Source organism: Lampris incognitus, chromosome 14, assembly GCF_029633865.1.
Source record: "Lampris incognitus isolate fLamInc1 chromosome 14, fLamInc1.hap2, whole genome shotgun sequence".
Classification (NCBI taxonomy): Eukaryota; Metazoa; Chordata; class Actinopteri; order Lampriformes; family Lampridae; genus Lampris; species Lampris incognitus.
In genome coordinates, this window is record NC_079224.1 from 7,618,689 (window position 1) to 7,762,867 (window position 144,179).

The 144,179-nt window shown below is 48.0% G+C and overlaps 2 protein-coding genes across 4 annotated transcripts; both read right to left on the reverse strand.

The window, feature by feature from the left end:
• Window positions 1-11,236: 11,236 nt before the first annotated feature.
• On the reverse strand, window positions 11,237-80,861 carry adcy1b (adenylate cyclase 1b). Of its 3 annotated transcripts, XM_056292881.1 has the most exons (21): window positions 80,253-80,861; window positions 73,347-73,496; window positions 70,318-70,436; window positions 52,474-52,585; window positions 37,989-38,116; window positions 28,745-28,903; window positions 27,990-28,131; window positions 26,226-26,399; window positions 24,225-24,245; window positions 22,397-22,594; window positions 22,199-22,296; window positions 21,945-22,029; window positions 19,887-19,976; window positions 19,500-19,759; window positions 18,356-18,482; window positions 17,103-17,219; window positions 16,743-16,889; window positions 16,531-16,629; window positions 15,469-15,583; window positions 14,925-15,049; window positions 11,237-11,656 (listed from the first exon to the last, which is right to left on the reverse strand). In XM_056292881.1, the coding sequence occupies exons 1-21, from the start codon at window positions 80,859-80,861 to the stop codon at window positions 11,237-11,239; spliced, it is 3,495 nt and encodes a 1,164-aa protein (XP_056148856.1). The 3 variants fall into 3 exon arrangements, with proteins under 3 accessions (XP_056148856.1, XP_056148857.1, XP_056148855.1); XM_056292882.1 differs by lacking the exon at window positions 24,225-24,245 and having other exon boundaries at window positions 26,244-26,399; XM_056292880.1 differs by lacking the exon at window positions 24,225-24,245 and having other exon boundaries at window positions 16,743-16,894; window positions 17,036-17,219; window positions 26,244-26,399.
• Window positions 80,862-103,026: 22,165 nt separating this feature from the next.
• On the reverse strand, window positions 103,027-110,666 carry LOC130123646 (NAD-dependent protein deacylase sirtuin-5, mitochondrial-like). The gene is made up of 9 exons (XM_056292883.1): window positions 110,534-110,666; window positions 108,865-108,998; window positions 108,445-108,578; window positions 107,285-107,510; window positions 106,832-106,919; window positions 106,567-106,620; window positions 105,431-105,554; window positions 105,138-105,253; window positions 103,027-104,708 (listed from the first exon to the last, which is right to left on the reverse strand). Exons 2-9 carry the CDS (start codon window positions 108,965-108,967, stop codon window positions 104,636-104,638), a joined length of 918 nt encoding a protein of 305 aa, XP_056148858.1. The 5' UTR covers window positions 108,968-108,998; window positions 110,534-110,666; the 3' UTR covers window positions 103,027-104,635.
• Window positions 110,667-144,179: the final 33,513 nt, after the last annotated feature.

The following is a 144,179-nucleotide window of genomic DNA, read 5'->3' on the forward strand; positions in this document are numbered from 1 at the left end:
GGAACAAATGACACTCGTCCTGGAATGACACGTGGCTCAGATGTGTTATAAAAGGGACTTCATACACCTAATGGACATTCTACAACAACTCCCAGCTCAGATATCTGTGCCAGGTTTAATCCCCACTTTAGGGAAAGGAATTGAACGTTTCAGCCGCTTGCTGGCATTAAATACCTGGCTTCCTCTGCTCGCACTAATCAAAAAACTGAGCTTCATTGACAACTTCAGATGGTTCTGCGTGGGAGCAGCGACACCGTTTCAGAATGGACTGGGCTCATTTAAACAGAGCGGGGGTCCATATGCTTACTGCCAACTTCACCTATGGCCTGCAGCACCCCACTGCAGGTATTTGGAAGGGGTCAGGAAAATCTGGGAAAAGTAGAGCAATCTTTCCTACTGAGGAAAACAAGGACAATACCATAGATCATTCCCAGCCCCCCCCCCCCCCCACACACCTCTCAGAGATAGCTCACACAAGCTAAGAATGCAGATAAAAGGGATTGACGGGATATTACTGTGGCACCAAAAGTTCCCGTTTATCCAAACAAACCAAGGGCAATCTCCCTACAGTCATCATGACAGGGCATGCAGACTACTAGGACCGACTGCCCCCCCCCTCTTCAGCTCATGTCTCCCTCTGCTTACTGGATATGGACCCACTGTTGTGGATACAGACCACCCCAGACAGCGAGGACCAGCTCCAAGGTCTGCAATTACTCTTGACCAGCTTCAGGAAGAACAAAGTGTACTCAAAGTGCACAGGTACTTTGTCTAATATGACTTCAGTTGTACGCCAGCAGCCACAGCCTGTCGCAAAAAAACAAAAAAAGAAGTGCAGATAATACTCTTAGCACACTGGATTTAGTGCTACTAAACATCAGGTCTTTGGCAGGAAAAACATGTTTAATTAATGATTTTATCATCAAGCACAATCCCAATTTGATGTTCTTAACTGAAACTTGGTTAGACCAAGACAACAGCGCAGCTGCTCTTACTGAGTCGACCCCTGCCAACTTCAGTTTGTGAGTGAAACCAGGAAGCATAAGAAAGGAGGTGGAGTTGCCATTTACGTTTACTGATTCGCTGCAGTTCAAGACGATACCTTATGGAAATGTTGCTTCTTTTGACTATGTGGCTCTTCGGTTGAAGTCTTCTTCTTGAGTTATATTTCTAAATATCTACCTAAATACGATGCAAACTTTTTTGATGACTTAACTGAACTGCTGTCTACAATCTGTATTGAATTTGACAGTGTGGTGATTTAACAACCATGCTGACAACCCCCAGGACAGAGGAACTAAAGAACTGTTGTGTTCTTGATAATTATGGACTACTGACTCAGCATGTGACAGAGCCCACACACAAAAAGGGGCACACTCTGGACTTGATTATCTCCAAGGGTCTGAACATTTCTAGGGTTGTGGTGACTTGTGTTGCTCGCTCCGATCATTCCTGTATTTTCTTTGAGACTACTATCGCCGTGCACACAAAGGCTTAAAGAGAGGTCATCACAAAACGGCATATTACTGAAAGCACCAGTGAAACATTTATTCAGGCTTTCTCCTCTACTGCCGCCCCCTCTCGGGTCTCGGTCAAAGAGCTTGTAGAAACTTTTAATTCTAAAGTTACAGATGTTATCGATGTCATTGCGTCCACTAAGGTGAAGGTAGTCTCTGGTAAGAAGACATCTCCATGGAGATGTGCCACGCTGGTCAGAATAAAACAAAAAACAAAAGAGTGTCATAAAGCTGGAAGCAGGTGGTGAAAACAAACAAATCTTACTGTTCATAATAATAATAATAATAATAATGAATCACTATTATTGTAATACAAAACCGATCAAAAAAGTAATAAAAGTTAGTGAAAAGAGTTGTTTTTAATTAAAAAGTTATCACTTTTATTATTTTATTGTAAGATTTATCGTTATTAAGGATAAACGTTGTTTATACGGCACCTTTCAAAACCATGTTACAAGGTGTTTTACAATACGAGATAAAATAGTACACGCAGTCAAGATAAAAAACAACAACAACAACAACAACAGAGCATCAGAACTGATCTGCTTTACAGAACAAGGTAGAACAGTCAGGATAAAGATCACAAGAACATAAATAAAACAGAGCATTCAGCCCGATAAAACAAAGTGTATGATTAAAACAAGCGGAATAAAAGTGATAAAAGAGAAATATAAAGTTGGCCAACAACATATTTACTCTAAAAAGCCTTCCTATAAAAGTAAGTCTTGAGCAGGGATTTAAAAGAAGGCGCTGGGTTTGCTAACCCAATTTCCTCAGGTAGGGGGGTTCAGCAGCTGTGGGGCTCTAACAGAAAATGCCCCGGTCGCCTTTTGTAACGAGGCTGGCTGAGGGAACCGTTAACAAGGGCCTACCTGAGGAGCGCAGGCAGTGGCTAGGCTCATGGGGCGTGAGTAAATCTGTGATGTAGGTAAGAACAAGTCCACGTAGGGCTTTAAAAGTAACTAGTAGAAGTTTAAAACCAATCCTGTACCTAACCGGTAGCCAGTGAAGCGTTGCAAGAATGGGAGTGATATGGTCTCTCTCTTGGAATTTTGTTAACACTCCGGCTGCTGAGTTTTGGATGAGCTGGAGGTGGATAGATGGACTTTTGACTGAGCGTTGAATACAGGGAATTACAATAATCCAGGCGTGACGAAATGAAGACATAGATGACTTTTTCAAGGTTCGTTTGAGATAGAAAATTTTTCATTTTGTGATGTTCCTGATTTGGAGACAGCATGACTGTACTACCTCGGCGATTTGAGTGTCGAAACAGAGCTCAGAGTACAAAAAATACACCCAAATGATGGGTGGAGTGCGTGACATTTGGCAGACACGTTCCCAAGATTATTTTTCAGGTTGCCGCCCAATGACTGCTGGGATAGGCTCCAGTATCCCCGCTACCCTGAGGGCAGGATAAGCGGTTGGGATAATGGAATGGATGCCGGTCAGGTTAGGGGAACCGAATAATAGGACTTCAGATTTTGACTCTTTGAGCTGGTGGACGTTTTGTGATATCCAGCATTTAATATCAGAGAGCAGTTGAGAACGGTTTCTCACACAGATAAGTGCTGTTGAAAAGACACATGACATGCCTGAACAGTTTGGACAACTGTGGGAATGTTTAGGGACGCTCGCCGAGAAACCGGCCAAGCATCTCCTGCGTATCTTGTGCCTCTCTGAACTCCTTGAGCTTAGTGTTGCACTGCAAGTCTGTGCACTCCATTGGAAATGTGCTTGGAGCATTGTCCGTGTCAAAGGAGAAGGGGTCTGCAAATAACTGGAAAGTGGTGCTGTGAGTCTTAAAATCAGAAAAGCGATGCTCAGACTCCTGCTGCAGATTGTCGGTGGCAGTCACACACTCATCAGCATTGACTCTGGCACCATCATCAATAATTGACTGGCATGTTGGGAAGTGGAAAAATCTTTTCTCTGTGAGCTGTTTTCCACAATCTGAGTTTCACACTATCACAACGCCACAGTGACAAGTTGGTCTGGCCCCTGCGGTTTTAAATTAAGAGTGTTAAGTGCCTGTGTGATATAGCCTAAGAAAGCTAAATCCAAGAACCATTTGGGATCATCAAGCTCAGGAACATGGCTTCTTTCATTAATTAGCTGATCACCTCCCTCAATTCAAAGAACCTTTTCAGGACACTGCCCCTAATCAACCAGAGCACTTCTGTGAAGCACAACACATCTCCATATGTTGCATCTATTTCCTCCAGAAATGCACAGAACTGACGTGACGGTGGTGTAAACGTCTTGATCTGATGTAATTAATGCATTTCACCACAACAGTCAACTGTCAAATTTCAAGCATTTGCTGCAGTGTGCCTGTTGGTGAATGATGCAGTGCAATGCAATTGCGGGATCTACATTCTCTTCCTCCAGCTTTCTTTGAATCAGTTGCTACAATCCGATTTGTTCTCCCCGTCATTGATGGGGCACCATCAGTGGTGATTCCAGCCAATTTATTCCAAGGTAGACCAGCACCCTCAATTGCACCCTCAATTTCAGGTGCACAGCACCTGAAATATATCTTTGGCTGTAGTCTTTCCCTGCATTGGATATAAAGTTAGCAGTTCTTCTGTTAACTCCAAACGGTCATTGATACCCCTTACAAACATAGCGAGCGGAGCATTGTCATTTACATCTGTGCTTTCATCAAGTGCCAAAGAATAGTGCGTGAAGTCTGTCTTTACACATGCTCAATAATCCAGTTAAGAAAATCGAAGGAAGAAAGTTGAATCAGTTCACCTGGGCACAACGTTTATTGAGAGAAATGTTTCATCACTCGTCTAAGTGACCTCTTCATGCCACTGTATTGTTTATAAGGGTGGGGATACCTGCCGTCAGTTGAGACTTTTGGACGTTGTCAAAGCTGCCTGTCAGACATGCTGAGAGGCAAGTTCAAGAACTCTCACCTTTCCTTGGTTATGTTGAGTCACTTGCCATTCAGATGTTAACCAGTTGAGACCGGTTAACAGACATTCCCTTGGAGGTAACAGAGCCAGTTACCCAGCAGCCCTTTAAACATACCATGGGCCGTGCATACGTGTAATGTGGAGTGGTGTAACTGATTGGGGAAAAAAGGCCAACTGTTACTTGAACATTTTAGAACTATTTCCCTTAACTGAGAATTCATTTTATTTGATCGATAACCACACTCTTATTTAATTTATTATTTTATTCGTGCTCAGAGGTCTAACTTTGCATCAGTAAGTGTTTTATTGGAAACAACGTAATAAGCTTATTGGCCCAAAGTGGAATAAATGATTGCTATTGGTGTAAAACAAACCAAGTCCCTCCTTCTTCACTCAGGCTAGGGAGAGACTGTAGTGTGAAGGAGAGAGTGGAGAATAGCGAGAGGACAGCAGACATTGAAATTTCTAAGTGATACTACTTGTTACTTGTACATGATATAGCAGTACTACACAGTAGAAAGGGAAAAAAAACATTTGTGCAAGGAAGAGTTCAGTCAACTATCGAGGCGACCCTGAGAACATCTGATCTTCATTTTATTCTTTTCTTTTCTCGGCTAGGTTTTTGGATACCCTCGGATTCTGGGTCTGGGTTTTATTGTCTTCCTGATGAGGGGGCTGGCGAGTCACCCATGTTGAGCAGCTGGATTGAGGAGTCCTTTCGGTTCTTCATCTGCCCTAATATCAGTGTGGTAAGACTGTGGGGAAAAAAATCTCAAAAGACAATTGAAATGGATCATTCTTTTTTTCCTTTTCTTGGGGAAAAATACTTTATTTTATTTAGGGTGCACCCAGTTTAAAAGACATTTCAAAAGGGAACAATATTGAATGCTGGCAGTAATTGTAAAATCATCCAAAATGTGTCAGTACAAGGACTTTACTTTAAACTTACCTCTGTGTTCTATTTACTTATTGTGGTGTCCGATTCTTGTTCATTACCCCTCCTTATGGATCTAGGTTATATTGGTATAACATGCACTTATAGGTCCACACAGGTCCACATAGGAGTTAAATAAGGCTGTCATGGCCCCAACCCTGTTTTCTGTCGTCACTGCCGCCATCCTCCACCTCACAGGTCCCAATCTGCCTCAGGGAGTCAAAATCATGTGAAGGACTGATGGGAATCTTCTGACTATTATCAGATTTAGGGCTGAAGGTAAAACCACCTCTACATCCATCATAGAGCTGCAGTACGCTGATGAAAGCGCCTTAGTGTTCCCCATAGAAGAGGAACTGCAGAGCATACTGGATGCCTTTGCAAAGACATACAAGCAGCTGGACCTGGCCATTAACATAAAAAAGACAGATATCCTCTACCAACCCCCACCCAACAGAAATATGCCTGCTCTGCCCCCATCCGTCACTGTAGGTAACACCAGACTCAAAAACACGGAATAGTTCTCATATCTTGGCAGCCTTCTCTCCTCCAAAGCCAACAGTGACATTGAAATACACCATTATTTCAGTTGTGCCAGCCGGGCCGTCTTGAGATTGAGTAAAAGGGTTTTTGAAAACTGCGACCTTCAGGCCAGAGCAAAAATTCTAGTGTACAAAGCGGTAATGCTGTATGGGTCAGAAACCTGAACTACATATAGAAGGCACCTGAGGGCACTTGAGGCATACCAACAGCAATGCCTCAGGAAGATACTTAAGCTCAATCGGTAGGATAAGCTCACCAACTTGAGGAGGTCAACTTGCCTACTATAACCGCCACCATCGCACAACATCAGCTGAGATGGACAGGCCATGTCCTCTGCATGTCTGATTCTCGCCTCCTGAAACAAGTCCTTTACTTTCAGCTCATGACAAGACACCGTGCCCCAGGAGGACAAAAGAAGCGATAAAAAAATAACATATCAAAAGGTTTGGCATTGACCTTAACACCTGGAAACAAGCCCATATCAAAAGGTTTGGCATCGACCTTAACACCTGGGAACAAACAGCAAAAAACAGGGAGGCCTGGAGACTAGCTATCCATGAGGGTGCTGGGCGCTACAACCACGACCTCCACTGTGCTGCTGAAAACCCTAACCCAGACTCAGAGAGGAGCGTATTACCAGAAAGGCCCAAACCCCATTTTCAACCACTTCTTCACACCCTTGCCGACATTGTTCCAAAATATGTGCCTCTATGTCCACCTTAAGACCCACGAGGACCCATAAGGAGGACAGTAATACTAGTGGCTGCCAATGATGATGATGACTATGAACCAACCCTGCTGTTTAAGACTATAGTCAACACATTTTCTACAAAATAATTGCCAAATGAATTACTTTTTCAATTTATTTTCTACATTCTAAAACAATATCTTAAAACCTCTTAAGATCATGAAATGGGGCAGGGGTTTTCCTGGCTTTATCCTAGCTGCTAGTTGCATTTCTAGTACCATTTCCTTTGTGTCAAAAAATGTGAGTCTTCACCTCTTGTAAAACTACAGTTACTTAAGTTGTGTGGAATTTTCTCTGCACAGAATCAAATTTTCCTCTGCTCTGCAAAAGGTTCCTGGTTTTATCGGCCTAGGTATGAGGACATTCTCTACTGTTTACCCAGATGAGTTGCAAAATGTAATCTTTTCATTTCTGTCAGAGCATAGCTATTTTCATGCGGGTGCATGAAAATAGTTCTTTTGCAGCATAAGAAATTCGTACAGCGTCGTGAAACATAAGGCAACTTTTTCCGTCAACGAAGAACTACTTTTGTTTTTTATCTTGTCTCTGCCCTTAGCAAAGAGGTTTCTGTTCTGAGTGAGTTGGTGGGCTCCTGGGGAATGGTTGAGCAAGCCAGCCCTGTATTGACTTAGCTGCTGTATTGAGCCAACTGCCGGCAAGCTATACATCAACAGTAGGAAAACATTGGCCCCTGCTCAGTGTTTGTGACATTGTGACATGTTTATCTCTGGGTTATGAAAAAGATAACAGAGGGCATAATAAACCTAGAATTGTATAAGAATTTTTTTCAGCAAATGGTGAAAGGCAGAAAGGTGTTTCAAGGGTCATGGGAGACAGAAGTGTGTAAAATTAATTTGTGAAGACTGGGGCTAAAAAGTAAATCAGAAGGAAAAGTGCCTAAAAAACAGATATGTTCACTGCGCTGATGAGGCCTTCCATGGCCAACTGTACCTACTACTCTAAAATTGAATAGATTTCAAACATCTGTTACCATGATAGTATCGACAGTATTATTTATTTCCCATCTAAATATTAAGTAATAAATATGTAGTGAATTCAGGGGCAGCCGGGAATCGAACCCGAATAGCCCGGACCACGGGTGACTGTGCTAACCAGTCAACTAAAGGGTCAGACCCTTCACACCCTTTAGCCAAGGGCTAGCGAGTCTAGTCATTCGTGATCGTTACACTACCCCCCCCCCCACCCCCTCGGGAAGAGCGTCCTCACACTTCAGCATATCGGCTCCCTCACGCCTCTGGGCACACGCCTCACGGTCTCACCATCCCACTTCTTACACCAATGTAGCAAATTCAGAGGCAGCCGGGAACCCGTCGCAGCTGGGAATCGAACCCGGGTAGCCCGGACCACGGGTGGCCGCGCTAGCCATTCAACTAAAGGGGGGGTCCAAGCGTGCAACAAATACAGGCTGACTTATTCGAGTTAACTAAAACCAAAATGTATTTTTGAAATGAAACTCTTCCATTTCATACTGTGTACAAGATATAAGTATAGTCCATGGGATTGTGGCTGGACATACTAGATCAGATACTAAAGACTCATTTTGACAGGTGAAGTAAACATCAGAGATGCTTCGCTACAAGCAGAAACTGCATGGAGCTATTTAGGATGTTGCAAGTCGCTCCTCTTGATGGTATTTGTTGGTGGAAGGGTGGTCGGAGCATTCGCATTGCAGTGAACCATTATGCATCTTCAGCAGGTATCTCAGGGTCACGAGTGTTTTGCCCCTTAGCCGTGTACAGCCTCGCCTTAGTGGGGCAGTGAAGACCAAATTAGCCTTCACCTGCGGAAGGGTTCCAACCGTGTCAAAATGAGTCTAGAGTCTTATCTATGTCTAGTCACAAGCCCATGTATTGTATTTATATCTCGCACTGTACATGCTAAGATCTTACTAAGAGTCTTAATAGAGATCTTACTAAGATCTTACCAAGATCTCTACTAAGATTCTTAGTAAGAGCTTAGTAAGATCTTACCAAGATCTCTATTAAGACTCTTAGTAAGATCTTATCAAGATCTTACCAAGATCTCTATTAAGACTCTTAGTAAGATCTTATCAAGATCTTACCAAGATCTCTACTAAGACTCTTAGTAAGATCTTACTAAGATCTCTACTAAAATTCTTATTAGGATCTAAGATAGTACTCATGAACATTTTCAGTGAGGATAAACTCATATATTTTGTACATTAATATTGAATTTATTACAAAATATTGAATAAACCAACTTTACACTGTACAAGATACAACATAGTTTACAGGTTTTTGCTATTTACAAAAGGTATGATCTGCATATCAAAGTGAATATATCTAAAAAGGCAGGTTTCCATCACTGTAAGCTCATAGCTGAAGTAAGGCAAAAAATTTGAAACATCACGTATTTACACTTTCGCAGATTAAGTGACAGTTCTATCCTGATAGGCTAAGATATCTCGACTGACCACATTTCCGACACTGTGTTTTGAAAGACCCGCTAAAGCTTTTGCTCTCACTGTTAAGGAAAACTGATAGAAATGTACCTTAGATATACCTTAAAGCTAAGAGCACAGCTACATAAAGTATGCCTGAAAAAACAACAGTAGCCAGACACCGCACCAAAGTTTCTGTGGTTGATAGTAAATGTACAAAAGTAAATGGACCATCTCCAGTGGTCAAGCGTAAAGCACTAGGTGACATCCTTCCGTGTGTTTGCAGAGACTGTGTGCTGAGTGTATTGTGCCTGACTTTAGTGGGAAAGTGTGAATAAATGTCCGCCCCCCCCCTTTTCTTCCCCAATTGTACTTGGCCAATCACCCCACTCTTTCGAGCCGTCCCGGTCGCTGCTCCACCCGCCTGATCCGGGGAGGGCTGCAGACTACCACACGCCTCCTCCCATACATGTGGAGTCGCCAGCCGCTTCTTTTCACCTGACGGTGAGGAGTTTCACCAGGGTGACGTAGCACGTGGGAGGATCACGCTATTCCCCCCCAGTTTCCCCTCCTCCCCGAAGGCGAGGGAGGGGGAACGACCGGGACACATACCCACATCCGGTTTCCCACCCGCAGACACGGCCAATTGTGTCTGTAGGGATGCCCGACCAAGCCGGAGGTAACACGGGGATTCGAACCGGTGATCCCCGTGTTGGTAGGAAATGGAATAGACCGCCACGCCACCCGGACGCCCCAGAATAAATGCTTTTGTTGGTGATGTTGTGTGTGTGTGTTTGTGTGTGTGTGTGTGCGCCATATGACAGCATATATGTCCAATGTGCCGGATGCATCTGCCTACATGACTATGTGAGCGGCCAGGTTTGGCATTGACAAATTTCCATAAGCAGCACACATCCAAGCCAGGAGAAGGCATTGCTCTTTAGGTTAACGTACATTCCCCCCCCCGCGCCTCCCGTGCCAGCAAAGCCGTCGCCACCGTGTCCTGTGTCCAGGCCCCGTACTCCCGACACCCTTGTAAAACAGAGCGAAGGAAGGAGGCCGGACATTGATTCACGGACCCCGGAAAAACGTCCAAGATCACGATGGCTCACCCTAAAGATCTCTGTGTTCCTCTTCTTGTCCTAACAGATAGGAGATTAGGTTTTTCTTTAACCGATGCCGATGGCAGTTGAGGCGTATTGGAGTGTGCCACGCGTCCTTGGGACGGCCTTCTGAGTGGATACGAGAGTAGAATAAATGGTTTTTCGAGTCCCGTTTTCAAAAAAAGAGCCAAAGAACGTGACACCCCCCCACCCCCCCGCCGCTTTAACAGCTCCTCCCCCCGTCGGAGGAGGCGGCGTGTGCACGGGGGTAAAACTCGGTACGTGGAGAACTCATTACTTTGGTTTTTCTCTCGATGGGAGTACCACGCATATGGCTGTCAAGTCTTGGAAAGTCATGCACTATTGAATATGTGTCAAAAAGCATTTTTCATCCAAGGATTTCTTTGTGTATTAAAAAGTACTTTGTGCTATTTCGTTACAATTCGAGATTAACCACACACATGCATACACACACATGAATACACACACATGCATGCTTACATACACAGACCGAAAGAAACGTATTTTTTTTGTGTTTTTTTTTACATTGTGGATGACGGAGGGTATCCTTGGCATTATGAGAGAGACCAGGCATTTCAGAAGCAATGGCGTGATCACTCTCGTTGTGGAGTTTACCCAGTTGTGCATATCCCCTCTACCTGGAATGTGTACACATTAAAAAAAAAAAAAGACACTTTACCTGAATCTCAGGCAGCCGCGAACCACATCGCCGAGTATGGAGGTGGTGCGTGAGGTTACCTGAGATTCAGGGCTCCCTGTCTTGTTCGACGCACACTTCTGCGATGGCATCTCTAAAGAGCGGCGTGTGGTTGAGGTCGCCTAACGGCAACCCCCAGTGTCCAGTGCACCACCCCCGACGACCCATGTGTTTCATGAACTGGGATGAGTTATGGGTATTTTTATCGGCGGCCCCAGATCCACAGGAAGTGCCTGCACGGCTCTTTTCCCCTGCGGGCACCTCAACCAGGTGATTCATCTTCCCGCTACGTCCGAGTGTTTTTGTCCTCTTTTCCAGCCGGCCCTTTCACACGGCCACATCTGCAGCAGCTGCCACACCCTCGATCTCGATGTCTGTCACCTTGATGTCCTCCTCCTCCTCTTCGCCCACCGTTGCCACGCAGGGCGAGGGCAGGCATGTCGCTTGGCTGCCGCTGCTGTTGGCAGCGCCCATCTGGACGGCACCACCCGCGCTGGCATGGACATTCAGGCTGGCGGCGGAGGAGGCGCTGCCCAGGTTGGCCGGGGCACTGGCCTTACCACAAGAGTGTATCCGGCGTGCCAGGCTGACAGAGCGCATCACAGAGGAGGTGGTTGCCGTGCCCACGCCCTGTACTTTGCCTTCCAGGAAGTAGGTGAGCATCTCTCCCTTGCCCTTGACGCTGACCTTGCCGCGGCACACCAGGTCATAGTTGGTGTTGAGCAAGCGATAAACTTCCTCCGTCACCTGAGCGGAGAGATGGGGGAGGAAACACACACATGGAGCAGGATGAGGGATAAGTCTGACATAACCCTCCATATTCACTCTGAATTATGACTATAATGTTTTGTTTTTGTTTTTTCCCCCTTTTTCTCCCCAGTTGGCCAATCACCCCACTCTTCTGAGCCGTCCCGGTCGCTGCTCCACCCCCTCTGCCGATCCGGGGAGGGCTGCAGACTACCACATGCCTCCTCCCATACACGGGGAGTCGCCAGCCGCTTCTTTTCACCTGACAGTGAGGAGTTTCACCAGGGGGACGTAGCGCGTGGAAGGATCATGCTATCCCCCCCCCCCAGTTCCACCTCCCCCCCGAACAGGTGCCCTGGCCGACCAGAGGAGGTGCTAGTGCGGCGACCAGGACACACACCCATATACCCGGGCTTCCCACCCGCAGACACGGCCAATTGTGTCTGTAGGGACGCCCGACCATGCCGGGGGTAACACGGGAATTCGAACCAGCGATCCCCGTGTTGGTAGGCAACGGGATAGACCACTATGCCACCTGGACACCCTAGGAGTTACTCTTAAACAGCTGGCAAAAATGAATCCCAAATTGTAGTTTTGTGTCACCGCCTCTATCAATGTCTCAAAATTGGCATTTTGAGCACCGTATTGGTGGGGGTCAACAATGCATAAAGAAGGTTATCGAAACGGAGAGGTGGAATTAAGATCGAAATGAAGAGGTGGAATCAGCGCGTAAGGTTACCGGTGCCAGTGACGCACCAAATAATGTGTGGAAAGACATGTGTTCAACAATAGCGACAACTTCAGCAGTCAGTTTGAGCCGATGTTCTCCCGAGGGAAGTTTAAGTTAATGGTACACCGTGCACCGCCACGGCTGCGTGGAGGACTGCGACCACACAAGCGCTCTGCTGACAACAAGAAGCATGACACATCTCACCATCTGGTCAGTATTGTGAATTTGTTGGAGAAATGGAGACGTTTGAAATGCTAAAAAGGAGCTGAAAGCCATGTGGCGTGGTCTGCTCTTCTCATTGGCGCGTAATAAAGCGAATAATGCTTACGATGTTGGACCGAAACAACAGAAGAAGAGGGACGGACAGCTGCCGTGTGCATCAACTGTGGATTCTATCTTCAACATGTCCTTGGTTAAACGTCAGACTGTCCAAACTCAAGAGTAAAGGGACTACGGGCTCATTTGTCCATCCATCCATCCATCCATCCATCCATCCATCCATCCATCCATCCATCCATTATCCAAACCACTTCTCCTGCTCTCAGGGTCGTGGGGATGCTGCAGCCCAGCAGTCACTGGGCGGCAGGCGGGGAGACACCCTGGACAGGTCGCCGGGCCATCACAGGGCCCACACACACACACACACACACACACACACACACACACACACACACACACACACACACACACACACACACACACACACACACACATTCATACCTAGGGACAATTTAGTACGGCCGAGTCACCTGACCTACATGTCTTTGGACTGTGGGAGGAAACCGGAGCCCCCGGAGGAAACCCACACAGACACGGGGAGAACATACAAACTCCACACAGAGGACGACCCGGGACGACCCACCAAGGTTGGACTACCCCGGGGCGCGAACCCAGGACCTTCTTGCTGTGAGGTGACCGCGCTGGCCACTGCGCCACCGTGTCGCAGAAATTCAGTGCGTCGTATAAACACAATGCATTGAAAATAAAACATCTACTGTCCCCACGTCAGACCACAGAGCCGCGCTGTTATCATCCAAAACAATCGGGTCCTAAGTAAAAAGACTCCACACTTTATAAAAATGAAAAGGTTCTTCGCTTAAATAAAAGCTGAAAGCTTCAAGAGGCGTGACCTCTAGCTCACTACTTGTCCATGCTGTGATGTTCAGTGGTTCGTCCGACACCCACCTTAATACGATACATCTCTTAGCACAGAGTGGGAGGATTTTCAGGAGTTTTAATGAATTTGGAGGAATATTTGGGGAATCATCCATACCGAGGATGCACGATGGAGAAATGTTCACCATTTGATGAATTATGTCACCGATTTCTTTGAGACATCTTTTCAGAATTTGTGAATATATACACATTCTAGTAAACAGCGGGTGGCATGATGGCACAGTGGTTAGTGGGGTCGCCTCACAGCAAGAAGGTCCTGGGTTCGAGCCCCGTGGTAGTCTAACCTTGGGGACGTCCCGGGTCGTCCTCTGTGTGGAGTTTGCATGTTCTCCCCGTGTCTGTGTGGGTTTCCTCCGGGGGCTCCGGTTTCCTCCCAAAGTCCAAAGACATGTAGGTCAGGTGACTCGGCCGTACTAAATTGTCCCTAGGTGTGTGTGTGTGTGTGTGGGCCCTGTGATGGCCCGGCGACCTGTCCAGGGTGTCTCCCTGCCTGCCGCCCAATGACTGCTGGGATAGGCTGCAGCCTCCCCGCGACCCTGAGAGCAGGATAAGCGATTCGGATAACGGATGGATGAAGGGATGGTAAATAGTGAATGTATGTGCCTTCTGTAATCTTACACTTATTACAAAACTTGAATAGCCCAGTGAAACGGGCTCATTTATCCCCATGAAATTAAGTTGCTTAATTTGCATAGGAAATGATGCGATATCATTTGCCTGAACCAGAACAGTGTGTTTTGTACTGACAAGTTAAACGTGTCACTGCGCTCTGTTGCACCGCTGAAGTCCTCGTGCAGTCTCTCCACCTGGTTTACGTTTATACAGGTTCATCCATCCATCCACTTTCCGAGCCGTTTATCCTGAGTAGGGTCGCGGGATGCTGGAGCCTAGCCCACCCTGGACAGGCCGCCAGGCCATCACAAGGCCGATACACACACACACATTCGCACCTGGGGACAATTCAGTACAGCCGAGTCACCTGACCTACATGTCTTTGTACTGTGGGAGGAAACCGGAGCACCCGGAGGAAACCCACGCAGACACGGGGAGAACATGCAAACTCCACACAGAGGACGACCCGGGACCACCCCCGAGGTTGGACAACGCGGGGGTTCGACCCCAGGGCCTTGCTGTGAGGCGACCGCGCTAACCACTGCACCACCGTGCCGCCCTTTATACTGGTTCATGTTGCATCGCTGTGTTTTGTGCTTGAATGTAATGTGTTCAGTTGCTTTTAATTTATTTTTCTATGGTTTATTTGATCTGTTACTTGTTGATATTTCACGTTGATACAGCAAACACAATACTCACTACAGGAAAAAAAGGACGGATGGGAAGTGAAACTGAGAGAACTTCGGGTACCTGAATCTTTCCGGGGACTCCGGTGCTGTCCATTCGGCTGGCCACGTTGACCGTGTTCCCCCAGATGTCGTATTGAGGCCGCCTGGCTCCGATCACTCCTGCCACGACCGGACCCACATTGATACCTGCACAACCAACACACGGCACCGAGGTAAGAACCCAGGGAAGACTGTCAAACCGATTTTACGTTGTCACATTTGTGTTGCACTAAACCTCATGTTGCATTGCGGATGGATTGCAGTGTGTTTGGGTGACTGTGCTTTTATTTTATAACTTCATGCAATTCGGCGCAGTACGGCACCCCCCCTTTTGTAAATCCTGTGTGGAAAGTACTCAGCAGCAGCAGTGGCGGCAGAAATAAATATTGCAGTAAATGCCATTATGAGTACCGTAAACACTATATATATTGTGTTACCATCTGTCCAGAGTATAGGCACTGATGCCAAAGAGTCGTGTAAATACACGGCTAGTAACAAAAATGACAGCAAGGGGGCGTACGTGTCAGAATATGTAAATGACTTGATAACATAACTGGTGTACATACCCACTCTCAAGACAAAGTCGTTGTAGGACTGATAGTTGATTTCATCCAAGACGTCGAACATCTCGATGGCGTAGTCTGCTATCGTGCTCAGGTGGTCATAAACCGATTTTTTGGCCTAAAGAGAAGTTTATCAAGAGATTAAAAAAATAATAATTCTGACATGAGTTGTAATCATACTTCATAAAACACCAAATCTGTTCACCCATTTGCACAAAGGATCAGAATCAGAGACACTCAGTCGTTTCATTGCATGCACTTGCAGCCATGAAATGAAACGAAACACCGGTTCCCTCAGCCCACAGCAGTGCAACGCAAAGACAACAACACACATCCAAAACTACTAGAACTACAAGAACACATACATCCAAACTAACACATATATCTAAACTAAAAAAAAAAAAAAAAATCACTGTCCAGGAGAACGAACGCCAGCCAGGATGACTGTCGGAACTGCCGGTCTGCATGGGCTAGCAGTTAGCTTAGCCTGCCCCACTTCCGCATCCTGTCAGACCGCCTTCAGTGTTTCCTCTTCGGGCAAAGCTCCAGTCAGGGCCGTGGTCATTGGGCCCACAGGACGCAGCAGACTAAGCTCTCCCAGCAGATCCAACACCAGCTCTCCCAGCCAGACACCTTTGACACACCTCCCCGCACTCCACACGACGACACTAAAACACAGCCAAGGCTCGTCGAGGCCGCCGCCAGACCACTTTCGGTGTTATCGGAACTGCCGGTCTGCATGGGCTAGCAGTTAGCTTAGCCTGCCCCACTTCCGCGTCCTGCCAGACCTCCCACGGTGTGCAGCTCCGGGCCGGGCCGTGGTCCCTGGGCCCACAGGACGCAGCAGACCAAGCTCTGCCAGCTGTCCCGGCCATCGAACGAAGACAAACTTAGATGCCGACGTGGACAAAGACGTCGCGTGGACGGTACTCGGTGAGGACGCTGCAGACGTGAATTCACGCCGCCATCTCCCCACACCGGAAGCAGAAGAAACCACTCAAACTAACAAGATTTGCAAACACACACACACACAAACACACACACATTAAAAGAACGATGTGCTACCTTGGTTCCAACGGTGGGGACAAGACCCACTGCTGCCATGTATGTACTACCGATGGTCTTGATTTTCTCTATGTCTTTGTAGCACTCTTTATCCATGAGCTGCGAAGGCAAAACACACGCATGACCAGAAACCACATGAAGATCACCACGCCTGCACGTTAGAATACTCCACTTTGTTCAGGAAAACCCCCTGAACGAGCGCAGAGTCTCACCTCATCAAAGTCAGCGATGATCTCATTCAGCAGTCTCAGACACTCCACCCCCATGTTGTTGCCGTCCAGCTCGATGTAGAAATCATTGAAGTTTGGGATGGAGGCAAACAGAACGCCTACTTGTGCATAGGACTGGTAGTATAGATCCTGATGCAAAAAAAAGAAAGAGAAGTGAGAAATGAAACCAGCGAGAGGCCCCCTAGAAGATGTGAGCAATTCCTCAAGGAATGTTGTGGGATATATTCATGGTGTCTGTCATTGTCCCATACATTTGTTCTCTGTGTCTGTCTGTGTCTCTTTCTGTCTGTCCATCTGATTTTTAGTCAGTTTGTGTGTCGGCCAGGGTGTTGGCAGCCTCACCATGTTTTTGGGGTTGGACATTAGGAAGTGCTGCGCCACATGTACTGGCAAAAGATTGAAAAGAATCCTCCGGTTGTCCAGCTTGACCTTCTCCATGCCGTCCCTCTCCTCTTCCGCCTGGTGACATTTTACACACGCACACAAAGACAGAGTGGGAGGGAGAGAGACAGACAGACAGACGGACAGACAGAGGATGAGAGAAAGAGCAGTGAGGCCGGCAGGTAGTTCTGCCTTTTCACCACAAGGGGTCAGTAGAAGACGTGCTGGTAGACCTACCACAGCATAGACCACATCTATCGTCTTATCTAATGTGGCTCTTGGGCACATAACATATTCTGAAGCCTAAATTTAAATTGGCTTTCATTGCAGCGGTTAACAAAGAGCAGTGCCTTTATTTTGTTGTCAAAGAGCTACATTAAACTATTAAACTGAGCAAACACAGAGCGCTGGCCAACAAAAGGAGCAATAAAAGCTAGGCGGCCAAAAGCTTCATTTCACACACAACCCAATAATTAATTAGGCTCAAAAAGATCACAACACATCTTACACTCCACTCTTCTGTTAGACATTTCATAGGACAAAACTAAACAGTCACTGCTGACTCAAGACGGATGATGATCGCAACGAGACACTTTAGGCTACGTAAAATACAGACATGCACGCCTGTGCGGCAAAATCCTTGTTAGATATTTACCCAGAAACTCATGCATGTGTGGTTTGAATCTGATTTGGAAAAATCAGATTCCATGTGGTTTTGTTTTTGTTTTTTGCTAGTCACGCTATGGAAAAGTATTCAGATTGGAATCAGACATGGAAAAAAATCAGATCTGAGCTGTGACTCTGAAAAAAAGCCCGTCTCCAGCTACCCTGAAGCACCATGCCCGAAGCGTAGTTTGTGCCTGCTTTAAAATCTCCCTCCCTAAAGAGCACAAGATGACACGTCTACATGACCACAAGCCTGGAAGTCTTAACTTCTTCATGCCATGAAGGGTCCTCAAAAATTAGTGCTTGCCCACTGCGTTTTGCATACAGAGCAAACAAGCCAGAGGAGGATTTGGTGAAGATGGGCATGGACTTCATCCTACAGCGTCCTGACTGCCTGGAGACCTACACCAGGATACGGTTAGCAGTGTGAAGCTCTGAATTCATCATCATTTTAAAAAAGTTCCTGCAGGCCAAGCTTTCCAAGCCGAATGTACCAGACCCGACTTGTCAGTTCCTAAGAGACAGGAGACAGTCAAACATTTCCTGACCTGTGCAGCCCACAAGAAGTCTAGACGTAGTTTGAGGTCCAGCTGCCGGGAGTGGAGGGCCAGGGCGCTGGTGAAGAGCAGCAGGGAGAGAATGGGTTCGTAGCCCCGGAGGTGGAAAGACCCCCCACTGTGGAAGAGACCAACACTTATGTCAGCACCTCACGGCACGGGACCTGGACCACACAGAGAACTCAACGGAGCTGGGCGGGTGGACCCCCCATGATGTATGGGCAGCTAATGTGAACAACACAGTTAGCGCTGACTCACACAAATAATGAGGGAGGGTAAAAGGAAGAATTGTGAGAGAATGAACGGCACCACACGCAGAAATGGCGAATTTAACTCTCTGGCTGTAGAGAAAGCCTTTGAATTCGGTGCCTTAAAACTGGTGGTATGATCTAAATAGTTCATCTGACGCATTGCTGCTACTAAAGAAAATGAGAACAGTTTTTTGAGAGATCAGCATTTTAAAAGAAAAAAAAATCTCTTGCTTCAAAAGCCCTGACAGCCTCAACAATATCAGAGCAATCTATTTTGTTGAATTGAGCTTCACACGAACCGTCAGGCCACGGGGTTTTGAGAGTTGAAACGGCTCACATGACCCCTATCATCCAGCCCACATTGTCCTCTCGGGCTTCTGATTTGGAGCTAATGAGCACATGTGTTGCATCAAAGGGTGGGAAATGAAAGAGCGTGTGGGCCGGGGACGAGCGCACACTCCTCCACACACGTCTCGGCACATGTAAATGACCCTCTGACTCATGTTTATCCGTTCCCTCTCCAGACCAAACAAACGGGGCGGTACGGCTGAAACTCACGCAGTAATCAGTCATCGCCTCTGATATTTGAGTGACAGGCTAACAACGTGGACCTGAAGGCTCTCGCTCTGGGCTCTGATTGGTAGTTTCTGTTTCTGTCTGCTGTTTGATGTGTGTTTGTGTGGATGTGTGGGTCTGGTCGTGCGTAAGCAAAAACTGATTTTTTGGTCACTGCTGAAGGGCAATTTCTTTATGAATGAAGATGAGAGCTTAACACACGCCTGACTGTTTATTGTGTGTGTGTATTTGCATCATTTTGCGTGTGCCTGTGCTGAACTACGTGTTTACAACATGCTCGACCGTATGTATCGGGCATACCCCCTCACCCTGCGGTCTTGCGGAAACCGCTGAGCTCCAGCACGGTGACATACAGCACACCCAGCAAGAGCATCAGCGCCATTTTTGGCATCCAAGAGACACGCAGGAAGAGTGCCAAGGTGAGTGCCCCAACCACGCAAGACAGGAAGGCATAGCGGGCACCATCGCAGGGCAACTCCGCCGTGGTGTGGTTGGCACTGCCGCCCGCCTCGATGACGATGGAGCTGTTGGAGTTGGCACTGCCCCACAGCCAGGGCATGCAGCCCACCTAGAAGAGACAGAAAGGGACAGGCTGGGTTGAGCCTTCCTAAGGCTGACAGGACATCGTAATGGAGGAATAACCAACTAAGTGTAATGTTTTTATCTTGTTTTGTCTTTCCGTCAAGTCGACTTACCACACAGGCCTGGGCCACAGCATAGATTAAGAGCACTATGAGAATACACAGAGCAGTGCGGATCTGAATGGTCAGGCACCCTGGAAAGCACTGAGAGCAATACATACAGAGAGAGAGAGAGAGCAAGCGAGAGAGAGAATTTTTGAATTTTTACAACAGCTCTTTATTTAACGAGAAAAACAAACTAACAATGAACAATGACATCATCAAATCTAGTCACTCCTTTACATTATCATGCACAAAAAGAGTTTGACTTTCGTCACAGAACCAAGATCTAGTCAGCGAGAGAGACTTTTTGTTTACTTTTAAAAATAAGTGTTTTACACCACATTATGATAACATTTTCCATTCCCATCATGTCAATATTAACCGGTAAGCTAAAAAAAAAACAATAAAATCTCAGGCACTATCACAGTGGCGCCATCAGATTATTTACACAAAAACTCCCCTGTCATATACCCACCCACATCCACACACACCCACACTCTGTTCAATTCCTCCTGTCCCTCTACCGCAGCACGGATGGACAAAGATGGAAAAACAGGTCACATAACTGGCTGATCCTCTCCACATACTGCTCCTAGTGCCTCTCTGAAGATACCAGGAAGTGCACTGATCACTTCCTCCAACAGCATCTCCATTAGACGAAGAGATTTAAAACCAGTCTCTTGGCTTAAAATGTCAGCTGTGTTCCCATGTCCTGCTGATCTGAGACAAGCTATCTTAGTACGTCCAGCTCTTGTGAGGGATCTCCGTACACTGATGGAGCTGAGCATCCTGCAGTGTATCAGCAGGTTATAGAACAGTGGTTCCTGCCCTACACTGCCATAGATCTGGGAGTAGTCTCTCTTGGTGTCTAAGACTGTTCCCCAAGCTCGGAGAATAGCCTGATAGGAAGGTGTCATATTGAACTTCATGCCAGCTAGTTCCAGAAGGAACAAGTGCTTGTCATAGTTCAAGTTCATAGTCCTACGAAGCAACACATGCTGTTTTACTCCAAAGCTGTTGTTTATGATATAATTGTCTCTGCACAGTTTGAAGGCGAAAAGCTGTGATATGACTGCAGAGGTCAATCAGGCCCTGGCCTCCTTCTAACACTGGCAGGAACAATACAGCAGATTTGGATCGTCTAGCTAGCACCAGGTCTGTCTCGACCAACAGGTGGACCAAACGCTCCTCTCGGACAAAAGCCACCATGGCTTTATTCATCCAAGAACCGTATGTGATAGTCTCATAGCCGACCTGTTCTCATACAGCCAGGAGAACCTGTTCAACAGTGTATCGCAAGTCAGCCACGACTCGGACCCCGTGTCTGATAGACAGGGGAGGCAAAGCCTCACTAGGGAGGAACGCCATAGCAAACCACCAAGCTCCAACCAGCTACTCCAGTCACTTTCCAACAACGAGCAACAAAGTAAAAGTAAATCCTTTTACCTTACCACATAGAAAGAAAAGTGAAAATCGGTGAATTGTCCTCCCACCCCCCAAAAAAAACCTCAAGCTCATTCATCACCCTCACTAGCGCTCATAACTCAACTTCCCAGTATGCAGAGTAGAGAGAGAGAGAGAGAGAGAGAGAGAGAGAGAGAGAGAGAGAGAGAGAGAGAGAGAGAGAGAGAGAGAGAGAGAGAGTTGAAGAGAGGACAGAGAGTTGAAGAGAGGACAGAGAGAGCTTACCAGGCAGAACAAAACTGGAAAACTAGTCACAAGATGTATAAAAAAAATGAGGTGACGAGGAACTTTGAAAAAGTCCAATCCAATAATAGCTGAAATTAATCGACTTTACTTTTTGAGTTTAAATGTAAAGTAAGGGCTTAAAGAATTATGTCGAGACATTAAAAAATCCTTATTACAAACTATTTCAAGATATATTTGAATAGTTTCTCTTTTGTCAGCAAAAATGGCTTTTACACGATAGAAATTAAAGTAAAGAAAAATTGACCGGCAGCTGCGAGTGAAAGAGGAATAACCAATCGACTAAATAAGTTACCGAAGAAGTAAAATAAAGTTTACAAATGACCAAAGAATGGTAAAAGGTGAAAAAGCACCCGTGATTACCTGTACTCTAGTGATGTGCAGGTACATGATGCAAGCTACTAGGAAACAGATGCAGAAGACAAGTAGGACCAGCACCACCGTGCCCCTGAGAGACGAGAAGAAAGAAGAGATCATGGGAAGAGGATATTATTAGGGCTGACTAGAGATAGAGAGAGAGAGAGAGAGAGAGAGAGAGAGAGAGAGAGAGAGAGAGAGAGAGAGAGAGAGAGAGAGAGAGAGATAATGGTAGGGCATTATTTCACTGCCACACATACTGTGGGATGATGAGAAGGTAGACAAGGCCAAACGATGCAGCTAGGATCAGAGAGAGGACCACGGCGCTGGTGAAGTACTCATCAGGAACCTGGTGGTACTATGTCAATGACAAAGAGCAAAATGACAGTAAGCCAAAGTGAAACAGCTGTGGCACATAACAGTCACTCCTCGATGTATATCCGTCCAAAGTCCCTCACCCTCTGCTCACGCTCTGAGCACTTGTACATGAGGGTGAAGAAGTTGAGATCAGCTGTGTCTGACTCAGTCTGACGGGCCTCGATCAGCCGACCGATGTAGCGGTTGATTCGGGTTCTGGGGCTGCTCTGTACGGCATTGGCCTGGTTTGCCTTAGTACGATTCCTCAGCTTCTCTGGGGCCGTCCGCATCGCCCTCCGCTGGCAGGGAGAAAACCAGTTTTGATTAAACGTTGAAGGGTTCGAGCCTGAACTTGAATAGAATTAGTGTAGCGAACGGACTATGTTCTGCTCTCTGTTAACGTGAGGAGGAGAAGCACATCAGGAAGGGGACTTGACAAAGCATCAACAACAAATACTGGCAGCTCATTTTAAATTTAAATTTTGACATTGCCCTAGTACTTAATTTCATTAGCGGATGCACCCCACTGTGTCTAAGTATATGTTGCGCAGCCAAAGTGAGCATCATTACAATGCATTGGGCGTTGGAGCAGAGCCAGTTAGTTAACAAGGATGTGGAAGTGGATATGTGTGCACAAGTGATTTATGTGTTGTACGTTGTGTGTTATGTGTTGTATGTTTGCATATATAATAATAATAATAATAATAATAAATCAATCTTATATAGCGCTTTTCTAGTACTCAAAGTCGCTTTACAATAAATGGGAGTGAAACAAGATGACAGATGAACATAACACAGACATACAGGGGTGGATGGGAAGGGGGGCTACGAGAGGGAGAACTGGCAGCCACAGACAATGCCAGCAGTACTCTCCGACTTGGACAGATATAAAGGGAAAGAAAAACAAACATCGTAAATCATATAAATCACAGATGCAGGTCAAGCGCTCAGTCCCCAGCCTGCCCCAGCCCAGGGGTGTATGAGCGGACGGGGGGGGGGGGCACGAGAAGGCAATGGAGAAAAGGTGTGTCTTGAGATGGGATTGGAAGAGTGGGAGGGATTCTGAGTCTCTAATGATTTGGGGAAGTGAGTTCCAGAGCCTGGGAGCTGCTCTGGAGAAGGCTCGGTCACCAAAGCCGCGGAGGTTGGACCTGGGGGTAGAGAGAAGGGAGGCTGAGGTGGATCTGAGTGACCGAGAGGGCTGGTAGGGGGAGAGGAGATCGGTGAGGTATGGGGGAGCCAGTTTGTGAAGGGCTTTATAAGTAAGAACCAGGAGTTTGTAATTGATCCGGTGGGAGATGGGTAGCCAGTGGAGGTCTTTTAGGACTGGGGTGATGTGGTGCCAGGATTTGGTGAAAGTTAAAAGTCAGGAGGATGCATTCGGGACCAATTGGAGTCTCTTGATAGAGCTAGCACTGATGCCATAGAGGAGTGAGTTGCAGTAATCAAGGCAGGAGGAGATGAAGGCATGGATCAGTATCTCAGCAGCAGGGCGTGTGAGAGAGGATCTTATTTTTGCAATGTTGCGAAGGTGGTAGAAGGAGGATTTGACCATTTGGCGGATATGTGGCTCAAGGGAGAGGGTGGGATCAAGGATCACACCAAGGTTGCGTGCCTGGGGGGAAGGGGAGACAGAAGTACCATTGATGGTGAGTGCAAGGTTGATGATTTGGCTGAGAGTGGACTTGGAGCCAATGAAGAGGAGTTCAGTTTTGTCACTGTTGAGTTTGAGGAGGTTTTGCTGCATCCAGACTTTAACTGCAGACAGACAGGAGTCGATGTGAGAGAGGGGTGGATTATGAGGGGATTTGGTGCTGAGGTATATCTGGGTGTCATCAGCATAACAGTGGAAGTCCAAGTTGAAATGGCGGAGAATCTGACCAAGAGGGAGGATGTAGATGATGAAAAGGAGTGGGCCGAGTACAGAACCTTGGGGAACACCTTGTGTGACTGTGGATGGAACAGAGGAGTGGTTGTGAAGTGAGATGAAGTGTGACCTGTTGGAGAGGTAGGACTGGAGCCAGCTGAGTACGGTGCCTTCAATACCGACATCTTTCAATCTGGTGAGCAGGATGTTGTGGCTGACAGTATCGAAGGCTGAACTCAGGTCGAGGAGGATGAGGATGTTAAGGGCACCAGTATCAGCAGAGGTGAGGAGGTCATTAAGTACTTTAAGGAGTGCAGTTTCAGTGCTGTGGAGTGGGTGAAAACCAGACTGGAGGGGTTCGAGTAGGTTGTTGGAGTGTAGGTAGGTTTGGAGTTGTGTGGCGACAATGCGTTCCAGGGTTTTAGAGAGGAAGGGGAGATTGGAAATTGGCCGGTAGTGGTTGAGGCAGGATGGATCAAGACCAGGTTTCTTGAGAGTTGGGGTGACAGCTGCAGTTATATATGAGTGAACAAACAAGATGAAGGCACTGAACTGTGCAGCTCAGAGGCAGTCAGTGTCTTAGCAGGAAGGTCAATGGGTGGGCGAGGATCACCAGAGTGGTCATGACATGACATAAATAAAACACCGCGGCTATCGGCGTAGCGTAGCAGTCTATTCAATTGCCTACAAACACTGGGATTGCTGGTTCGAATCCTCGTGTTACCTCCAGCTTGGTTGGGCGTCCCTACAGACATAAATGACCGTGTCTGCGGGTGGGAAGCCAAATGTGGGTATGTGTCCTGGTCGCTGCACTAGTGCCTCCTCTGGTTGGTCAGGAACTGGGAAATAGCGTGATCCTCCCACGTGCTTTGTCCCCCTGGTGAAACTCCTCACTGTCAGGTGAAAAGAAGCGGCTGGTGACTCCACATGTATCGGAGGAGGCATGTGGTAGTCTGCAGCCCTGCTCAGATCGGCAGAGGGGGTGGAGCAGCAACCGGGGCGGCTTGGATAGTTGGGTAATTGGCCAAATGTAATTGGGGAGAAAAAGGGGGAAACCCCTCCCAAAAAAAGTAAAAGAAATAAAGCACACCCCATACTGACTTCCATGTTTCACTCCTGTTGTCCCTCACCTCCCTGTCTTTTCTTTTTTCTCTCTGTTGAGCTCTACATTTAGCTACATGACGAAGGACACGGTACACTGTAACCCATGCTATCTTCTGTAGCATTGAAGAGAAACTCCAACAAAAACACTATATGTCCATATACACCAAAAAAGTTCTGGAACACTGGTTATTACACATATAGGGAGCTATGGATTTCTTTTTTAACACAGAGCAACTTATGGATCTGGAAAGGGACTCAATCACTGACTCACTTGATCAATGACTCACTCACTCTCCCCTTTCTCCTGCGCATTAACAGAAGTGACTATGAGCTGTGAAATTGCTTCAGCTTTGGAAAGAGGTGGAGGCGCTCATGGCACTAGGTTCTAAAAAGAGGTCAGGTTCCTCCATTGTCTTTACAATGCTCTGACTTGCTTGGACTAAATAGCAGTAGTTCTTACCCAGACAGCAAAATTGCTGTGGCCCGGACCCGTCCCACACCTGACAGTTTCATCCAGCCCACATACTGCGTGGAATGATGGCACTTGGGCAGTCCACTCCTGTTTGCCAGATCTGGGCCAGAACCAAGCCATAGCAACGCCGCATGTGCCACATATTTGCCAAAGGTGGCCCATATTTGTTTTGTGATATTTGGGCCATATTCACCATTCACCACACGGGCCACTTCAGGGTCACATCCAGATCACATGTTGCCGAGAGCACCGCATCTTTGCCAAAAAAGGCCCACATTTGATTTGGCATATTTAGGCCATATTTGCTATTATACATGTGGGCCACTTCAGGCTGACATCCATTTTGTCAGGGCCAGAAGAAGGCCATCAGTGCCGCATCATTGCCTGAAGTGGCCCACATCTGAATGCTATCTGGGTAGCACCTATGACGCTGTGCATCCTTGTTTCGGTGAATATTGCAGATAAATACAGGCAGCAGTCATACCGCAGCACCGAGAGCTCGTACCTTGTCCCCATCTTCACAGTTCATAACGTTGGAGAAGGGAATCTCGGCTTTGAACATCTTCCTGCAGTGCATAAGTTGCACCAGCAAGTAACACACGGTTTTGAACTTCATCTTTTTGGCTGGCTTTATATCCGAGAGAATCAATCCTGGGAATATCTGTCGACAAACAAGATCGGAACAAGGATTAGACATGATACCGGTCACAGCAAGTGGAATGTTAATGTTAAGCCTTTGCATGTATCTGACTAATGCATAGGCATTCATCGAAATGGGTGCATGCACAAACATGCATGCACACACACACAGTATACAGTACTAACTAAAGCTTTACAGTCATTCTCATATGAGACTGAGTGTAGATAAGAAACCAGTGATAAGCAGTTGAAATAGGACAACCCCCGAGGCTAGTTGAACAGTTTTTGCTGCCCCGAAAATGTTTGCAGAAGTTATTATAAAGATTAAACAGTTGGCATGGATTCCGGGTCAATATGTACCATTTATGATGAGAGAACTATTGTGTGTGTCTCACAGGGAGACAAGGTTGGAAGTGTGTCCTCACCACCAGTGATTAACAGCACTACACAGCCTCCTTAGCAGAGCCCCGTCGGGGCATCCATCTCTTTCTGAGCCGGGTCTTTGGTGAAGTAACCGTCGGCTCTATTAAGAGGATTAGCCAAGTCTTCCCACATATCGGAGGTAAGTATACACACATGGGTTCTCTTACGTTCACATGAGGACCCGTGAAACCTCTACGCAAGTGTAATCATGTGACATGCAAAACCTTTTACACACTGAAATAATGCGAAACCTACCTACAGGCAGTCATAAACAGGCAAGGAGAGGAGAGGAGAGGGGAGGAGAGGTGAGGTGAGGTGAGGAGAAGCGAGGAGAGGTGAGGAGAGGCGAGGAGGGGAAAGGAAGGGGTAGAGGAAAGGACAGGAGAGAAAAGGAGAGGAAGGGGAAGAGAGGAGAGGAGAGGAGAGGAGAGGAGAGGACAGGAAAGGAGAAGAGAGGAGAGGAGAGGACAGGAAAGGAGAAGAGAGGAGAGGAAAGGAGAGGAGAAGACAGAAGAGAGGAGAGGAGATACAGACGGCCTGATGAACTGAGTAAAGGACTAAAATCTCCTCCCTACCCTTCTGGCACATCTGGTGGAGATGGTGTGTGTGTGTGTGTGTGTGGTTTGCATACATGTCTTTGCGTGCACAGACGCACACTCATGTCCGTGTGAGTATCTGCATGTTTGGGAGAGTGCAGATCTGAGTTGATAGAGGCCACAGGCTGTGTTGTGTTGCAGACCCACTCCAGTGAATCCCAAGCTGCAAGGGCGCTCCTCTTACCAACGAATCTGTGTGAACTCCTCCATGCGACGTCCCGTGCCGGAGTGTATATTCATCTCAACACTGTGTTTCTACTCTGTGGAGATGTGTTGCAGTAGATCTTGGCGCAGAGGTCAAGACTGTGTTGCTAAATCTGTTTCTTAATCTATGCTCCCCATTTAGCAGGTAGGCTTGTTGGGAGGGATTAGCACTTGCACTGCGGAAGTGTGCACACTGTATATCAGATGCTAGGACAAGCTCAAGGAAGGCCAAGGTCTAGTGGAGGGGGATATCTGAAGATGCTGCTCATGTTATGTGGAAACGTAACATGGGTTGTTATTTTCCTGTCCTGATAAATCGTTTAAACATCAGATACCGAACGTGTTAAACAGTCGTCATGCTCCTGAGGACGGGGCTTTAAATCCAGTACCTTCCGTCGGTGAGATGGCACAATGAAAAAGGTTTCGATTTCGTGTTTTTGGAGGAAGGCGTTCCTCTCGTGTCCATTGCCGGGCTCCACCTCGTAGTCTCCGTTCAGGCACTCCAGAGTGGACTTGGTGATGTGGACTTTGCTGTGGAAAACAGAGGCGGGTGGAGAGGAAGGGATGAAACTCGGTGCATCTCGACTAACGTAGTGCCGCAAGGCTAGGCAGGTCAAAGAACAAGAGTGCTGCACTGAAACGAATCACAGATCTCCAACCGTGCTCTCAAAACGGGATGATGGTTTATACGTATGTTTTGCAATCCCGATATGAATTCAACACAAACCTCTTGAAATGAGGGTATTGTAAATATAATATTTATTTTTTAATATTTAATGTTTATAATTTTAATGTTTAATTTAATTTATTATTTTTACTAAATTTTTATTTATTTATTATATATATATATATAATATATTATATAATACATACATATATATTCTATTATTTGTATTATAATTTGTTATTAAATGACTAATTTAATTCATTTAAATTAATCAATTTAATAATTACAAATTACAATAATAATTCTAATATTTAACCCCTCAAATTCTGTATTGTCCCAATAGGTCTGTTTCTCTTGGTCCCAAGAACAAATTAAAGCAGCTGGGTTATCAACCTCATGTAATGCTGTTGTGCAGCAGAGAGGTAAAGCTGGCGCACCAGTGTTTTTGATGAGGTGAACGGTGAAAGACATACTGACCCAGGTAGTCCTCCCGCCTCCATCACATTGGCCAGGGTCACGTCATTCGACCACACATCGTACTGCCATTTCCTGAGGCCCAGAACGCCGCACAGCACCCGACCCGTGTGCAAGCCCACGCGCATGTTGAGGTTGACCTCGGTGGCCTCTGCTACTGACCTGCAGGGGTACGGCACATGGGTTAGACGGATCATCTGCGTGAGTACCTCTCTCTACTCCCATGTGTGAGAGAGTCGAACACAAATGAAAGGGAGGAAGACGAATCTAGAGTGAGAATCGCAAGTGCACTTTGTGACTTGCGATAATCACCACCAGCTTTGCAGCAGACATCATGCTGCAAGGTGACCATTTATATATAAATGCCCAGTACTTGTACTGTTTTCCTGGCTTGATTTGGTAGAACAAAAAACATCCAGTAAAAACTACCTGTAATACTGCGTGAGGTAAAAACTACCTGTAATACTGCGTGAGGTAAAAAGTACCTGTACTGCTGCGTGAGGTAAAAACTACCTGTAATACTGTGTGAGGTAAAAAGTACCTGTACTGCTGCGTGAGGTAAAAACTACCTGTAATACTCCATGAGGTAAAAACTACCTGTAATACTGTGTGAGGTAAAAAGTACCTGTACTGCTGCGTGAGGTAAACTACCTGTAATACTCCGTGAGGTAAAAACTACCTGTAATACTGTGTGAGGTAAAAAGTACCTGTACTGCTGCGTGAGGTAAACTACCTGTAATACTGTGTGAGGTAAAAACTACCTGTAATACTGCGTGAGGTAAAAACTACCTGTAATACTGCATGAGGTAAAAACTACCTGTACTGCTGCATGAGGTAAAAACTACCTGTACTGCTGCATGAGGTAAACTACCTGTAATACTGCGTGAGGTAAAAACTACCTGTAATACTGCATGAGGTAAAAACTACCTGTAATACTGTGTGAGGCAAAAACTACCTGTAATACTGCGTGAGATAAAAACTACCTGTAATACTGCGTGAGGTAAAAACTACCTGTACTGCTGCATGAGGTAAAAACTACCTGTAATACTGCATGAGGTAAAAACTACCTGTACTGCTGCATGAGGTAAAAACTACCTGTAATACTGCGTGAGGTAAAAACTATCTGTAATACTGCGTGAGATAAAAACTACCTGTAATACTGCATGAGGTAAAAACTACCTGTAATACTGCATGAGGTAAAAACTACCTGTAATACTGCGTGAGATAAAAACTACCTGTAATACTGCGTGAGATAAAAACTACCTGTAATACTGCATGAGGTACCCCCCACCCCCTTTTTCTCCCCAATTGTATCCGGCCAATTACCCCACTCTTCTGAGCTGTCCCGGTCGCTGCTCCACCCCCTCTGCCGATCCGGGGAGGGCTGCAGACTACCACATGTCTCCTCCCATACATGTGGAGTCACCAGCCGCTTCTTTTCACCTGACAGTGAGGAGTTTCACCAGGGGGACGTAGCGCGTGGGAGGATCACGCTATTCCCCCCAGCCCCCACCCCAACAGGCACCCTGACCGACCAGAGGAGGCGCTAGTGCGGCGACCACGACACACACCCACATCCGGCTTCCCACTCGCAGACACGGCCGATTGTGTCTGTAGGGCCTCCCGACCAATCCGGAGGCAATGGAATAGATCGCTATGCTACCCAGACGCCCCCTCCTGCAGTGAGCTGAGACTGAAGAGGTCACTTAGATGAGTGCTAAAACGTTTCTCTTAATTAATGTGTCCGGATGAACTGATTCTACTTCCTGATAGCTTCATTTCCCGCCTGCAGTGGGTTGCTACACCGTTAGCGTGGACAAGACTTGACCAGCAGCTGTGCCATCTGGACTCTATCCAGCACCTACTGTATAATGTACGATTAGCATACCGTGCCGTACCAAACACTCATTATGCATATGATGTGACATATAATTGGCCTCACATCTGCTACTTCCAGGAAGCTGGATTTCTAGAGGTCTGCGTACGGTACAGACGCGTTGCATATGGAGCTAAATCCTTTGGAACCAGTCTCGATACCCCTGGCAGCAAAGCACTGAAATCCCATCAAAAGACCCAAAGCATTAGCTCTTTTTGTCCTCTTTGCCCCCCTAATCCCCCCCCCCCCGCCATAACATTTTATAATTTCTATGAGCTGTTTCTGTTAATGCGACTATTTTGGTCTCAGTGATTTTTTTATATGTACTAGTAATGTGTAGTAATGTGTAGTAATGTGCGTTGTACCAGTCTTCCATTCTAAAATACACAGTGTTATCTATTGGATTAGATAAGAGTCTATATAATATATATATATATATATATATATATATATATATATATATATATATAAATTGTGCCCTGTGTGATGGCCTGGCGGCCTGTCCAGGGTGTCTCCCCGCCAGCCGCCCAATGGCTGCTGGGATAGACTCCAGCACCCCCGCCACCCTGAGGGCAGGATAAGTGGTTTGGATAATGGATGGATGGAATTGATATATATAAATTGTGCCATCTGGAATGAGGAGCGGAATTGATATTCTGCTCCTCATTAGTTGAGCACTCTTATCAACACCATTGACGGTTTCTGAAAAAAAATTTTTTTTTACTTTGTTAGAAGAAACACAATAGGAAAAGTGCTCAACTAGCAAGGAGCAAAATAATCTAGTGATCATTTTCAAAAGCATAGTTTTAATATTCATCTGACAAACGGATGCCTTTTGCCATAAGACTTATATTGAAGCCTACGGCTGTGCCGTCCATTTATCCTGAGACACCGCGAGTACCAGCCGCCATGTTGGTCAACCGGTAAGTTTATTTTTCTTCCTAAGGGTGCATCAGAGCTGGAGAACAGGACCAAGCTTTATCTAACACGAGCGACACATTTTGAGCTGACTGATAATGTAGTCAAGCGTCCCCACCCTTATAAACAATACAGTGACTGCAGGTACCCCCGCCCTTATAAACAATACAGTGACTGCAGGTATCCCCACCCTTATAAACAATACAGTGACTGCAGGTGTCCCCACCCTTATAAACAATACAGTGACATGACGACCCAAACCAACCATCAGTTTCATATGCAGATAGGTGTAACTATTAACTAGAGTTACGAAGGCCATGTGTACTATTCACAGAGGGTTGGGGAATCGTTGCAGTCACAGCATTGTAAGATGGTGACAGATGTATTCTTAGCCCCCCCCTCAGTTCAGGGATGGTCGTTCCCTCTTCACATAGATGGCCTCTTTGACTCCCCGTTCAAACCAGCGTTCCTCCCTATCAAGGATGTGCACATCCTTGTCCCCACTGGGCCTGTAGATGGTGTAGACTGTGGAGTCCTGGCCTGTAGATGGTGTAGACTGTGGAGTCCTGGCCTGTAAATGGTGTAGACTGTGGAGTCCTGGTCTGTAGATGGTGTAGACTGTGGAGTCCTGGTCTGTAGATGGTGTAGACTGTGGAGTCCTGGTCTGTAGATGGTGTAGACTGTGGAGTCCTGGCCTGTAAATGGTGTAGACTGTGGAGTCCTGGTCTGTAGATGGTGTAGACTGTGGAGTCCTGGCCTGTAAATGGTGTAGACTGTGGAGTCCTGGTCTGTAGATGGTGTAGACTGTGGAGTCCTGGTCTGTAGATGGTGTAGACTGTGGAGTCCTGGTCTGTAGATGGTGTAGATTGTGGAGTCCTGGTCTGTAGATGGTGTAGACTGTGGAGTCCTGGTCTGTAGATGGTGTAGACTGTGGAGTCCTGGTCTGTAGATGGTGTAGACTGTGGAGTCCTGGTCTGTAGATGGTGTAGACTGTGGAGTCCTGGTCTGTAGATGGTGTAGACTGTGGAGTCCTGGTCTGACGTGTTCGCTCTTCTGTGTTGTGACATCCTCTTGACCAGCGCCTGTTTGGTTTCCACAATGTACAAGTCACGGCAATCCTCCTGGCACTTAACAGCGTACACTATATTGCTCTGTTTGTGCCAGGGGACCTGATCCTTGGAGTGGACCGACTTCTGGCGTAGCATGTTTTGGGGTTTGAAAGCGACTGAGATGCAGTGTTTGGAAAATACGCGTCTCAACTGTTCCAACACTCCCGCCACACACAGAATCACCACTGGTTTACACTTAGACAGCTGTTGTCCTTCTCCTCTCTTAGATTGGCTGGTGCACTGTTTGGGCGTTCCCCATCACCAGTTGTGATTTCACAGTGTAAGAAGGCTAGCCTGTCATTTTTCACATCCTCCCTGGTGAACTTGACGTGGTTGTCCATGGTCGGTGAAATGTGGTACGTCCTGAGATTTAATTCTAACCTAGGTGTACCAATCTGATACGTCCACTTATATAAGTACAACTGTGGCAACTCTGTTGCCACGAGGGGGGTTGGACAGAAGCAAATTATCGTCAGTCCCAGATGTATTTATTAAGACGCATACATACAGACACGAAGAGTAGACAGAGCCAGCCACACATCTGGCCGGCATGGAGAGCTTTCCCCGGTGCACCTCGCACCCCTTCCTCCCTTCCCTGGCTCCGCTTCCTCGCGGTGACAGCCAACTGGTGGCGGCCCTGCCTGGTGTGGTGTGCAGTCCGTGGCACAAGCAGCATCTCCCTCGATCGCTCCGTCCGTGCCAGCCTGCTGTCTCTCTTGCCTGTCTCGTCCGTCTCGGTCGTCTGGTACATTTGCATCCGCCAAGTGTGGGGGCGGTGGTGAGGCTCCGCTCGCCGTGCTGGCCTAAGAGAGCGAACTGGTGGCTCAGCGGGGAGGACAAAGGCTCCACAATCACGCCAAACTTGCCTCCTCCTCCCCGCTGGCGCTAACAAGCAGCAGCGACCCTGTCCAATTTGCTCTTTTTCTTCTTCGGAATCAGTTTCTGGTTCAAACATGTATGGCTGAATTACTCCTATATTAACTCTTGCCATTGTGTCGTGTACAGTAGCAAGTGAAACAGGAAACAAGCGTACGTTACAGCGTTTCATGAGCATAGTCGACAGTGAGCAGGTATATGCACTGCAGGCGAGTGGTGGGGGGATTTGAATTGAGGGCAGGGATCATTTGCATATTTTTCTATTACTTTAGTTTACTTTAGGTACTTTAGTTGGCGGCATGGTGGCGCAGTGGTGAGCGCGGTCGCCTCACAGCAAGAAGGTCCTGGGTTCAAGCCTCGGGGTAGTCCAACCTTGAGGGTCGTCCCGGGTCGTCCTCTGTGTGGAGTTTGCATGTTGTCTGCGTGGGTTTCCTCCGGGTGTTCCGGTTTCCTCCCACAGTCCAAAGACATGTAGGTCAGATGAATCGACCATGCTAAATTGTCTCAAGGTGTGAATGTGTGTGATGGCCTGGCGGCCTGTCCAGGGTGTCTCCCCACCTGCCGCCCAATGGCTGCTGGGATAGGCACTTGCATATTTATAGATTCTGGATTCTTTTAATGAGGGAGGAGTAGATGTGATTTTCAGGATTTTAACAAGATAATTGAACTTATTTTACAGAAAAAAAAACCCATCAGACAATTTATTGTATCAAGCAGAGCGTTTACACGTCTTAAAACATGACTGGAGGGGACTTTAAATAACGGCTCTCTAATGCTTCTGTTGTGGTTCTGTTTAATTTCATCGCACAACACATTTCAAAATTATTCCATCCATCCATCCATCCATCATCCAAACCACTAACCCTGCTCTCAGGGTTGCGAGGATGCTGGAGCCTATCCCAGCAGTCATTGGGTGGCAGGCGGGAAGACACCCTGGACAGGCCACCAGACCATCACATGACCTACATATTCACACCTAGGGACAATTTAGCATGGTCGATTCATCTGACCTACATGTCTTTGGACTGTGGGAGGAAACCGGAGCACCCGGAGGAAACCCACGCAGACACGGGGAGAACATGCAAACTCCACACAGAGGATGACCCGGGACGACCCCCAAGGTTGGACAACCCCGGGGCTCGAACCCAGGACCTTCTTGCTGTGAGGCGACCGCGCTAACCACTGCGCCACCGTGCAGCCCTCAAAATGATTATTTGGTCAAAATGTGAAGTGAGTGGGTCATGGTGACACTTTTTCACTACCTTTGTTAGTACATCTCAGTCCCAAAAGAAATGAGTGGATGGTCCATTTGGTAAGTGGTTCATATGTGTGAAGTGGGTGCAGGTAATTAAAACATCCCGGGTTTGAATCCCGAGCAGAACACACTCAAACCTGCCTGTCGACAATAAACCTAGTCGATAACATGGGACTCTAAGAGGCGGAAAGACAACATAAATGTGCAACTTCAGTATAAACGTTTACCGAAAGGAGTCCGCAGTAAATCAGCAGCACGCATCTGGTTTGTGTGCGTTCCACTTAGCGCCTGAACAAAAACACAGCAAAGAACCTATACGGGTGCTAACAATCACTTTAGACGTGTTGAGAAGGAGCCTGGTACTTTTTTCTATCTTGTCGGTACTTTCTAATTTAGGTAGTGCTAATTAACAGGTTTCTATTGGAGTCATGACCATATTGTACCTATTCCATTCTTGGCACTGCGTGTGCCCCGTTTTCTGCCTTCAAACTGCAAAATGTGGAGGGGAATCAGGCGTTTTCATGCCTTGTCAAAGAGATGGTTTTTCTTTCTCTGTGGCTTTTTCACTTTTGAAGCCAACTGGGATTTTTCTTTGTCTCAAATCTTTGGTGTTGGAATGTTCTCCCAGCAGAGAATAGTCGACCAAACTGGGTTTTTCAGCACAGGAACAATTCCTTCTGCTATTGATGGAACACCATCCATCCATCCATCCATCCATCCATCCATCCATCCATTATCCAAACCACTTATCCTGCTCTCAATGTCGTGGGGATGCTGGAGCCTATCCCAGCAGTCATTGGGTGGCAGGTGGGGAGACACCCTGGACAGGCCACCAGGACATCACAGGGCCACCCCCCACACACAGGGGGCGTCGATTCACCAGAAGCCAAGGTATGGCAAAGTCAGATGACGTCACATCTGACATCATGTCACATCAAATCAAGTCCCTCGAATTCTCATTCCATCTCAACCGTGTGGCTCTGTGCCGGTGGTTAGCTACAACCATTTATACAATCACGCCGCCGTAATCAGGGCCTTGACTGATTCACCTAGACATTCCTCATCGCCCGCAACGGGATCTGTATCCCCCGCCACAGGTGGACCGCCTCGGCCCTGCTACAGATTATAACATGCCGAAACCAGAAACGTTTGGTTAGTTTGTGATAGATGACTGCTTTGCGGCACTGCCACCCCCCCCCCCCGTCTCTCTCTCTGGCAGTTATACAATGTGCTGCTAGGCTGCTGTGCATGTGAGTTGATGGATAGAAATGGTCTTATGCTGCTGAGCTAAACTGGTATATTTTACAAGAATCGGAATACTTGTTACCGGTATTGAATACAAGTGAATAAATTATCAACACAAAAGTCGTAATCGATCTGACTGCAATGAGATTTTATGTGACACTAACGGCACGAGTTCACTAACATCTTCAGACAGGCTTAGCTAATAACACCCACAACCAGCACACACAAATACACACAAACCACAAAAACCAAACCAGCTAATAACACCCACAACCAGCACACACAAATACACACAAACCACAGAAACCAAACCAACTAACAACACCCACACCCAGCACAGACAAATACACACAAACCACAGAAACCAAACCAACTAACAACACCCACAACCAGCACACACAAATACACAGAAACCAAACCAACTAACAACACCCACAACCAGCACACACAAATAAACACAAACCACAGAAACCAAACCAACTAACAACACCCACAACCAGCACACACAAATACACGCAAACCACAGAAACCAAACCAACTAATTAGGCTACTTCTTATGCACAGTGGTCCAAATCAGCAACACATGGGCTAGTAGTAGCCTACACACTGCTAGCCAGGCACGGCAGCCATCAGAACAACACAGCAGTATAATAATAAACCACTTTTCCATCTTACCCGTTCGCAGCAATGCCAATAAAGCAGTGAAACGTCACCCACCGAATAACTTGACATGGCAACGGTTCAATAATATAATCTTTGCCAAATGAACATGGCCGAACAGTTCACAAATCATCTCCGCCAACTGAACTTGATCAAGGCAACAGTTATAACAAGTTAGACTATTACTGTCGTCACAACGAGGTCATTCTGTTTCCATAACGAAGCCTTCCCCAACTCATTTGGGATTTTAAGAAGCTCTCCCTTTAAGAGTTTTTGTTTAATTTCAGTCATCCATTGCGTATGCTACAGTTATTAGCTAGCTACACAGTACACACGCTCTTCTTCCTCTCTGTTTCTGGCGCCCGCGGCAGTTAGCAACACACGTGACACACGCGCAAGAGAGAGAGAGAGAGAGAGAGAGAGAGAGAGAGAGAGAGAGAGAGAGAGAGAGAGAGAGAGAGAGAGAGAGAGAGAGAGCTCCTCTCACTATTGAGTCAGTGACGACCGAGAGACAGGAGTTGAGCCGAGTGAGGTGCCGATTCACTCGATTTCATTCTACTTCGTGCAATGAATGATTTTGCTACAGTAATAGGATCATTTAAAACACTGAGAAATGTGTAACTGAAATATATTATTTCACACTGACCAGAGAGCCAATGCATGGCAGCTGCCATACCTTGCCATACCCAATTGACGCCCCTGCACACACACACACACACACACACACCTAGGGACAATTTAGTATGGCCGATTCACATGACCTACATGTCGTTGGACTGTGGGAGGAAACCGGAGCACCAAGGAGGAAACCCACGCAGATGTAACGACCATGGATAATTAGACTCACTAGCCCTTGGCTAACGGGTCAGACCCTTTAGTCAACTGGCTGGTGCAGTCGCCGGTGGTGTGGGAGACCCGGGTTCGCGTCTCGGCTGTAGCAGTTCCCGGCTGCTCCCTGAATTCTCTACACAGACATGGGGAGAACATGCAAACTCCACACAGAGGACAACCCGGGATGACCCCCAAGGTTGGACTATCCCGGGGCTCGAGCGCAGGACCTTCTTGCCGTGAGGCGACCGCACTCACCACTGCACCACCGTGCTGCCCATGATGGAACTCATTCTGCCAAAATTCAGCTAGTAGCTACATCCTTACACATGCGTCCTTGTTCCATAAGCACACACCATACTGAGCACTCAGGGGAGAGTGCCACTCAGAAATACTTAACAGCATGTTCATGCAGTCATCACATGGTAGAACTAGGTTCCTGATATGTATGTGACAAGAGTCCAACATCTGAACACTCACGTTATGGTGTCAATCATGTCCAGGCCCATCTCCACACAGCAGTGGGCATGGTCAGTCTTGGGTTGGGTCAGGCCAGACACGCAGTAGTAACAGTCCCCAAGAATCTTAATCCTTCGACAGTGGTTCTCCTGTTGATCAGAGAGAGAGATAGAGAGACAAGTGGATACAGAAAAAGAGAAAGAAAGAAAAAGGGACAAGAGAGAGATGAGAACGAGAGAGAGACAGAAAGAGAAGGCGGTGGTATATAAGCAGTTTCCGGTTTAGCATTTGATGAATACATGAGATGAGTGATAAAACTGCATTGTGCTACTAATTTGTACCCCAAAGCTATCTACCTTAGGCTGCGTATGGCAGTACTGAAGCCGTACATAATTCTGTGATGTGCATCTGCTCGTGCATTCACATGAATACTGTACATAAATCTAGCCATACAAACTGGAATTTGAACCAGAACCACATGATGTATTGAATCAGTCTCACCTTGGTCAATTGGAGAAAGTCATTCACACACTCTGTGGACAAAATTCAGTGGTATGAAGAGGCCGCATACAAATATAACCCATCATTAGAGAACATGAGCCACAGAGGTTCATTTAAGCAGGGAGACTCGGATGCCTCCTCATAACCTCGCCTTGTATTCATGTAGGTATTGAGGTCATGGGTCTGGCATGTAAAGAGCCCAAAGACTCATAAATATGCACATTAGTGGGCACAAGACAAGATGGATGCTCTATTTTAAACACGCAAGCCATGTGAGGCCTGGGAAGAAGACAGACGGCAAGGGCTTGTTAGCAGGACAAAGCTATTTGCTTCATGTCATTTCACGTACCGCTCCTCCCTGTCCTGAATGCTCAGTGTCACTAAGGCACATGTGCACTTCAACACAAACATTGTCTGCAACACAAATGAACACAAGGAAAGGGCTCCGCATGAGTAAACCGGCATCAGGCATGGCACTTAATTAGTCTCGAAACCCGTGCACATGAAAACCAGGCGCATGCACGTGACATGAGCGCACAGAACAGCATCCGCGAGCAGAAAAGCATCCTTGCGATGGAGCGTTTCCGCTCGGCGTGCACAAATGAAGCCCCATGAGCACGGGGCTGTGACGAGAACGAGCTCGACCCTCCCTACACGCTCGCTACTGCTCAACACGTGCTCACTTGTCAAGTTGACTTTTGAGACTTTGGAGGCGGGGGTGTCTCCGCGCCTTCGATTGGTCGCTTTGAATACTGACCATGATCTTTAATTGGCTTTTTGGTTTGACCACCGAGACAGTCGAAGACAGGCAGTTGCCTGAGAGAGCACCCATTTTCGTGGGCCATCATGTTGGAGCAAGTAAGTCTTACACTGTTAACATCTTTCAAAGGTTGCATTCTGTTATTTTCGATTTTGATTTTATTTTAACTACTGATTTCAAATACATGTGTAACCACTGTAAGGGCAAACGTTCTTCTAGTGTGAACGTATTTTATTTATAGTTGTACGTTGGTCTGCAAACACCGCCTCCCCCACAAGGACTGACTAGGACCGACTCCTTGACCTCCATGGACCGCCACTGAGCCCTCTGACCTATGATTAGGTTGACTTGATCTAGTGACCCACCTGACCATACCGTACCTTGCATATTGCATATGGTGTACTGTTTTACAGTGTACAAGTTGCTATTGTTCATGTATGTGTGTATATGTCCTGTGATGGCCTGGCAGCCTGTCCAGGGTGTCTCTCTGCCTGCTGCGCAATGACTGCTGGGATAGGCTCCAGCATCCCTGCGACCCTGAGAGCAGGATAAGCGGTTTGGATAATGGATGAATGGATGGCATTTAAAAATTGTTTTGTTTTTTTGGGGGGGGGGATTTTTTCACCAATTGTATCTAGCCAATTGCCCCACTCTTCTGACCCTTCCCAGTCACCGCTCCACCCCTTCCGCCAATCTAGGGAGGGCTGCAGACTACCACATGTCTCCACCAATACATGTGGAGTCGCCAGCCGCTCCTTTTCACCTGACAGTGAGGAGTTTGTCCAGGGGGACGTAGCACGTGGGAGGATCACGTCATTCCCCCCAGTTCCCCCTCCCCCCTGAATAGGCACCCCGACCAACCAGAGGAGGCGCTAGTGCATTGACCAGGACACATACCTACATCCGGCCTCCCACCCGCAGACACGAACAATTGTGTCTGTAGGGACACCCGAGCAAGCCGGAGGTAACACGGGGATTCAAACTGGAATCCCCGCATTAGTAGGCAACGGAATAGACTGCTATGCTACCCAGACACCCCCTTTTAATATTGTTTGACAGAGTATTATAGTGCATACAATAAATGAAATCAATACCTTCGAACAATATTAAAATGGGATCTCTGAGAGATGTTAACTTAGTGTAAAATGAAAATGATTCTTTGATTTTCTTACCCGGATTATTGAGCATGCATGAAGACAGATACGGGGGGAACTTTATGATGGGATTGTTAATAGATTCCATAGTTCTTGTTCTAACAAAATCTTTTTATTGTGTAGCTATTACAGCATCCCTATCACTTACAATTAAAGTGCATCAACATGAATGAACACGTATTCTTCACACACTTGAACTTAGCCAGAAGGCCGAGGAGGGATTTGAACACGTATTCTTATCAATTCAGAATTCAGGGCTGATCAAGCTAATGCAGGGAAAGACTCGATAACCGAGCTTCAACAATGAGAATTAGTCAAACATAAACACTAAACTAGACAAATGATAGCCTTGCCTTTAAATTTGTTATTTTCTTTCTGGGGAGAAACATTGAGCTGGCTCCTCTTTAAAGTTCTCTATTCTGCTCAGCGGGAAAAAAGAAGGGTCCATAAATCTTCATCAGAGCCATGACAAGAGCTCTTTCCTCTGGTCTCCAACGACTCTACACAGCTGCATTTCAAATAGATGGCTAAGTGAAACTAGCATGTCAAGTGACAAGTCACAAGACAAGACTGGAAAAAAGACGTTATATCTTTTGTCTAGACACAACATTTTTAAAAATTAACCAATACTTGTATAATTTAGAGCAAAAGATGAGCATAAACCAAATATATTTCTGTCAAAGTATATGCATTTCGTAGCTCCTATAACACATAGTCGGACCAAAACGGAAACACAAATATATTCTACCATAAACTATTACTTTAGTTGTCACGGTGTTTAAACCATCTCCATAAATACACACACACACACACACACACACACACACACACACACACACGTAGGTAAGAACACCAGCTGTCCGTACCAGAGATTGGGGGTTCAAACCCTGGTTGGGACAAGCCTCCAGTAAGAGTCTGTAACAGATTCTTCATGCTATACAAGCCAGCTACATCGGATATGAGTGGCCGTAACATGAATAGAGTCATACCAGCTCGGACATCGCCCGGGTTAAGAAGGTCCACGTCAGGTGTTGGGGAACCAGGGCAACCTGATGAGAAATGGGCTACTGGAACAAGACATTCATGGACAAGGGTCAAGAACCTGGAACTGATGGAATGCTACTATAAAAGCAGACTGCTGCCGGGAGGCTATATGAAGCGAATGTGGGAACTGTGGACCAGTATGAGACCTGCTTCCACACTGACTCAGAAGCAACTAGTGGCTTAACGCTCAAACATCAATAGAAGGAAGCTACTGTCACAACTTGAGCTGGCAAGGCTCCAAAAGGATGACTATACATTTCAACACAATGAATGGCCGCCCAGTAGGCAGGATATACATGAGGACAGACCCCAACCAGCTGAAACAATCTTAACAGCCATGACAGTTGAAGCTACTTAGGTCCAAATGAGAATCATGGCCAGACTAAAGAGAGTCAACCCACGGGCATGACTTCCATGACTCCGTGACAAAATACCATAACAAAGCCTGCTAGCAGATGTGAACTCAGCCTTATGCAACATTTCAACTGCCACCATAACAGAGACCAATGAGCTTGTATACGCCAATGCAGCCGTAATCCTGGAGATGCTTGTGTACAGGATTAAGAACAGAGGTCACCAACAGTACACTCCATTAGGAGAAGGCTGGAAGCCAAGATCGAAGCAGCATGGAGAGGTGTCAGCATGTTAACAGAGATGCAGAAAGTTGTGATGAAAGACAGGCCTTGGTTGAAGAAGTACAGCAAGCTGTCCATAAGTGGGGCTCTGGAAACTGCCAAGCAAAGGCTCACAGCTCTGGCCACCAGAGTGAAGAGATACACTAGAGAAGTAGAAGCCAAAAGAGTAAATGGTCTGTTCCTCAAAGAACCATCCAAAGTGAACTCCCAGCTGCAGAGTAACAAGGGAAAAACATCAGACCCACCCAGAGCAGAGATTGAGCAATACTGGAAGGCTACATGGGGAAGGGAGCCATCACACAACACCAATGCCCAGTGGCTGGTGGGCCTAAGAGTAGACCACAGCAGTATCCCAGAACAAAAACCAGTTATCATGACAGTGGCTGACACCCAACAACGAGTCTCAAACATGAAGAGCTGGACTGCACCAGACCCTGTCATGATTCACATCTACTGGTTGAAGAAGCTAATGGCACTGCGTGAACACCTGGTGACACAGATGAACCAGCTGCTAACATCAGGGTCTCACATTGACCGGCTAACACAGGGGAGAACAATACTGATTATGAAGGATCCCCACAAGGGTACAACACCTTCAAACTACCGGCTAATAACCAGCCTCTCCACAACATGGAAGATCCTGTCAGGCTCTTAGCAGCTAAGCTGAATGGGCGCATGAGTCAATACATGAACAAACTCAGAAAGGAATTGGGTACAACACCAGAAAGTCAAAGCATCAGCTACTGGTTGATAGAGCCATCACCCAAGACTCAAAGACCAGATAGCCCAATGTGAGCACAGCCTGGATTGACTACAAGAAAGCCTAAAATTCAGTTCCCCACACCTGGTTTCTGGAGTGCTTGGCACTATACAAAGCCAACAGGTCACTAATAGCCTTCATCAAGAACTCAATGCGGCAGTGGAAAACAACACTAGAAGCCAACTCAAAAACAATCACACAGGTAATCAAATAAAATGTGGCATATACCAAGGTGATGCACTATCTCCACTGCTGTTCTGCATAGGCCTGAACCCCCTCAGTCAGATCATCACGAAGAGTGGATATAGATACAGCTTCAGAAATGGAGTTACCATTAGCCACCTCCTATGGATGACACCAAGCTGTATGCCAGTAATGAGCGAGGCATTGACTCATTGATCCACCTCACCAAGATCTACAGAAACAAAATCGGGTTGTCATTTGGACTGGACAAGTGCGGTGGAATGGTGACAAAAAGAGGAAAGGTGGTGAGCACTGACGGATTTGAATTACCAGATGGCAGGATAACAGACATACAGGGCAGATACAAGTACCTGGGTATTCCACAGGCAAATGGACACCATGAGGAGGCAGCAAGGATGTCAGCTACAGCCAGCTACCTCCAGAGATTGAGGCAGTTATCAGATGCCCAACTGGAATAATAAACTGGCCAAAGGAGGCGATAAAGGCTACAGATATCAGGACACAGAAACTCCTCACAATGCATGGAGGGTTCCACCGAAAGTGCAGCAGCCTGAGACTGCACGAACAGCGAAAAGATGGGGGACGAGGGTTAGTGAGTGTCAGGGCCACTATCAAGGATAAAACAAGGAACATCCATGATAACATCAGAAAGAGGGCCCCCAAGATGAACTGCTGAGTGACTACCTCAGGCAGCAGATGACAAAGAGTGCAGATGAAGAAGAAGAGGAGGTATCATGGAAAATCAAGTCCCTCCATGGGATGTACCACTGACAGATAAAAGATGTAGCTGATATCAAGACATCCAACCAGTAGCTAGAAAAGGCTGGACCGAAGGACAGCACAGAGGCTCTGATCATATCGGCACAAGAACAGGCACTCAGGACCAGATCGGTTGAGGCAGGGGTCTGCCACACCAGACAAGACCAAAGATGCAGGCTGTGCAAAGATGCCCCTGAGACAGTCCAGCACGTAGTAGCAGGGTGTAAAATGCTAGCTGGGAAAGTGTACACTGAAAGGCATAACCAAATTGCTGAGATAGTGTATAGGAATATCTGTACTGAATACAGACTGGAAGTTCCCAAATGGGAGACACCGCCAAAGGTGGTTGAGAGTGGCAGAGCTAAGATCCTGTGGGATCGTCAAGTTCCAGACTGACAAGCAGGTGCTGACTAATCAACCAGACATTGTGGTGGTCGACAAGGAGCAGAAGACAGCAGAAGTGATTGATGTAGCAATCCCGAGCAACGGCAACATCAGGAAGAAAGAGCATGAGAAGCTAGAGAAATACCAAGGGCTGAGGGAAGAACTAGATTGGATGTGGAAGGTGGAATCCACAGCAGTCCCCGTGATAATAGGAGCACTAGGGGCTGTGACCCCCAAACTGGGAAAGTGGCTCCAGCAGATTCCAGGAACAACATCTGTGCAGAACCTTCAAACTCCCAGGCCTCTGGTATATATATATATATATATATATATATATATATATATATATATATATATATGTAGGTATATATAGGTATATATAGGTATATATAAGGTAGAATCAAGTTCTTCTATTTTTTTAAAGTGTTCCCAGTAACAGATTCTCTTTTTATTTTGATACGCGTGATGTCACTGGACACTAATTTACATACAGCCAATCAGATCAAATAATGAAACCCCACCCGCTCTTCCTGTTGACCTTTCTTTGTACTTGTCACTCAAAGGTCAGCTCATGAATATTTATGAGGACTAGACCACTCCATCACTGTTATTGAGATAACTAAGAACAGTGATGGGTGTAAAAACACAATATTCATCATTTATCAAAAGAAATCATTGCTGAATGTTTAATTATACCATGTTCAATGTTTTTAGATATAAAAGTTTGATTTTATTAATATTTTACTTTAGTGTCCTTCTTACTTAGGCCTCTTAGTAGGCCTTGTTGTCTGTTAACTAGAAATTAGTTCACCATTAACTAACCTCTCTCATAGTGTCATATGTGGAAATAAGTTGAATGATGCTGACACGGGTATCTCAGGCCACATGGAGGGTGGCACGTAGCAGATGGGGTTATAGCGAGGCATGGCATAAGCTATAGGAAGCAGGGAAAGCCTTGAGACTTAGAGAATCTCCTCCTCTCTACTTCCCCTGTGTTAATCTGCACTGTAAGGGTTTAGGAGCTGATTCAGATCCAAGCAGGATTATCACCGTCATGTGACTTGAGCACTGTGGACAGTATGGGTGGTCATTAGTATGGACAGCGAGGTGGGCGAAGAGAACTACAGAATAAAAGAGGAGAATTTGTAAATTTTACATCTCAAACAGTCAGGCCATCTGTCCAATGTTGACAGGCCATCTGTTATGCATTCCCCATTACCAACACATATCTTCTGAGATTAGTATACCGGTTACTTTACACAAGATAGCTGGCATTGATGTCCTTCTAGAACACTATTTTTTTTTTCAGAATAAGAATCTGAATTGCGTATTTTTTGGGTACACTGGGTAAATTTTGGAGTGAGTTCTAAATGCAAGATTCATGTTCAACTTTTAGTGCCTTGGAAAAGGGCAAAGGAGAAATTTTGGCAAAGTCGTTTGCAAAGCTATTTTACCATAATTGGTGAGAAAATAAAAATGTCCCGAGTGTTTTGGATCCTCAGGAAATATGGCTTATATTCATTGACTTCAATACAGTATTAGATCAGTGCAGTGTGTGCATTACTGTGAAGGCTGAGGGTTGGGTCCTTCTCTATAACATTGAGGCTTGAAAGACATTTGGGCTGATAGGATGCAGGCCTGTTTGTCTGTTAGTCTTTATGTTAATCTGTTTAGCCATCAGTGCTTGCCCATGGGGGGGCATGGTGTCTCATAGCTCAAGGGTCCCGAGTTTGCATAAAGCCCATCTGAGTGCAGTTTGCATGTTTTGGTTTTTTTAAAATTTTATTTCCGCCTTTTTCTCCCCCAGTTGCATTTTGCCAATTACCCTGCTCTCCGAGCCGTCCCTGTCACTGCCCCCCCGCTGATCCGGGGAGGGCTGCAGACTACCACATGCCTCCTCCGATACATGTGGAGTCGCCAGCCGCTTCTTTTCACCTGACAGTGAGGAGTTTCGCCAGGAGGACGTAGCAGGTGGGAGGATCACACTATTCCCCCCAGCCCCCCCCCCCCCAACAGGTGCCCCGACCGACCAGAGGAGGCGCTAGTGCAGCGACCAGGACACATACCCACATCCAGCTTCCCACCCACAGACACGAGGCCAGTTGTGCCTGTAGGGGCACCCGACCTAGCCGGAGGTAACATGGGGATTCGAACCTGCGATCCCCATGTTGGTAGGCAACAGAATGGACCGCCAAGCCACCCAGACACCCTAAAGAGTTTGTGTGTTCATTGTGCCGTTTTAATGGCTTTTCTTCCAGGGCTCCCACAGTGCAAAAGCATGTGTGTTTGGTTATCTGGAGTTTCTAAATTGTGAGTGTGTGTGTGTGTGTGTGTGTGTGTGGGGTGATGGACTGGGGTGTCTCCCTGCCTTCTGCCCAATGCCTGATAGACTCCAGCCCCCCACCCCGAACCCTGAATTGGATTAAGCAGGTATGGATGGATGTTTGCCACTGTACACCTATTTTAGAGTCGCTTGGCCCTTTGTCCACCCCGTCTGTCTGTTTTAGCAGTAATAATGTTAATAATGCCATACCAGTAGTTGTTTTAGCAGTAATAATGCTATACTAGTAGTTGTTTTAGCGGTAGTAATGCTATACTAGTAGTTGTTGTAGCAGTAGTACTGCTATACGGGTAGTTGTTTTAGCAGTAATGCTATACTAGTAGTTGGTTTAGCAGTAATCATGCCGTACTAGTAGTTGTTTTAGCAGCAATAATGCTATACTAGTAGTCGCTTTAGCAGTAATCATGCCATACTAGTAGTTGTTTTAGCAGCAATAATGCTATACTAGTAGTTGCTTTAGCAGTAATCATGCCGTACTAGTAGTTGTTTTAGCAGCAATAATGCTACACTAGTAGTTGTTTTAGCAGTAATAATGCTATACTAGTAGTTGTTTTAGCAGTAATCATGCCGTACTAGTAGTTGTTTTAGCAGCAATAATGCTATACTAGTAGTTGTTTTAGCAGTAATCATGCCGTACTAGTAGTTAGTTTAGCAGTAATCATGCCGTACTAGTAGTTGTTTTAGCAGCAATAATGCTATACTAGTAGTTGTTTTAGCAGTAATAATGCTATACTAGTAGTTGTTTAGCAGCAATAATGCTATACTAGTAGTTGTTTTAGCAGCAATAATGCTATACTAGTAGTTGTTTTAGCAGTAATAATGCTATACTAGTAGTTGTTTAGCAGCAATAATGCTATACTAGTAGTTGTTTTAGCAGCAATAATGCTATACTAGTAGTTGTTTAGCAGTAATAATGCCATACTAGTAGTTGTTTTAGTGGTAATAATGCTATACTAGTAGTTGTTTTAGTGGTAATAATGCTATACTAGTAGTTGTTTAGCAGTAATAATGCCATACTAGTAGTTGGGAGTCATTCTGTTTTACTGAATCACCAATACTAAATGGAATATATATATATATATATATATATATATATATATATATATATATATATATATATATATATATATATATATATATATATATATATAATTTTTTTTCCAATTATGAGACATATTTGAGTAATGTCAGAATCTAATGTAGTAGAAGAGGGTCAATCAGCATTTCACCAGTTTAGTCTAAAAAGAGTGTGTATTGCAGGGGGCATCTAGTGGGTAAGAACATGTACTCACTTTATTACACTGCTATAAAAGGCTTTACAGTCCACATTCACGTCAGGCAGATCGCAAGAGAAGCCTTACGACGACAAAGTCATGTCGTCACAACAAACAACTCCTGTCAAATCAGCACGGACCAGTGACATCCCATGTTCCCTCCCTGATAAAGCAGGGCCAGTAATAATTTGATGATACAATATTTTGTTGTTCTCCCTTTTCTACAGTGAGATATCGGCTACAGGGCAGTCTCCCTTGGGTTGATGGGGGATCAATGCCTTGCTCAAGGATCCCTCAGCAGTGTTGGGTGGACATCCGCCAACATGGAGGCCTGAGCCCAAAAAGATTTATTTGAAAGAATGGGTCGACCCGGGTCGTCCTCTGTGTGGAGTTTGCATGTTGTCCCCGTATCTGCGTGGGTTTCCTCCTGGTGCTCCGGTTTCCTCCCACAGTCCAAAGACCTGTAGGTCAGGTGACTCAAAGACCTGTAGGTCAGGTGACTCAAAGACCTGTAGGTCAGGTGACTCGGCCATACTAAATTGCCCCTAGGTGTGAATGTGTGTGTGTGTGTGTGTGTCGGCCTTGTGATGGCCTGGCGGCCTGTCCAGGGTGTCTCCCCGCCTGCCGCCCAATGACTGCTGGGATAGGCTCCAGCATCCCCGCAGCCCTGAGAGCAGGATAAGCGGTTTGGATGATGGATGGATGGATGGATGGATGGATGGATGGATGGATGGATGGATGGATGGATGGATGGATGGATGGATGGATGGCTGGCTGGATGGATGGATGGATGGATGGATGGATGGATGGATGGATGGAAGAATGGACTGTCTGTCCACTAGATTACCCCTACAGTGTTGGATCAATGAAACTGTGAGTATTCATGCAGCCACCATCGGTGCTGTGGCCTCACAGGGTACCGATGGAAACCACGAAATCCACTGTGGCGACCCCTGAAAAACAGGGAACAAGCCGCAAGAAGAAGAAGAAGAAGATTTGTGCTTACGCTGCATAAACTGTACTGAAGGAGAAATCTTTTACCAAATAACTTTGTCTGGAAAACTGCAGAAATCAAAAACGAGTCGTCACTCGGATTCTCAGATGTGCCGCTCCTCCCGCCAAAGTGGCTGTGTTGTGGCGCGGCTGAAAACAGCAAATGTGAATAAACAGTTACACTACACGTGCTCTTCTCGGTCTGGCGGATGCTTTTATCCAAGCGACTCCGAGGAGAGTCGGTCGGCAGTCCGCAGATGAGTTCCGGCGGCACCAGCGGGCGTCATGGAGCGCTGCGTGGTAATCAGCAGTAAACCGTGAGTAAACGCAGCACTTCGTGCAGCTGCTGGCATGCTGGTGGAGGGCGCAGCCGCTCATTTGCTGAAGGGAGGAAGGGGTCGGCGGCGGGATCGTGCATCTCTGAGTCATCCTCAGTGGAAGAGGGGGAAGTGTGCAGACAGGCCCCCGGGGCAGCATGGGAAACACGGCTGGGCGGAAGCGGGCCGCTCGCACGTCAGTCAAGAGTCTGAGGGAGCGAGGAGCCGGAAGGAGTCGCGGAGCCGTGATGCAAGGAGGCGTTGAGAGAGGAGAGGGAAAAGAGACGGGGATGAAAAGCTTTGTGAGGCCCCGCCACGGAAACTGGGGAGAGACACACACACACACACACACACACAAACTAAACGTTATCACAGCCTATCCCAAGTAAATCAGAGTTTCTCTACAAAAACAAATAAATCTGCAGCTCACCTTCTGGCCTGCTTGTTGAAAGTCGGCGAGAGAGGAGCAGGTTTGTAGAGTTGAGGGGTGTGACATGGATCAGTTCGTTGGTCTTTCTGTTTTTGATTTGTCATATTTTTTAAAGTGTGAACTAAAGCATCTATGGTGAGCCCTGAAGCAGCTCTCTCCCTCCCTCTCAGTACTTTCCCTTCACACGAGTAAGACGTGCGGACGCGTCGTTGCATCACGCCGGAGAACAGCGGAAGTCGTGCGAGGGACTTCACGAGCGTCACCGCCGCTCCTTGGTGCTGAGAGTAAAGAGGGGCCGAGTGAGGGCACGTTTCCATTCGGTGGTCTTATCTTAACACAAGTTGAGGAATTGGATGTTCGCAGGGGCGGTTAAAGAGACGGAAAGTAAAGGTGACCGCTGCTGAGAAGAGAAGAGTGTGAGAAGAGGAAGACAGAAGAGAAGAAAGTGTTTTGATTTTTTTGGGTTTTTTTGGGGGGGGGGGGTTGTGTGTTTTTTGGAGGGGGGGTTGTATTAGTCCACTACATCAGTTTCACAGTGGAGAACATTGCGTTCCTTGTTGCAGGCCCCCTTCCCCCACGGTGTTACGAGTCTAAAGAGTGGACAGGTGGCACTGGGATGGTGCTGGGATGGTACTGGGGTGGGTGCTGGGCCGGTACTGGGGTGGGTGCTGGGGTGGTACTGGGGTGGGTGTAGGGCTGGTGCTGGGGTGGCACTGGGGTGGTACTGGGATGGTACTGGGGTGGGTGCTGGGCCGGTACTGGGGTGGGTGTAGGGCTGGTGCTGGGGTGGCACTGGGGTGGTACTGGGGTGGGTGTAGGGATGGTGCTGGGGTGGCACTGGGATGGTACTGGGGTGGGTGTAGGGATGGTGCTGGGGTGGCACTGGGATGGTACTGGGGTGGGTGTAGGGATGGTGCTGGGGTGGGTGTAGGGATGGTGCTGGGGTGGGTGTAGGGATGGTACTGGGGTGGGTGTAGGGATGGTGCTGGGGTGGGTGTAGGGATGGTGCTGGGGTGGGTGTAGGGATGGTACTGGGGTGGGTGTAGGGATGGTGCTGGGGTGGCACTGGGGTGGTGCTGGGATGCTGCTGGGATGGTACTGGGGTGGGTGTAGGGATGGTGCTGGGATGGTACTGGGGTGGGTGCTGGGCCGGTACTGGGGTGGGTGTAGGGCTGGTGCTGGGGTGGCACTGGGGTGGTACTGGGGTGGGTGTAGGGCTGGTGCTGGGGTGGCACTGGGGTGGTGCTGGGATGCTACTGGGGTGGGTGTAGGGATGGTGCTGGGGTGGTACTGGGGTGGGTGTAGGGATGCTGCTGGGATGGTACTGGGGTGGGTGTAGGGATGGTGCTGGAGTGGCACTGGGGTGGGTGCTGGGGTGTAGGATGAGACGATGCCCAGTGGACATGTGGCGTCGCCCGCTCCTCAAGAATGGGGAGAGCCATTAGGCCCTGTTGCGGCCACAGCTATGAGCCACAGGCATCGCCACTTCCTGCCGCAGCGGATCAGAGTAAGTGGGGCTTTAGGTCAGGGCTAGGTCAGAACAGAACATCTCATGACAAAATGTAAGGCTGACGTCAGCCTGTCTGTGTTACACCGAGTCATGTGGATAACAGCCAAGAGGAGACGAGGCCAGTCTAGATCGCCGTAGCTAAAAGAGTGAGACAGGTCGAATATCAACAGCGAGCGAAATAAAAGTGACCTAACTCCGGCTGGTCTACTCCAGGATATGAGCGTGATAATGTGAATTAAATGTGTCTTCTTTCGAAGTAAAATAGGTCAATAAAAGTGTGCCGACTTGCCGGCAGCGCTTGTGTTGTAAACGGGAGTCTGTGGAAGTGCGGCATCGCATGTAATCGTCTCACCCTCCTGGTTTAGTGCAGCTTATAGCATCCCAGGTAAGACGCTGCCTTCGGAGAGACGAGGGGAAACTGCCGCACGCATGAAAATCCGCAACAGTCGAAGAAGCGGTCAAAGTTTGTTCGGAAAAAGTTAAGTTTTTTTTTTTGGGGCTTTCCAAAACTTGACACTAACTTGAACTAAAACTTGAAAATGTTACCCAAGCAAAACGCACTTCCATCCAAAACATACTCCCCTCCATCCAAAACATACTCCCCTCCATCCAAAACGACAGGAAGCGTTTTCCTCTCGTAAAATTCTGTTTCATGCGCGTCAACAAACAAGTTAAAAATAGAGCATGCCTTAAGATCAAGAAAATGTTCTATGAAAGCAGAAAAGGGTTTGTTGTAATCCGGCGGATTAAGGGATTTGAGAGACGCATGTGCCCAGTGTAAGTAATAGAAGCCAGATTACTCGTCGATAAGGCGGTGGCAGAGTGTTCTGCATGGCCTCGGGGGCTCAACCCCTCGCGCTGAGCACAGAGACGTGTCAGCAAAACGTAACCCCCCCCCCCCCCCACACACACACACACATGCGGGGCCGCAGCAGGCCTTTATTTGTGATGGGCCCCTTGACTCTGACCTGCCTCGCAAGATGAAAACACATTAGAGGGTCTAGAGAGAACCACGATTTCCAACACTGCTGGATGAAGACAACACGAGGAAAAACAACCCGCTAGATTAACCGACAGTCAAAATCATGGCAAAAGTTGAGCGGATTTTAAATCGCAAAGAATGGAATATTGACAGATGGGGGGAGGGGGGGTGGGGGTTGTCAAATCTTCTTCATGTGAACCGTAAGATTGGGACAAATACAACTCACCGGTCCCCTCAAGGAGTTCATTGAGATAACCAGAACAGAGATAAGGTTGGTTTAGCCCTGGGTAAATCTGGAGTGGATTAAAGAGCTCTTGTCAACCCCCCTTCAAAAGAAGCGCTGGGTAATCATATTAAACATCATATGGACCTCCGGTATTCACCGTGACGTCATGCAAAACTGGAACGACACCCCCCCCCCCACCACCACCACATTTTAGGAAGGTCAAACTACTCACTGTGGCAAGCTCGTCAAACTTCCCGAACAGCTCGTTTAGCAGTTTAACCAGTTCCTGGGCCGTACACTGGGAGGCGAGGCTGGTGAAACCTACTATATCTGCAAACAGGATGCTGTTTAGAGAGAAGGGGAGAAAAGGGAGTCGGGTCAATGCAAGTTATTTATAGCAGCATGCTAGAGTGTATTAAGGAGACAAGATTATTGGGTGCCTGATCAGATTAGCTTGAGGGAATTTGTTTAAAATGACATTTAGGAAGCCGGAGCCAAAGTCAATGTGAGCGCACTCTGTTTTGTTAATGTGTTTACCACAAACTAATCAAACATTCAAATTAATGACCCGTGGCAGCGAAAGGCCCCTGCTCCACATCCCAGCTGACTAGCGGCGCAGTCGGGCAGAAATGCTCAAAAATAGAAGCGGCAGCATTCTCGCAGGGATCAAAGTGGAGCCGTGTGTTGTTAGCAGCCGGAGCGAGGAAATTCTGGGATGTAATCCCACCCTCTAGACACTATCAAACAGCAACAGCAGATAACTTAAACCCTCTCTCCAAGGAAAGATTCCCAATGAACTTCACTACCTCTTTAGAAGTTGTATAACACATGCGCGCGCACACGTCGCTTCTGGCCGTTCGCTCCTGCTCCAGTCTGTAGCCAGTTGTCAGCCCTTTGTGTGATCACTCATTAGTACTGTTCCTTCAAAGTCCCCATGAAATCAAAATAGCAAATGTCTTGCACTGATTGACGCCTATACCTATACCTATACCTATACCTGGCCTAAACAAGTCTTTTTTTTTTAGGTATCCTAATTGTATTTTTAAGCTCATCACATCCTGGAAAATTATAATAAAACATTGCCCCTGTGTTGGTCTGACGGCCTGTCCAGGGTGTCCCCCCGCCTGCCGCCCAATGACTGCTGGAATAGGCTCCAGCATCCCCGCGACCCTGAGAGCAGGGTAAGTGGTTTGGATAATGGATGGATGGATGGATGCTGCACTCGGGGGCGTATACTAATTGTGCGTCCTATGAAATGCTTTCTCGAATTTTTATTTCCCTCCTTCATGACTATGAATTCTGCCAGGTACTGACTGGTGCACAGGGCCTATGAGCTAGCTAGCAGTTATGGGTCTCCGCTGTTTTTTTGGTTGTGCTTATACCCGCAACCCCCCGGTGGGTCGCCTCAGCTGGGGAGATCCATGAGAAGGGCCCGGTGCACGTCCATAGTCGCCACCGCACACCGCCATACCCACACTACTTCAGCGGCCCACCTTCCAGCACGGCCTTCCATCTGCGGTGCCTTCAGCGCTATTGGCTACTGTAAACGCCAATCAATGTCCATGACAATTCCCTCCCTAGCTTCCAGTTTTTACAGGAAACGTAAATATGAGGAATCAAATAGCACTCTGCTAGCCGTTCCATGGGGTCTTTAATGTATTAGCTGTTGGTTTTCTGTTGCTTAGCTATGCTATACTCCTGATTGTTAACTGCACTTGATATATTTATCACTTACAGCAAACTTAGCTCTTATGTTCTGTCTTATTGCTAATATATTTCTCGTGTTGCTACGCCTTTTGCTAGCTGTGCACATCTTTGAGACTGTCTCTATTAGAGAGACCTGTCTGTCAGCTCAAGGAACTTACAATTACTACGTTAGGTGTGAAAGGCAACTCAGAAAGCTCAGGGCACTCAGGCCTGCTGGAGAGCCAGACTGGTCATCCTATGTAAAAAGGCCATATGGGTGGATTTTTCAAGTCTCTGAAAATGACTCACTAATGCATCCCTTATAGTCAAAAAAGGAAATTAGTGTTGCACATGAGAAATGTTTTCCCTGCAAACCACTTGATTAGACAAAGTTAGACAATCAATGTCCTTGTTTAAAACAATGAAAACACTCCATAACCACTACCTAAACTTAACCTTTGGGTGTCTTTATGAATGCTCAATAATCCAGGTAAGGAAATCACAGACAGTTGAATCAGTTCATCTGGACACAACTTTTATAGCATTCACATCCTTGATAGGGAGGAACGCTGGTTTGAACAGGGAGTCAAAGAGGCCATCTCTGTGAAGAGGGAACGACCACCCCTGAAAGCATCTGATATATTCTCTGCACCATTGCATTTTATTGCCTCTTATTTCACCCGTATATAGTCAATCCTTGTGTATTTATCTGAAGATTGTGTTGCTGTGTTGTGTTGTTACTCTATGTTAAGATACATTGTGAGAGCCACGAAACCGGAGTCAAATTCCATATATGTGCAAACTTACATTGCCAATAAACCTGATTCTGAACCGTGTGTGTGTGTGGGGGGGGTGTAATAGTATATCTGTCGCCATCTTACAATGCTGTGATTGCGAAGAGTCCCCAATCCTCTGTGAATAGTACACATGGCCATTGTAATTAGTTAATGGTCATAGTAATTTGCATATGAAACAGATTGTTGTTTTCTGTCGCTATGTCACTGTACTGTTTATAAGGGTGGGGATACCTGCAGTCACTGTATTGTTTATAAGGGTGGGGACACCTGCAGGCACTGTATTGTTTATAAGGGTGGGGACACCTGCAGTCACTGTATTGTTTATAAGGGTGGGGACACCTGCAGTCACTGTATTGTTTATAAGGGTGGGGACACCTGCAGTCGCTGTATTGTTTATAAGGGTGGGGACACCTGCAGTCACTGTATTGTTTATAAGGGTGGGGACACCTGCAGTCACTGTATGGTTTATAAGGGTGGGGACACCTGCAGTCAGTTGAGACTAAAGAGGTCACTTAGATGGTGATGAAACGTTTCTCTCAATAAACGTTGTGTCCAGATGAACTGATTCAACTTTCTGTGCTTAACCTTTGAGTTACAACTACCTAACGTTAACCTGAAACTTAACCACTACCTAATCCTAACCCTAAAGTTATGATCTACCTAACCCTAAAGTTTACCAGCAATTACATTTAACCACAACCAAGCCTTAACCCTAAACATGAACGCTGTACAAATTTAGCCACAGTAACTGTAGTTACCGTTGCTACTAATCTACATTTATCATGACAGTTTACGAGAGGAAAAGACTGCCTCCTTCACATGGTAGCTGAAGAGCATTGTGGCTGTTTTTTGTGGACGTAAATATTGGTCATTTTAAGATGTATTTTGATTCTCCAACAAGCTTATCTATTCGGTTGTTTCAGAGGGCTTTTGGGTAGGGTTTGTCAATTTGCTCAATAGTCCTACTGACTGGCCTGCCCCCAGCCTGACTCCAGTAATATGAGACTCCATTAGCATAGGGTTCACCATAACAAGCCACATAGAAATGGAAATTGCTATGCAGACGACACTCAGTTGTATTGAATAATCAATCTCAATTTAGCAATTTGGAAGATGTGCTTGTCTGCAGTTAAATACGAGATGTCCTCCAACATCTTAGTTCTTAACGCCAACAAAACAAAGGCACTGGTCATTAAGTCAATGAGAGACAGGCATCAGCAAATCCTGTATGATTTCCTAGAATTTCTAGGTGAAAAATCTGGGTGTTGCTTTGGATCAGAGTCCGTCTTTTAAACCACACATTTAAGAACTCAATAAGACTGTTTTTCCACCCCCAAAACATTGCTAAAATCTGATCTTCCACCTAGTGGCTGAGGCCGAGACCCTCATTTATGTGTTTGTTACTTCTAATCTAGATTATCGCAATGTCCTTTTCTCTGGTCTGCTGCGTACTAGCATCAAGAACCCCCAAAATGGTACCGCTGTTAGACATTTGAATAAAACTAGAAAGTTTGACCATATTATACTCACGATAGTCTCCCATCACTGCCTCCCTGCCCATGGTAGAGCCAACTTTAAAGTATGACTGCAAAAATATAATACACCTGTGAAACCTTATAAAGCCTTGTGTACCCTCCTGGGCCACGCAGCAGACCTCCTCTCTATTCACAGAGATAAAAATATCTCAGCAGGTAGCAGAGCATTTTCTCACTGCACCCATTTTCTATGGAATAGTGCTGACATCTGAGAGGCTAAATCTGTAGTTCCCTTCAAATCGAAACTGTGAACCTGCTTATTCTCAGTGCCATTTGACATATAGTTACCTCTGAGTTGGTCTGCATTGTTGATGCTTGACCTTAACATTGTCCCCTTGGGAGGTCTCAGTCTCAATGAGAGGTTAGCTTAACCTTTCTACAAACCCCAATTCCAATGAAGTTGGGACGTTGTGTAAAACGTGAATAAAAACAGAATACAATGATTTGCAAATCCTTTTCGACCTATATTCAATTGAATACACTACAAAGACAAGATATTTAATGTTCAAACTGATAAACTTTATTGTTTTTTTTGCAAATATTCACTCATTTTGAATTTGATGCCTGCAACACGCTCCAAAGAAGCTGGGACAGGGGCATGTTTACCACTGTGTTACATCACCTTTCCTTTTAACAACACTCAATAAGCGTTTGGGAACTGAGGACACTAATTGTTGAAGCTTTGTAGGTGGAATTCTTTCCCATTCTTGCTTGATGTACGACTTCAGTTGTTTAACAGTCCGGGGTCTCCGTTGTTGTATTTTGCGCTTCATAATGCGCCACACATGTTCAATGGGGGACAGGTCTGGACTGCAGGCAGGCCAGTCCAGTACCCGCACTCTCTTACGACGAAGCCACGCTGTTGTAACACATGCAGAATGTGGCTTGGCATTGTCTTGCTGAAATAAGCAGGGACGTCCCTGAAAAAGACGTCGCTTGGATGGCAGCATATGTTGCTCCAAAACCTGTATGTACCTTTCAGCATTAATGGTGCCTTCACAGATGTGCAAGTTACCCATGATGCCATGGGCACTAACACCCCCCATACCATCACAGATGCTGGCTTTTGGACTTTGTGCCGATAACAATCTGGATGGTCCTTTTCCTCTTTAGCCCGGAGGACACGACGTCCATGATTTCCAAAAGCAATTTGAAATGTGGACTCGTCAGACCACAGCACACTTTTCCACTTTGCGTAAGTCCATCTCAGATGAGCTCGGGCCCAGAGAAGCCGGTGGCGTTTCTGGGTGGTGTTGATACGTGGCTTTGGCTTTGCATGGTAGAGTTTTAACTTGCACTTGTAGATGTAGTGATGAACTGTGTTAACTGACGATGGTTTTCCCAAGTGTTCCTGAGCCCACGTGGTCATATCCTTTACACAATGATGTCGGTTTTTAATGCAGTGCCGCCTGAGGGGTCGAAGGTCATAAGCATTCAGTGTTGGTTTTCGGCCTTGCCGCTTACGTGCAGAGATTTCTCCGGATTCTCTGACTCTTGTGATGATATTATGGACTGGAGATGATGAAATCCCTAAATTCCTTGCAGTTGTACGTTGAGAAACGTTGTTCTTAAACTGTTGGACTATTTGCTCACGCAGTTGTTCACAAAGTGGTGAACCTCGCCCCATCCTTGCTTGTGAACGACTGAGCCTTTTGGGGGATGCTCCTTTTATACCCAATCATGACACTCACCTGTTTCCAATTAACCTGTTCACCTGTGGAATGTTCCAAACAGGTGTTTGTTGAGCATTCCTCAACTTTCCCAGTCTTTTGTTGCCCCTGTCCCAGCTTCTTTGGAACGTGTTGCAGGCATCAAATTCAAAATGAGTGAATATTTGCAAAAAACCATAAAGTTTATCAGTTTGAACATTAAACATCTTGTCTTTGTAGTGTATTCAATTGAATATAGGTCGAAAAGGATTTGTAAATCATTGTATTCTGTTTTTATTCACGTTTTACACAACGTCCCAACTTCATTGGAATTGGGGTTTGTAGTTAGCATTAAGCTGTAGGTCCTACTAAGGGGAATACCACCCACCTTCCTGGAAGCTTTTTGCACCTTTTTACCTATTATCTGTTTATTTGTGAGCATGTGAGTCTGCGTATCATGTGTCTGTGCTCTCTCTCTCTCCCTCTCTCTCTCTCTCTCTCTCTCTCTCTCTCTCTCTCTCCTTTATTCTCTCTTTTCAGGGATAGAGTTTGTGTTGTTCATTGGGGGGCATGAAGCTTCTGTCTGCCCCATATCCTCTGGTCCCATTGACCCGGGCCCTGACCTCTCAGTAGACTCTTGGCTGCTTCCTCACCATATGTGACAGTTGCGGTTCTACATCATTCTGACTTTGGGCTGCTCTCTGTCTGTGCTCATGATGTGTCTGGTCCACATGCTGTGTGGACGACAGCTCTAGTCTCTTTTCCATGACTCTGTGGCACTCGCTTGGTGATGCCGCGTGGCATACTACTTAGTCTTCCACTTTTTCTTTATGACTTATTTTGTTATTGCAAAGTGCAGTCATTTGTTTTTTTATTTATGTACCAGTTATAGAACTGTCCATCTCTTAACCACTCGGCACCTATTGCATGGCTATCCATCCCAGCAGAGGGATCCCCCGCCTCTAATGCACTTCCTGAGGTTTCTCACATTTCTTTTCCTGAAGACGTTATTTTGTCCTATGGAGTTTTCCTCATCACATTCAAAGGTCTTAGCACAGATGATGTCATCTATTGTCATTCTCTGTACCTACCTGCTTTTCACTGTGTGAATATAAAGTTCTGACATAACCAGGATTTAGAGCTATAAAAAACTTGACTTGATAATTGGGTTGATAGACTTTGATGTCGAAACTTGTCATTATAAGCATCATTGAGCTTGTAATCATTATTATTGTCATTATTTAGCATGTTTCATTATGAACTAGCATAGAGGACAAGAAAGTGCTATACTTTAGCTTGTCTTTGGCTACTCACATTTAGAGAAAGGATAAAAAGGGAAGTAGCTGTATCGGAAAGTGATGCAGTGTGCATGTATAAAGGATATAAAGGGGTGTAGAGGTAAAGGATGGTGATGGTGTTGTGGGTTACACTGAAGATGTCAGTGTTGTAGTAGAATGTCTCGTCCCAGCTTCTCACAAGTCTAACCAGAGACTTTATTTGGCTAACACTGGGGTACCACCTTCTACTTGACTCACATTTTATTGGTGTGATGCACCAGACCCCACATGTGTCACCTCCATTACATGGGTCTTGACGTCTTTGATGCCCTCATGTTATGTCGGCAGAACCAAGGGGGTGATTGCAATGTGCCCTTAGAAATAAGAAAAAGTGTAGACTTTCTCCCTCAAAGCTGCTGTGTGATGCAGTCTTCTTCTTTTTTTTTTGTCGAGTTTGTCCCCAGGGCAATTGGTTCTGTCACTCTAGGATCATACCTACTATTTCTACTACTACTACTGCTACTGCTACTACTACTACTACTACTACTACTACTACTACTACTTTCGGCTGCTCCCGTTAGGGGGCGCCACAACAGATCATCCGTTTCCATCTCTTCCTGGCCTCTGCATCTTCCTCTGTCACACCAGCCACCTGCATGTCCTCCCTCACCACATCCATAAACCTCCTCTTTGGCCTTCCTCTTCTCCTCTTCCCTGGCAGCTCCATATTCAGCATCCTTCTCCCAATATACCCAGCATCTCTCCTCCACACATGTCCAAACCATTTCAATCTTGCCTCTCTTGCTTTGTCTCCAAACCGTCCAACCTGAGCTGTCCCTCTAATATACTCGTTCCTAATCCTGTCCTTCTTCGTCACTCCCAATTAAAATCTTATCATCTTCAACTCTGCCACCTCCAGCTCCTAGGATCTAGGATCCTAGGATTTAGGATCCTAGGATCATACCAATGTGTTTTAAACTCAAAAGTTCACTACCTTTTTAACCACAAGCCTGAAGGAAAAATGATGATGACCACTCGGGTATCTTAGGTCAATGCTGTTGTTCGGAGAGACAACTCATTATAAATCTGACCAGAACAGATTTTCTCCTGGAGCAAAATTGCCCTTAGTTCTGTGTAACAACAGACAGCGGGGAGTGGATTAGTCATCGAGACATAACTGGCCAAAACTGCTTGCGTGTCTGCGGCGCTCACAGTGAAGGCATCCTGCTGTCTTCATGTGGGCTGGATGTTTCATAATGTGACAGAGTGCCGTGTCTTCGGAGGGGGAGCTGCTAAATGCCATTTTGTCATCTCGCAGATGTCAACATAATGATAGGCAATGGATTCAATCAGCGCCGAACATTTCAGTGTGCAGCCATCTGTGACTGATAAACATTTGGAGGGAGAATGTTAAATACTATTAAATACTGTATTAGTTGTAATATTTAACATTTACCAAACTGATGCAATAATTTGTTTAGGAACACTGGAGAGAATAAAGAATCAAGACTGGATTATAAAGACTGGATTCAGGCTTCTGTGTATTGCACCCTTATACAGTGTATGCAGTATGGCACGTCCATCCATCCATCCATTATCCAAGCCAATTATCCCAGGATGCTGGAGCCTGTCCCAGCAGCCATTGGGTGGCAGGCTGGGAGACACCCTGGACAGGTCGCCAGTCCATCACAGGGCCGACACACACACACACACACACACACACTTCCACACCTAGGGACAATTTAGTCCAGCCGATTCACCTGACTGACATGTCTTTTGGACTGTGGGAGGAAACCGGAGCACCCGGAGGAGTATGGCATATCAAAATACAGAAAAGAGTTGGCTAAAGAGGAAAAGTTAAAATTCATTTTGCACAATAGGCCAACTCAACATTTGCCTAGCAATATTATTCCAACATTCAAACATGACAAGTTATTTTGCATGGCTGCTCAGGGCCTTTAACCAGTGCTTGAAGTGGGCCAGTCCTCCAGTATTCACCAGTATGCCATACCAGCACTTCAATGTTTTGCTCATAAGAGTACTGGGACATTTTCTTGCGTACTGCTACTTTCTCATAAGCTCCGGGTATGTATAGCGTCTATGCCCCATCCGAATTCTCCTGCTGGCTCAATCTCTCAAAGGTCTCTCAAAGGTTCTTTGTTCTGTTGTCGTCTATAAAAATTCAATTTCAGTGAGCCCTCACTAAATGTCAAACCAACGGACTACATTACCCACACTGTTGTACAACTCCTGGAGGCCTACCTTCATTTTTATAGAACCCCACGAAAATCTGTTTTTATTTTTCGGTATTTTCTAAAATACAATTGAAATACATATCATTTCTATTGTAGAAACACAATAAAAGCAATATCTTTTAGTATCTTTTATTCACTATAGAATTTCCAGATTGATACCCAAGGGTTTACCAGTGCACACATCACAACGCCAACGAGGAGCATACCTGCACTTTTCCGCTATAGAGGTGACCCTCTCGTTCCCCGGGGAGAACTCAACACGACAGCACTCAACCAGGGACTTGTGAGTATCCCCACACCTGCCCTGTCCCTGTCACCTTGGCCAGCTCCAGAAAAGTAGAGAGCCCAGCCCCTCTCCAGGAGTTTGGTAACAGAGCCCATGCTATATGTGGAGGTGAGCCCACCTATATCTAGTTGGTACTGCTCCACCTCCCGCACCAGCTCAGGCTCCTTCCCTGCCAGAGAGGTGACATTCCACGTCCCGAGGACCAGTCTGTGATGCTGAAAGTCAGCACACCCCGGTTCCTGCCTTTGCCTGCCACCCGGCCTGCATTGCACCCTATCCCAGTGCTCATCCCTGTGTGTTGTGGGTCCACGGGGGTGGGAGCTCCATGTTGTTTTTTCGAGCTGGGCCCGACTGGGCCCCATGGGCCAAGGCCTGGCCACCAGATGCTCACCAGCAAGGTCCCTTGCCAGGTCTGGCTGCAGGAGGGGGCCTTTGTTTCCCTTTTCCAGGTGAGGTGCTGTAGCTCTGCTAGTGTACTTTCATTGGGTTTCTTGGGAATCGCTCTTAGTCTGGCCCCTCCCCTGGGACCAATTTGCCTTACCAGGAGCTATTGCCCCTGACAACACAGCTCCCAGGATCACCAGGACACCTAAACCCCTCCACCACGTGAAGGTGGCGATTCTCGCAGGGGTCTTAATAACATTAATAACGGATTTTGATTTAGGTATGGCAATTACAACAGTCCATAGCTTGATCGATGCTTTCTCATCACCACACCTAAATCGATCAGAGCCATCATTAATGTTATTATCAACAGCTATGTTTATTCTGCTATGCTTACATCACCTGGTCCCAAGATCAACCAAGCACCTGCTAAAACAAGCGCTTTGCTAATTCTCAACCTTACCTCTGGCCGTCCTCAACAGGAATAGCACATGGAAAACACATGCAAGTTGTTCCCAATAGTTTCTGCATCCCATGAGCTGCAGTGAAACCAAGTTTTTTTTTCTGTCCTCCAAGTGACGTATCGGGACATCATTTGGCAGTTGGAAAAACTGCAGCCTAGCGGGATTTGTAATACTCTGCAACACACCCTCTTTGTCCCAGCTAAGAAACATTTCCAGTGGTGGGTATGACATACCACAACACTAGTGCAGAGGATTTTGTGGATGACGATAGACAAGCATAAGCGTGTGTTCAATGCATGCTGGTTCCTATTGGCACTGTGGGACAGACTGAGCAGGAGGACACCAATTTCTCCATCAACATAGTACACAGTCAGGACTTTGTTACTTTAATCGACTAATACTCATCAGTACTGATTGCACATACACAAAACCATCGTTGAAATTTCAGATGAGAAAAAGAGAACAAATCTCTCTGACCAAGGCACTCCGTGTAATTAAAAAATGTCTTTATTGAAACTTGGACATATCCATAAAGGACCAAGGCCCAAGCATATGCCTTGAAGAAGGCATATGCTTGGGCCTTCTTCTGCCCTGAACAAGGCCCAAGCCGCTACGTGTGGGCATTTTTAGGTCCTTTACTTTTTATTGTATTTATTTATTTTTTTAATTCCTGCCCCCTTTTTCTCCTCAGATGTATCCGGCCAATTACCCCACTCTTCCGAGCCGTTCTGTTCGCTGCTCCACCTCCTCTGCCGATCCGAGGGGGGCTGCAGACTACCACATGCCTCCTCCCATACATGTGGAGTCACCAGCCGCTTCTTTTCACCTGACTTTGAGGAGTTTCACCAGGGGGACGTAGCACACGGGAGGATCACGCTACCACCCCCCCCCAAACAGGTGCCCCGACCGACCAGAGGAGGCGCTAGTGCAGCGACCAGGACACACACCCACATCTGGCTCCCCACCCGCAGACACGGCCAATTGTGTCTGTAGGGACGCCCAACCAAGCCGGAGGTAATGCGGGGATTCGAACCGACGATCCCCGTTGTTGGTAGGCAACGGAGTAGAACGCCACGCCACCCGGACGCCCCGTGTTTTTCTTTTTCGATCAGAAAAACAAAATAAAACAAAAATGTAAGAATCCATGTATTGGTCAGTGGAGGAGATGGTGGCAGCGGCGGTGCATGTGCATCCTAGTCCTGCGTCCTAGTCCTGCGTCCTAGTCCTGAGTTCTAGTCCTGAGTTCAGCTCCAACACAAATGGAAACACAAATGAGAACTGTGCTCGCAGCTCCATGCTGGCATGGTGCAGTGGATTGACTGTGGCCCAAGACTACTAATGGAAATAAGACGTATGTACAGGCAGATGCCTGTCTTTCTCCTTACTTTCAGCACTGCTTTACATTGCATTTCTATGTACAACATGTCATATGAATTCGATTTGATTGACCGACGAGACGTTTTTTTTTCCTTACATAAATTCTAAAACGTATTAACTGGTAAGCTATGCTTATCTGTGTCAATGATTTACCTCTACCTTCACTTTTACCTGCCCTCCTAATCAGCTTACTATCATTAGGTGGTTGGTCAGCTTAGTCTTTACTGTTTTTGCTGTGGCAGTGTCACATTAAAGTGGCACGATCGACCCAATACTCGCTAGCTCTGACTCGCGCAGACACCCGACTCAACAGCGTGGCCCCTCTGGGCCACAGCGACACAAGACGCGCTTTAAGACGCAGAACGTGTCCCTCGGACATTCCCGTATACACACTCAAAAATATACCCGGATCTCCATCTCCCCAGCCTACCCAAGTCCAGGTTCACACCTGAGCCCATAGCTCTGACCCAGGCAGCCTTGCCGTGTCCCTCGGCCTTGCAACACAAACCGGTCTTGAGCCATGCCAATAAAAACAAGTCGTTCTATCAGAGACATTAATGGAGCCTCGATTAGCTCTCTGACAAGTGACGCAGCCCTCGCTGCACACCGAAAGACACATCTGACCTCCTCGCACCCTCATCCATCACTTCCTCTGCAAGGGCTCACATTCCCAAATTATGCTAATCTTCCTATCTCCTCGGCAGGAGGCGCAGACTATTTGGGTCAATGAGATTACGACGTAATCACACGGAGAAAGACGAAAGTCTAGCGCCGACTCATCGAATTTGGACAGACCTAGCTTTTGGACGGTCTGTGGCCAGGTGCCTGCTGGCGTCCAGCCGAGTGCAAGACAGGACATGGACGAACCTGTGTGAGCATATGTCGCCTGTGGTACGCACAACAAATGTCAGTGAGGGATATGGTTGCTCTGTGTTTGTGTGTTTGTGTGTGTGTGTGTGTGTGTGTGTGTGTGTGTGTGTGTGAGAGAGAGAGAGAGAGGACAAGACAGGTAGTCCCTGTGCCGGATGACCGGAATAGGTCAGCTGGACAATAACTATACACTCTATGTCTGACATCAGGCAGACACAGCAGCAGTGCTGTCTGTCTTGCGTCACTGATAATGGCAGTAAAATGAACAGAACACTAGAACGACCAAGACGGTCATTAAGACCGTCTTGGGTTTTCAAAGTTTAATAACTATTGTGGGGGGGGGGGGGGGGAAAGATACAGACGTGCCGCTCCCTGGATGCTCCTAAAATTGCATATATTTGCTTTAAAATTGGTTTTTCATATAAAAAAAAAGTTATAAGATCTACCTAGAGCGACAATGAGCGGTCAAAATGACCGCGCGTCATCGTGCACATCATGTCACTATTTACGACGGGTGTTGGTGGCGTCATTTCCTTCGTGAAGTTCGTTGCTCTGGCCTAGAAACACACTAGCGTCCTCCAGTGGGGAGAAACAGTCTAAACTTGATTTCTGATCATGTCCAACGTGTCTGGTTACAGGCGCACCATGACTACCACCGAGGCGCTGCAGTATTTACAGGCCTTGGACGGCGGCCATTTTAAATGGTTTGAAAAATAGTATTAAAGTTGTTAAAATGTTAAATTTGGTGTCAGCTAGTTTCATAACAGACACACTAACATATGCAATGCATTAATATCTCAACTGGGTATTTAGCTTGGCAGGATATAGAGTTTAAAAACCTGCCGTCATTTTGCTACCGCCCGTGGTCGTTTTAGGTAGGAGTGACATCCCGGTCTTTCTAGTATTAAAAATGGATTCTAGCGTTTTGCCTTTGCAGACTGGAAGGTTACAAAAACCCAACAACAACAATGAATTTCAAGGGTGCGATGTTCCCCTCTGTAGAAAGTGAGCCGGCCAGCGGATTTGTCAAACCCTGAGAGTGGGCGCGCTGTGTGCAGCATCGCCTTCTCCGATGTTCTCGCTCGCCTTAGAATTGAACACTACTCGTGACATGTTTCGTACGTCATTTGTATGCAACGTATGGCTTGGGCTGTACTACATTAATTACGACTGAGAATACCCAGAGGTTGGTTGAGAACCCTCAGGTCTGGTTTCTCTTGTTGATCCGACGAGAGGTTCTAAGGACAGGATGTCGCGTTACCGTGAGGCCCCTTGAGGCAAATGTGTCATTTGTGACGTTGGGCTGTACAAATAAAATTGACTCGACTGGATGAGAATTCACGGAAGAGTCCTCCCTCACGCTGTTGAGGTTAAGAGTCTGTTCACCAGACTGCTAAAAGCCTCCCTTTGAAGTAATACTTGGGGTAGTATTGGTCGAGGATCAATGACCACACTGGGTTATAGAACTCAGGTTTAATCGTGGCTCGGTAGGCAGACGTAGTAACCATACACGGTAGTGGTGTAACCATAATAACAGTCCGGGTAGTACACAACACCTAGTGTAGTTCCAGTGGATCCACATGGCGTTATATCACTACACCCTTAAAAGCGCCTCATCCTGCTAGATAGCTAGTTATTCATCACTTTTGCCAAGTAGATGTCTTTACTGGCGTAAAACAAAGCCCACGGCTGGAATTTTGCGCAGGTTCACGACAGTATCGTGGCAGCCCTGTGTGATGTCTGGCACCCCATGGCCTCATATCGGAGGCGCTTTCCCAAATATGGGCCTAAAACGCTCCACGTCTTTTACGAGGCGCCCCCCCCCCCTCCCCAGATGTGCAGCTTTACAGTGATGCGTCGTTGATTTAATGTGTTGCTTTCGCAAAAGCATCAGGATTATTACTGCATTCCTCCTGGGTGAACTTTAATCAGATGAAACGCCGCCCGCTGCCTCATCGCGCAACGACCAAACGGAAATAAAACACTTGAGCAAATTGCGCTGGTGTACTTTCTAATTGCGGCCCACCCCAAATCACATAGATCACGTCTGCGTCGCAGCAAGACCCCCACACCCCACCCACCCCAACCAACATCTCTCATAGGGTGGCGCCTTCTGAAGGAATTCAAAGGCACACAAGAGCAGTCCGCTGAGACGTGTCCACATTTAACCAGCGCGCACTTGGTGTTACGCAACAAGCACCTCGTCTCCATTGCACTTAATCCCAGGCAGCATGTTAATCCTGCAGCCAAGCAACCCAGCTCCTCACGCCTCCCTGCTGCTCCGACGGCGAGGAGGAGGGCAGGGAGGTGTGTGTGTGTGTGTGTGTGTGAGAGAGAGAGAGAGAGAGAGAGAGAGAGAGAGAGAGAGAGAGAGAGAGAGAGAGAGAGAGAGAGAGAGAGAGAGAGAGAGAGAGAATGAATCGAGGCAATATCTGAGCAGAGAGACAATTTAAGGAAGAGCCACAGAGAGATGGCAAAAGGAGCATATGAGAGCAGGGAATGGAGGAGAAAAGAAAATGAAGAAATGATAGAAAAGAGCGTCAGGAGAGAGATTGTGAGGCTTATGGTACACTTCATACTTTCATGTCTCCCTGTCAGTGGCGAAGGGGGTGAAAAGGCAACCAGAGCTTGGTACAGGGAGCAGAGAGGGAGAGAGAGAGACAGAGAGAGGCAAAGGGGAGAGAGAGGGGGGAGGGGAGATAGCGAGAGAAAGGGGGTAAGAGAGAGAGAGGCGGGAGGGAGGGGGAGGGAAAGTGAGAGAGAGAGGGGGAGAGAGTGAGAGGGGGGGGGGAGAGAAGGGGAGGGAAAGGGAAAGAGAGCGAGGGGGAGGCCAAGGGGGAAGAGAGAGAGAGAGAGAATCAGGAGTAAATAAATGTGTCCGACATAAAGAGGTGTGTTGTTATTTTAGGTAAGGATCATCCACGAGTGTCTCCATCCAGATTTTGATACGAGGACAAAAGGGGGCAGGATGCGGGGGGGGGGTGGATAGTAGAGGAGGACGGCTGGAGGAAAGGTGTTGGGGGGGGGAACAGAGACGACCACGAGTTCCTCTGCAACCCCGAATTATGACACGAGCAGTCTGCTGTGTTATCTCACTATATGTATGAATAACCACAAATAACGTGGCTAACGAGACACAGGAGTCCTCTTTAGCCGACGCCATCTTGGTTATGCGTTACTTTTTTGCTATTACAAAGAAAGAGAGAGAGAGAGAGAAAAAAATAATCTCCTTTGTCCATTTAATGAAAACGCCATAACAGTATCAGTCATTGTCTTCAAGAAAATTGGTATCGCTCCCTCCTCGGATGCACTTGTTAGATACGTCAGCTTGCCTGGGATTTGGCAGCTACAAAAGTGTGGTCTAAAATAACACAAACACACACACGCACACACGCATGCACACGCACGCACACACGCTGAGCAGATGAACCCAAACAATCGGCAGCTTGGCAGCTGAGCAGGACGTTGCATAAGTGCGTGAGGAGCCGCCTGCTCACTAAACCCTGGCTTCTCTGCACCAGCAGGAACCACGGGAGCTGCCAAGGGGATTTGTTTACCTGGGGACTGGAAAGATGTGACGGCACAAAAGCTGCCACGCTTGCCAATGATATGCTAGCCTTTGTCCGTCTGCCATATGACCTTGCCATGAATGGATTCTAGGATAATTCAGCGCAGCCCGTGGCGCAACTATATCACTGCTTATAGATGGCTGAAAAAGAAATACCTAATCGGCTCTGTGCGCAACTGTAGTCCGCCGACTTCCGGTTTCTACTGCAGCGGTCATACCAGTTTCCTGTTCGTTGGCGTGCGCTATTGGCAATGGCATATTTTTCGCGATGCCTGCAAGATTCACCAAGGATAAATGTGGTCCATTGACTTCCGGTCGCATTACGGATAAACGTAGTGCATTGACTTCCGGTTTCTACTGCAGCGGCCATACCAGTTTCCTGTTTGTTGGCGCGCGCCATTGACAATGGCATATTGTTCGCGATGCCTACAAGATTTGCCTGCAAGATTTTAGTATAGCAACTAAGATTGCTATTGGCATCACGACCGCTAGAGGTCGCTTAACTTTAAAACGTAACTATAGGTCGTAATAGGTCGTTTTTTGGTGGAGGACAGTCTCGTTCACGATAGCTTATTTGCCTATGACGCGCGAACTGTAGGTGGAGGGCAGGAAGTGATTTTCTACATAGGAAGCACAATCACAAACTCTCAAAATGCCGATTGCTCACATCGATTAAACCGAGAAACTACGGGGAGTGTTTATCGAGACTAAAAATTGTTGTTCGTAAGGGGCGGAAATACAAGAAATAATAGTGTAACGTGCATGGATAAGTAGACACGTTGGTCCTTGACTAACGGGTCGGACCCTTTAGTCGACTGGGCAACGTTGTCGCTTGCGGAGAGTAGAGGCTAGTTCCCATCGACGCAGAGAACGGTCAACTGAGCATGCGCAAGTACTCGTTGCCTCCATTGTTGGGTAGGGTTAGGGCGGGGTTAGGGTCAAAGTTAGCTAATCAGACGCAGAGTAGGGGCGGGTCTTCCTAGAATCCTAGCGCCTGGATGCTACGCGGGGCGTGTGGAGGCGTGGTAGAGGCATTTCGCGCATGCTCAGTTGACCGTTCTCTACTCCATTTCCGTTCTCTGCATCGATGGGAAGTAGCCTCTACCCTTGCGGAGTGGGAGACACGGGTTCGCGTCCCGGCTGTGGCGGTCCCGGGCTGCCCCCTTAATTCGCTACAACATCGTCTAAACTAGCACAGTTGGGGCTTTCCTCCATCTCGTCCATTCTGCTTTTCACCTCCTGCCCTCCATCGGAATCTCGCGCGTCATCAGAATCACGTGACTGCAAACACGCTACCCCGTCCGCCGGTCGGCTCGTCCTCATAACGGTGGACGTAACTTGCATATGTCCAAACTTGAAGCTTGTCCCCCGTTTGCTGGGAGGGTGCAGGTGGCAGTTTGTCGACAGTTGTGTGCATGTCGACATGTATCCGTGGCAAATCTCGCAGGCGTCGCGAGAAATATGCCATTGTCCACAGCGCGCGCCGACAAACAGGAAACCGGTATGACGGCTACCGGAAGTCAGCGGACTACAGTGGTGCACAGATTGGTAAATTAATGGCTCCGATTTTGAGGAAATGAGCGCGAGCCCCTCCCGTCATATGCTGCGTCCCTGATTAATTGTTCTTTTGGTTTATATTCGGAGCGCGAGTTGTCGAGTCAGTGTAACGTTGTGCAGCCCTCGGTGTTCCCTCCAGGGGGCGTGTTGGGTCACGTTATTCTGCTGGTTTCTCTCACACGCCTCGTAATTCATGCGGACAGCGTTTAGGACGTTGTTTCAGCCGCACATGGCTACGGGGAGGAGATATCACCAGACCCCCCCCCCACCCCCCCTGTTTCTCTCTGTTCGACGCCTGGAGCAGCCGGTATTAATAATGGCTTGGGATGGGTCCGGCATGGTGTCGGGGCGGTTTGGAGATCCTACTGTACCTGACGTTGTCATGACGCTGGATGTAGATTTTGTGAAAGATCCTTTCCGGAGGCTTCAGGAAATCCTCCTTCATCTCCATGGCTACATTCCTGGGCAACAGACTCATCAAGAGGCGCTCCTGCGTGTGTGTGCGTGCGTGTGCGTGTGTGTGTGTGTTAGAGAGAGAGAGACAACAGAGGATGAAAGGCAGAATAAGTGTACTTTGCAAAAATTCTGTTTCTATGTATCTATTTCTTTATATCTATCCATATATTATACTTCTGTTTCTATGTATCTATTTCTTTATATCTATCCATATACTATACTCTATCATATATATTTATTTATATACGTATATAAATAAATATATATGATAGATATGATATGATATGATTTATTTATATACGTATATAAATAAATATATATGATAGAGAGGGAGAGGGGTGGATGGCCCTTCTGTTTCACACTTTCCTCAGTGGGCGATATGCATTAACACATTGCAAGACTCTCGGTTCCCATAGGAGGAAATGTCAGTGGTGTTAAGAGGAGAGCGAAACGGGTGTCCGGGTGGCGTAGCGGTGTATCCCCAGATAGCAAAATAGCCGTGGCCCGGACCCGTCCCACACCCGACACTTCATCCGGCCCACATACCGCGTGGAATGATGCCACGTGAGCGGTCCGCTCCTGTTTGCCAGATCTGGGCCAGAACCGAGCCATAGCAATGCTGCATGTGCCACATATTTGCCAAAGGTGGCCCGTATTTGTTTTGCCCACACGGGCCACTTCAGGGTCACACCCGGATTACATGTTGCCGAGAGCACCGCATCTTTGCCGAAAAAGGCCCACATTTGATTTGGCGTGTTTGGCTATACACGTGGACCACTTAAGGCTCACATCCATTTTGTCAGGGCCAGAAGGCCATCAGTGCCGCGTCATTGCCTGAAGTGGCCCACATCCAGATGCTATCTGGGTTCCGTTGCCTACCAACATGGAGATCGCTGATTCGAATCCCCGCGTTACCTCCGGCTTGGTCACAGGACACATACCCGATGTGGGTATGTGTCCTGGTCCCTGCACTAGCGCCTCCCCTGGTCGGTTGGGGCACCTGTTCAGGGGGGGAGGGGGAACTTGGGTGAATAGCGTGATCCTCCCACGCGCTACGTCCCCCTGGTGAAACTCCTCACTATCAGGTGAAAAGAAGCGGCTGGCGACTCCACCTGTATCGGAGGAGGCATGTGGTAGTCTGCAGCCCTCCCCGGATCAGCAGAGGGGGGCGGAGCAGCGACCGGGACGGCTCGGAAAAGTGGCCAAGTACAATCGGCTCTGTGCATTACTGTAGTCCACTGACTTCCGGTTTCTACTGCAGCGGTCATACCAGTTTCCTGTTTGTTGGCGTGTGCTTTTGACAGTGGCGAGATTTACCATGGATATATGTCAACCACATGCACGGAACTGTTGACAAACTTTCACCTGCACCTAGCAGCACCTACCTGCACCCACCAGCACCTACCTGCACCCACCAGCACCTACCTGCACCCACCAGCACCTACCTGCACACACCAGCACCCACCAGCACCTACCTGCACCTACCAGCACCCACCAGCATCTACCTGCACCCAGCAGCACCTACCTGCACCCACCAGCACCTACCTGCACCTACCAGCACCTACCTGCACACACCAGCACCCACCAGCACCTACCTGCACCTACCAGCACCCACCAGCATCTACCTGCACCTACCAGCACCTACCTGCACCCACCAGCATCTACCTGCACCTACTAGCAACTACCTGCACCCAGCAGCATCTACCTGCACCTACCAGCACCTACCTGCACCCACCAGCACCTACCTGCACCTACCTGCACACACCAGCACCCACCTGCACCTACCAGCACCCACCAGCATCTACCTGCACCTACCAGCACCTACCTGCACCCACCAGCATCTACCTGCACCTACTAGCAACTACCTGCACCCAGCAGCATCTACCTGCACCTACCAGCACCTACCTGCACCCACCAGCATCTACCTGCACCCACCAGCATCTACCTGCACACACCAGCACCCACCAGCACCTACCTGCACCTACCAGCACCCACCAGCATCTACCTGCACCTACCAGCACCTACCTGCACCCACCAGCATCTACCTGCACCTACTAGCAACTACCTGCACCCAGCAGCATCTACCTGCACCTACCAGCACCTACCTGCACCCACAAGCACCTACCTGCACCTACCTGCACACACCAGCACCCACCAGCACCTACCTGCACCTACCAGCACCCACCAGCATCTACCTGCACCTACCAGCACCTACCTGCACCCACCAGCATCTACCTGCACCTACTAGCAACTACCTGCACCCAGCAGCATCTACCTGCACCTACCAGCACCTACCTGCACCCACCAGCATCTACCTGCACCCACCAGCACCTACCTGCACACACCAGCACCTACCTGCACACACCAGCACCCACCAGCACCTACCAGCACCTACCTGCACCCACCAGCATCTACCTGCACCTACCAGCAACTACCTGCACCCACCAGCATCTACCTGCACCTACCTGCACCCACCAGCATCTACCTGCACCTACCAGCACCTACCTGCACCCACCAGCACCTACCTGCACCTACCAGCACCCACCAGCATCTACCAGCACCTACCTGCACCCACCAGCACCCACCGGCACCTACCTGCACCTACCTGCACCTACCAGCACCTACCAGCAAACGGGTGGAAAGTTTCAGGTTGTACATATCAAGTTGTGTCCACAAGTATGAGGATAAGTGGACACAACAACAAACAGGACACTGGTATGACCGCTGCAGTAGAAACCGGAAGTCAGTGGACTACAGTTATGCACAGAGTCGATTGGGGAGAAAAGGGGGGGGGGAAAATTTTAAAAAAGAGCGAAGAGTGAAACAAAAGGGCTTCAAACATATATTACATAACTGTAGACACGAGTCAGTCTGTAAGAGAAAGAAAAAAAATGGTAACCACATCCGATAACCAACATGCAGTTTTCGCTCGCTCGCCCCTTACCTGTTTCTCGTTTTCGTCCTCCATGCGGAGTCTCTCCTCGATGCAGCCGCGTGCTTGCAGGAAAGTCTTTCTCTGGGCCCGCTCCGTCAGGATGCGCACAAACAGGCCTGACAGGTTGACGCTGGTGAACAGCACCGTGTTGGCAACCAGCTGCAAGCAGAAACAACACGGCACCTCAGACCTCCGGCACGGCTGTTACAGACGCCTGGAGAAAGCGTTCCCCCATGTAAACTGTGGCTTACTGGCTTTTGACTTCAGAATTACGATGACCTGAATCAGCCAAGGAGGAGCGGGGGGACTAGCACAGGAGTGTGTGTTGGTAACAAACGTGCAGGGTTTTTGCACGGGGCGAACATGAGCGTGACCTCGTCCACATTCCTGCAGGACGGTGCATGACCTACAGTGACCATTATATCACATGTGTCACACAGGCGGCACAGTGGCGCGGTCGCCTCGCAGCAAGAAGGTCCTGGGTTCGAGCCCCGGGGTAGTCCAACCTTGGGAGGTCATCCCAGGTCGTCCTGTGTGTGCAGTTTGCATGTTCTCCTCGTGTCTGTATGGGTTTCTTCCGGGGGCTCCGGTTTCCGTCCACAGACATGTAGGTCAGGTGACTCGGCCGTATTAAATTGCTCCTAGGTATGAATGTGTTTGTGAGGGCCCTGTGATGGCCTGGCAGCCTGTCCAGGGTGTCTCCCTGCCTGCCGCCCGATGACTGCTGGGATAGGCTCCTGAGAGCAGGATCAGTGGGTTGGATGTCACATTCCAGTGACTTATGTATTTTGGACTAAGAAAACATCTTTTTAGGGTAAAACCTTTTGTTGGATGGATGTCACTGCAAACACAAGAACTTTGGGAGGACACTTGTCTCCATGTCTTACCTTTTTTTTGTCAAAACATATATGTGAAATGAATGAAAGCCACTTTATTTGACACCGTATTCTTACAATGAATGTGTTCTCTGCATGCAACCCATCTTACTGTATGGGAGCAGTGGGCAGCTGCAGCGCCCGGGGACCAACTCCAGTTCTTCTTTCCATTGCCTTGCTCAGGGGCACAGGCAGGGGTATTAACCCCAACATGCATGTCTTTTTGATGGTGGGGGAAACCGGAGCACCTGGAGAAAACCCACCGCAGACAACGTTAGAACCTGCAAACTCCACATAGAGGACGACCTGGGCTGACCCCCAAGGTTGGACAGACCCCGGGGTTTGAACCCAGGACCTTCTTGCTGTGAGGCAACAGTGCTAACCACTGGGCCACTGGGCCGGCTACGTGTTGTTGCTTTCTATTCACTGTGCATGAGATAAATGCATCCAAACCATCTGGCTAACAGGTAAGACTTTATGCAGAGTAAAGACTCACACTGCAGACTTAAAGCTGCAGTCCTTAATATTTCTCCATTAATAAATCATTATTTTATCCATCTGGACCGAGGAGTCAGACCACATGATACTAACAGTCATCTTAACCATGGCTGGAGACATTCTCCCGTCTCTGTATACACCTGCTGACATTTTTTGACCGGGTAGGATGAACACTGGTGCAGCAGCAAACATGTATTGGAAACAACTCCAGCAGGGAAAAGAGACTGAAACATGATGCCAATGTGGAGACGCTTCTGTTAGACATACGATCAATACTACTGTAGAACAATGTGGAGATGTGGCCTGATGAAGTGTAGACCTGCAGTAGCTCTGGTCAGAGGGTCTCATTTTCACAAGGGTGCAGACTATTTACTGGTGAGCTGACGGCACACAACCCACAACGGTCTGCTACACCTTGTTTGTGGTACGAGAAAATCAGTTGCAGTAGATCTATTTCTCCCTGGCTCCTACATCCAACCTGCCCCACTGTAATATACTGATTGATTGCCCACCAGAATCTCCACATCATCATCACATTTCAAATGGATAAAATTATGCATGCTCTTAGAGATTGCAGTTTCAAATATCAGTTTTGGGGGGTTTTTTTTGGTTTATTTTTTTTAGCCAAAATGATACACATCCCAGACAGAGTCGGGATGTGTGCCACTTCACGCAATGATGCAGCACTGATGGCCTTCTTCTGGCCCTGACGAAATGGATGTGAACCACATGTATAATAGCAAACATGGCCCAAATATGCCAACTCAAATGGGGGCCTTTTTTGGCAAAGATGCGGTGCTCTGGGCAACATGTGATCTGGATGTGGCCCTGAAGTGGCCCGTGTGGTAAATGGTGAATATGGCCCAAATATAACAAAACAAATATGGGCCACCTTTGGCAAATATGTGGGTTCTGGCCCAGATCTGGCAAACAGGGGCGGACCTCCCAAGTGCCATCACTGCACGCGGTATGTGGGCCAGGTGAAGTGACGGGTCCGGGAGAGAGAGAGAGAGAGAGAGAGAGAGAGAGAGAGAGAGAGAGAGAGAGAGAGAGAGAGAGAGAGAGAGAGAGAGAGCGATAGAGCGAGAGAGTGAGAGAAGGAGAAGAAGGAGAAGGGGGAGTGTCAACAAGACAGGTTGAGAGTCCCTGTGCTCGGTGACCGGAACAGGTCAGCTGGGGAAATAACTATACACCATGTCTGACACCAGGTAGACACAGCGGCGACCCCGTCTTTCTCTCAGTAGAGCATCCCCGCATGTGAAAGCATGCAAGACTCCCCCCCCCCATCATTTTCATTCTACTACTTTATCCATTGCAGTACATCCATAATGGTGTAAGTGCTTCCAGGCGAGTGCAGGAAGAACAGATAAGATAGCCTCGGGAAAGGAGGGGAAGTGTTTTCTGTTTAGCGGGGCTAGCTGAGAATGACACAACCAAAACAAGGTGCGGGACACACCAGTCTATCTGAAGCACCGCGGAGCCCTGGCCAGGCGGTACCCGGAGCAGTTGTTAATATAGTCATTTGTTCTGCCCGTTTCTCGGGTCGTTTGTCACCGCCGTTCGCAACAGTCTGACTCGGTGATGGATGGTAATGGCCGGGGGATTTCAGCTAAAACAAACACAGCGTCCACGAACACCTGACAATGGCACCATTGCTCGTATAATGTTGCAGGTGTTTGATTCTTATTCGTATTCTTATTCTTACCAGGTTAGCGTCATTTTAGTATTAATGGCTAATTCGGTGTAGCAAGATGGCGGCGCCAAGTCACGTTTGCAGCGGCGTCACCCACTACCGACTGTGCCGCGTCTCTGTCCGTGTCTACGTCGACGTTTGTGTCGTTGCGTTAAGTTTTGATTTTCATCTTCGATTATTTATTTTTTTCCCCCTCCGTTTGATGGCTGGGAGAGCCCGGTCTGCCGCGTCCGGTGGGCCCAAGGACCGCGGCCCTGCCTGGAGCTGCGCCCGAAGAGGACGCGCCGAGGGCGGTCTGACAGGATGCGGAAGTGGGGCAGGCTAAGCTAACTGCTAGCCCCATGCGCCTTGTTTTTTTTTTCCGACCCGCGTTCCGGGAACTCTGCCTCTGATTGGCTAGTACTCGTTGCCTCCGTTGATTAGGTTGGTTAGGGATAGGATTAGCCAATCAGAGATAGCGTAGGGGCGGGTCTTCCCGGAATCCAGGTGGTGGGGAATAATAACGCAGCCCACGCAGACCGGCAGTTCCGACAGTCATCCTCGTTCTCTGGACAGTGGACTGCGTTGCACTGAATTGACCGTGTATGTTAACTGTTTGTGTGTTTATTTTGGTTTTTTTGCTTTGTTCTCTCTGTTTTTTGTATGCTTTTGGTGGTGTCTTGGGAAATTGTGGATGTGTGTGTAACCGGTTATTTTCTTGCCCGGTGCGGGATTCGATACGAGGTGTACTGCACCACAAGGCGACATCACTAACCGCTCGGCTAAAGGGTCAGACCCGTTAGCTAGGGGCTAACGTGTCTTGTTAGTAGTTTACATGTGTTTTTATCTTTTGTGTTGCACTGCTGTGGGCAGTGCAACGCAAGTACATGATAGAAACGACAATAAATTGTTCCTGATTCTTGATAATTGAACAGCATAGAGAACGAGACATTTGACCACACACTATACAACAGAGATATTATGCCACAGATATGCATAATATTAGCTAATATGCCCAATAAACTGTGTAACACATGGGTGGATTAGGTTTTGTGACAGTCACATTTTCACGCCCTTACAAGGTGCACTAACGGTCATCGCCCCGACCGGATATCTGGGGTATATTGAGTCACGAGGCAAAAGGTAAGCTGACGGGTTAGGACCTTAGGTGAGCGGTTGGTGCAAGCTTGGGTCATATGGGGTCATGCCACTGAGCTCATCTCTCTAAGCTTAATGGATTAGCTATCCCTGGCCGTGCGGCTAACACCGTCCTTCACGTCCCGTCCTGGCTGTGCAGGTATCACACCACGCGAGCACTAAACAAAACAATGCTCTTGACCAGCGCACCGTCCTATCCCCAAGGGAAGGGGGCGGGCGGAGAAGGGGTGGGGTTGGGGCTAAACTGAATGGATCGCATCTCAATTTCTCCTCCAGCAAATACACAATCTTCCTGTCGTTTATGTACCGAGGCAGGGATGTTCTATTTCCTCCGCGGGGTTTAGCAGATGTGCCATATCTTCATTCCTCGCACTCAGCGACAGACAGAAGTGTGTGTGTGTGTGTGTGTGTGTGTGTGTGTGTGCATGTGTGAGTGAGTGTGTGTGTGCATGTGTGAGTGTGGGGAAAGAGTGTGAGACAAGTGAACATATGCGGAGGCCGGTGTACCAGTCGGTGTTCCACATCTGAAAAGACGTGCCTGGATATCCCTGTTGTTTGTCACCAGACCTAAGCGCGGTGCTGAATGTGTGCTACGCCCCGGCCTCTGACTTGTCCTACTTCTGCTGATAGGAGGCCATCATATTGGTTCTTCATGCTCAGGCAGATGCTCCTCAGGGGAGCTAGATGGAATGTCCTCCAGTAACACGGAGCCCTGTGGGCTTCTTCTACGTGTACTGTACGTGAGAATAAGATATGTCGGTGACTTTCTGTGCGTTACCGCTAATGCTCACTTCTGATATTTACCGAATAAACGTGTGAATACACCGAAATGTTAGCTGGGAGAGCTGGCGTTGGATCGGCCGGGGGAGCTCGGTCTGCTGCGCCCTGTGGGCCCAGGGACCACGGGCCCAGACCGGAGCTGCCCCCGAAGAGGAAACACCGAGGGCGGTCTGACAGGACGCGGAAGCGGGGCAGGCTAAGCTAACTGCTAGCCCATGCAGACCGGCAGTTCCGACGGTCATCCTGGCTGGCGTTCCTTCTCCTGGACAGTGATTTATTTATTTATTTATTGTTTGTTTGTTTGTTTAGTTTAGTTTAGATATATGTGTTAGTTTGGATAGATGTGTTAGTTTGGATATACGTGTTCTTGTAGTTTTTGGATGTGTGTTTTTGTCTTTGTGTTGCGCTGCTGTGGGCTGGGGGGAAACCATGTTTAGTTTCATTTCACGTGCGCAAGTGCATGAAAGGACTTGACAAAGTGTTTCTGATTCAGAAACGCAGTTCTTTAATACTGGCCTCACTAAGTTAAAGCCCTCTGAACACGGAGATTACATTCACAAACTAGACTGGTTGGGGGTTTTAACGTTCTCCTGACTGCAACTCTAAAGGTTGCACTGGGAACATGACATGGCTGTATGCATCTACAACGCGATGGGGCGCAGCAATGGAAAGTGATACGAGGATATCAGTTTGTCTCGGACACACATTTCTGCAAACAAAGAAGACGCCTGAGGCCTCCATTACGCCCCAAGAAGACTGATCTTACACCACGCAGACATGATGCGGACATGATGCAGACACCATGCAGACATGATGCAGGCACCATGCAGACACCATGCAGGCACCATGCAGACATGATGCAGACATGATGCAGACATGATGCAGACATGATGCAGACACCATGCAGACACGATGCAGACATGATGCAGACACCATGCAGACATGATGCAGACATGATGCAGACACCATGCAGACATGATGCAGACATGATGCAGACACCATGCAGGCATGATGCAGACATGATGCAGACATGATGCAGACACCATGCAGGCATGATGCAGGCACCATGCAGACAGCATGCAGGCACCATGCAGACATGATGCAGGCATGATGCAGACATGATGCAGACATGATGCAGGCATGATGCAGACATAATGCAGACATGATGCAGACATGATGCAGACACCATGCAGACATGATGCAGACATGATGCAGACATGATGCAGACACCATGCAGGCATTGCTGTGACGTAGAAGGTCCACCTATGCACTTGTTTTACAGCACTATCCACTCGTACCGTCGGCTGGACGTCCTAGAAAATCCCGTCATGTGGTCTTAATAATTTAGACAGTCGTGAGTCAAAGGCTGCTTGGAGGCTGATGGTGTTTGTCAACAAACTTCTTAACAAGGCGTAAGAAGTTTAGATGAAGCTTCTCAGCCGTTCCCCACGTGTCAGTGTCACGTTTGATTTGGATTCAGGGGTAGGGTTTAGCTTTCCAACAGTCACCGTGGTGTATTAAATCGTCTGTTTGTTTGGGGGTTGTTTTTTTTTTTTTTGCGTGGCAGAACAACACAACCTCTTGTTTGACCAAGAGGCACAAACAACACACACATATATATATATCTATAGCACCAAGCCTGTGGGAGCTGTCCCTAGTTCTGAATTGAACTAATTTCTAGAGCGAGCTGCCCAGCCCCACCGTGAGCGTTAAGCTTTTGCTTCCTCCACCCCCCCCTCTTTTTTTTTTTTTTGGCCAAGAAATAATGTTATACAAGCAAGCACGATGACAACAACACTCATCAATCCATGTTTTTACACAATTGTTGATTTGGCGCGGGACTAACGCGCGCACATGCACACGCACACGCACGCACACACAAGTGGGCTCTGGCATCAGCCCATGTGCATAGTTATATCGATGTATACTGACCGTTCTCCATAGTTTCTGGGTCTTGGCTGTAACCGACGTGGCGGTCACAATGGTGTGCGAGATGGAGACCATGATCCCCAAAACCACGGCCAGGAGCGTCCGCACGGGCAGGAGGGCATAGGCGACGAAGGTGACCAGGATGAGCTGCCACACGCCCTGCTCCGGGGACGTCGGGGGCTCCAGTCCCATCGCGCCGAGGGAGAAGGGGCAGCAGAGGAAGGAGAAGGTGAAGCCGAAGAGCAAGGTCAGGTTGATGATCTGCTGCAGCTGAGTCACCTGCAGGTACTTGACGTTGGTGACGATGAAGAGGGAGACGAAGATGACACAGTGGACGGGATGGGAGCCCTTGGTGATGCTGAGGCTGGGGCCGGACAGCAGCTCCAGCACGGCCAGCGCGGACGTCATGAGGATGAGGACCGCCAGCGCTTTGAGGGTGGACGTCTGCTCCAGCTTCAGCTTGTAGTTCTGGAAGAGGGACTCCAGCTCCTTGCAGTCGAACTCGTCCTCGCACGCGATGGTGGTCAGGGGGACCCCCGGCGGACAGTGGCTCCTCTTTCGCCGAGTTTTGACTTTCTGAAACGGTATTTCCTCCATGTCAGTGCCATTCATAAACCGAAAAGCTGGTCGCGGCTCGGGGTCGACGGAGCACCGGATCCCGCGTTCCGGACCGAAGCCAGGAGGAAGAAAGGAAGACCAAAGAAAGAAGGAAAGAAAGAAGGACAGAAGGAAGGGAGGAGGGAAGAGACGGAGCGTCCCAGATAGAGAAGACACGCTGGAACCGTCCACTCCACACTAGCCACAGGTTGATCCGCGCCGCGCGTCCAGACCGCTCACCGAGGAACCCGCGTCACATTTCTCCAAACGGAGGACGGTTCGCAAACACGTACACGCAGACCGGGTGGGGGGGGTGGGGGTGTCACGCACGCGCGGGCCTGTAGGGTCTATCCTCCTCTGCCGGTCCTCGATCGGCCACAGCGTGAATGCTGGGGCAGCGCGCGCGACGTCCAGGTTCGGATGTGCCAGCAGCTCTGCAGCCGGGCTCAGAGCGGATCACGCCTGCGCACTGCGAGGCGACGATAAGACCCGTCTCAGGCGCTCCGCACGCTCGGGGACTATTGGGGGGGGGGGGGGGCGGAGAAAAAGAGGAGCCTCGTCCAGCCAATCCGCACGTCTTACACACACACACACGGACGCTTCGCATCCGGACGCGGACTGGCATGTAGTCCACCTCTGGCGGGCGGACATTAGCATCCCGTGCACGCAATTCCGCCGTCTCCCCGTTTTCGTTCACGTGCGCGCGCGCGCGCGCAAGCACGCGTGCGTGAATTAAGAGAGGCGGGAGCGACGAGAAAGTATGGACGAGAGACACTATAAAGGGACAAATAGCTATAAATAAACAGCCTGTTTTTCAGATCATGAGTCATGCAATCCCCCCTCTCTCTCTCTCTGGGTCTGGGTCTGGGTCTGGGTGTACATCCCTGTAAAGTCTCTATCGCACTATCAGGAATCAGCCGGACGTGGAGGCTCGGGATGCGCGGAGTGATGCCGCTGGCAGGGACGGGGGGGGGCGGGAGGGAGGGGGGGAATAACGCATGTCCGCACGGTTTGATCGCGTGCGTTTTCTGCGTTCCCGGTCGGGCAGCCCACCCTCACCGCCCCTCTTGACATGCTGAGGGGGGCGCCTCGTTCATCTACCATGGGAGCGATTCGTCATCCCGTCACCGGCTGCCGCTGCCGTGACCCCTTATAGTTCCAGGGGAGGATGGAGGAGACTGGCGGATAGATGTCCAATTCACCCCTCGACCACGCACACGCACACGCACACGCACACAATGCAGTCAGCGTTGTCCGTCCTAACTCGAGACTGTCTTCCACCAAAACACGACCCCATAGGTGGTTTATACAAGCAGCTTATTACCCTATAGTGACGTTTTAAGCTACCTCCTCGCGCTCCTCCGTAATTATAACACGTGACTTTCCCTGTAACAATAAGCATCTCCTCCCATAAGCTCTCGCGAGAACGAGTGTTAATAAAAGCAAAGTTTGATGTCACATAGCGGTTATTATGTCCACGCTAGCTGACTTTCTAACTTTTGGCTAACGCTGTTAGCTCTTATGACGTCATTCTTAGGTAAACATACTGCCAATAGCGATCTTACTTACTATACTAGACGGAGAAACAACACAAAAGCGCACTGACTACATATTCTATTGTTCTCACATGGCCTGGCGGGCCCCTGTGATGGCCTGGCGGGGCCCTGTGAGATGGCCTGGCGGGGCCCTGTGATGGCCTGGTGGGGCCCTGTGATGGCCTGGTGGGGCCCTGTGAGATGGCCTGGCGGGGCCCTGTGATGGCCTGGCGGGGCCCTGTGATGGCCTGGCGGCCTGTCCAGGGTGTCTTCCCGCCTGCCGCCCAATGACTGCTGGGATAGGCTCCAGCATCCTCGCGACCCTGAGAGCAGGATAAGCGGTTTGGATAATGGATGGATGGATGTTTTCAAAACCCATAATGCACAGAGGCAAAAAGTATCTGCGGCATATATCCTGCCGCCGGCAGGGGCGCTAATTTAGGAAACGCTCCTGTGGGTCGTATTGGAGGACAAACCCCCTATGTGGTCGTATGGGGTTGGAGGACTTGTTGTCTAACTCGGGTAGATTAAGTGAATGAATGCTGTACACCTGAACAAACACAACCCAGAGGTGTAGGCTACTGGACGGGGCATTGTTCCTGAGTCAGACACAAAATCAATGCTTTACGATAGACTGCACACAAGCATCCAGACTGTTCCCTCGAACTGCAGAACAGGTTTGAAGGATGTAGCCGAGAGGATGTGAGGAAGGAAAAGTTGCTTGCATAAACTCTTTCTTCCCAAGTAAAACTGTAAAAAGCTCGTCTACCTCAATAAATCCAAGGCGTGCATTAGTTTCTTAAGAATAATGGGGAAAAAACTTTATTGTTCTTGGTAGAATACATTAAAAAAAAAGCCAATCTTCATCTTCATCAGGGTCTTCATCAGGGTCATTGTCATGTCTTGGATTTATTGGAGAAGAATTGCTTTTTACACTCTTACTTGGGAAGCAACCTGTCCTTCCTCGCATCCCATGGTCTACAATGCAGCTGATCCGGTCTAACAGGACGCGGAAGCGGGGCAGGCTAAGCTAACTGCTAGCCCACGCAGACCGGCAGTTGCGATAACACCAAGGGTGGTCTGGCGGCAGCCTCGCTTGGCATTGATTGTGTTTGGGTGTCGTCGTGCGGAGTGCGTGGAGGGAGGTGTGTCGAGGGAGTCTGGCTGGGAGAGCTGGTGTTGGATCGGCTGAGGGAGCTCGGTCTGCTGCGTCCGGTGGACCCAGGGACCACGGCCCTGCTGGAGCTGCGCCCGAGGAGGAAGCACCGAGGGCGGTCTGACAGGATGCGGAAGCGGAGCAGGTTAAGCTAACTGCTAGCCCACGCAGACCGGCAGTTGCGATAACACCGAGGGCGGTCTGACAGGATGCGGAAGCGGAGCAGGCTAAGCTAACTGCTAGCCCACGCAGACCGGCAGTTGCGATAACACCAAGGGCGGTCTGACAGGTTGCGGAAGCGGAGCAGGTTAAGCTAACTGCTAGCCCACGCAGACCGGCGGTTCCGACAGTCCTCCTGGCTGGCGTTCGTTGTCCGGACAGTAGAATTTCTGGACTGTATGTAAGCAAATATGTGAAAGAAATGACAATAAATTGTCCCTGATTGCTGATTCCTGATCCACCCAAAGGGCCCACTTAGCCTATATGATGAGAAGTAAGACCCAGTATAGCGCTTCTATTCTCTCTATTTCTAGGTTTGACGGATATTTGCTGAACGACAAGCAGTGTAACATAGTTCTGGCCACAGACCAGTGCTGGCGAGAGATCTCGTAGTCCGCTTTAAGTGTCCACTACAGCTGCCTTGACCTTCCCATAGCATAATAGCTGCCCGCCTGCCTGCCAGTCCTGCTCTCCTGAGTCATTCATCTACATCTGCCACTCTGAAAGAGGGATATGGAACACAGGATGTGGGACACATTTCTGTCAGCCTCGTCTTCTGTCTCATCTAATAAGTTTCGCGCTCCGGCTTACCCTTCCACTACCCCGGCTGCAAGCCGAGACTCCGCACAAAGGTTACCCGGCAGATAAAACATAGCAGTGAAACCATTAACCTCGCGCAGCATGTAATTAATCTAGAATTGATTTAAAGTCTTGATCTTAATCAATATTTCAACACTCCCCTCGCAGTTGTTGCAACATTAATGAAATTTGCTGTATTATGGAAAGACACCCCACTCCCCTTTAAAGCAGACACATCAGAGTGGGACTTCATTTGATGCTCGGACGTTCAAAAGCCTCTTGATCTGTCCAAGCAGCCATCCGCTCCTTTTACGCCCCCCTTCTTGTTAATTCCTGTGTTGTCATCGTCATTATCGCTGGTTGCTGTGGACCGACCGACGGCTGGTTTCTCGTATTTCCGTTAAAAGCGTGCCCCGCTCCGTGGGGACCTCGCCGCCTGCCCCGTGGGGAGGGCCGTGGGAGTGGAAGCAGGGGGGCACGTCGCAGTGGAAGTGTCGTCCCCTTCGCTTTCGATGGCTTCGGGTGTCGGCGGGCCGCTACCGTCAGCCAGCCCTCATCTGCCGAGAACAAAGAGAGGCCTGATGGGAGTTTGCACGCCGCGCTCCAAGGGCGTCTGACAATAAGGCAGAGACCTGCTTCCCGCTGCTGTTTGCTTCTCTGGCGAACACCGCCTTTACTTCCTTCGTCTCTGGCTTTTGTTCCCATGCAAAACCCCCACCCCCAAAAAACTGCTGAAACTGGAAACCACAAAAAAATAGTTCATTATTTGAATTGATTGGTTTCTCTGCTGTAAATTAAGCACGTGCGTGGACACCTGCGGCCACATGGCTGTGCGTAGCAGTTTGAATCGTATGACCGTTTCGCAGCTTTCCACGGAGGCGACTACACGGGATGTAGGAGCACAACGTCACATCCAACTGCTTGTTATTCACTTCCTGTCCCTAGGAGGCTTTAGTCCATGGCCAGCTTTGGTAGTCAGTTTAACAGATACACCGATCAGCCGAAACATTAAAACCACCTGCTTAATATCGTGTAGGTCCCAGCTCTGACCCATCAAGGCATGGACTCCACAAGACCTCTGAAGGTGTCTTCTGGTATCTGGCACCAAGGACGTTAGCAGCAGATCCTTTAAGTCCTGTAAGATGCGAGGTGGGGCCCCCCCGTGGATCGGACTTGTTTTTCCAGCGCATCCCTCAGATGCTCGATCAGATTGAGATCTGGGGAACTCGGAGGCCAAGGCAACACCTTGAACTCTTTGTCATGTTCCTCAAACCCTTCCTGGACATTTTCTTTACTGGGGCAGGCTGCATTATCGTGCTGAAAGAGGCCGCTGCCATCAGGGAATACCCTTCCCATGAAGGGGTGTACACTGGTCTGCAATGATGTTTAGGTAGGTGGTACATGTCCAAGTAACATCCACATGAGTGCCAGGACCCAAGGTTTCCCGGCAGAACATCGCCCGGAGCATCGCGCTGCCTCCGCCAGCTTGTCGTTTTCCCATGGTGCATCCCGGTGCCATCTCTCCCCCAGGGTAAATAATGCACACGCATCCGGCCGTCCGCATGATGTACAGAAAACATGACTCATCGGACCAGACCACCTTCTTCCATTGCTCCGTGGTCCGGTTCTGACCCTCACGTGCCCATCGTAGGAGCTTTCGGTGGTGGCCTGGGGTCACCACGGGCGCTCCGACCGGTCTGCGGCGACGCAGGCCCACACTCAGCAAGCTGTGATGCACTGTGTCCTGACACCTGTCCGTCATAGCCAGCATCCACTTTTTCAGCACTTTGAGCTGCAGCAGCTCTTCTGTGGGTTGTAAGGAGATAATCACTGTTATCCACTCCACCTGTCAGTGGTTTTAATGTTTTGGCTAGTCGGTGTACGTCACCCTGTCTCATTCATAGTCTACTTGCCAGCAATGTGAAATGAAGAATGTGAAATTTTGAGTACACCAAAGTTTTATGTTAGAGATGTGCAGTACGTGTACCCAGTATTTATAAACTGCCGGATGCCAACTTGCATATGTTGGACAAATTGCATAATTAGCATTAATTAGCATAATCACCTGGGCAATATTTCAGCAACTGCTTTGCTGATTTGGACACTGTTGGGGTGGTTCTGGGGGTTATTGAGGATGCTGAATCCATTTCCGACATTTTCCAAATTCAAAATGGCCGTTTAAATCAGAAGTGACCACATTTCAAGTCCCGGTGGGCTGATGTTGATGAAATAGATCAGATTAGATCGTTTTATTTTAGTCGATTTAGAAGTTTTAGAGGACGCGCAATCGATTGGAGTGGACAGATGACTTGTGTATTTGAAATAACTTCAGCTTGGTTATAATTATGAATACTATTATCCAAGCAACGCAGACCAGTACTCTCTGAGGTGACTCACAATTGGGTACTGGAGGTTACAAAGGCAAGTACCATACCAAACTAGAATAATCACATGACTATGGCTCAATAATATCCTCAAAAAAGAAAGAGAGAGAAGGGAGTATAATGTAGGTAAAAAAATGTTTAACAGGTGGAACACATGAGTCCTGGAACAGGTTTTAGAACACAAGTATACCCAAAAGTACCAGAGCAGAAAACTGTGTGCACTAGTTGCACAACGCGTTACCACTGGAATACATTCATCAAGCAAGAGTACCTTGCACTTCTACTACTCTGCACTCTTTTAAACCATATCCTCGTCATCAACCTCGTCCTCATCGCATGCTCTGTCTTCATCTTCTATTCCAGCTCAGCATTCATGCTGTCCTGCTCCTCTTGCTGGGAGTGCGTGTGCAGGTTGCAACATGTACTCCGGTAGCCTTTGCAGAAGCAGTAGCTGCGACAGGCCAGGCCTGCAGCTGTGCAGCCGCCCTTTGCTGTTGAACTGGCTTTAACCCAGCTTTGCAGCTACAGCTGATAATGTCCGACAGGCCGGGAGGAACAACGGGGCTTGCATCCAGGACGGGAACGAGGACTTCCTCTCCTTCCATCTCGCCTTCCCTCTTGTCCCATCCAAACTTGGTTATGTCCACAGCTGTGGATGAGGGCAGTCTGCTGCTTTCCAAAGCAGCACCTGTAGATGGGCACATCATCCATGCAGATGTGCATTGCGTTCTGTAGGAGGAAGCATCTTCAGTGCTGGGGGGTGGGGGGGGTGTCAGAGATGCCGACTTCTTTTAGTTGTACAGAGCCAGGGAGAAACCCCTCACCACTTCTGCGATCAGCAAATCAGTAGCCTCTTCCTCCCCGATGAGGTGAAGCAGGTCACCAGGTACTAATCTCATGGCCTTGAGCACAGACACCACCTCCTTTCCCAGCGGGATAGGAGGTGGTGTCACGCCCGGAGAGAGCGTGCATAGCCAGGATGGAGCGAAACTGCTCACCCAGACTCCCTACTGTTGAACTGGTGTTGGGAACAATGCCCTCCCACCTCTCCATCTGCAGGTGACGTGATACCCACCTACCAGCACCAACAGACCATGAGCACACACACCAGTGTCGTCGCTGAGAAAGCGGGACGCATCTGATATCGCCGTGTTAGTGTTGTTCCTACGAGGTCACAATTAGTGTTGCTACAGGACCATCACTGCAACTGACCAATCATGTTGTTTTACTCTCGTGACTTTATGACTGGGGGGGGGGCGGTTGTGGGATTAGGTAGGGGGTTAGTGTGGATTAGCTGTTGGTTCGGTTAAGGTTAGCTATCGGTTGGGGTTAGGGTAAGGTTAATGTTAGTAGGTTATGCTAGGTTAGCTTTGGTATTTCTCCAGTCTTTCTCCCTGTGTCGCCAAGGCACGACGTCACAACAACGTGATTGGTCCGTTGCAACGATGGTCCTGGAGCAACATTCCTTATGACGTCGTGGGGACAACACCAACACGGCGATATCAGATCGAGTGAGAATGTAGACGGTTGTAGCTCCGCACCTGGCTGCATCCGAAATGTATTGGATGAAGGAGACGTCAGCCTCGTCATAAGCGACAATACTCTGCTGATCTCCTACGCCGTGTGTGCACAGGAGCTTGTCCAGCTTCCGCTTGTTTGTCTAGTTCTACAGCACTGTCGTGGTTAGGTACAGGGGCTATCAGTGAGAGTTGGTACTCTGCTGAGCTTGCCCCAGCTCCTCTCTGCCCCTCGTGGTCTTTGGGCATCTGCTTCTGTTTGATCAACTTACTTGCATTAAGATGACAATTCATAAAAAGATGTGTTTTGAGCATGGTCATAAGACCATCGATGGTCGTGTAATCCGCAAACTTCAGGAGTTTAACAGACGGCTCACCTGAGGTGCAGTCGTCGGTGTAGAGGGAGAAGAGTAGAGGGGAGAGCACACATCCCTGGGGGGCGCCATTGCTGATTGTCCGGGTGCTGGAGGTGATTTTCCCCAGCCTCACCTGCTGCCTCCGTCAGGAAGTTTTTAATCCACTGGCAGGTGGAGGCTGGTAGTGAGCCAGATGAGTTTGGAGTGGAGGACATCTGGGATGACGGTGTCGAACGCTGAGTTGAAGTCCACAAACAGGACCCTTGCGTGTGTCCCTGGGGGAGTCGAGGTGTTGGAAGATGTAATGCAAACCCATGTCCATTGCATCCTCCGCTGACCCGTTTGCTTGGTAGGCAAACTGCAGGGGCTCGAGCAGGGGGCCTGTGATTTCCTTCAGGTGGGCTGTCACCAGCCTCTTGCAGGATTGCATGATCACAGACGTAAGGGCAACGGACCTGTAGTCATTTAATCCGGTGCTACGGGATTTCTTGGGGACCGGGATGATAGTGGAGCTCTTGAAGCGGGGGGGGGGGGGACTTCACACAGCTCCAGCGATCTGTTGAAGATCCGTGTGAAAATGGGGGCCGGCTGGTCAGCACAGACTTTCAGACAGGAGGACGACACGCCATCCAGGCCCGGTGCCTTCCTGGTCTTCTGTCCCTGGAAGAGCTGGCGCACATCCTCAACGCAGATTCTGAGTGTGGGTGGGGGTTCGGTGGGGAGGGGAGAGTGGCTGGCAGGGGGTGCGGTTGGTTGTCTATTGTGGCCGGAGAGGGTGAGGGGTGTGAAAGGTGTAAAATATTGGGAGAAGGATGCTGAATATGGAGCTGCCTGGCAAGAGGAGAAGAGGAAGGCCAAAGAGGAGGTTTATGGATGTGGCGAGGGAGGACGTGCAGGTGGCTGGCGTGACAGAGGACGATGCAGAAGACAGGAAGAGATGGAAATGGATGATCCACTGTGGCGCCCCCTAATGAGAGCAGCCGAAAGTAGTTGTAGTAGTAGTAGTAGTAGTAGTAGTAGTAGTAGTATTAGTAGTATAGACGCAAGTTAGCATCCCGCAGTTTCTAAATACTGGAGACCAATGCTGTACATCTCATCTCATCTCATCTCATCTCATCTCATCTCATCTCATCTCATCTCATCTCATCTCATCTCATCTCATGTCATGTCATGTCATGTCATGTCATCTCATCTCATCTCATCTCATCTCATCTCATCTCATCTCATCATCAGCCACTTCTCCGGGGTCGGGTCGTGGTGGCAGCAAGCTAAGTAGGGCACTCCAGACGTCCCTCTTCCCAGCAACGCTCTCCAGCTCCTCCTGGGGGACCCCAAGGCGTTCCCAGGCCAGATTGGACATGTAGTCCCTCCAGCGAGTTCTGGGTCTACCCTGGGGTCTCCTCCAAGGAGGGCGCCCAGGAGGCATCCTCATCAGATGCCCGAACCACCTCAACTGACTCAATGCTGTACATTTCAAACATAAAACTTTGGAGGTAGTACTCGACAGGGTGTATAGTCTGGCAAATAGGCTATCACACACAACACAACACAGCACCAAAAAACCCGACTTTCCCAGCCTCGGTTCTTTAATCCCGTGTTTGGGTAGCACGGGTTAAATGCGGGGGGGGGTGGTCTGGGTAGGGGCAAAAGGGGATTTAAAAGCCGGAATCAGAACAGAGGATCGGGGGCAGTTGCAGTTGCCGTTGGCTAAAGGAGCCCCCCCAGATCTCCGCGAGCTGTCCTCTGTAATGCCAGCAGAGCGGCGGCCTTGCCCCACCGCAGTCCAGATGTGGTGGAAGCACCGCTGGTGTCGTTATCACGGCCAGACCGGCTCAACACCAGCTGATAGAGCAGCCAGGCCGGAGCCCAGGGGGACCGGTGAAACATGTTACGGACCAGCTCGTGTCAGCGTTAATTAAAATGTGCTGAGGAGAGCCCCCTCCCCTCCCCTCCCCCCCGAAGTGTCAGTCACGTGCTCCGGGTATGCTCACGGGAAACATAGCAAAGCGTTGGAAAGACTGCAACAAAAAAAACCCCAAAAACCTACAAAAATGCAGGAAACCTTGAGTGCATATTACATTTACAATATCCACATTTTTGTAACGTTATGGTTATGAATCTGGCGGCTGGTTATAACGGGATCACCGATTTCACTCATTCATTCATTTATTCCAACGTGGAACAGAGCAATGTCAATCAAATGTGTCAAATATGGCCGCAAGCCTGCCATTTCTCACATACACGGAAAAAAACGAGTCTCAGTCCAGCCTGGTGCCTGGACCTGCAGACTCCATTTGTCAGGGGGTGAAAACATAATACACACACATAATACACACACAATGAACACACAATACACACACAAAACACACATAATACACACACAATACACACACAAAACACACACAATACACACACAATACACACATAATACACACACAATACACACATAATACACACACAAAACACACACAAAACACACACAATACACACACAATACACATACAAAACACACATAATACACACATAATACACACACAATACACACACAAAACACACACAATACACACACAATACACACATAATACACACACAATACACACACAATACACACACAAAACACACATAATACACACACAATACACACACAATACACACATAATACACACTCAATACACACACAAAACACACATAATACACACACAAAACACACACAATACACACATAATACACACACATGACACACACAATACACACACAATACACACATAATACACACACAATACACACACAAAACACACAATACATACACAAAACACACATAATACACACACAATACACACACAAAACACATAAAATACACACACAATACACACACAATACACACACAATGACCAAATCAAAACTGGAGTCAAAGGAAAATCCACAGGCTCAAGTCCTTGTTCAACACAGAGGTCAGTAGACACAGGTCAGGGGAGACAGGTCAGTAGAGACAGGTCAGTAGACAGAGGTCAGTAGACACAGGTCAGTAGACAGAGGTCAGCAGAGACAGGTCAGTAGACAGAGGTCAGTAGACACAGGTCAGTAGACAGAGGTCAGTAGACACAGGTCAGTAGACAGAGGTCAGTAGACACAGGTCAGTAGACAGAGGTCAGCAGAGACAGGTCAGTAGACAGAGGTCAGTCGACACAGGTGAATAGAGACAGGTCGGTAGACAGAGGTCGGTAGACAGAGGTCAGTAGAGACAGGTCAGTAGACACAGGTCAGTAGACAGAGGTCAGTAGAGACAGATCAGTAGACAGAGGTCAGTAGACAGAGGTCAGTAGACACAGGTCAGTAGACACAGGTCAGTAGAGACAGGTCAGTAGACAGAGGTCAGTAGACACAGGTCAGTAGACACAGGTGAGTAGAGACAGGTCAGTAGACAGAGGTCAGTAGAGACAGGTCAGTAGACAGAGGTCAGTAGACAGAGGTCAGTAGAGACAGGTCGGTAGACAGAGGTCAGTAGACACAGGTGAATAGAGACAGGTCAGTAGACAGAGGTCAGTAGACAGAGGTCAGTAGACACAGGTCAGTAGACAGAGGTCAGTAGAGACAGGTCAGTAGACAGAGGTCAGTAGACACAGGTCAGTAGACACAGGTGAGTAGAGACAGGTCAGTAGACAGAGGTCAGTAGACAGAGGTCAGTAGAGACAGGTCAGTAGACAGAGGTCAGTAGACAGAGGTCAGTAGAGACAGGTCAGTAGACAGAGGTCAGTAGACACAGGTCAGTAGACACAGGTGAGTAGAGACAGGTCAGTAGACAGAGGTCAGTAGACAGAGGTCAGTAGAGACAGGTCAGTAGACAGGTCAGTAGACAGAGGTCAGTAGAGACAGGTCGGTAGACAGAGGTCAGTAGAGACAGGTCAGTAGACAGAGGTCAGTAGACAGAGGTCAGAAGACACAGGTCAGTAGACAGAGGTCAGTAGACACAGGTGAATAGAGACAGGTCGGTAGACAGAGGTCAGTAGACACAGGTCAGTAGACACAGGTGAGTAGAGACAGGTCAGTAGACAGAGGTCAGTAGACACAGGTCAGTAGACACAGGTCAGTAGACACAGGTGAGTAGACACAGGTCAGTAGACAGAGGTCAGCAGACACAGGTCAGTAGACAGAGGTCAGTAGACAGAGGTCAGTAGAGACAGGTCAGTAGACAGAGGTCAGTAGAGACAGGTCAGTAGAGACAGGTCAGTAGACAGAGGTCAGTAGACACAGGTGAGTAGAGACAGGTCAGTAGACACAGGTCAGTAGAGACAGGTCAGTAGACACAGGTCAGTAGACAGAGGTCAGTAGAGACAGGTCAGTAGAGACAGGTCAGTAGACACAGGTCAGTAGAGACAGGTCAGTAGACACAGGTGAGTAGAGACAGGTCAGTAGACAGAGATCAGTAGAGACAGGTCAGTAGACACAGGTCAGTAGAGACAGGTCAGTAGAGACAGGTCAGTAGACAGAGGTCAGTAGAGACAGGTCAGTAGAGAAAGGTCAGTAGAGACAGGTCAGTAGACAGAGGTCAGCAGAAATCATCCAGGACACATCATGTCCACAGTAAGCCAACACAGAGCCCCTCTGACCCTGCCAACATCCACGATGCTGAGCCTCTCGTTTCCACCACATATTCCATTTATACCTTACCGAACGACAGCAAAACAAGACCTATTTCACTATAACTATTTGTTCTCTAAAACAAGCTGAGAAAAGACTTGTCTAAACACACATTTCAAAAAAATAGTGGCCCTACTCTCCTGCAGGACCCAACACACAACATCAGCACCATTTTTTATATAAATATTGTATATGAATTACAAATATTATATATCATATATAACCATATAATACATAATATAATATATAAACATATAATACATAATATTTTACATTAGATATTATAATAAATATTGTAAAAAATTATAAATAAAATATGAATTATGTAAATTCATCTAAGTAAAATCTGAACGGCTGCATCAAAACACAACACATGTGAAAAAGCGTCGCTGAGGGGAGGAAAGAGCACTAAATAATGTGAAACATGTGGTCCAGAGTTCGCCGTCCACGCTAATTTGAGGGCGGATGGCGAAGAGTCCTCAGAAGGTGGACTTTATACATGAGTACCGGGACTGCCTGTGATGCAGTGGGTCTTTCTATTCGGCTGGTGTCTCCCAGGCCCGCTTGACAGCTTGCTGATGAGGACCGTTTCCTCGTCCGCCCGTCTATCTGAGGGATTTGATCTGCGTCTCCTTGATCACGGCACCATCGTACCACTGCACCATTCACACCAAAGCCCTGCTGCCACTGGTTCTGGACACACGGGCCACTTTTTATAATGCTGTTTGTTGGGAATCGAAGTTTATGAACGAAGGTACCTGCTTAGTGGGCCTAGACTGGGTAAATATTCACAGGACTTCTGGCTTTATTTTCAGCCATCCATCCATCCATCCATCCATCCATCCATTATCCTGCTCTCAGGGCCGTGGGGATGCTGCAGCCTATCCCAGCAGTCATTGGGGGGGGGGGGGCAGGCGAGGAGACACCCTGGTGGTCAGTACGAGAACAAAACAGTGGGTCAAATTTTGGGGGGGGGGGGGGGAATCGAAAAAGAAGCCATCCTTCTCCCCGGGGGGGGGGGCGGATGTTACTGGCAGCAGACTGTTGTGGAGAGAGGGTTGGGAGCCCGCCGGACTCCTCGTCACCTCCCCTATTTTGTGTAGACAGCGCCCCCCTACTGGCGGCCATGCTCTTAGTTCGTATGCCATAATTTTGGTGGGTTCTTGTTTAGCTTGGTAGTGGTGAGACGGTCCGGGTCAGTGTGATTCTGTACCCACGATGTGTTGAATGGAGGGTCGTCATGGTATTTGTTAACCCCTCACCCCCCACCCCCCACCCCCTACCCTCTAGTGTCTATTAAAGGCCCATTTTTTGAGACAGGGGTAACTTAAACTTTGGGTACGGTGTACCTGTAAAAAGGTGATTAGTTAATGGGTAGCCCCCCCCCCAGGGTAGCCCCCCCCCGTAGAGCCAGTCATAGTTTTTCTATGATATGCTGGGCTATTCACATGTTCTCTGTTTTCCATCGCCCCCCCCCCTTTTTCCTCCCAGTTGTACCCCCCTCTTCATCCCAGTCGCTGCTCCACCCCCTCCGCCGAACCGGGGAGGGCCGCAGACTACCACCTGCCTCACGTGGAGTCGCCAGCCGCTTCTTTTCACCTGACAGGAGTTTCGCCAGGGGGGCGTAGCGCGTGAGAGGATCACGCTACCCCCCCCCCCCCCGAGTTCCCCCTCCTCCCCTGAACAGGCGCCCCCCCCCGACCGACCGGGGGGAGGCGCTAGTGCAGCAACCAGGACACATACCCACATCCGGCTTCCCGCCCGCGGACACGGCCAATTGCGTCTGTAGCGACGCCCCACCAAGCCGGAGGTGACACGGGGATTCGAACCGGCGACCCCTGTGTTGCTAGGCAACGGAATAGGCGGCTACGCCAGCCGGGCGCTGCCGGGACTTTCCGAGTGTGATGGAGACACCGTTTGTGTCAAGATGTCAGTGTGCGCGCCTGATAAATAATACAAGCCGCGTGCTCCACCTCCCATGTGGGCCTCCTGCCCCACCGTTCAGGTTCTTCTGCTGACCCGTCCTTCTCCGGGCCTCGGCGGAAGCACAAGAAACAGTGTGGCGCTGTTCCACACACACACACACACAACACAACACAAGAAGTTCGGCGTGGGGCCCAGGATTCTACGGGCCTTCTACAGAGGCCCATCTGAGAGCACCCTGACTGCATCAGCGCCTGGCATGGGACCTGCACCGCCCACGACCCTGCAGAGGGTGGTGCAGAAGGCCCGGGACGTCAGTGGATGTGAGTTTCCCTCCGTCCAGGACATACACAACGGACGTTGGGTCAGCAAAGCCCGTAGGTTTACCGAAGACCCCAGCCCCCCCCAACTATGGACTGTTCCAGCTGCTACCATCAGGCAAGCGGTACCGCAGCCTCGAAGCCCGGACCAGTCGGACCAGTAGGACCCAGAACAGCTTCTTCCACCAAGCAACCAGACTGGTGAACAAGGAACATTAAAGACACTGAGCCTGGTGCCAGAGGACTGATGGTGTATTGACCTGTGGTCTTTAGTGGATCATCAGTTTACACACACACACACACACACACACACACGCACACACACACACACACACACACACACACACACACACACACACACACACACACACACACACACACACACACACTACTCATTACTATTACTGCTGTTTTTGTTGTGTCGTTGTTATTTCATTACCATTGTTGCTGCAGCGCCGAGGAGACGACGGGACGAGGGTCAGAAACACGAGGCTGTTCAACAGGAAGTGGTTATTGCATTTTGAAGCAGCAGATGAGGTTCAGTGGGCCGCGACACAGGCTTATTGAACTACGTCCCGAGCTGGTGTCATGTGACCTGACTACTTCTCTCAGCCGGGCAGCGCCGGCAGTCGATAGCCAGCAGAAAATGGCTGTTAGCATAGATCCAAATTACCGTAGCGTGAGAGCACATTAGCCCGCACCTGAGCCCGTCTCAGCTCCAATGACCCCACAAGAACCAGCACCAGCATAATGACCCAGCAACAACCAGCACCTGCATAATGACCCCACAAGAACCAGCACCAGCATAATGACCCCACAAGAACCAGCACCAGCATAAAGACTGACCAAGACCCAGCACCAGCATAATGACCCCACAAGAACCAGCACCAGCATAATGACCCAGCATGAACCAGCACCAGCATAATGACCCAGCAACAACCAGCACCTGCATAATGACCCCTCAAGAACCAGCACCAGCATAATGACCCCACAAGAACCAGCACCAGCATAATGACCCAGCATGAACCAGCACCAGCATAATGACCCCCCAAGAACCAGCACCAGCATAATGACCCAGCAACAACCAGCACCAGCATAATGACCCCACAAGAACCAGCACCAGCATAATGACCCCACAAGAACCAGCACCAGCATAATGACTGACCAAGACCCAGCACCAGCATAATGACCCAGCAAGAACCAGCACCAGCATAATGACCCCCCAAGAACCAGCACCAGCATAATGACCCAGCAACAACCAGCACCTGCATAATGACCCCTCAAGAACCAGCACCAGCATAATGACCCCACAAGAAACAGCACCAGCATAATGACCCAGCAAGAACCAGCACCAGCATAATGATCCAGCAACAACCAGCACCTGCATAATGACCCAGCAAGAACCAGCACCAGCATAATGACCCCACAAGAACCAGCACCAGCATAATGACCGACGAAGAACCAGCACCAGCATAATGACCCCACAAGAACCAGCACCAGCATAATGACCGACCAAGAACCAGCACCAGCGTAATGACCCCACAAGAACCAGCACCAGCATAATGACCCACCAAGAACCAGCACCAGCATAATGACCCCACAAGAACCAGCACCAGCATAACGAAGGGATCTGCTGCAGCTGGTAAATGTGGAAGACACCTTGGCAGCCAATGGTTATCTATGACAAATACCCCCCCCCCGATTCTCTTTAGTCTTGGTTTTGTAGCCTACACTTTGCTGATCTTGCAGTGGGAATGTCAGTCTTTGACTCAAGTATACAGGAAGGCTACAAAAAAGCTACAAAAAAGAGGGTATAGAGAGGAAGTGTTGTTATTTTGTTTCTTGTTTTGTTGTTGTTTTTTGCAGTCATGGAGGAGGGGTTATTATAACTGCAGGTTTAAGAGAAAGCTTTGCCGTTACAGATCAGAATCAAAGTAATCAAATCAAATAGGAAGTTGGGAGAAATTGAATAAGACCAGCAGATTCAAACTTAGTAAGATGACGTCAGAAATAGGTTAAGAGTGGGCTGGACAAAACCCATGGGGCATTGGGGCAACCTCGGACTGAGCTGAAAGCAAGAGAGAAATGGTGGGTCTTTAAATTCGATTTCAATCTGTCAACGGCGGTACAGGACTTAATGTGGGACAGGAGACCACTCCAGAGCCTGGTCCCCTTTGGTTTTGAGGCACGAGTGAGGGACTGAGGGGAGTTGTTGTGAGGACGACCTGAGTGACGTTAGGATAGAATATGAAATTAGCAGATCGGTAATGTATTGTGGAGCTCGTCCATAGGGCTTTAAAATCAATTGTAAGATTTTAAAATCAAATCCTGTGTTTTACTGGTAACCGCTGCAAGGGAGCCAGAACAGCGGTGATGTGTTGTTGTCTTCTCTTTGTTCCAGGGAAAAGTCTGGCAGTTGCATTTTTAAACACTGTGTCTAAATTGCTTTCAAACCCAAAAACATGCTGCACCAGAAACTGGTCCACCCCAAGGATCGAGTCGCTCGGCACAAACAGAGCAGCATAGTCTTATGTATATAGTCTGTGAATGTTCTCATTCATCCAGGTCATAGTTATCCAAAGGAGTTGAATCAAGTGCAACTGGACTTGGTTATATATCCGTGAAGACGTTTCGCCTCTCATCCAAGAGGCTTCCTCAGTTCGTGCCTTTCTCACTAGCTTGGTCTAGTCAGAAAGGCACGAACTATGAGGAAGCCTCTTGGATGAGAGGCGAAACGTCTTCACGGATATATAACCAAGTCCAGTTGCACTTGATTCAACTCCTTTGGATCTTATGCATATAGAGTCTTTATGCATGCTCAATAATCAAGAAAAATCAGCAAAAGTTGAATCAGTTCATCTGAGAACAAGTCAGCGTTGTGAATAAAACAACGCCAGGCCAGGACTCCACAGTCTACACCAGTGTTTCCCAACCTAGTCCTCAAGGACCCCCTATCCTGCGGATTTTCATTCTAACCCTGCATAGGTAGCCTTGCTTGTACTTACTCAACCAATCATCTCATAGCACTTAATTATACAAGGTGTGCAAAATCTGGACATTCCTTGCTGATTGGTTGAATAACTACAAACAGGCACCTATTCAGGGTGGCAAGGAAAATCTGCAGGATAGGGGGTCCTTGAGGACTGGGTTGGGAAACACTGATCTACACCACCTACAGGCCAGTGGCCACTCTTTCAGGGATGAGCATGTGCACACCCTTGATAAGGGAGGAACGCTGGTTTGAACGGGGAGTCAAAGAGGCCATCTATGTGAAGAGGGAACGACCCTACCTGAACCGAAGGGTGGTGGTGGGGGGGGGGGCTTAGAGTACATCTGTCCCCGTCTTACAATGCTGCGACTGCAACCATTCCCCAGTCCTCTGTGAATAGTGCACATGGCCATTAAAACTCTAGTTAATGGTCAGAGTAATTTGCATACGAAACTGGTCGTCGGTTTCGGTTGTGATGCCACCGCATGGTTCATAAGGGTGGGGGACCTGCAGCCAGCTGAGACTGAAGAGGTCACCTAGATGGTGATGAAACGCTTCTCTCCATAAACGTTGTGTCCAGATGAACTGATTCAACTTCCTGTGACAGGGTTGACTTAACAAGTTGATGACCACCGTCATGACACTGCTTACACCTGACTGCGTTTGTTAGGCTTAGTGAAGCCAGCTAAGGAGAAGACATCCTGGGTATGCTGGACTTGTTTGGTAGTATAGTCTGTGGTGAAGGCCGTCTCTTCTACACAGACAGTTGCGCTCCCAGAATGAGTCAAAGTTGTGAATAAAACTCATGTTGTGTCCTGCACAAAGCTAAGAATCCTACTGAATCAGGGCTCAGTTACACGAAACATCAGTTCCCCCAGCCCACAGCAGCACAACACAAAGACAAAAACACATATCCGAACTACAAGAACACACCTACTAACTAACACACTTATCTAAACTAACACATATATCCAAACTAAAAAAAATAAAATAAAATAATTGTCATGGGGAACAAACGCCAGCCAGGATGACTGTCGGTGTGCATGGGCTAGCAGTTAGCTTAGCCTGCCCCGCTTCCACGTCCTGTCAGACCGCCCTCGGTGTTTCCTCTCCGGGCGCAGCTCCAGGCAGGGGCCATTTTTCTTGGGCCCACTGGACGCAGCAGACCAGGCTCCCCCAGCTGATCCAACGCCAGCTCTCCCAGCCAGACCCCCTCGACACACCTCCCCGCACTCCACACGACGACAATAAAAACACCACAGTTAACGCCAGGCGAGGCCACCGCCAGACCGCCCTCGGTGTTATCGGAACTGCCGGTGTGCATGAGCTAGCAGTTAGCTTAGCCTGCCCCGCTTCCGCGTCCTGTCAGACCGCCCTCGGTGTTACCTCCTCGGTCGCAGCTCCAGGCAGGGCCGTGGTCCCTGGGCCCACAGGACACGGTGGACCAAGTTCTCCCAGCTGATCCAGCACCAGCTCCCCCAGCCATCAAACCAAGACAGAACTCAAACGCAGATGTGGACAAAGATACTGCATGGACGGTACTGGCGCCGCCATCTTCCCACAATGCCCCACACCGCGACCCAGTGGGGGATTGGGGCTAGAAATAAACGCGGTTATTGCACAACTGTTGAGGAGATTAAAAAGGCGGATAAAATCATATTTAGTCAGCTCGGACCGCTGCCGGGCAGTGCCACCGGTGCCAACATGGACTATTAGTTTCATAATTGCTGGGAGTCCTGGGACTTTCCCCAGGATGTCAGGGGTAAACGCCATGTGCAGTCGGGAGGCTATCGTACTTGTGTTTGTGTAATATTCAAGGCTATTGTCCATGCCTGACCTGGTTTAGTTTGACACATCTGTCAGTCTGCATACAGAGAGGGGAATCGCACACACGCACCTGAGAACACAAAGATATGGACACATGCACACAATACACATGCACACGCACTTATCAAAAGTGCAAAGAATCATGCACGCACACACACACACACACACACACACGCACACATCCTCATCCGGTGGCCAGTTCAAGTCCCATCCTTCAACCAGATAAGTCATGAAGTCATCCATGCACTCCTGGTCCACCTACTGCCTCGTTCAGAGACACACCGGGACATTTGCTGATCTGCCACCAATGATGATGAGTCTATTAACCTGAGGGCCAGCGGCTGAGCAAGGCGCCTTTCCACGTCCACCATCTCACCCTTCTCTCTTGACTTCGCGTTTAAGCTGCAGCCGAATCTGTCTGCGACGTGGCCTCCTTGTTCGCGTCGGAGCAGGAGGTGACGGAGCCAGAGGGCCGAGGAGTCTCCCGTAAGTACCCCTCCACGTACCGACTCTTCTGATGCGAGGTAGGAGACCGCCACGACTCTCCTCATGGAAAGCGGCAGTAATAGGACAGCGGGAAATGAAGGAACCCAATAATGATGATGATGATAAGGAGCTACATTAACATCAATTAAGGCGGACGGGGAATTAGATTTGGATGCTAATTGTCGAGTAAAGAAGGGAAAAAGTACAGCGTCAGGGTGGACTCGGGATTAAACCTGACGGCCAAATTGGATTGGGTTTTGATGAAGCGGCTGCATCCCCGGTGTAGGGTGTGTTGGATGTGTAGGATGTGTTGGGGTATGTTTGTCTGCAGTTCTGGGGTGCCGCTGTGGTGCACGGAACAGAAACCTAGTAAGAGCCCCCAAACCATGATGGCCATGACGTGACCCCGCCCTGTGTGACACTCTCTCATTGCATTGTTGTACCACTTGACACTAGAACGACCGGGATCTCACTCCTACCAAAAACGACCATGGGCGGTCAAAATGACCGCCAACTTTTAATCTCTGTATTCTGTCAAGAGTTGTGATATTAATGCAGGAAACGACTGACACCAAAGTTAACATTTTAACAACTTTAATACTGTTTTTAAACAGTTTAAACTTCAGAGAGACACGGTCGAACTTGAATCGAAAACTGAAAAAGTGACAATATGACCTGGAAAACAAAACGCAAAACACACGTTGCTAATCTCACAAACATAACAAGGCCTATAACACGTGACATGTAAAAAAAGGAACTGAGAATAAATATTGGAACGGTCCCAAAACAACGACCGGAACTTGAAAAAAAACTACTAGAATGGCCATGGGCGGTCAAAATGACCGCCACGGGTTTTAAACTCTATATTGTGTCAAGATAAATACCCAGTTGAGGTATTAATGCATTACATGTGTTAGTATGTCTGTTATGAAACTAGCTGACACCAAAATTAACATTTTAACAACTTTAATACTATTTTTCAAACAATTTAAAATGGCCGCTGTCCAACGCCTGTAGATACTGCAGCGCCTCGGTGGTAGTCATGGTGCGCCTGTAACCAGACATGTTGGGACATAATCACACATCAAGTTTAGACTATTTCTCTCCACTGGAGGGCGCTAGTGTGTTTCTAGGACAGAGCAACGAACTTCACGCAGGAAATGACGCCACCAACACACGTCATAAACAGTGACATGACACACGATGACGCACAAATTACGAGCGGTCATTTTGCCCGGTTATGGTCGTTTTGTGTAATTGAGCTAAAACTCATTTTAATGCAAACGTGCAATTTTAGGAGCATTCCGGAAGTGGCAGGTCTGTACCCCCCCCCCCACAAAGTTATTAAACTTTGTAAATCCAAAAAGGTTAAAATGACGGTTAAAACCCTAACTTCTACGACCACTCCCGGCTCATCTCATTACCACTGAATGCCCTGACCGCCTTGGTTCACAGGGTTACATAGGGAAAACACTGTTGGGGGAAACCTTTGGTCCCTTCATCATCCCCCCCCCTCCTCTTCATCAGTAGTCGCAGCTTACAAACCTGAGGACAGATGGCGCAGCAGCTGGCTGCCAGCCTCCGATTCACACCGAGGCGGCAACCTGCGGTCCTGGTCTCACCTCCAACATCCAAACGGAGGGAAGGAGTCAAGAAGAACCCAGCTGTGATGTGCAATCTCTCCTCAAGAGGATACTCATTACACCTCCCACCCCCCCGGAAAGGAAAGAAAATCAAAGGCCACAGAGGAAAACAATAACGACCATGTTAACGGGGATCAGCTGGAACAGTAGAAGGGGACTCTAGTGCTGTAGAACCCTCTGAAGCTTTCCGCTTTGAATAGCTTTCCATTTTCCCTGGCATTATGTCCTAACAGAAAGCGGTTTCCTCCCGTTAGGCTCGGCCATAACATCTAATGGGGTATTTCATATTGCACTAAACTGCTGGAAACACCCGCCTGGGGCTACTGAAGTTTGTGATTCCTCTCACTCCTGCACGCTGGGGCTAGGGATCGGGAGTGGATACCAGGCGGCTTTTCTGGGTCCCTTTCCAGGCAGAATCATATGTGACTCCCCTGAGAGTAATTGAGATAGAAAGCTATATACTGGCACCTACTGTTTGCACTTTGCAAATAACATTCCTTTCTGGTTAAACATCAACGATGACAGAAGAAGATGTACTTCAGTCACGGGCGTTCTTCCATGAGAGACGACAAAACAGAACAGCAAAATAATGTGTTGTTATACTGTATTGTATTCTGAAGTATTGTCGCGGCGTTATATTTATACAGTCTTTGCATTTGGCAGTGACACAAAAGTAGAGACTGAGACAGCTGTAAAAAATAGACATTATAAATGTGTTAGGCACCGGTACCTCCATTTCAAAAATATATTTCAGCAATAGTAAATTGAGTTTAAAGTACTTTTCAGAATAATGACGTATGTATGCAAAATAATATTGTCCCATGGAAAATCTGTAACATGTTTCTATACTGCATGGTAAACACAGATAAGACAGTTAATACAAGAAGGGTGTAAAGCTGATTGAGGTCACAGCACAACAAAGCCAAAGTCCATTCGCTCTCTACAGCCTCTGTCCATGGTCAGCAGCCATCTCTGTGCATTGGGCTGAGTCTCTGTTACACCTGGTTGAGTCTCTGTTACACCTAGTTTAGTCTCTGTTACACCTGGTTGAGTCTCTGTACACCTGGTTGAGTCTCTGTTACACCTGGTTGAGTCTCTGTTACACCTGGTTGAGTCTCTGTTACGCTGGTTGAGTCTCTGTTACACCTAGTTTAGTCTCTGTTACACCTGGTTGAGTCTCTGTTACACCTGGCTGAGTCTCTGTTACACTGGTTGAGTCTCTGTTACACTGGTTGAGTCTCTGTTACACCTAGTTTAGTCTGTTACACCTGGTTGAGTCTCTGTTACACCTGGTTGAGTCTCTGTTACACCTAGTTTAGTCTCTGTTACACCTGGTTGAGTCTCTGTTACACCTGGTTGAGTCTCTGTTACACCTAGTTTAGTCTCTGTTACACCTGGCTGAGTCGCTGTTACACCTGGCTGAGTCTCTATTACATTGGTCGAGTCTGTTACATTGGTCGAGTCCCTGTTAGACTGGCTGAGTCGCTGTTACACCTGGCTGAGTCTCTGTTACATTGGTCGAGTCCCTGTTACACTGGTTTAGTCTCTGTTACACCTTGCTGAGTTTCTGTTGCACCTGGCTGAGTCTTTGTGCACTGGCTGCTATCCACTCTAGTTCTGTGAGTATTTGGTCAAGGTTGTGTAAACAGTTTGAAAGGCACTAGATTATATCTCGAACTGCACAGCATTTCATTCATCAGAAAAGAAGCAGAGAGATACTCTCCACTGGTACAAGCAGCAACGTGTTTTGTTGTTGCACTCCGCCGACATAATTCCTGTATCAACTAGGTAAGAACCGTTTTATGCATATACCTAAACTAAGCCCGCAGTACTCTAAACATTAAGTAATCTCATATTGGTATCACTAGTATGATATGCAGAGCGACAACAACAGACTCCATAATATGGCAAGATATGTTTTCCTATGTCATGAAATATTACATGTACATTCTCTTCCATAACAAAAAAACAAAAACACAAAAACAACAATACATACATATAATCCCGTTTTCCAGTTAAATTGTCCCATAAACTTCAAGTATCTGGTAAGGAATGCATCTCAATCATCTGAGATGGCATTTAGTATGGCTCTCCCCCAATTAACCATTTGAGACTATGTCGTAAGGCATGAATTATGGGATAAGAGGCCTGGGTTATGAAATACGACAGCCCCGAAGTGCATTAGTGAGGAGGCTACTGGTTGCTGTCCAGGAACTTTTAAATGACCTCTGATTCATGCCGTGCCAAGGCCAGAGGCAGCGTGGTTCCACATGGGCCCTGGAAGTGGTACCTGTGTCAAACCACATCAACACACACACACACACACACACACACACACACACACACACACACACAACAAGTTGACAGTGGCAGTCAGAATTTTTTGGGGACTATGCCTGGAACAGTCGCTGTCACGCAGCCAGCCAGTGTTCTGACACCCTGCCAAGAAGCTGGCTCGATCTATGTATGAGGTAAATAGTATTGCTGCGGACCTGAGGGGCCCTGTCAGAGAGCCACAGGGTTATTAGCAGTCGCAACTGAATGCTAATTCAACAAACTGACTTGGATCAAGGGCTTCTGGTCTCAGCATGAACATCTTTTCATGATATTTTCTTGTAATAAATAACCAAATACACATGTGCCATCTGAAAACGATATACTTGTATCATCAGCAAAACTACCCAAAAGCTAATAAGAGTAACATTGATGTTTGACTTACGTAAAGTATTCAGTTTTCGGTGTGATTTCCATGTTAAATTCTGCCACTGGGACGCCTCTGGAAGCAACCTGTGGTCCAAACATAGCCGCTGGGTAGACAATTGAAGACGTGCCGACCTGTGGGCAAACAACAGGGGGGCTAAAGGCACTGGTTTCCCTTGAGATCCACACAAGTGCAGCTTCGGCGGCCTCTCTGAAAGAGCCTTGGTGTGTGAACATGACACAATGCGTAATTCGTATATCTGGAAGTGTGAAAATACCACGTGAACTGCAGTGATCGTGACAACTACTCACCACTAGACAAAGGTCACAGAGCTCCAGCTCCTTTTCCACCTTGGTCAGCACATGAGAGTCCAGAGTCTCCCCAAAAAACACCACGTTGGGCCTGAGCAGTCCCTCACAGTCACTCTCCTGACATCTTCACCCAACAGCATCAAGGGATGATAGCAAAAAAAAAAAAAGCAAGAAATGTCAGAATTAAATGCGACTTCCTGGATTTAGTGCACATCAACTGTTGTCCAGCATGCCAGAACAGACAAATCAAAACAGAGGTAGTAGCGCACATTGATCGACTGTCCTTTGCAGTTTCAGAGTGTTATCTCCATTTATTTCTTCTGTTTTTCCTTTTTTTGCGAGTGATGTCAACAAGTGCTAGAAGCTGCTGTGAGCCAGAGTCAAACTCCTTGCGTGCATGGGCACACTTGGCCAATAAAGTTGACTCTGATTCTGATCTGTACATGTCACAGGGTTTGGTAGAGCTGTGGTTTCCAATGTGTATGTAGATCCCCTCAACTTGAATTTGATGGGCCATGCTTGCACATGATTATCCAAGGTAGTATAGCAAAATTTGCCAACTATTCGTCTGAGGGAAGGGTTAAAATATTCATGGCACATTGCTGCCCCCAAGTAAGAGCACTGACTGGTAGGACTGTTATGGGGAAGTGACTGCATTGTCCATCCATCCATTATCCAAACCGCTTATCCTGCTCTCAGGGTCGCGGGGATGCTGCAGCCTATCCCAGCAGTCATTGGGCGGCAGGCGGGGAGACACTCTAGACAGGCCACCAGGCCATCACAGGGCCGACACACACACACACACACACACACACACCTAGGGACAATTTAGTATGGCCCCCAGAGGAAACCCATGCAGACACGGGGGAGAACATGCAAACTCCACACAGAGGACGACCCGGGACGACCCTCAAGGTTGGACTACCTCGGAGCTTGAACCCAGGACCTTCTTGCTGTGACGTGACCGCACCAACCACTGCACCACCGTGCTGCCCGGTGAATGCACTGTGCAAAACCTCAAGTTTTCTCAATGCCTGGCCTGATAAATGGAGGAATTTGCACAAAGGTAAAGCCACACCTAATATTACACTACACTGCATGTGATTATATTTATAATAAAATCAAAGTCATCCAACCTCGGCAGTTTATCCACAGGAATCTGGACATCTGGAGTGTCTGGATCAGGTGCGCTGTGTGCAGAAGGAAACAGTTGATTTGATGGAATGTTAGGAGACAAAATAGAGACGTAAGGCCAAAAGAAATGTGTGTGTCCATATAATATATATATATACATATATACATACATACATACATACATACATACATACATACATACATACATACATACATACATACATACATACATGTGTGTGTGTGTACCACTGAGATTGTCTTCTTTACCCTTTGCCTTCTAAGGCAGCACATATGGGGCTCTGCAGATTTGTGCCAACATTCCTACAACTCACGCAGCGTGTTTCCATCAGGCTTCCTGCAGTTACACACAGAGAACACACAGCTGTGCATCACAGAGACCATCTGAAGAGGAAGCAGGAATTGTCTTGCGATAAGTGTCCCTAAAATTGCTTTTTGGCTCTTGTCTTGAGTGATCAAGTCAAGTCAATAATTCTATCACAGTGAGTTAGTTTCACAGTGGTATCTCAACTAATTAGCTTTGAAACTATTTTCTTTCATTGACAATTAACATCGACCTCCAGCCCCACAGCAAGCTCACCTGCAATCAAGTCATTTTAAAATCATCATTTCAGTGGTCTGTAAGGTTTCATCTCACAGTGGCGCTCTTCACGTTCAAAGCACAGTGACCGCTGGCGGGCAGGGCAGAACGCTGCCTCTTACCGTGGATACTGAGCACATGTTTCGAGCCGGCCTGACGGTGCAGGTTGTCTATGGTCTGGGTGATGACAACCACAGAACGTCCTTGCCTCCTCAGCCGGGATTCACACTCTGCTATAGCCAGATGAGCGGCATTTGGCTTTTTGCTGAGCGCCAGCTCCCTCCTGTAATGGTAGAACTCCCAGACCCTGGACGGATTCCGAGAGAATGCCTCTGGAGTGGCCAGGTCCTGGAGACACATCCACAAGACGTGAGAAAACTAAGGTGTGGGATCTCATTCAGAGCTTTAAGACTGTGGTAGTAGCAATCAAAAGAGTAGGACACAGGATGCAGATTAGATTAGATAGTGAATAAAATGCGGTAGAGACTAGAGAGTGACTTTTTTTTGGGGGATTTTTTTTTCTCCCTCTTTCTCCCCAATTGTATTCAGCCAATTACGCCACTCTTCCGAGCCGTCCCGGTCGCTGCTCCACCCCCTCTGCCGATCCGGGGAGGGCTGCAGACTAGCACATGCCTCCTCCCATACATGTGGAGTCACCAGCCGCTTCTCTTCACCTGACAGTGAGGAGTTTCGCCAGGGGGACGTAGCACGTGGGAGGATCATGCTATTCCCCCCAGTTTTCCCTTCCCCCTGAACAGGTGAACCCGACTGACCAAAGGAGGCGCTAGTGCAGCGACCAGGACACATACGCAGGGATTCGAACCGGCGATCCTCGTGTTGGTAGGCAACGGAATAGACCGCCATGCTACCCAGACGCCCCCCAAGAGAGTGCCTTTAGCTGAATTGAATGAGATCATTTTGAAAATCGATCCTTTGATTTTTGCTCAAGGTAAGTAAAATCTACAATTGCTCCCAACAAACTACCTGTGGCCTAATCCCGATTGTGCAAGTAGCACCATATCTCCAGCCTACATGACCGTCAAGATAAATCCACTGATACTGCACGGAGAGACATTATGTAAACATAAAATACACCCAGTCCCCAGCAACAAGTCTGACAAACAGCTGGAACAAACTAAAGTCGAAACTTTGACCTAGATGCCAAAAAAAGGAGAGAATATAGAATATTTAACGGCTGATATACTATAATTGTATTTAATGGGTATAAAAAATGTATGAAGGTATGCGTGTATGGTTGTTTGGTCTTTTTTTTTGAAGTTACCTGAGACTGCCATTTCCTCCAATACCCATCAGCTCCCCTGAAGGCTGGCACCCCACTCTCCACGCTCACGCCGGCTCCTGTGATGATTGCTATGTGCTTGGCTTTGGAGAAGACTTTCCGGAACTCAGACATGTCTAAAGACGCAAAGCGGGACCACAACGCCATCAGGAGCCGGTATGGAGCAGCCAATATGCACTCAAAACCATGCCATTATTAACCCACGGGTGTACACCAACGGCGGGCGGGCCACAGACAGTCGCCGATTTGAACATTACAATTTCTTTCTACCAAAACCTATTTGTAAGCCTTATGAGAGCAGCGATATACAGAAAAAAATATGTTCAGCAAAAATGAGCCTGTTCATACCACACAAAAAAAAAAGAAAGGAAAAAAAGAAGAGAGAGAACATGTTATTTTCACCTGAGCTGGCCCTCGTCATCTTCAGGAGAGGTCCTCTCGTGACAGGAGCGCCGCAAGCGCGAGGGCCGAGTGCAGTGACGGCTAGGTTTCGGAGGAGCATCATCCCTTTTTCTCTATAGGGGAACTTTTCCTCCCTGGAGTAAGATATGGTTTGCAACAAAAAACAAAAAAATCACCGTTGAACAACGATCAGCTTTTCTCAGGCTGCGTTATAACTGAGTTATTATCATGAGACATTATCACGGTGGGATAACTCGGGAGAAAGACGAATCAAAACTTTTGCATGGGTCAAAATCAAGTGTATGTGGGTTTTGTCACGTAAGCACCAAGGAGGCTTGTCATGCTTTTGTTCTTGTGTCAGCTTTTTGTGTGCACGTGTGTGCGTGCGTGTGTGTCTCTTTATAAGTGGGCGGAAGCAGGAAACATATGCAAATGTCTTGTTTAATTCAGAGCAGCTGTGTTGTTGCCCCAAGCATGTTGGGCTATCCTAGACTGTATGGATAACAGAAAGAAGTAACGTGTGTAACCATTGAATGGAACTACACCATCTAAATACAACTTCAGTTTAACTGTCGGAGTGACTCCGTCTGAAAATCTCTGCTAAAATGAAAAGCCACGCAACCGCGGATGAGAGAAACGAAGGACGCGTCGGGGCACCGCGCATGCTCGCCTGTTACTAGAACAACATACCAAGATTGAGACGCACCCCTGTCACTAGAAAACATACAAAGATTGAGACGCACCCCTGTTACTAGAACAACATACCAAGATTGAGGCACCCCTGCTACTAAAACAACATACCAAGATTGAGACGCACCCCTCTTACTAAAACAACATACCAAGATTGAGACGCACCCCTGTTACTAGAACAACATACCAAGATTGAGACGCACCCCTGTCACTAGAACAACATACCAAGATTGAGACGCACCCCTGTCACAAGAACAACATACCAAGATTGAGACGCACCCCTGTCACTAAAACAACATACCAAGATTGAGACACACCCCACCAGCTCAAACCGCAGCCTCTCTCCCTGCACAGCGGGGGAAATAAGATCCGATGTGTCCCAACAGGTTTTGCAGCAAAGCTTCAGATATAAGACGAGCGGGGACAATGGCTCAGAACGGGGCAGTGATATACCGCGCTGTTTCGTGGCCACTGTCTCAGGCAATTCGGGGTATTTTGATGTATTCTACTGGGGTTGTTTTCCCCCTCTTCCTAACGCACAGCTTAAATAGTGTCGCCCCGATCGAAGAGGTGCAAAAACCCGGTCCAGAAAGTACAAACACTAACCGTGTCTTTACTCCACCCGCGTTCTAAACCGTCAGATTGCGCCGACTAGTTTCCCAAATCAGCTGGTTTAATACATGGATGGTGTAAAGACACGGTTAGGGTTTATACTTTCTGGACCGGGTTTTTACACACCTCCGCCGGAGTCGGACGAGAACGGTGGGAGCGCGCGGAAACGCGACGGGGCTGCGGGACCCCCACGTGCAGATGCGTCGCGTTAGCCCGTTTGCGCCGCATCCCAGCCAAACGGGTCGTCAAGGTTACAGTCACAACAAGCGGCGGCAGCGAGCACACGTCCCGTAAAACGACGCACGGATTCTGTGCGGCGAAACACCGTCGCAATTGAACACGTACACTTGTATATGTCGCCACTCACCCAGCTCGACGGGCTCCTACCTCCGAGCGGCCAGTCGGCGGCGTTTGTTTATACGTACGGCCGAGCGGCCGTAAACACCGACTCGCCGTCGCGACGTGCCGTAAAACGCGACAGTGCACACGCGAAAGGCTGGTTCAGTAGAGCCACCTGGTGGTAGAGCGCATAATTACATGCGGCGATGCATTCGTCCCTCGTCACACGCTCACCCGGTCATCCTCTATCGCTCTTTCTCTCTCTCTCTCTCTCTCTCTCTCTCTCTCTCTCTCTCTCTCTCTCTCTCTCTCTCTCTCTCTCTCTCTCTCTCTCTCGCCGTTTTATTTAATCGCCGTTAAACCCGCCGTAGGGTTGTAAAGGCGTTCGTGAGCAAACGCCTGTGAGGGATGAAGGGTGAATGCGGAAGTCTTTTCGACGAGTATTTTCAGCCTATCGCCGCCTACTTGTTAATGGAAAAACCCGGTCCAGAAAGTAAAATACCCTAACCGTGTCTTTACTCCATCCATGTATTAAACCAGCTGATTTGGGAAACTAGTAGGTGCAATCTGACGGTTCAGAACGCGGGTGGAGTAAAGACACGGTTAGGGTTTGTACTTTCTGGACCGGGTTTTTGCACCGCATGGTTTATTACGGCTCTGGCTTTCTCATTATCCCTGTCAGTGATAGAACGGGAGACACACACACACACACACACACACACACACACTCACTCACACGCACACACACTCACACTCACTCACTCACTCACTCCCTCTCCCTCTCCCCTTGCCGTGGTTGCTCTCTCTGGTGTACTCGCTTGTTCTCTCCATCAGTGGCCCACCTCCCCGTGGGTGGCCGTGGTTCAGCGTCCGCCCCGGTCCGCCAGTCACCCCCCCGCTGGACATTGTTCAAATTGATGGCGACCACTACGGAGGGAGGCGCAGACCGTCGGCCGATAAGACGACTCCGGTCTAAGAGCGACACCCCGTATCTGGTTGAGGCTCGACTCTCCTTCAACCTGAAGACAGGTAGGCAGGCAGGCAGGCGGGCAGGCGGGCGGGCAGGCGGGCACACATGCGGGGCCACTCTGCTCTTCGGTCCCCTCTGCTAGCTGGGGAAACGATCCACGGCAAAACAACCTCGTTGGATCAAGTTTGTGCATGTGGGTGGTCGACGCTGGGGGGGGGGGGGGGCTCGTTTTTTTTGGAGAAACGCGCCCTCCCCGTATCGGGTAAACGCGTCATGCAACTTTGCACGTTAATGCTGGTGATTATCGATGGTTTATTGGTGCGGCATCTTGGCCTCGTTTGACGGAGCAGCGTGGGGAAAGTTGTGCCATCTAAGCGCTGGTGCTGGTCGGATGGGCAGCATCCAGTGCATAGTTCATGCGGGTGAGCGGACTCCGTAATTTTGCCACCGCTGGTACATCCAACGCCGTTACATAACGCTACGGAGCGTCGACGTGATCCGTGCCAGCCCCGGCTCTGGAGACGGAGTAGCCCACGTCGGTCTTTTGCTGGTCTTCGTTTTGAATCAACCCCCCCCCCCACTATACTTTTGGATACGTGTTAGGTGTGCGGCGGCTCCGCGTCAGGAGAGTGGATGAGTCCGCGCACCTCTCCGTCTCCCCTTTGCAAAGTGTGTAGGCTTATTGCATCCGCTGTTACCATGGTGACTTGGCATTTTTGCACACCTTTTGCCCTGGAATATAATTGGCCTCCGTGCAAAGCCACGTGTTTGCGGGCGGCAGAGTCTCGCCGTGGTGATGCCAGCCACCACGTGTGACTAAAGAGACCTGAGAGTTTTGGTGGCACAGTTAAATTGGCCTGTTCTGAGAAAGTCATCCTCTGCCTTACTGGCGTGTTGCTGGTTTTTTTTTTACAAAGGCCTACGCCTACATGTTTGTGCAACGCTCTTGCCATTGCTAGTCAATACTGTATAAACGCTGATGTTTGCCCCGTGACCTTTGACACCTCCACCCATCCTCACCGCTGCGGGCGAAGAAGTCTCGCTCCACTCTGCCTGAACTGTTCCCCGCTGCTTCCTGGGATTCATACCGTTGTATACTCGATTAGACACACGCTTTGTTGTCAACTGCCAGGGCTTGTGTGTGTTGTAATGCGAAGAGAAAGACGTCTTTGTGGAACATTGCCAGGACTTTGTGCAGGAGTCCTAAAGCAACTGCAGCGAGCTGGCGTGTCCGAAGAAAGCTACTTGAAATTGAGATTATAGAGTTTTTAACCTAAATGAGAGTGAAAGCATGGAGATTGTGTGTGTGTGTGTGTGTGTGTGTTGTGTGTGTGTGTGTGTGACCACACAATTCCTGGCAGCACTTTAAGACGAATCTGAACCATCTTGACACAAAGGCTGCCAATTCATTTAAATCAGGGGAGCCCTTAGGTAACTTATTCTTGCAGACCAGACTGGTCTCCGTAATGGGTTTTGGGCCTGTGGAGAGGAGAGGAGCAAAGGCTTTGTTTCTTTGTTTCCTCCATTGCACACAGAGCCAGTGTAAAGCATGAGGGTGAACAGAATTGGGACAGAGGGTCTGGTACAGTAATAGCACGGGTGACTCACTTCCACCCGAAGGAGAAGAAGTGTAGCAGGATTTAGCGTGCTTATTGTCAAGGAAACCACAAGTCTTGTGTTGTGTAAAAAGGGCTCAGAGGTGATAAATGACTTGGACTGTGAAACAAGAACGTGAAACGTGAACAGCGCAATTAACCGCGTGTAACTCCTGATTCGCACATGACTCCGGGTTCTCTAGGTTCAGTGGACGGCATGCTGCACCTCCCTCTTCTCATGTTTCTCCTCTGCCGGGCGGCACGGTATTGTAAGGATCCGGTCATACAGACTCGAAGACGCATCTTAGGATGCACCGGGACACATCGTCAGAGATGTTTCGGGTCTTTCAACATCATACACCCTCCTCGCTCAGCCAACCCAGCCGGGGTTGATCAGGCCCTGGCTTTTGTCCCAGCAGCATTGGCCCACAGATCACTCCTTTTGATCCAAAGCCATCTGGAAGCCCCTCTCTGCAGCCTCCATGGAAGACTTGATGGCTTTCCTTTTAGCAGCCCCAATGACGCCAAGTAGAGCGTAGACCTTGCACAGTGTGTGGCCGGCAAAGCCTCTACACCCCGCTTCAGCGGGCTCACAACGCGCCTTCCAGCCTCTCCTCCGGCACTGATCCACCAGCTCCTGGTACTTGGGCCGCTTCTGCTCATTTGCCTCCTCCCTCCGGTCCTCCCAGGGAACCGTCAGCTCTACAAGGAGCACCTGTTTTGAGGAGGCTGATGATAGCACTATGTCTGACCTCAATGAAGTTGTCATAATGCGGTCTGGGAACTTGAGCTGCCCCCCCCCCCCCCCCAAGTTGACTCGCAGCTCCCGGTCTGACGTAGATGTGAGGAGACCGGCTGCTGATCTGGGCTGTGACTGAGGCTGCTCACCAGCCCTGGCAAAGGCAATGTTCCTCTGTCCACAGGCTTGCTTGTTGTTAGCCAGGGCTTTGGAGATGGCCTCTGAACCTTTTCCAGGGCACAGAGGACATGACGGAGAATCAATCTTGCCCCAGAGATGGGAGATTTGCTAGGCTAGGTAGAACATCATACACGGTTTGTACCATGAATTTGATCCACTGTGGTTCTGCCTGCCAGATATCTGTCCAGGATATCTTCCTCCCCCGCGCACCCTCCCACCTTGTCCATTCTCTCCGCTGCCACATGCCCACCATTCTGCTGGGCCTTTCCTCCTCGACATCTACCCACACCTTCTCCAGGACTAGATGGCATTTGTCCTTGCCATGGGCCTTATCATAGCGAGGTTGTGGGATGGCTCCCAGCCCTGCCCGTCCAGTTACCACCGTGTCCACCCACCAAAGCCCTGTGTCTCAGCTGAGACTCTGCTATCTCCAGGCCATCCTGAGCTCTCCACTTCCTGCCTGTCCACACCATAATAACTACCACACTGTAGCAGGAAACACAAGCAGTGTAACATTACATTAAATTAATTTATTTTAGAGTAAACAAAGTTTTTGTGGCAGTTTAATGGCCACGATAAGCAATGGCCACAATAAGTGGCATCAATAAGCAACCAATTTAGATACACCTGGGATTATCCCCTATCCATTACAGACTGATTTCAGAATAAAACCATCCTTAACTTTGGTACATTGGTACTGTGGTGTAGAACATCTACCACACCCACTCGTTTTGGAGTTCAGTCTGTGGTTTACTGCCAAAGCATCTGTCAGTGTTCAACCAGTTCAGGAATCAGGAACATTTATTTGTCATTTCATTTCATGCACTTACGTACATGGAATGGAACGAAATATCATTTCCCCAAGCCCACAGCAGTGCAACACAAAGACAACAACACATATATCCAAACTACAAGAACACATATTTCCAAACTACAAAAACGCACACACATATATACACATATACACACACATATATATATATATATATAAAATAGCTCAAAGTTGTTAAATGGCAGAACAAGCTTGTTTTGTGCTCAATGCACTCATCAGCTGCACTGAGCACAAAACAAGCTTGTTCTGCCATTTAAAAACTTGGAGCTATTTTATATATATATATATATGTATATATGAGTGTGCGACGGATGAAACAGGCCTGTACTGCAATGTATTAAAACATTTTTCCTGTATTATCTGTGTTGATATTCCGCTTCTCATTAGTTGAGCACTTATAACACCATTGACGGTTTCAGAAAAGAAAAAAAACCCCACTATATATATATATATATATATATATATGTATGTATATATATGTATGTATGTATATATATATATATATATATATATGTATATGTATATGTATATATAAATAATCACTGTCCAAGAGAGTGAATGCCAGGATGACTGTCGGAACTGCTGGTCTGCATGGGCTAGCAGTTAGCTTAGCCTGCCCCGCTTCCGTGTACTGTCAGGCCGCCCTCGGTGTTTCTTCCTCGGGCACAGCTCCAGGCAGGGCCGTGGTCCCTGGTTGATACTGATACTGGTTGATACAAGGAGAAAAATTGGTACTTTTCTCCATGCTGAGGTTCTGGTTTCTTACTTGGCCAACTCCTTCACTGATCATCGCTCTCTGCAAGTCCAGTCTTTGCTGCAGCATTAGCTCGTGCGACCTGAGCAGAGAAAAGGCTTTAGTAGAAATACACAACGATAGCGCTCGCCTTCTAATGGAAGCAGGGCACATACGGCACTATGCTGCATCGAATAGGCCTGGTAATGCTCCAGTCCTGAAGATTTTCATGTTAACAAATGTCCTTCTTGACTTTCTATCATTGTTGTATATAACCACAAATATCCAAATCATGGACGCTTTTGTAATTTGTACTTGCTTATTTCAGAATCAGAATCACGTTTAATGGCCATGTAGGTTCGCACCTACATGGAATTTGACTCCAGTTTTGGGGCTCTCTCAGTGTACTTAACGCAGAATTAACACGACAACACAATCATCTTCTGATATACACACAAGGATTGACTATATACAGGTGAAATAAGAGGTGATAAAGTGTTGTGGTGCAGAGAATATATCAGAGATGCTGAAATAGATGTTAGCAGGTTACTTACATACCTGCCTGAGGTAGATGGACTTGACAGAGCATACCAGTACACGTACAATGTACAGTACAGTATATACAAAATGGTTGGCTTTATTGACAGTATTAAGCACTAATTTGAATGACGGCCCGCGGAAAGAAACTGTGTTTATATCTGGTTATTTTGGGGTACAGTGCTCTGTAGCGCCTACCAGAGGGGAGGGGTCGGAACAGGTTGTGACCAGGGTGTGATGGGTCTGCAGAGAAGTTGCCTGCCCGTTTCCTGAGTCTGGAGGTGTATAAGTCCTGAATGGAGGGCAGGCTGGTGGTTAATGTTGGGTAGTTCTTTTCTGGGAACATTGATACGCCACGTAACGTTTCACATCCTCACCATAGCAACCAAATGCAGAAAAATAAGGCAGACAGAGGTGAGTTTGAAAAAGGAGCAGCTGCTGTGGCTAATTGGTAAAATATATCAGAGGGATCTCGTGGAAGACCTTCAACGACAAACACCATATTGGATGTCAAAGAAGGCTGAATCAGCTCATCTGGATACAACACTTATTGACAGACATGTTTCATCACTCCTCTACATCTTCAGTCTAAACTGTCTGCAGGTGTCCCCACCCTTTTAAACAATACAGATGCATAACGACAGAAACCAACGACCAGTTTCATATGCAAATATGGGTGTGGCCATTAACCAGAGTTACAGTGGGTTAGTTAATGGTCACACCTATATTTGCATATGAAACTGGTGAAATTGGTGTCTTGATGCATGCTCAAACTGGTCGTTGGTTTCGGTCGTCATACATCTGTATCAGGGGCGTCGCTAGGCCTATTTTGCCCCCCTAAACTTTTCTTTAGCCCCCCCTCCCCCGAAAAAAAATGAATGTACATTATTAGTTTAAATCATCAATAGTTTTTTTCTCATTCATTTTCATTCAAATCGATCGACGCAATTGCGTCTCCAAATTCAGTGCGCCTAAACGGCGGGGCGCTAGGACCCGGGAGACGCTGCTGCTCTAATCCGGTGTTTCCATTGGCTGTGCTGCTCACGGTAGTTTGCAATAAAGTTTATCAAAACGTAAAAAAAAAGGAGGAAACCACTGAAGTTGTGACAAGATTAAAGTGATACTGACATCAAAATCTGAACATTCCTATTGATAGGCTATGTTCCCGAGTTGGGATGTGACCACGGAGACATTCAGTGGCCAAAACAGCGCGTCTGCGGCCGCGCGAGAGAGATCTGCGATTGACTGTAGATGGCGTCCAATGACAAACCGTGCCAGTGGATACGTAGACACCAGTCAATTTGCATATAGGGCGTGTCCGTCACCACCTCCTGCGAGCTACTTGGCTCGAGTTTGTGCTATTTTGCCGAGACTTTATTATCGATCTTGCTACGACGTATTGCTATCTATCTATCTATCTATCTATCTATCTATCTATCTATCTATCTATCTATCTATCTATCTATCTATCTATCTATCTATCTATCTATCTATCTATCTATCTATCTATCTATCTATCTATCTATCTATCTATCTATCCATCCATCCATCCATCCATCCATCCATCCATCCATCCATCCATCTATCTATCTATCTATCTATCTATCTATCTATCTATCTATCTATCTATCTATCTAACAGTTATTTGTATCATCGAACATATTATTTGCCAAGTTGTATTGCGCTGCCGTGCAATACAACAAAGGGCCCCACCACATCTATCGCTACCTTCTCCCACGCCAGGCTGCAGTGGGAAGGTGTGTGTAACTGCAGACTTGTCATGTGACTGGCATGTGATGCCTGCTTCGATAGCAGACTCAACCTGAGAGTCCATGCCAGGCCACCAGTATACTTCTCTAAGTCTCTGTTTTGTCCTCACTATTCCCTGGCGTGTGTCGTGGGCCAGGGAAATCAGCCTAGGCTGGAGACCGTCTGGGACCAGAAGTCAATCTGTGTGCCCTGCACAACACAGTCATCCTGTAGGGAAAGCTCGTTCTGTAGCTTGAAAAATGGCCGCAGGGCCGGATCTAGGCTCTTGTCTTGTCTTAGGCCACCTGGAGGTGAGTAGCTCACGCAGTTTCTGTTGCACAGGACAGGAAACATGCAGCCTTGACTTCACCTGCAGTGATAGCTGACAGGGTAGAGGTTAGTGCTACCACTTCTACATCATCCTCTAAGCTAGACTCTGAGCTAGGCAATGAAAGTCGAGACAAACAGTCAGCAGTGACGTTCTCTCAACCGGGCTTGTACTGGACGTCATAACTAAATGACAGTAGTCTTGCAGACCACCTGGCTATGCGCATGCCTGCTCTACCCAGACCTTTTGAGGTAAGTAGTGTTGTCAGTGGGCTGTGGTCTGTGCGTAGGGTGAACTGCCCCCCCCCCACCCCCCACAGATATGTTCTCCACTTTTCTGTCGCCCACACGCACCCTAGTGCCTCTTTCTCCACGGTAGAGTAGTTTCTCTCTGCCTGGGAAAGTGTGCGTGAAGCAAACGCCACCGTCTTTTCTGAGCCACCAGGGTATATCTGAGTAAGGACCCCACCTAGACCATAGTGTGATGCGTCCGTAGTAACAACAGCGGGCAGCTTCGGGTCAAAGAGGGCAAGAGCAGGGCTGTCGACTGCACGGAGCAGAAGTGACATGACCATCTAGTAGCTGCATGCAGAGGATAAGTCTCTCCCTAAAACGGCTGAACCTTGTTTCACAATGTAAAGCTCTGTGTCAGTGGAACGGTCACCAAAATGCTACATTTGCTTTTAAGCATCCGTCTAGAGGAATTGTATTTCCCCCGTAGCTAACAAGTCCAAGCTGTGGTGCAGTAAGAGAACAGCCGGGGAAGAGTCGTGAGTGAGTGGTTCTGGGTGGGATCGATACAGCATGGAATCAACATCCTGCCCCTCCCCCTCTTTTGTGCAAACTTGAACTGTACACATTATCTTGTTTAGCATCACGTGTAGCATCAACCTTCCCCACAGTATCGTCAACTTTCAGCAAGGTACCTTCGGGAACAGTTATTTCACTCGCATGCTTAGAGCCCCTACATACTTTTGCGAAAGGTCCCTTCTTTTTGCACTTGTTGCATGGCGCATCTCTTGCAGGGCACCCCTGGAAGTGGAGAGCCACATCTGTAGCATGTCTGTCCTTTCGTTGACTGGGAAGGCGGCACGGGTTGCGGGGGTGTATTGTTACCCCGGCCCCCGCTTGACCTTGTGCTGGCGCGGTCTCGTAGGCTGAACCGCTCGAACAGCGCTCTCTGCTGGTCCCCGGAACATGACGTTAGCCTCGGTCAAGCTGACCACATTTTTTTTTGTGTTGTGGAGTTAGAAAACAACGAGACACGAGACGTGAGAGTAGACGTAGTCGAGGTAGTTTACTAGCTCCAACTTTGCGTGTCATACGTTCGACAACGACACTGAACTGACTGTGAACCGGAAGCGGAAGTGCATTGTCTGACCCCTCGCCTCTTCCCTTAAAGGTACACCGTCCTCTTAGGTGAATGTCTCTCGATATATAGATGTGGGTCACCAGTGTGTGTAAATCTTATATTTTTACTTGCCAAATTTCATGTTCATAAATGTAAATTTAGAAATTCTATACCTACTTTCGCCGCATTCAGAAACGAACTTGAACGTTACTTGGACACTATCAGGTCATTCACCAATGTGAAAGGAGTGAAAACTATACATCTATGCAACGATCGCTGCCTTAGGCGTCCATTTTGTGACGTACTACTTCCGTTGAGGGGGGGACTTCCGGTTTTGGGTAGACGCTCGCGTGAGCAGTCGTCACCAATTTGTGGAATAATCCGCTTTTCGGTGCTGGAGCCATGACCTGTAACGCTACATGCTAGTTTTTAAAAGATATTTATACTGTAAATGTGTAATGTTTAATATAAAGAAATGTAATAACCGTTATCTGTGTCAAGATGTTAGGCATACAGCCAAGTTTCAGCTTGAGGGAAAACGTTACCAACTAAAAAAAAAAATGCATTGTTTCTTCAGGGGCAGACTGTAGACACATAGGCGAAGAACAACAATAGGACAAATGATAAGGTCTCAAAATATTGAGCGTTTATTAATTGCGAAAAAAAGCTACAGGAGCAGGAAGCACTGAATCAGAAAGGCATGTCAGGGATGGAAGAAAGGAGCAGTAGTCATCACTAGCCTCTTTTGAGTTTTCTGCAAATCAAGGTATGTGTAATAGTGCATGCAGAGACCAGAGGGGGGTTAAACTAATACAAAACTGAATGCCTTTTACCCTCCCCGATATATCCCAGTATCCAGCACATGGGCCAAAACGGCCACATTTGAAGGTCGTTCCTCGAGCAGTGCAGGGTGATAGGGAAAGGGCCTTCAGCAAGTCATGGTACACACAGCACAACTGGCTCGAGTATTCACAAAGTCGGGACTCGACATACTGCTTTGCATGCATGTAGACACTTGTTCCCTGACTAATGCTCCTGAAACTTCCTTCACATAACGGAGGATACTCCAACTGGAAGAAGGCAATGTTTAAAGTTGGGGGGGGTTTAAGGGACATGAAAAATCTGAAGTTTGTCAATGCTATGTTCGCCAGGAGTGAACATGAGAGGAACATTTTGACTGATTCATCTGTGCTAGATGCCTTAGACAAAGCATACAAAAATAAAAAAGTAGAAGAAAACCGCACCTACGTTAAAACTGTTGCTGAAGTGCTGCTTCTTATAGTCATGCAAAACAATTCACAAAGGGGACACCTCAAGACAGATGCATCACAATCACAAAACAAAGAGCTTTTCAGAAATAACTGAATTTCATTCTAAACACAATTCAGAGTGGAAAACAAAGCAACAGGAAATGCAAAATATACCAGTAACACCATTCAAAATGAAATCTTGGACTGACTCTCAGATGTGGTACGTGAAAACAATCTGGGAAGTCAAGGAAAGCCGACATCTTTTTCCATTCCTAATGAAAGACCTAAAAAAAAAAATTAGCAATGGTCTGTTATGTGTACTTCTATATGAATGTGATCTTGATGTCAAACGTGTATTGGGCAAAGAAGGTTGTTCAGAGGGAAGCACTGTCCAGTGCTGTGGAGTTGACCACTTTTATTGGACCATACAAAGAATTGTCATTTTCAGCTTTTCCGCTTGTGTTGCCTTGCATGTTAGCAGTGGCTAGTTGTGAGCTCAGCTTATAAAAAAGTATTTATGAACGACGTGCGAGGCTAAGCAACATTGGAATACTGAGTATTGAGGGGAGGAAGATTATTAAACCTGGATATTTTGTTGGACAGTTTGCCCTCCATCACCGTAACAGGCATATCCAGCTATTCCAACTCCTTGATGTTAGCATGTGTGGTGTAACTCTTAACTGACAAACTTAAAAAAGGGTTCTAGGGGTAAGGCAGGCTTGAAGGCTGTCCTTGTTTTCTTTTTAGAACCTCTAAACACTGTATGCCATCTTTAAAGCCATTGGTTAACAGGGTTGACGAGAGAAGGGCCATTTGAAGACAAATCTTTTTGAATGGGGGAACAAAGAAGTCCTTCTCAGCAACCCAAAGAAGCGCTGGATAGGGCCCTTCTTTGACTTGACCTTATGGCCTCCCTTGGCCTCCGTCTTTTCATCAGGCAAGGCTGTTTGACTCTGCTCTTCCTGCAGAACGGTGTCTCTCTGCAGGGCCTCCACCTGCTGCAGGACCATGTCTTTGTCGAGGAGGACGGACTCGTTTTCTCCATCTATAGCTTCCTTTGCAGAACGAGCGACCTGTGCCTCTTCCGATTTTAGGCGACACTCGGTCTGGAGGATCTCATTATGGCAGAGAATTTCCTCGTGATAAATCGATCTCGACCGGAGAGATCTCTGGAGTTGTGCAGTCCTGTCCAGGATGTCTTCCAAGAGATTGTTCACCTCTGTCATCCTCCTCACCTGCTGCAATAAAGACTTATTTCCTCGCTCCATAGCCTGCTTGGCAGCAAGAGCATTATGGTTATTAATAGCGGCCTTTGCCTTTTTTGATTTGAAGAAACAATTTCTCTTGGTCTTATTTTGACAGACGACGTCCTCTTCATGAATAGATCTAAACTGGAAACATCCCTGGAAGAATGCAGTCTTCTTCAGGCAAGTTCGCAAGAGCTCTTCCACCTCTCCCATCCCCTTCCTCTCCTCTTGCAATGATCTCTGGAGTTGTGTAGTCCTGTCCAGGATGTCTCTCAAGAGATTGTTCACCTCTGTCATCCTCCTCTCCTGATGCAATAAAGTCAATTTCCTGTCTCGCTCCATAGCCTCATTGGCAGCAAAAGCATTATTATTAAGAGCGTCTTCTTCATATAAAGATCTCAACTGGAGACATCCCCGGAGGAATGCAGTCTTCTCCAGGCATGCTCTCAGGAGATTTTCCACCTCTCCTATCCCCTTCCTCTCCTCTTGCAATGCAGTGGGGGGTATCTCCTTACTCTGAGGCCCCTGCTCTCCCCATCTCCTCACTTCCCGTGTTATAGTCGAGGGTCTCTCCATCCTGTTGTCCCCCTCTTCTGTTATTGGACACTAATACAGAAAAAGATAAGTTAAATTCCAACTTTTGTCAAAACTGATTTCCTTTTATTTTCGTTACATAATGAAGACAATGATGCTCATTGTTGCTATACAACAGATGGAAAATATCAGTGAATATCTGCATTGGTGGTGCTAGGGCATCAGGTATAGGAATGCGAGATTTCTTAGGATTTTCATGAAAAAAGATAGCTTAACCCAACAGTAGACTGGCACTTACAAATAAGAAAGTCCTCATCTTGCTAAGATGCGTTTCATTGAACCTTATTCAACTGAGCATTTGACTCAAAATTACAATCAAATTGTCAATGAGGCCTATCTGTTATCATCACTGGTGTCAAACTGGGATGGCACAGCAGAATAATCACGTCCATTCTTTACTCGGATTAACATTCATTTATCCTAAAGTCAATTTGCCTTTACCAGTCATATATGTTTTTTTTAGAGGGTCACAGTCATACATCTCAGAATGAAAAGGGTGTTTGTGGGCCTATAAACTGTGGTTGGGAGACAAAGCTTCTCAAACCTGTACTTTTTTAAAAAAAAAAAATCTTTTTCCAATGACGCCGCACAACTGCCACCGTGGGCTATGCGTCTCAAACTGGGGTCAAATCTAACCTCAACCTAACGCTTCCATTACCCTTATCCTAACCGACTGCTACCGGGGAAGAGATCTCGACAGGGGAACAGAGTTCCACATGACACCGGCAAGTTACTAATCATTGATGTGAGCTGGCCAGAAATAAATACAAGAGAGTTGACATTTCTGGCGGAGTAGAGAGAGGACATTCCCACAAGGGCGTTTAACGTTAAACCTCCTATTCACGCCTCCCTTACAAAAAAGAAAAAAAGCGGTTTATTCAAGTGTGCTATTAGTATACTTACTTTAAACTAAAACCAGTGAGTATTTCAGTTTATTTTTTAAGTACTTATCAGAGATATAATAAACAAAAGTATACTTACAATTCAGCTACTAGTTTGATGTTCCGGGGAGCAATTGGAGTGTGACACGCTGCAAGAGTAAGCTGGCTAGAGCTGGATGTAACGTGGAGTCTGTGTAAGTGAATAAAGCAGGAATAAAGACATAAGTAAGCAAATTCCAAACGCTTTAACCATCCGTTCTGTGTGGCTTACTGCCATATTACGTCACATGTCACGTGATGGCAACACGTCCGTCATGTTGGAGGACAACGGCTCCAATCCATAGGACACCGTGCTGCTCTCACTGCGCGATGCTACACGTGTTCTAACAGTCAGAGTGGACAGAGTTTGTTTCAAGGTTTGATTCCTACAGAACAGCCGCCGCGGTTCCATGTTGTCCAACGGTTAATTTCTGCGCCGTTTTTGGTTGTTCCCATCGAGCTGAACACGTCCTACTTTCACTTTCCAAAGATAATCAGCCATCAAGGAGAAGAAACTCCAGTTGGTTTGTTTATTTTAAATTTCCCCCCTTTTTCTCCCCAACTGTATCTGGACAATTGCCCTGCTCTTTTCTGAGCCGTCCCGGTCGCTGCTCCAAACTCTCTGCCGATCCGGTGAGCGTCCCGACCGACCAGAGGAGGCGCTAGAGCAGCGACCAGGACACATACTCACACCCGACTTCCCAGTCGCACACACGGCCAACTGTGTCTGTAGAGACGCCCGACCAAGCCGGAGATTCGACAACACGGGGATTCGCCCCGCCGATCCCCGTGTTGTTAGGCAACGGAATAGACCGCTACGCTACGACAAAATGTTAAAAACGGCTTAAAACACGTAATCCATAATGGATCACAACGAACGCGGGTATACTTTTCCTATTCCACGCTGGGGCACATTCACGGTTTTGTTGAAGGTAATTAACATTTTCCAGCGGTAATTTCCCCTCGCCTCTCAATAGCGCCGCCTGGGATTAAATGCGTTTCGATCTTACCCGACGCATCAGAGGCAAACACGAAGTGTGTTACTATGACGACAAGAACCGTCTCATTTGGCCGCTCACCTGTCTCACTTGGCCTGTTTCTACCTGCCTTCCTTCCTGCTGACGGGACTGTGGGTTCAAACCAGCGCTTGAGCTGTCGTGTATTGCTTCGCTTTCTCGCTTCTGTGTGTGACTGACAACGATGCGTTCTGCTCGCCGGCAATCACTCGAATGACCTCCCGCGGCTCCCGCGCTGTTAAATAGTCCACGACTGAGTCTGGAATCCGTGACGACATACTCAGCGCTGATTGGCTGAGAGAAGTTTACGCGTGTAAAAAAAAGAGAAGAAAAAGCTTGCACGTGTTCTTCGCTGATTGGCTGAGAGAAGTTTACGCGTGTAAAAAAAAGAGAAGAAAAAGCTTGCACGCGTTCTTCGCTGATTGGCTGAGAGAAGTTTACGCGTGTAAAAAAAAGAAGAAAAAGCTTGCACGTGTTCTTCGCTGATTGGCTGAGAGAAGTTTGCGCGTGTAAAAAAAAGAAAAGAAAAAAGCTTCACGTGTTCTTCGCTGATTGGCTGAGAGAAGTTTGCAGTGTTTTTATGAGAGCTGTTTCCGTATTTGGCTGGGTTTTGTTATCCAAAACAGAAGGAATGTCTAGATCGGTATATGTACACTGAAAAACAAAATGTAAACTTTATCTAACAAAAAATTTGATGTATTGACTCGCAACTTAAATACTTGACTAAGGGTTACCATTGTCTAGACTCTAGAGGCCAGCAGAATTTAATATTTATTCATTCGTTACTAATACACGGACTAGCGATAAACTGGTTTTATGCAATCAGACACCGTTAGATTAAAAAAAAAACAGCAAAGTTCGAGTTGCTTCATTTAGTTAAATAATATAATAGCGTGCTTCAGCATCCGTTGATGATGGAAATGGAGCTACATTGGGAGAGATGCACCAAGACGAAGAGTCCTAAACACTTCAAAATATTGATTTAAAGAATCTTACTACTAATCCAATCAGGAAACGTGCAGTTCCCACGAAACATGAAGGTGTTCGAGTATGTTACTGATTGCCCCATTTCCCCCATTGCCACATTCTGTTACATCAATCAAAACCTAAGGAGGCCACTACAGTGAGAATTATCCATCCATCCGTTATGTGAACCGCCTACCCTGCTCTCAGGGTCATTGGGCTGCAGGCGGGGAGACACCCTTGGACAGGCCGCCAGGCCATCACAGCCACCCCCCCCCCACACACACACACATATTCACACCTAGGGACAATTTAGTACGGCCGATTCGCCTAACTTACATGTCTTTGGACTGTGAGAGGAAACCGGAGCCCCCGTAGGAAACCCACGGGGAGAACATTCAAACTCCACACAGAGGATGACCCACCAAGGTTGGACAACCCCAGTTCTCAAACCCAGGACCTTCTTGCTGTGAGGTGACCACGCTAACCACTGCGCCCCCCAGTGAGAATTAGTTTGTTCTTGTTTTTTGTTTTTGTTTTTTAACACGAGAACGACCGGGATGTCACTCCTACCTAAAACGACCATGGGCGGTCAACATGACCGTTGGTTTTTCAACTCTATATTCTGTCACGATAACTACCCAATTGAGTGAGATATTAATGCATTGCATATGTAAGTGTAGGGCAGTAGCCTATATTGTGCTGTCTATTCCCCTGAGAGATCAGCGTTTGTCACTGTTTGTCCCTGACTGTATTCTGATCCGGTTTCTGTGTTCTGTGTGGGACGCCATGTTCCCTTAGTTTGTTTGACTACCTCATAAGGTTATGGACCAGCAGCTGTTGTGAGCCAATAGAGGGCCACCAGGTCTCAACCACAGTTCAGAACCCCCGTGTCCGGTGCTTTCTTCTCTCCGCACAATACCCAACTACACATACAAAAAACACAACGCAGAGTCTCAGGGTGTGTAGAGAGGCTCCAGCGCCAGTGGGTTGCATGTTTGGTGCGGTGACTCGGATCGTGGTGCTGCGAGACTGAAGAGAAAGCGAGGCTGATGGCCACATCCCCAACTACGCTGCTGTATTGCCATTTGTGAGTGGACGGCCTGTTGAACTGAGCTGCTGTTGCCTGTGATGCTGTGCTGGCAGGCTATTCACCTTCTCCAACATCCTCTGAAGGCTGTAATGAGACTTGCTTTGCTGTGTGATTTGAAGACTTTGTCGTATCCTATACTGAACTGCTACTGGAATGGTGAAAGTATCTTCAGTGTGAGACCCTTCCACAAGAACAATCTGTGACTCATATTGAGCCAGTGCTGTTGGTCGATCTCGTTCATATTCATTGAGTTAGATGTAGAACTGTGTACTGACATTTGAGATTTAATTCATTTAATGTCAATGTAGTTATGAGTTGATAGTTGTGTTACCCCTTATTTTTTTTCAGTGTGCTTTACAGTTCTAGAAGTAACAGTTCTGTATACACAACCAAACATAGAACAACCAATACACACAATCATCCAATTTGCCGCTCAAGTCTTTGGCAATAGTTAATCAGTAAAGTTAAGTTTTTTTGTTTGTTTGTTTTTTTTAAACTAAAATGTTGAGTGACTATGCAGATTTTCCATTAAAGCTGGAGGGTTCCTCTACTATGGCACCAGGCCTCCAACCCTCCCCTGTGCCCGCAACAAGCCACATCTTCCACCACTACAACGATGACTTTCCAAATGAGACACAAATCCACGTTTTGAGTGAGGGGGCAGTGGGCTGACACCAGTGCAGCGAACCAGCAGCAACCAGTGAAGCCGAAGCTTACCAACCGGTTCACTGGCCCTCAACTGCAGTACCACACTCAAGACTACCAGACCAGTGGACAGCCCACAAACTCAGGACTAGGTTCACAGCTTACCCCACCAACCCTAATACTCTCACCTTATATGGATAACCGTATTACTCCAGCTCATGTGTCTACATTACCAGGCTCTGGAGCTTCAGTACAGGCACCCTCGTTCTGCTTTGACGTCAGCCTAGTCACAAGACCAAGCTACCAGACAAGTAGGTCAGATCACAGCCTGCCAAGTGCAACTGCCCCGGTGACTCAGCCAGCTATGCAGACGGCAATGGTCTCTGCCCTCACACCACAAGGCAGCGTGCACGGGCCCACACTCACCCTGCCATTTCGAAGCCTCTGGCGCCCCATCTTACTGGAAATGCAAACCATACAGCAGCTCACCATGACCCATCCATTTACCTCCCCTTATCCACCACAGGCTGTTCAGCCTAGCTCCCAGGTCTACACCAGCTATGTACATCCCACTCCTGCGCCCCAAACGCTCAGGCAAAGTTTTCAAACACCACAAACAGTGAACATTATGAATAACCTTCCTGCCACTGGGCAGACCCTTCAGGGTTCAGAGTATGGACCAACTTCCCGGTTACATATGTCACAAGTTGTTGTCCACCGTCCCCAGGACCTGGCCCGTGGTGATGGGACCCCCATACTCCCATCTGCCATCAGTGCATGGGGCCCCAACAAAACCGTGCCCACCCCTCTGAATGTGACTTACACAGCTTTCGATCACACAGCTCCTCCCTACACCACTGTTCCAGTACATCTATGGACACCTGCTTCAGACACTCAAGTCAGCATGTATCCCAATGCACTCCTACAACCTGCAACCCTACCTCCATCCTCCACCCTACCCATGCACTCACATCTATCTCATTTCAGAGCCATAGCCAACCCAAGCCTTCCCCTGGCTGCCTATTGTGGTTGCATGCAGACTCATCAAGTGAAGAATGTCCAAGTCTTCACTGGTAATGCTGATAGCAAGGTGGTCATAGAGGACTGGATTTGTGATGTGCAGTATCTCCTGAAGGCAATAGAGCTCCCCACCCATTGACATTGCAGATGACAAGCGAGAGATTTTACTGGCCAAGGATGTTCCAGGAAGTCAAGGCTTGGTGTGAGCAGTGCGAGAGGTGCTGCCTCCGAAAGACCCCAACTGCAGGCCTCAGAGCTCCCCCGGTCAGTATCTACAGCAGTGCTCCCACGGAGCTTGTGTGTGTGGACTTTTTGACTCTGGAGAAGTCAAAGGCTGGCACAACTACAGAGCAAAATCACACTCTTTCTGATTGCAAAACCTGTGATCGCACCAATCTACAGTCTGTGTATGAATAACATACTTAGGACCTGCAACTTATATAAGAGAGGAGGTAGCATTGCTTGATTTCAGTACCTTTGCTTGATCTGTGCCTGCTGTAAGTGGATGGATAGCGTTTAAGTCATATTGGATCCGCGCGTAATACAAACTATGAAGATACAGAGCTACTGTGTGCCAACTTGACCAAATGACCATATTTTTGATTAGTTAGCTTTTATACGTATTGCTATTCAAAAAATTCATGACAGACAGACATTTTGGGGACCTTTAAAAAAATTCCTTCCCCCAGGCCCCCCTACTAAAGGCTTAGCCCCCATATCCATAAATTTCTAGTGACGCCCCTGATCTGTATTGTTTATGAGGGGTGGGGATACCTGCAGTCAGTTTAGACTGAAGATGTCACTTATGCCCCTTTTCCACTGCATGGTACTGGCTCAACTCGACTCTACTCTATTCAACTCTGCTCGCTTTACTTTTTGGGATTTCGTTTTCCACTGCAGATAGTATCCCCTCACGGCGAAGCCCCGCTGGTCATTTGTGGGCGTGTTGACTAGTTTTTCCTCCCTTGTCTACCAGCGTCCCACACAAGTGTTTTAATAAATATATATATATATATATATATATATATATATATAAACAGGATCAACTGTAAATGTGCTTCACATGAACAATATTAGTGTAACTCAGAGATTCGCTGACAAAAATTTTTTTTTTTAATACACGTTATTTATATTTTTGTTTATATTTTATTTCTTTAGTTTTATTTAAATTTATATATTTCTATTTATCTATTATTTATTTTATAGGATTTTATATTTAAATAAATATACATAAAAATACATATCTTTATATTTATTTGTATTTAGATTTTATTTATATTATTTCATTTATTTATTCATAGTGGTATTTTCATGTCACTTTTTGTATTGGCTCAGCTCACTTGAAACCTCGATGGAGGTGGTACCAAAAAAAGTACCTGGTACCAGGTACTATCCCTAACTTTTGTCCAATGGAAAACCAAAAAAAGCGAGTAGTCGAGTTGAGTCGAGCTGGTACCTTGCAGTGGAAAGGGGGAATTAGTTGAGTGATTTATATATATATATACTGTATTGATCCCTGTAGGGAAGTTATGCTCTACATTTAACCCATCCTAGCTGTGTGGCTAGGAGCAGTGGGCAGCCACCCTGCAGCACCCAGGGACCTACTCGTTTGTCTTGCCATGCCTCGGTCAGGGGCACAGACAGGAGTATTGACCCTAACATGCACGTCTTTCTGATGGTGGGGGAAACCGGACTACCTGGAGGAAACCCACCACAGACACGGGGAGAACATGCAAACTCCACACAGGGGACAACCTGGGATGATCCCCAAGGTTGGACAACCCCGGGGTTCGAACCCAGGACCTTCTTGCTGTGAGGCGACGGCGATAACCACCATGCCACCGTGCAAACGTATCTGTCAATAAACTTTGTGTCCCGATGAACTGATTCAACCCTCTTTGATTTTCTTACCTGGATTATTGAGCATGCATCAAGACACTACAGAGATTTTGGTCGCTCAAACACCGGTGCAGTTACTGGTGTCCCCAGGTGCAGTAAAGCCACACAACGATCTTCAGGATTGTAGCTATAATTACTTGGGCTAATTTGAATTGGCCTGCTACAAGATGGCCCTGCACATACTTATGCAGGGCCAGTGGGTTCGGGCATAACGTTGTGGCTAATGGCTACCGATGGAGAGCTGCGTAGCTGCTACTGTGTGTCTCATGTCATGAGATGGATGATGAAGGCATTAGGTGGATGCAGATAAAGATGGATGAGGCCACTCGGAGGGTTTGATTTCACTTATCAGTGGACAGTTAAGTCAGGATCAGATTATTTATATGGCCCTAAATCACAGTTACGGTCTCAGAGGGCTTTACCCTTCATTCACACAGTGAGAAATGGATGAGGAGACTGCACAGGAAAACAAATTCATGGAAAAGAAAACCGGGAGAAATATCAGGGAGCGTATCAGAGGAGGGGTCCCTCTTCCCCATCAGGGGGGAGTCAGGAATCAGAAACATTTACTGGTCCTTTCATTCAATGCACCTGCACACATGAAATGGAACGTAATAGTTTCTCCCCAGCCCACAGCTGTGCAACACAAAGACAACAACACATATCCAAACTACAAGGACACACATATCCAAACTACAAGGACACACATATCCAAACTACAAGAACACACATATCCAAACTACAAGGACACACATATCCAAACTACAAGGACACACATATCCAAACTACACATATCCAAACTACAAGGACACACATATCCAAACTACAAGGACACACATATCCAAACTACAAGGACACACATAGCCAAACTACACATAGCCAAACTACAAGGACACACATAGCCAAACTACAAGGACACACATATCCAAACTACAAGGACACACATATCCAAACTACACATATCCAAACTACAAGGACACACATATCCAAACTACACATAGCCAAACTACAAGGACACACATATCCAAACTACAAGGCCACACATATCCAAACTACACATAGCCAAACTACAAGAACACAAATATCCAAACTACAAGGACACATATATCCAAGCTGCAAAAAAACTACAAAAACACATGTATACAACATATCAAAAAGGTTTTTCCCTGTCCGAGATAGAGAACGCCAGGACGACCGCCGGAACTGCCGGTCTGCATGGGCTACCTGCCCCGCTTCCATGTCCTGTCAGACTGCCCTCGGTGTTTCCTCCTCAGATGCAGCTCCAGGCAGGGCCGTGGTCCCTGGGCCCATCGGATGCAGCAGACCAGACTCCCTCAGCCGATCCAATGCCAGCTTTCCCAGCCAGACACCCTCGACAACCCCCCCCACCCCCGCACTCCACACGACAACACCGTTGACGCTAGGTGAGGCCGCTGCCAGACCGCCCCCGACATTATGGGAACTGCCAGTCTTAATGGGCTAACAGTTAGCTTAGCCTGCCCCGCTTCCACGTCCTGTCAGACTGCCCTCGGTGTTACCTCTTCGGGCACAACTCCAGTCAGGGCCCCTGGGCCCACAGGACACAGCAGACCAAGCTCTCCCAGCTGAGCCAGCGCCAGCTCTCCCAGCCATCAAACCAAGACACAAACTTAGACACAGACATGGTCAAACACACTGCATGGACAGTACTGGGCGAGGCCGCCGCGCCATCTTCCCACACCGGTACAGGATGAGGATGTTGCAAACGTGAATTCAGGCAGCCGTCTTCCCACACCGGAAGCGGAAGGCACAAACACATGTAAGCAAGGGCATGCATTAGGTGCCAACTGGCCAAGGAAGCCAATAGGTAGGCAACAGATATTGAAGTATGATAACACAGGAGGGCCAAGTGTGTGTAGTTGTGATCATGCGAGTGTGGCGCCCTTTGGTGTGCATGCAGTCAGTGTCGTCAGTCCCGGATCCACTTGCAGTGTGTGTGTGTTGCTTGCTGACACAGCACACGTCTCAGGGGAGAAGGTTGGACGCCTGTTTTTATTAGCTTATCATTCAAGCACGCCGCACCGCAGCCACGTCTGCAGACTAATGCTCAACACGCACACCCCGAAGAGCCTCTCCCATCTACACACTTCATCATTTTTATCTCCGCACTACATCCCTGTATTGCATCAACACACACACACACACACACACACCCCTATGTATCGTAACACCTTTGCTCACATAATCCACTTCTTCACCTTTTTCTGTTTCTTTCTCTCTGTCCTTCTGCCTCGTTCTCGTCCTCTCATTCCTCGCTCCCTCGTTTCCTTTCCTCTTCCGCTGCTGCTGCTTCCCGCATTCACTTATTTCTATTTATACTTTTTTTAAATGCACCGGATGCCGGATGCCCTTAAAACCCTCCGAGGCTTGTGCCGTTTGGCATTTCAAGCAAAGTCGGTTCCAAAGAGCTTAACATGTTTTATGTCATTGGTCGGCATCACTGCTGATGCTGCACCGGTCCGCCTGTCAATCTCCCGCTCCATCCTACCCTCACTCATGAACAAGACCCCGAGATACTTGAACGCCTTCACTTGAGGCAACAACTCATCCCCAACCCGGAGGTAGCGATCCACCATTTTCCGGTAGAGAACCATGGTCTCAGACTTGGAGGTGCTGACTCTCATCCCGGCCATTTCACGCTCATTAATGTGGACGTTGTACGGGACTGCTTTGGTGAAGAGGGAGCTGAGCCGGAAGGCAAGACTCTGAATTTACCAGTCAATCTTCGTTCCAACCCTCACCTATGTTCATAAGCTTTGGGTAATGAACAAAAGTGTGAGATCACAGATACAAGCGGCTGAAATGAGTTTCCTCCGTAGGCTCAGCCTTAGAGATAGGGCGAGGAGCTCAGACATCTGGAGGGAGCTCGGAGTAGAGCCGCTGCTCCTTCGCATCGAAAAGAGCCAGTTGAGGTGGCTCGGGTATCTGATTAGGATGCCTCCTGGGCGCCTTCCTTTGGAGGTTTACCAGGCACGGCCATCTGGGAGGAGACCCCGGGGTAGACCCAGAACTCGCTGGAGGGACTACATGTCCAATCTGGCCTGGGAACGCCTTGGGATCCCCCAGGAGGAGCTGGAGGGCGTTGCTGGGGAGAGGGACGTCTGGAGTGCCCTACTTAGCTTGCTGCCACCATGACCCCACCCCGGAGAAGCGGCTGAAGATGAATGAATGAATGGATGACCGAATGAATGAATGAATGAATGAATGAATGAGAGAAACCGATAGAGACAGATAGATGGCAAGATAGAAAATGAAATCCTGGGGTTTCTCTCTTCGGTCCAGTAGCAGACAAGGGGCCTCTCCCCGCCCATTGTTGAGTAAGTCTAATCAGATAAAAGCCCTCGAAGTGCTAAACTGTAGCTGTTCAGTAACATGTTTCACTGTGTTCATTAAGGGTTTCTTTGATCTCCTCCCCTCTGCCGAGCGGCTCTGCCTTGACGTCCGAGGCCTTAAATACCATAAAAGGCTCCAGAGGTAAGGTCAGTAACTCATACTGGCATCTGCTACTAATGAGAAATCGGTATTACCGTGTGTGGATTTTTGATACACATCAGACGTTTAGCGCATCACTTCTCTTGGAAGTGTTGGAAAAATATTTGAAACAAAATGAAACGGAATTTGATTCTTGAGCAGGTACTTGGGATGACATCTTGTTTAGGGAGCTCTCCAAACAACACCGCTCCTTCGAAGAACAGAGAGAGCCTACAGCTGTTTGTAAATCGATCAGGGAACGAAACATCGTTTCCCCCCCAGCCCAGAGCGGTGCAACATAAAGACAACAACACATAGCCAAAAAACTACAAGAACTTCAAGAACACACATATATCTAAACTAACACATATATCCAAGCTAAACTGTCCAGGAGAATGAACGCCAGCCAGGACGACTGTCCGAACTGCTGGTCTGCATGGGCTAGCAGTTAGCTTAGCCTGCTCCGCTTCCGCGTCCCATCAGACCGCCCTTGGTGCTTCCTCCTCGGTCACAACTTCAGGCAGGGCCGTTGTCCCTGGGCCCACCGGATGCATCAGACCAGGTTCCCCAAGCTGATCCAATGCCAGCTCTCCCAGCCAGACATCCTCGACACACCTCCCTGCACGCCACACGACGACACCAAAAAACCCCACAGTCAACGCCAGGCGAGGCCGCCACCAGACCGCCCTTGGTGCTATCAGAACTGCCGGTCTGCATGGGCTAGCAGTTAGCTTAGCCTGGCCCCGCTTCCGCATCCTGTCAGACCGCCCTCAGTGTTAGCTCCTCGGTCGCAGCTCCAGGCAGGGCCGTGGTCCCTGGGCCATGAACTTGAGTAACTTTTTAAAATGAGCAACCACGAGATTGAGTAAATTGAGTAACTTGTATTGCAGTTTTAATGTGTTGTTGATGACCTGGTGTAGCCCTCATGGTAAACACACCCTGTCCTTACTGGATAAGGCCGGTTCAAATCTGCTTTATCATCAGTCAGTGAAGGCACAGTACAGCTACATGAGCAGAGATGAACTGTGCTGAACAGCTATATGGTGTCCAGAGGTGTGGGGACGTGGGCAGTGCGAGCCCCACCAATATATGTATGTGGCAGGGATGCAAACGGACCAGGCAGGAGCCCAGGCATGTTCTGCATTGCAGGTTGTGGGGAGGGGATGAAATGTGGTACCTCTGTTGGGCTACATGACAGATACCCTCCTTACCCGTGGGCATACTGCACAGAGTAACATGCACATGCATGTGCAAATAGGCAAGCGTGTATACTTGCACATGCCATACATGTACACATGCACACTTGGCATCCAGAAATAAATACAAAATCCTTACTCTGCTGCTGCAGTAATGTTACTCAAGCAGAGAAACAGAGGTCTACCCATTCATTCCTCCATCCCTCCCCACTACTCTCTCTCGCTCCCTCTCTCTCTCCATGTGTAATCACTGCTGTCCCAGAGAGTGCAATCAATAGGAACCAGATGGATGGCGGGGCGAAACATGCTCCTGCTGCAGGGATCTATCTGCAAGCAGGGTCCGCCTGTATGGGAACTACAGTGTGTCGGCGGGATGAAGCCAGCCCAACCGGCACAGCCCAGGACCAAACTATAGCCCCTTTGACAGTAACACCGGTTGTTGGTTATTGCAGGGATCCTAGACTGCTCTGAGTCTAAGACTAATTTCTGACTAATTAAGCATGCCGGTCAAGGATCCCATAATATTTCCATTACTGGACACAAACTTAACGAGACTATTAGCAAAAATGATGCTAATTTAAGTTTATTACAGCATGAATATTTAAACAGCTTCATTCCTCTGTGCACACACTCCCTTCAGACCATCTGTGTTATTCTCCACAGTTTCGGTTGGAATCCATTCACGTCGCCGAGGGTGTTCAACAAGGTCAACAACACAAGGAGAAGTTGCAGTCATCAGTTTTCACCTGTAAATACTTCTAATAGTGGAGGGGAGGTGTATTCAGTTTGGCTTGTTGGGCCTGGAGCCAGCATGGACATGGCTGATCCCAAATCGTGTGTTGTATCAGTCTCCATCAAAAGATATGGGGGCGGCACGGTGGCCCAGTGGTTAGCGCTGCTGCCTCACAGCAAGAAGGTCCTGGGTTCGAACCCCAGGCCGTCCCAGGTACCTTTCTGTGTGGCGTTTGCATGTTCTCTCTGTGTCTGCGTGGGTTTCCTCCGGGTGTTCCGGGGTCCCCCCACCATCAAAAAGACATGCATGTTAGGGTTAATACACCTGCCTGTGCCCCTGAGCAAGGCGATAGGAAGAAATAAGTGGAGTTGGTCCCTGGCCGCTGCAGCTGCTCACTGCTCCTGTACAATAGAGGATGAGTTTCCCTACGGGGATTAATAAAATTGTGTTAAATTATTATATTGTTTTAGTCTGGGCCTATGTACAGGAATAATTCATGTTAGCAAAAGCAGCCATTTTATCTATCTATCTGTCTATCTATCTATCTGTCTGTCTATCTATCTATCTATCTATCTATCTATCTATCTATCTATCTATCTATCTATCTATCTATCTATCTATCTATCTATCTATCTATCTATCTATCTATCTATCTATCTATCTATCTATCTGTCCGTCCGTCCGTCCGTCCGTCCGTCCGTCCGTCCGTCCGTCCCTCCCTCCCTCCATCCTTCTTTCTATCTATCTATCTATCTATCTATCTATCTATCTATCTATCTATCTATCTATCTATCTATCTATCTATCTATCTATCTATCTATCTATCTATCTATCTATCTATCTATCTATCTATCTATCTATCTATCTATCTATCTATCTATCTATCTATCTATCTATCTATCTCTCTCTCTCTCTCTCTCTCTCTCTCTCTCTCTCTCTCTCTCTCTCTCTCTCTCTCTCTCTCTCTCTCTCTCTCTCTCTCTCTTTCTTTCTTTCTTTCTTTCTTTCTTTCTTTCTTTGCTTTGATTAACATTTTAGACCAATTGCCCTGAAACTCAACCCCCCCTCCCCCCAATAAAAAACAATAAGAATCCATCTTCCCTGGCAGACCCTCTTGTACAGAAGTATGGCAGCTTTGAATAAAACATGAGTGGAAATATCTGAGCAGAACCTGACACAGCTGTACGCAGGACTCCAGCGCCGCTGCCGCGTAGGAGTTTGGCCAGCCCTCCATCCTCACCTGACATGAAAGCCTGCATTCAAATCCTGTATCAAGAGAGCCTTAAGGCAAAGGCAAGCAGGCGTCAACCAGGACAGCTAATAGAGGATACCTGTCCCTTCCCAATTCTTGTTTTTTTTTTTTTACCCCTGTCTCATCCCTCTGCCACCCCTCTCCTCTGCCTCTCCTGGAAGTGTGGGGATGGCTCTCGCTCTAATGTGCTTTCAAAGTGCCAGCTGAGAAATAATGCCCGTCTTAAAAGCTTCCCGGGCTGAAGGGAGCTGCGTGATGATGCACTTAGGGTCCATATTTATAGCAAGTGTGGCAGAATGTTGGGCAGAGAGGAGGGTGGAAACCACAGAATCTCAAAGACAGCTCTGCCGCTGCCGAAAACCAATTACGCTGAAGGAGGAGAAGGAGGAAGCTCCTGTATCTATGGTTTTTTTTCTTGCTGGGGTAAATGAAGCTCAAAGCTGTCATTCAGTCCATCCAACAGAGTGGAAGAAACCTACATCCATAGCATAAATGTTCATTCATGCATTCATTTTCCAAACCGCTTATCCTTACTCAGGGTGGTGGGGATGCTGGAGCCTACCCCAACAGTCAGGGAGACACCCTGGACAGGCCGCCAGGCCATCACAGGGCCCACACATTCGCACCTGGGACAATGTAGTATGGCAGTCCACCTGACCTACATGTCTTTGGACTGTGGGAGGAAACCGGAGCACTTGGAGGAAACCCACGCAGACACGGGGAGAACATGCAAACTCCACACAGAGGACGACCCGGGACGACCCCCAAGGTTGGACTACCCACGGGTAGGATAAATGTAGGCAATTAAAAGGAGACGCATGAGTACAGTTGCATTCAGCCAATGCTGCTGTGTGGAGCATTAGTAGGGGGCAGGTGGGGGCCCCCGAAACCAAATAGTTTGTTTGTCCATACTCCAGCTAAGTTTGGCAATTAAAGTCACACCCGGTCCCATACAGGGATCAAGGACATTTTGGGCCGTTCCAGCTGTTCCGGTCGGTGTCGCGATGAATAGTGTCGTGAAGCACTGCATAATGGAGTTTGTTTCCCCACAAAGCTCCTAGTATACAGTGCACCAGCTCCTTGGGATTTTTTCCTGCTGACGGACAAGTTTTGTGCAGTGAGAATCCCCTTGAATATTCTGAAAGCCTTGGACTGAATTCAGTCAAAGCCGCATGCAACACTCAGCAGTCTTTCGAATATACTTAGCCTGTTTGTGCATAATACAGTCCCTACCTAGGTCGTTTCCCTCTCTTTTTACAGTCACCGGATGAGCTTCGTTGGAGACTAGAACACGTTTGACTGGCTAATCCAGTGAGGTGATGATAAAGGTCATACGGGGTCAGTAAAATCTAAATCTTAAGCAAAAACAGGGCACCGTATGTCGCCTCTGGCTGGCATACGGTGCTGCGTACAGTCCCCACAGTTCATAGTAAAACCACAAGGGGGGGGAAAGGGAACCAGTACTTTGACATACATTCAATGGCAAACTGCTTATCCTCTGAACACAAGTCGATGAAGGAGGAGGAAGCGGATATGAAAAGGATTGCCATTCGTCGGTCTGATAGGAGCAGCCGACGCGTAGACGGCTAGCTCCTGCAGCCTCACGGCAGCCCAAGTCAGTGCTGGTCAGCGATAAGAACAGCGCTTGTTGTAAAAGTACACACCGGGGGCCTCGTTCATCAATCGTCCGTGCTTACAAACGTGCTCTTAAAACACCCGTGGGATTCTTTTAGCCCTGAACTTCGTCTCAGAGACCAGCGTCGAACCCTGGGTAACCCCTGAATCCAGACACCACTTGGCTAACGCTGATGTCTTTGCAGGCCCGGGTGAAGGGCTCGTTGCAAGATGTAGACAATACACATCGGGGGGGGAGGGGGGAAGGAATTACAAATAATCCTCAGGCTTTGCTTCTGACCGTCAGACAATCTCGAGAGCCAAACGGAGTTATACTCTGCCACACGGATAATTTCAGTCAAACACAAAACAGAGGCAAATTGCACTCGGCTCCGAAACTTTGTGGGCGTGTTTGTGCTGCGGTATCGTTTGGGAATCACACCTCGAGACGGGGCAGGTCGCAAGTGATGCATGATTCATGGCGCTCTCGGAGGCCACATTCGAATTCTCCTGACAACACAGAGTGAGTCTTAGAAAGGCGAGAGGCAGGTGGAAGAGGAGAGGCAGTTAACGGGTGATTAGAATCGGTATAATTACAATGCGGCACGGCGGCGCGGTGGTTAGCGCGGTCGCCTCACAGCAGGAAGGTCCTGGGTTCGAGCCCCGGGGTAGTCCAACCCGGGGGGGCGTCCCTGGTCGTCCTCTGTGTGGAGTTTGCATGTTCTCCCCATGTCCCTAGGTGTGTGGATGTGTGTGGGCCCTGTGATGGCCTGGCGGCCTGTCCAGGGTGTCGCCCCCTCCTGCCGCCCAATAACTGCTGGGATAGTTCTCCAGCATCCCACGACCCTGAGAGCAGGATGAAGCGGTCTGGATGACGGATGGATGGATAATTACAGCGGAATTAATCACAGAAAGTTGAATCAGCTCATGTGGACACAACGCTTATCGGGAGAAACGTTCCATCGCTCATCTAGGAGACCTCTTCGGTCTCAACTGACGGCAGACGGCAAGACTTTCAGGGACGAGGATGTCTAGGCCATCTGTGTGAAGAGGGGACGACCATCCCTGAACCGGGTGGAGGGGGGGGGTTAAGAGTACATCTGTCACCATTTTACAATGCTGTGATTGAAGCTATCCCATTCTCAAATCCTCTGTGAATAGCACACGTGGCCACTGAGACTCTAGTTAGTGGTCACACCCATATCCGCATATGAAACCGGTCGTCGGTTTGGGTCGTTGGTTTGGGTCGTTAGGCCACTGTATTGTTTATGAGGGTGGGGCACCACCTGCAGTCAGCCGAGACCGAAGAGGGCACTTATGCCCCTGCAGGGTACCGGCTCGACTCGACTCGACTCGCTTTTTTTTTTTTTTTTTTGGTTTTCCTTTGGGCAAAAGTTAGGGGTAGTATCTGGTCCCAGGTACTCTTTTCGGTACCGCCTCCGCCGAGGTTCCAAGTGAGCTGAGCCGACACTAAAACGTGACATGAAAAGACCACTGTAAATAAATGAATAAAATAAAAATAAACATGTATTTACATTTATTTAACTATAAATAAGATCTTATAGAATAAATAAATTAAATATTTACATTTAAGTGTAAATAAAAATGAATAAAATATAAACAAAAATGCAAATATAATTCATTTATATTTGTTTAAATACAGATCAAATCGGACCACTGATTGGCCAGAGAAAACTTGAACAGCTGTGTTTATAAGCAGGAAATGCCAAAGTGAGTCTTATGGAGCTTGTATTGTAGTTGATCATCTATCCATGTAAAACATTGTGTGCAGTAAAAAGTCAGTTCTCCTTCATATCAAACATCCCGAGAGGAGTGGGAAGTGTCGTTCCTGCAACTGCATTCATAACTCCTTTGTTTTACTCGACCGTAGCTTGACCGTGTCATGTGATGTGCTACTCAGTACGCCTTGCTGGAAAACTGCGGATGAACATTCAATATCCAGGAATTCACATTGTAGACACTACCCCTGACTATCCCTGTAACGAACTGGCCTCAGTTTTGAACACTGACCATACACGGTCCAGCTGTATACTAGGTGTTGACCTATCCCGCCATCCATCCCTCCATCCATTCATCCATCCATTATCCATCCCTCCATCCATTATCCATCCATCCATTATCCATCCATCCATCCAGCCATTATCCATCCATCCATCCAGCCAGCCATTATCCATCCATTATCCAAACCACGTATCCTGCTCAGGGTCACGGGGATGCTGGAGTCTATCCCAGCAGTCATTGGGCGGCAGGCGGGGAGACACCCTGGACAGGCCGCCAGGCCATCACAAGGCCTAATTAATTAACTATATATAATATAATAACTATTGATGATATATAATTAACTAACTTTGTTATAATTAACTTGACACCCTGGACAGGCTGCCAGACCATCACAGGACTTATTATTATATTATATTGTTATTTTACAAGCCCCGGGGTAGTCCAACCTTGGGGGTCGTCCCGGGTCGTCCTCTGTGTGGAGTTTGCATGGTCTCCCCGTGTCTGCGTGGGTTTCCTCCGGGGGCTCCGGTTTCCTCCCACAGTCCAAAGACATGTAGGTCAGCTGAATTGGCCGTACTAAATTGTCTGTAGGTGTGTGTGTGTGTGGATGTGTGATGGCCTGGCGGCCTGTCCAGGGTGTCTCCCCACCTGCCGTCCAATGACTGCTGGGATAGGCTCCAGCATCCCCGTGACCCTGAGCAGGATACGTGGTTTGGATAATGGATGGAGGGATGGATATTGTATATAATATTATGTTATTATTATAATTAAGTTATTATTATTAGTTATAATTTACTTAGGTGTTGATCTAGTCAGGTTTAATCTCTGGTGTTTGCTGTTTTTAACAAATGGCTAATGGTGGTTGACGATGGTGGTTGAGGGCTCCCTCAACTACCATCGTCCTCCAGGTCTCTGTGGTGGAGAGTCCTCCAGGTCTCTGTGGTGGAGAATCTTCCAGGTCTCTGTGGTGGAGAGATGTCCAGGTCTCTGTGGTGGAGAGATGTCCAGGTCTCTGTGGTGGAGAGATGTCCAGGTCTCTGTGGTGGAGAGGCCTCCAGGTCTCTGTGGTGGAGAGATGTTCAGGTCTCTGTGGTGGAGAGTCCTCCAGGTCTCTGTGGTGGAGAGTCCTCCAGGTCTCTGTGGTGGAGAGATGTTCAGGTCTCTGTGGTGGAGAGGCCTCCGGGTCTCTGTGGTGGAGAGATGTTCAGGTCTCTGTGGTGGAGAGGCCTCCAGGTCTCCTTGGTGGAGAGATGTCCAGGTCTCTGTGGTGGAGAGATGTTCAGGTCTCTGTGGTGGAGAGGCCTCCAGGTCTCTGTGGTGGAGAGATGTCCAGGTCTCTGTGGTGGAGAGGCCTCCAGGTCTCTGTGGTGGAGAGATGTTCAGGTCTCTGTGGTGGAGAGATGTTCAGGTCTCTGTGGTGGAGAGGCCTCCAGGTCTCTGTGGTGGAGAGGCCCCCAGGTCTCTGTGGTGGAGAGATGTTCAGGTCTCTGTGGTGGAGAGACCACCAGGTCTCTGTGGTGGAGAGATGTCCAGGTCTCTGTGGTGGAGAGGCCTCCATGTCTCTGTGGTGGAGAGATGTTCAGGTCTCTGTGGTGGAGAGACCACCAGGTCTCTGTGGTGGAGAGATGTTCAGGTCTCTGTGGTGGAGAGGCCCCCAGGTCTCTGTGGTGGAGAGATGTTCAGGTCTCTGTGGTGGAGAGATGTTCAGGTCTCTGTGGTGGAGAGGCCTCCAGGTCTCTGTGGTGGAGAGATGTCCAGGTCTCTGTGGTGGAGAGGCCTCCAGGTCTCTGTGATGGAGAGACCACCAGGTCTCTGTGGTGGAGAGTCTTCCAGGTCTCTGTGGTGGAGAGACCACCAGGTCTCTGTGATGGAGAGACCACCAGGTCTCTGTGGTGGAGAGTCTTCCAGGTCTCTGTGGTGGAGAGGCCCCCAGGTCTCTGTGGTGGAGAGATGTTCAGGTCTCTGTGGTGGAGAGATGTTCAGGTCTCTGTGGTGGAGAGGCCCCCAGGTCTCTGTGGTGGAGAGATGTTCAGGTCTCTGTGGTGGAGAGATGTTCAGGTCTCTGTGGTGGAGAGGCCTCCAGGTCTCTGTGGTGGAGAGATGTCCAGGTCTCTGTGGTGGAGAGGCCTCCAGGTCTCTGTGATGGAGAGACCACCAGGTCTCTGTGGTGGAGAGTCTTCCAGGTCTCTGTGGTGGAGAGGCCTCCAGGTCTCTGTGGTGGAGAGATGTCCAGGTCTCTGTGGTGGAGAGGCCTCCAGGTCTCTGTGGTGGAGAGACCTCCAGGTCTCTGTGGTGGAGAGACCACCAGGTCTCTGTGATGGAGAGACCTCCAGGTCTCTGTGGTGGAGAGACCACCAGGTCTCTGTGATGGAGAGCTTCTTGCCACGTGTACATGCAGGACGTGTTTTTCAGTATGAACAATGGATATAGGATTTCATTCTGAAACGCTACCAAGTTTATCAATCAATATTTCTGAAATAATAAAAACTCACGTCTTATGTTTCCCCACTGGCAGTCGGAGACTCGATTCGTCAAAACTCACAGAAGGCTACATCCTTTTTATTTTTTATTTTTTTTGACATGTTTTATGAGTTGGTGCCCTTGTTCAGACGGGGGCTATCTCATTTCAGAACAAAGCTCTTCAGATGAAAACAGGAGGATGTGGTGGGGGGGGGGGTGTTCCAGACAGAACCTCAGGATAAATTATGCATCCACTGTTTGGACAGTTACGCAAGCCTTCATTACACCAAGCCAGTAGTGGCCCACGGGGGGAAAATGGGCTGGTACTTAAAAAGCAAAATAATTCTCCTTAAATTAAGTGTTTGAACCGAGCGCTCATTTTGCAAAGTAAATACCCTCCCCCAGTCTACCAGGGGGGATGCGGAGTAAGGTCTCTGTCGAGTAATCACATCACACAGGATTGCACCTGGTATTATAAAAATAATGCTGAAATTGCCCTAATTTGTGTCAGCGGCAGCATCTCAAGAGAGACTACAGCCGTCCTGCGTGGTGCCGTCATGCCGGGGCACCTCCTGGCCCCCAACGGGAGCCGGTGTCACTGTGGAGGGTTCTTGTACATCTGAGGGGGGTGGGAATAACGTTGTTTCTGAGACCAAGGACCACGTCATGACCCATTCTTGGATCAGTTCGAGCAGATGCTACAGTTAATTTAATTTCATATTTTTTTGGGATGGTTATGCAACCATGTCGTCTGCTGTGTGGCAACGCTGTAGTTGCCGAGCAGCGCTGCAAAAGCTGTTTTAGTTGTGGCCTAGCCTCCGTTTCTTCACACCGGTTTTCGTTTCTTTTCAGCTCTGGGGCCCAGTTGGCCCCAACTTCATCGCTGCATACACATGTAGGGATAATGATGTCTTCTGCGTGGCTCTGTCTGAAACATTGCTGCAATTGTGCAGGAAAGTGTCCCCAGGTGACGACCCGTGAGTGGGAAAGCTACGCTTTTACTTCCCAGAATGCCGCAATCTTTGGTGGGCTACGTCAGAATAGCCTACATCGTAAATGAAAATGTGATGCTAAGATTTTAATTGGGAGTGACGAAGAAGGACAGGATTAGGAACGAGTACATTAGAGGGACAGCTCAGGCTGGACGGTTTGGAGACAAAGCAAGAGAGGCAAGGTTGAGATGGTTTGGACATGTGTGGAGGAGAGATGCTGGGTATACTGGGAGAA

Excerpts from the sequence above, each read along its gene's own strand:
- adcy1b (XM_056292880.1), bottom strand. The coding sequence starts at position 80,861 with ATGAATGGCACTGACATGGAGGAAATACCGTTTCAGAAAGTCAAAACT. Across the intron at positions 22,030-22,198 it reads TACCTTCTCATCATCCCACA|GGGCACGGTGGTGCTGGTCC; the intron begins GTATGTGTGGCA and ends CTCGTCTCTCAG. Across the intron at positions 19,977-21,944 it reads TGCACATCACTAGAGTACAG|TGCTTTCCAGGGTGCCTGAC; the intron begins GTAATCACGGGT and ends TATTGCTCTCAG.
- LOC130123646 (XM_056292883.1), bottom strand. The coding sequence starts at position 108,967 with ATGATGCTCCTCCGAAACCTAGCCGTCACTGCACTCGGCCCTCGCGCT. Across the intron at positions 106,621-106,831 it reads GCTGCCTTAGAAGGCAAAGG|CGCACCTGATCCAGACACTC; the intron begins GTAAAGAAGACA and ends TTCTGCACACAG. Across the intron at positions 105,254-105,430 it reads TCTGTGACCTTTGTCTAGTG|GTCGGCACGTCTTCAATTGT; the intron begins GTGAGTAGTTGT and ends GTTTGCCCACAG.